At 41.5% G+C, this 144,179-nt stretch overlaps 1 protein-coding gene and 1 long non-coding RNA gene across 2 annotated transcripts; one reads left to right on the top strand and one right to left on the bottom strand.

Moving 5' to 3' along the window:
- Window positions 1-4,856: 4,856 nt before the first annotated feature.
- LOC306999158 lies at window positions 4,857-6,586 on the top strand. The gene is made up of 3 exons (XR_013797753.1): window positions 4,857-4,960; window positions 5,662-5,741; window positions 5,924-6,586. It is a non-coding gene; the product is annotated as an uncharacterized lncRNA (long non-coding RNA).
- Window positions 6,587-56,745: 50,159 nt separating this feature from the next.
- wnt9a (wingless-type MMTV integration site family, member 9A) lies at window positions 56,746-122,349 on the bottom strand. The gene is made up of 4 exons (XM_079612264.1): window positions 122,179-122,349; window positions 66,580-66,839; window positions 63,908-64,170; window positions 56,746-60,711 (listed from the first exon to the last, which is right to left on the bottom strand). Exons 1-4 carry the CDS (start codon window positions 122,268-122,270, stop codon window positions 60,223-60,225), a joined length of 1,104 nt encoding a protein of 367 aa, XP_079468390.1. The 5' UTR covers window positions 122,271-122,349; the 3' UTR covers window positions 56,746-60,222.
- Window positions 122,350-144,179: the final 21,830 nt, after the last annotated feature.

Genomic DNA, 144,179 nt, shown 5'->3' with positions numbered 1-144,179 from the left:
GGTCAGGAACTGTGTGCTCTCATCTGATGTCTGTGGAGGACAAATCAGAAACTGTATTTTTTAAAAGTATATATACACACACAGATAAAGTATAGCCTAGTACTACTAATAAAAATTATTCCTTCCTTTGAAAGAAATAATAACAATTGCCTTTTATTTAACATGTCAATCCTACAATTATTTGTACAGATATAGCAGCACTTATTACACAATTAAAACAGATGTAGCAGCACTTTAACATTGAGGTTCACGTAACATGCTACTCTACCTCCACTGGTGTTACCATAGACTCAAGGAGAGCCACAACACTGATCTCCTCATCACAAGATGTATTCAAATTGCTAGAGGTGTCCCTGTATGCAGCAATGTATGGCTCCAGGAAGTTGACCTCCGACTGCCTCCTGATGTCCCTGAACCTGACTTCTTTCTCTCTTTCTCTTCATTTTTCTCTCTTTTGAAAGTGTCCCTCAGGTATTAACACTTTTTACGACATTTTTTCTACTGAAATTTGTATGAACAAAAAGATTCGAAATTTTGTGAAACAGCTTAAAACAATGAAAATATTCAGATTACCGGGCGTTATAGAAATGTATAGGCTATATAAAAGTTAACGTTAGCTTTGACGATTTGCAAGCTACTTCCCGCCCTCCACCGATCAGCTGTTTAGCTGACTGCCGCTTACCTGATAGACCCATCGCCGATGAAATGTTCCTCCAAGCACTGTTTTTTTAATTCACATTGTGGTAATCCGGGGATGTCACCTGGTATAGACACGTATGCTCGGAGACCAGCAATATTATTTTTTCATCCATTTCGTTAGCTCTGCTGTTGATGTCTTTGTACAGAATGTTGTGACAGTTGGTTGGTGTAGTCCCGCCCCTCCACTGTGATTGGTCGGTTGGGTAAAAAGTGACAGTGATGAGCGCGGCGTTTTACTCAAAGTTGAACATTCTTCAACTCTCTGCGACCTGTAGAAAACACTGAGCACTCAGCGCTTGAGCGTTAAATACTTGCTCAGCGCCTCGTTACGCTCCTGGCGTTCTAAAAATGCGGCGTTCCCATTGAAAACAATTGAAAAAACACGCCAGCCTCGTGAAAAAAACGCTTTGGTGGACACACAGCCTTAAGGTGGCCGATGATGCAATTTTCTTCTAGAAACAAACTTTGTTGTATTATTTTCATGTTATCACTGTGAAGCTGCTTTGATACAATCTGTATTGTAAAAAGCTCTATATAAATAAAGGTGACTTGACTTCCATCGATTTCCTGTCTATTGAACTTGACTCGAAGGGAATCTCCAACGTCCTTTTCATCACAGATAATTTCACCCGCTATGCTCAGGCATATCCTGCAAGAGACCAGAAAGCATCAACAGTGGCCAAGATCCTTGTTGAAAAGTTTTTCATCCATTATGGTTTGGCTGCACGCATTCATTGAAAGTAGGCTCATCAAAGAACTCCTTGGAATCCTGGGAATTTGCAAGTCCCGGACAACACCTAACCACCCTCAAGGAGACCCGCAGCCGGAGCGTTTCAATTGAACTCTTCTTTCCATGCTGGGTACCCTGGATCCTGCCCAGAAGAACAGGTGGAGCCAAAGCATTAGTCAGTTGGTGCATGCGTATAACTGTACTAAAAATGAAGCAACTGGTTACTCACCTTATTATCTGTTGTTCATGAGAGAGGCTCATCTTCCGGTGGATGTATGTGAGTGGGATAAAACATCAGCAGTATGTCGAGATAATGAAAAAAGAGCTGCAGAATGCCTACCACTTAGCCTTTGAGAGTTCTCTAAAGACCCAACAAAGGAACAAGAGACTGTACGACTGTAAAGTGAAACATCTGACTTTGGAGATAGGAGACCGGGTGCTTATTAAGACCCTGGCCATTACAGGAAAGCATAAGTTACAAGATCGCTGGAAGTCCTTACTCTACCTCGCTATGGAGAAACTGCCAAACTTACCTGTATACAGAGTAAAGCCAGAAACCGGCACAGGGAGTGTCAGGACCTTGCATCGAGACCATTTGTTACCTATTGGAGATAGAGTGAGTTTGTACTCACCTGATTAGAGGAAAGAGGTCCAGCGTCCAGTGGTGATCAGAGCAAAAGCTGTGGAGAGAACACAAAGAGAGCAATCAGCACAAGACCGTTGTGATCCAGGAGGAGACAATAAAGGAGACCGGTCAGACAGATGCACACCCAATCATTAAATACAGAACACTTAGAGATCCATAACAGCAATGAAAGTGAGGGTTATTGTTAAGTATATTAACAGCTTTTTACCGATTAAATAGGTATTTATAAGGTTTTATGATTCAGATAGTTTCTAATAGTGTCTGTGTGTTCATTTGATATATCTATGTTCTGCCCCTTTAAGAGTTACGCTAAACTATAAAGTTTGATTGGGATGTACATGCAAAAACATGTCTTTGTCCAGCATGTTTGTTCATTTATTAGGGATTGGTTATTTTTTACTTATTCCCGTCTCTGTGAATATAAGTGAACTTCTGATTGGAGAGAGGGGGAGATTTGCTGATCGTAAGAAAGAGTTCCGTGAGTTGTGAGAGTTTAAAACTAAAATTAGGATAGATAACGGCTGAATAAGTTTGTTATACTGACATGTTAGGTGGTATAAGGGTTTTGAGAAAGGGTTTGTTTTGTTTGAGTTTCTTCTATTCTCTTTATAAGAGTTTAATTCCATAGTTATCTCATTCGGATCCCGCTTCTAAGCGCAGTATAAAGCATTGTTTGTTTTTTGTGACCGAGAGCGAGAAAACCAGATGGCTACCTTGTTATTGAATGCAAACAGTCATTTTATTTTATTTTATTCGTGGATGAGCCTGGCTGATTTCTGAGAGCTGAAAAACTGTGGACCAGGCCACATCAAAAATCCCTGGTGTCGTCGTGGAGAGAAGCGCGCAGCCATTCATCCGACTGCCAGTGGGACTAAAGGACGATCCGCCGCTTACACGGAGAAAGTCGCGGAGTTCATCTGCCTGAAAAAACAGGCGGTCAGGTGATCAGTTGATTTATTTTGGCTAATTCGAGTGAAGAGGCCATTTGGTGTTTTCAAGGCCACAACACTCCCCAGCAACGTTACAGGCCTGCAATGGGGTGGGTTTGTTTTGACTGGTGTGTGTGTGTGCCCACGCTTTTATATTTACTGTAATCTGTTCTTATTTTGTTCATTCTGCTTACATGGAGTAAGTGTTGGTGTTGTATACAATTGTTTGTGTTATTGAATCTAAGTGTGGCGTGGGGTACTGATTTTTCCCATCTCATTCATACAGTGTCTACTGATATTTCTATGGGTAACTGAATAGGTGTACAGGGCTCGCAAAATCACCTGCCCGACGTCCTGGGGCTATTGTGTTTTCCAGTCGGGCTGCCAAATACCAAAATGCATAACTGGCCTGCCAGACCGTCTATCTGAAATAGTGTTGTTCGCTTCAGTCTTGTTATAATCAGATTCAGCGCGTTCTTCATCTTCAATCCGCAGCGGCCAGCCGAACAGAGCGCACGTCAGAAACAGAGGACAGGGTGTGTGTGTGTGTATGTTCATCTGAGCCTCATTGGTCTGTCACTGCTCGTCAATGTCAGAATATTTGAGGTGACCAATCAAATCAAAGTAGGCGGGATTTATGTTCCAAGAAGCTTCAGAGCGGAATTTGAGCGACTCGCGACTTCAGTTTACGGTCATGTGCGATAAGATGTAAGTAGCTAAACTAAACATTTCATATTTGACAGTTGTTTTAGGTCATAAATGTTAAACGAATGACAAAAATAATCAGGCAAACGAATATACTTTTGTCTAATTTCGCCATTTTGAACTGAAAATAGGCCTATGTAACGTGACTCATGTAATGAAACGTTAATTAGTTTACTGTCATTGTAAAGGGGACAAGAAACATTAACAAAGCCGTTTTCATCATGTTAGGCACAAGATTAATAATGTATACATGTTGAGAATTAATATAGTACAATTTGTAGCCTTCAGTAAATTAAAAAAAGTGCAGCTTTAAGAGGGGAAGAGACAGGGCAAGATGAGGAGACTGAGAGAAAAAGAAAGAGTGATACATAAGAAGTGAGAGCAGGTATTGACAAATAATCTACTGCCCACTAACATGGTTTGAAAGCTATTTCTTAATCTTTTTTTTGGCCTTCAAACGTCTTGAAATGCACATATCAGAGAAATAAAAAATGTGAACCCCCTAACAACCTTAAATTTAGGACCTCTTTGATGATTAAGCCCTGTCTACGGCCCTGTATTAGAAATAAGATCAATAATGAATGTGTACATATTGTGAATGATTAATAAACTTAGTTAGGCTACCTAGCTTTCCTAGTACCTTTCGGTAAATGAACGTGTCTGAGAAAATTGATCAGTTGACCCTAAGTCTACTTCACTGACAGACAAAAATTAAAAGCCTATATCAGTCAAAGCTCAGCTTTAGGAGGGGAAGACACAAAGCAAGAGATAAACAAAGAGAAAAAGAGTGTGATGCTGATGAGGAGAGAAAAATAATCAGCTGCGTGGCATGGTTTTAAAGCTGTTATCCATTTTTTTTGGCCTTCAAAACATCTTAAAATCCACATATGTAGATCAGAGATATCAACATTTTCTCGGGCCCTCGAGAAAATAATTGGCGATTGGCCCCCGAACCCCCCTAACTAGCCTACCTCACATTTGCGACCTCAGTGATGATGAAACCCTGAAAATATATTCTTAGTTTATCTAATCCGTTTGAAACCAAGGAGAGGCACGGTTTTTCATTCTTCCTTCATTATTTTTAATGAGCTGAGGTCGCCACGCCCCCCGGCGCTATTCCCATGCTAATAGTTCAGGTGATCTATATGTCTCGCACACGCCCCCGATCATTGCCAAGAAAAGACGCAGTTTCTTCGGATAGTTCGGATTCACGGATAGTTCATCGCGTTTTGAGGATGGCACGCTTCTCCGGTAAAGTCGTCCTTCAGATGATTATGGACAGCGAGGAAGAATTCACCTTTTCCTCAGAGAAAGATCGCATCAGACGGAGAACGGCTCCATTTTCAAGAGCGAATTGATCCAGCCGAAGATACAAGTTCGAGTTGTTTAGTGTTATATAATTCTTTTTCTGATTATATAGAACTCATATGAATTTTCAGACTATATTTTGCTTAGTTTTGGTTAGCTTTTGACATCTTACAGGAAAGATTGCCTTACAATATCCCTAACATTCGTGTATATGGTCGTTTCAATGTGATATTACTCTCTAAACATATTTGTATATATATTTCACTCCGTTTTGATTAGCTTATGACACTGATTATCATGCTAAAAATACTGACTTTTGCGTAATGTAGCTTAGGTGTAAATATGATTTCGTGCAAATATATTTCAGCCTCCGGTAAAATGTGATACTGTCTAAATACTAGACATTATATTTTTATATATAAATGTTCGGTTTTGGTTATAGCCTATGACACTTATCTTGCTAAAATATTGCCACAGATGATTGTGAATACAGGTGTAAATGTTTGAAATGCTGTAAGTGGTAGCGGTCTATATGGCTATCAACAGCTCGCGGTGACGCGTCCTATGGCCCATTAACAGATATATAGGCCATTAATTGCCCATCTTTGGATAATGTATGCTAACAGTTGTTTTTATTTTTTTAGGAATGTGTTTGCATCACGCTCTCCTTCTCCAGCACCGCAGAGGGGCAGAGCACTCGTTCAGTTCTCAATCGAGAATGAGAGTAAGTGCACAGACGTAATATTTTACTGATGAAATGTAATTGTGTTTACATCGTCATAATATACAAGTGGGGCCTACCTATTCTTGTGTGAAATTACAAAAACGGTTGTCTTTTTTTTAACCCATGGCCATTAGTGATTGATAGCGATAATAATACAGTTTCTTTGATTGTGTTATCAACAGATGTGACAATGAACATGTCCAAGCACCGGTCCCGAAGAGAGCCACGGCAAACAAGCAACAGGTCCAAGTCCACACTGTCATGGAAAACCGAGCCTGATGTTGACATGGTTCCACAGACTGCGCGATTCCTGCCCGCACGGGAAACTGGACCGCAAGTGACCTCTGTTGACTCACATTCGCCCATGAGTCTGTTTGTAACAGTATACACTACCTTTCTTTCTTTTTTTGAAAGGATGGGTTAAGTTATATTGTTAGGAAAAATTTATATTTTGAATAAATGCTTTTCTTTTTAATCACTGAATCCAGAATAAAGTATCACAGGTTATAAAAAAATATTAAGCAGCACAACGGTTTCCAACATTGATAATACCTGATTATTAAATCATGATATTAGAATGATTTCTGAAGGATCATGTGACACTGAAGACTGGAGTAAGGATGCTGAAAATTCAGCTTTGATCAAATAAATAAATTATATTTTATAAAACATCCGTCTTCTTGTGTGCGGACATTTGTTTATGTAGCCGTGACAACGAAACACGTGCATAATGTGCGCGCGCCAGGTGTTAAGAGCGCTTGTTGCTCCGCGCGCTGATGCACTTGTCCTGTTGACATTTCTGATTGCCTTCCTACAGTTGCTTAATAAAAGCGGGCTTTCCACACAAACAAATGTACAATTGTCCGTACATAAATATCTTTATGCCTGTCGGGCTCGGGTCGGGTTCGGTTACTGCTCTGTCGGACGGGGGCCGGGCTCGGACTGAAAAATTCGGCCCGATCCGCACTCTAGTGAACATGCCCATGGAGAGCACACAATATTCAAACGCAGGCAATACATGCAAACTGTGAACGCCCACATCAGCTTGATAAAACACATCAAGTTTAATCAGATTATTGTACTTGTTTACACCGTCTCGCAACGCTGTGAGGATTAATACTATCTTAATAATAATCCTGGAAAATTTACCTCAGAAGTGCTGGTATTTTGAGGAGCAACGGATCCAGCTGAGGAATAGTAAGTTCTTTATTCTCAAGTGCTTTGTTCTAATAGCGATATGGAATAGTGTAAACTGCAAAAAGACACGCGTTTCGTGTGTGTGAATGAATGAACGGCACAGATGCGGGTTGTTGTTTACTACAGCTGGCAAAAAGACTGTTTAAATATGAATTGTGTTTCTGTGTGTGAATGAATGAACAGCTTTTACCAAACTATATTGCTATACTATATAAATATATATTTTTCTACAATAACCATGCATAAATATTATTCTCTCAAAAATACAAACATGTACATACATGTTGCTCACATATTATGGTAGCCCTGTTTGTACTAAATAGAGTGTAATTACACCTTTGCCATTAATATGTTTATAAGCAACTGAAAAAAGCACAAAGGTCAGGGCATGTCAGAACATCTCAAGGACCCCAAAAACACCTTAGACCCCAGAATGTTAAATAGTAGAAGAAGACAGGCTCCCTAAGTGTGATCCCCATTCAGTCGACGTCGACTATGTCTGACGTTCTCGACTGAAAGGGAACCATGGTTCCCTGAGAGGGGAACGAGATGTTGCGTCCCCTTACCATACCTTGTCCGGTACTGTCGTGTTATCACGCTGTTTCATATTGTCAGCTCTTGTTTAACAAACCCTGTTGTTATTTGGAATTAATGAATTTACTGGACCTAGAAAACATTTTGTGGTTGAATTTTTGTTTTATATTTTCCCCATGGATCTGCCTGCATTAAAACTGTTATGCCAGGAGCAGATGGACAATTCGCTGGGGAATTATACCCAGAACTTTTTAGATCTGGAGTCCCTTATGCACAATTACGACAACTAGCTCAGTGTCTTCTATCACGCCAGCCTGAGCAAGCAGGCGAACGATCTTGTGAGGACTTTGCTATTTGGAGTGGGTGCTGGATTTTGTTGTCATCCCTGAATAGGACACCAGCCTCACTCCCAACCCAGTGTCCAGCCAGACAACTCCATGTGAGATGGATATGACGCCTGAGCCCACAACAGACGGAGAGCCAGCACCAGAAGGAGCGACTGAGTACACGTCTGACCAGCTGTGTGAGCCGGTCACCCCTACGGCTCCGCCCTACCTCTGAAGGCCCTCGCCTTAGTCCTCAGTCTCTCCAGGTCCACCTAAGCCCTCTGGTAGCCCTGTTCCATCTTGGGGGGTCCTCCTTCTTTCTTGGACTGAGACGTTACACATGTGCTCATATTTAATGTTGGCTTTAAATCAAATTATCCACCTCTGGCTTGCTTAGTTGGGCACACGTATTACTCTTAATATTTTTAGTCTGCCTGCTTTGACAACATTGTATGATAACTGAACTGAGCTGGACTATGACATCGCTGTTTTCTCCAGATAACAAATGAGTTTACAACGTAAATGAATCAACGCTGAACTTAAACTGGACAATAACTTTGTTCTAGAGCTGCTGAACAGCCAAAACAAACTTTTTGCATTAATTTCCTGTTATCACTGTAAAGCTGATTTGAAAGAATCTGCATTGTAAAAAGCGCTATATAAATAAAGGTGACTTGACTTCAACTAAATGTTGTGAGACATGATACAAATGATTTTGAGCTGGGTGGTCTGTAATCTCATTTTGTGGTTACTCAAGTTTTTCAGTATTATGTAAATGGTAACATAAAAATCCAGTAAGTGAATAAACACTGAGACACTAAACAGCTAAGTAAGAAAAAAGAGGAGCAATGGGGACAGATCTCTATCTTCTTGTTCCTTGGCCAAGTGAGATTCGCCAAGCTCTTATTTTTCCCTCTGTGTTTCGACATGGGTTCGTAGAGATTTATGACTGTCATTCTGTGGACCATATTTCCTTTAGCAGTTACACTATTTACTGTCTTATGTCTTGTCTAGCTTTTTACATATGACAACCACCTGTGGACATATAAAAAATATTGCCCTCAGTGTCAAGGGATTCCAAAATGTTTTCCAAAATGATATATTCCATAAAGTAACTCAAATAACAGACACCTGATTGGTTCATAGTGGACAATTTCCACTCAAGTGTTCATGCTGGATTTTAGACAGGAGGAGGGAATACTCAAGTTAAAACTGCCTATGTCCGACCTCAAAGTGTTCCATTCAGTCATGCCAAACAAAAATATTATTATCACTATCTAACTGGCTATTCACTAACTAACTGGTTTTTACACATAGTTGTCCATAAAAAATAACAACAATAATTAAAAAACGCTAAACACTTTCCACTTGTCAAAGGTCATGTGGCTTGAGTTGGTTCTAAATTTTGTCGCAAATGTTGCAAAAAAATCTCAGTCCAATTTTATTGATGAACTGTTATTACAACATGAAAACATACAGGTTTTAACCAAAATAGTCAGTGAAGGAGGCAAGGTTAGTGAATGAGATCCAGTGAAGTGTAGGGTACTGAGCTAACTACATTTTGGAATATTAAAAAATTGATATGCACCTGAGACACGTCTCTCTGTAGGCAAGGGTGTGGTGAGCTGGTACCTGCTTACGTCAGGCAGTTCCACAACATCCAATAGGAAAATTCAACTGCAGTAGCCACCGTTCAACCTGAAGAGAACAACACTCAGACGTTTTTACACCATATATTTTAGAATTAAAACACTTTATACCCAAATGTCACCAAATTTACTTGAATCAATAAACAACATTAATAAAGCCCCAGTCTTACAGATCATTAACTAAAAAAAAAGTTGTTTTTGGGTTTAGTTACCCTTTAAAGGTTGTAATGTTTGACACTAATTTAGCAGTTAATTACAACGGGCACCAGAAGTTAGTGGGTCTCACAGGTGGCACCAAATTATTATTATGAGTTTTGGTCTTATGTCACTTAAGGTGAGTGTGAGACTGTCAGATGACTATTTGTTTGTGGGGCACCAGGCAAGGAGTTTAGCCTTGACAGTAAAGTACAATCCAGGAAGATTGTTGAACAAATAAGAATTATATAAATGGGAAGGAGCTTGTCATCTGAAGAGTCTGAAGGATTTGCGAGGTATGGTTAACTTGTAGAGCAACTACTTTCTGCCAAATGCCTTACCCCTACAACATTGCTACTGTTGACAACCTTGTGTCTTTCGTAATTTTGTCTGCCCCAACCAGACGTCAGTAGGAGGAGTTAATGTCAATAGCCTTTGCCAACTAGGCGAGCTATTTGCACTTACTGTAAATAGACACTTAAAGTAAGATTTAAACCTATAAAATATTACTTAAATAACATGTAAACATTTTTCCAGGTATCTGCCAAATCTGGCCTTTTCTCTCAGTTGCGAGTGTATATCTCACAATTTCAGACTTTATAACTCGCAATTGCAAGTTTATATCACAATTTAGATTTTTCTTCTGAGAATTGTGACATATAAACTCAAAATTACCTTTTGTATTATTTTATTGCATGGCTTCCATAGACTGCTAATGCAGAACTGTCATTTTCTGCCACCATAGGCTTCGCCCACAAAAAACATCATCACTGTTTGCAAACATCCAAATGGTCTATTTACTATGTGTACTATTTGCAGTGATACAATGATCCAATGAAGGCAAGTTTGAAGATAGAACCCAAGTGCAGTTTATTTACAAACGAGATTAAACATAAAACAAATACATGACGTGGTATGCAAACTCAAAATGAAACATGAACATGGACTTACACTTAGTGGCATACAGGAAACAATACTTGACAAAGGCACAAGGCAAACATGAGGGCTTAAATCAGGGGCGGAGTGGGACCAAAAAATCTACCGGGAAATTTCGTAGACCACCGGCCCTACAGGGGGAGTTACAGTGGTGTAGTCTAGTTTTTTGTAGTGAGTATACTGTGACCCCCCCACCCCCCGAACCCGTCTCATCACCCCATAAGCACCACCACACTCACTAATGCATACAGTATGCAACGACATGTAATTGAGAGCATTATGAGACTAAGTGTTATCAACATGTCAATTTATTATAAGCAACACAAGACTTTAACAGCCAATGACATTTACAGCTGAGGAGACTGGACTGATTTTCTACATTTAGCCTTAGATGTTATATGAATATGGTTTTATTTATAAAAATAAAACATTATAGGCACAAATACAAATTTACTTTTAGAAATGGTGCTTTTGAAAGAAAATTGTGTTATTGTTTTGGCAAGTTTACTGTTTAAATTAAAACATGAATGAAAACTTGTGTGATATTCCTTTTTAAAATAAGTTTTAATAGATTTCATCATTATTATTATTTTACAGTACATTTTACTGTGCAATTTCTTTCATAATTTCTTTGAGTTTATACCGAACTTTTATTTTGACAGGTTGTTGTAAAAACATTACAGTTTCTGTATGTGTATGATACGAATGAATGGCGATAGTTTTATCAAATGAAATGGTGAAATTCTCATGAAGTGACTCTCATAGCAGCTCTGTGATGAAGTTCATGTGTCATGTGTAGCCTACATCATGTCCTCATACATAGCTACAGTGAAGCGCTGACACAAGCACGCGCTTGCTTCAGTGTGTGTGTGTGTGTAGTAGAGCACACATTGAGCGCTCATTCCCAGAGACGCGTTGAACAACTGCAGTCTCTTTGAGTTTTTAATATTCACGCGATTTGATCTGTGTCCATTGCAAACACAGACGCGGTGAATTTATGAATGAAAGTGTGAAAGTTCTGTCACAAAACGAAGTTGTTACGTATCCTCACGCTTTTTTTAGTGGGTAGCCTATACGGAAATACTTGGCATTTCCTAGTAGTGGGTGTATACCTGCGTATCACGTAGACTACACCACTGTGGAGTTATGAATCTATAAAATAGATTTAGATTAAGAAAGCCACCGCTACTGGTCACATATGGTTAGATTGATTTGTTTATTGAATTGCTACCTTTTGAGTCTGCCCTTCTCAATGCCACCTTTCCCTTTTCTTTTTTGCCTTTCCATCATTTAGACCAGGGGTCTCCAAAACGTCGCTTGCGAGCTACCAGTACGCTACCAAGGGGCCGTTCACATATTGCGTCTTTTGCGCGCTCGAGTTCGTTATTTCAAATGTAGGCGCGCGGCAAGTGCGCTCATAATTGAAGCGACGCGCTCATTTTTTCCAGGTGCAGCGAGATGAAAAAAGAGAGAGGCTGCACAGTTTGACCAGCGGGCAGCGGCCGCACATCAGGCCGCCGGATGGTGTTGCTAACTTGCAATGTATAATTATTATCAGACCGGCCCTCGCGGCCTCAAAACAATACCGGCCCACCGGGAAAAGTCCCGACTCTCCCGATTGCCACTCCGCCCCTGGCTTAAATACATACAAGACTGATGAGAAGACAAGGGACACCTGTGAACAATGAAACAATGGACCAATGACAACATGACACATCAGACAAATGAACACATGGCAGGATCACATGACTAACAGGGAATCACATGACAGACATGGAAACATAACATGAACAAACCCAGTGACGTGGGCGTACCTGGGCAGTGGCATGGCGTGGGCGGACCCGGGCAGTGGCATGGCGTGGGTGGACCTGTGCCGTGGCATGGCGTGGGCGCATTGGGGCGTGGCATGGCATGGGCGGACCTGGGCTGTGGCATGGTGTGGGCGGACCCGGGCCGTTGCGGAGCGTGGGCAGTGCAGGAAGCCAGGGCGGCGCTGGCAGTGCAGGAAGCCAGAGCGGTGCCGGCAGTGAAGAAAGCCAGGGCAGTGCCGGTAATGCAGGGGGTCAAGGTGGCGCGGCCTCCATGGTCCTATCAAGGGACCTACTGTCTCCCTCAGGGTAAAAATCCATAAAGGTGCACAGTCAGGTCTAGGGCTGAACGATATTCGATTTTAACATCGACATCGCGATGTGCGAGTGAGCGATAGTCACATCGTCGGAACATGCGATGTGAAGGGTAGTAGCACAGTAGCACCAGCGGGAGATATTACGCGCTTCATGAGGCACGCGCGGGGTCTCTTGCTTTCTCTTCCTCTCTGCCTCTCTGCCGTGCACGCGCTGCGCGGTTTGGAGCACAGTCTCTGTCTCGCGGGCGCGCTCGCTCTAGATTCCGGAGATTTTAACTAATTCGCGGGCCATCAGTGAGCCGCTATCAATATGCGGGAGACTCCCGGAACTTCCGGTAGACTTGGGAGGTCTGTATCTATAATAATATCGGCATTAGATTTATTGATTTTTCATTAGGCTATTTTTTTGGTGCTCCCTCAGCTCTTGATGCGCGTGGTGGGAGTGGTGACGCTGACAGAGGCGGTAAAGCTGCTGTTTAAATGTGTTCGGCTTTTCTGTTTACAGAAACATGTTCTCTAATCTGTTTAGAAGATTTAATACAAAATATATTAAAGTTTTATATCATTTTGTTTATTTCATATGATTATGATGACCAACACCAACACTGTTTTACTTTGGCTAAGAAAAGTTGACTTAAAAGATTGTGAACCAAAATGCTTAAGTTGTTTTATAAAAAATATATTTATTTTAAGTTATATTGTTGTAAACCAATCAGGGGGTTGGTGTAAAGCTGCTGTTTTATTTAAAAATGTGTTCTGCTTTGTGTTTACAGAAATGTTCTAATTTTGGAATAAAATATTAAGTGACCTTTTTGTCACTTGTAATGAAGCTTGCTTATTAGTGAAATTATTAATATCATGGAATGGTAATTATTGTCTTTAGACTGGAGTTATGGCTCTCAATATCGCAATATATATCGTTGGGGAAAAAAATATCGCAATGTAATTTTTTTCCAATATCGTGCAGCCCTAGTCAGGTCAGTGCTTTTCTTTCTCCTAGAAGGCCTGGAGAAGTAACTCTCTGTTTCTACTCTCAAGGTGTACATGACCTGATCGTCAGGTTCCTGAGAAGTGCGCGGAGGTTTAATCCTCATTGCCTCTTGGGATCTCTCCTTGGTCGTACAGGCCCTACAGAGAATATTTGTATTTTCATTAAAGGAATACATTATACAGAAAGTGTCCCGTTATTTGGGCATAATTGTGAGATAGCCCACTCATTTGGATGAAAAGCAATCCCACACATGGATGCTCTCAGGATGCTTCACTGTTGACAGGACTTATAGTAGCGTTCACCTTTTCTTCTCCAGACAATCGATTTTCCAGATGTCTCAAACAGTCAGAAGGGGGCTTCATCAGAGAAAATAACTCTTCAGCTGTCCAATCATTGTACTTCCTGCAAAATTTCAGTCTGTTCTTGATGTTTCTCTTGGAAATAAGCTTTGCTGCCCTTCTTGTAGAGCTACACAATTAATTGTTAAAAGATCGCAATCTCGGTTCAAACATCACTGTGATCTTATTCCTAAACAATTTGCCTTTGACAAAATCACAGCGGAACATTCAAATCTGTGTTGGTGCTGCCGGTGACCTAGAGAGAGCAGTTGTCACACATATGAAATAGCTTCACAAACCGTCTTTTCAACCTCACCTTATCATTATTTATCATTATCTGTGTTACAAATATTCAAATTATCAGAAGTACTGGATATACGTTTATAGTTTGAATATAAACATTATTGTATACGGTAGCGAATCACCTTTTGAAATTAGCTTGAAACTTCAAATAACAATTGTATCGATTAAAAGTGACTATTAAAAATTATTCATGCAAAAGATTTGTTCAAAACACTGATTCACCCAGTAATGAAACAAGTGAAGTATTTATGAGTGAGTCATTGAATTAATCATTCAAAAAACTATTTTTTTTTTAAATAATTCATTCAAAGCTCTTTTTTTTCCAGAGAATTAACATTTAGTCAGAAACTCTAGTAAATTACATGATATTTTGCTTAGTTGTCTGTTCAGAACAGACTTCACTGCACTCACACCGACCTGCTGCCAGTATTAAGCAAGCTCTGCACAGTTAGTGACATGATTCTGTAGCTAACTCCTCAGAAGGAGACAGCCCTGGTGCTTGTTGGACACTCTGGGACATCCGGCAATTTCCTTGCATTTTGAAGCAAAGTGATGGCTGCATTTCGTTTTTTAGAGGTAACCATTGCTAACACAAGAACACAATGATTGGAAGCACTTCTTCCCTCCTTTTATTGCAATCGGTCTGCTCTTATAATCAAATCAGTATGATAGAGGGATTTCACCTGACTAGTACTTTTTTACACTTTCCCATGTGCTGATGATATGGTTAGTGAAATGATGTTAGCGCGGGTCATTTTGTGCCAAGGCCAAAAAAACTGAAACAAATTTGAAATTTGAGTTTTTGAGATAAAGTTCCTCTTTTGGCCAGTGGAGCCTTTTGCAATTATTTAAAATGCATCTGATTACTCTGCACAATAGAGTACAATCTAGAAACAATGTGAATCAATACTACAACAACTGCAAACTTTGTGAAACAAAATTGATGTCACTGCTAATACTTTTGGCCATGGCTTGTAGAGCTGACCAAATATAAATCGTTTTTTTGCTTTCTTTCAAGTTAAACTAACACAAAATGAACAATATTGACCCGAGTGTTGACTGTTTGTTTGCAATGCTTCAATCTATCGAAACTAAACTTCCTTCACCAACATGCACCAGAACCAGTTGGTGGATCAAAGGGGTTGGGATCTGTGCAGGCAGTCTTGAACTGATGAACTTTATCTCTATCATGTAATAAAAATCCCGGAGGTAGAACACAAGTAATTTTGACAGCTTGGTTTCAATAAAATTCTTCAGACTTACAAGGATTTTTTGAGTTCTGAAACTTACAATATGTTTTTGATTTGTGTTTGTTGTGTAATAATGCTTATAGTGCAATTAAAAAAGTTTTAAAAAAATGTGTCAATGATCATTTGTATATGAATAAGCTTCCATTAGTTATATCAATCAAGCTTTTTTAAAGCTTTACACAGCACAGAATCTGGTCTTTTAACCCTCTGGGGTCTGAGGGGTTTTCTGGGTCCTGGAGGTGTTCTGACATGCTCTAACATTTGTGCTTATTTCTGTTACTTGTGACATTTTCATGGCTAAAGTCTTATTACACTGTATTCAGCACAAACTCTGCTACAATAATATGTCAGCAGAATGTATGTACAATTTTGTAGTTTTGAGATAATAACATTTAAATGCGTGGTTTGTGAAAATGACAAAAAAAATTGTTACTGAAATTAGGTCATGAAACCCAAACTGATTATTTCTTCACAAGACTTTGTAAGAAATTGTATCACGTAGCCTAGAATATTTGCTCCAAAACTATGTGAAAATTACCCTGAATACTCATTCAGATAAGACAATATATTGATTTAAAATTTGTAAGACATGTCTTGTGTAAGAAAGCGAGTAGGTGTAATCCACCCATGAATATTGAGTGTTTCACACCTGAGAGAGACAAAGACCCTCCCATAATGGCCCTATTAGGAGCTCTCAGGCACTATCATTATGAGGAATCTTGCACAACGAATGAGGAGATTTAAAAAAGAATGGCTTTTTGATTGTTTGGATTTATTTACAACACAACATAATCCAAAGATACACAACAAATGGCAAAAAAAGCAAATTATATAACACACTGAACTAAAGACAGAGACTTAACCAGTCACACACCTTTGTGCCATTCCTGAAACATAGTGCATACCTGTCATTTCACAGGTGTTTGATTTTTCACTTTACTTTAGGTTCATGCTCATGTTGAAGTCAGCAGGACTGGTACCTTAAAAAAAAAAAAAAAAAACAACAACCTGTGAACATGCTGATATCAAGAGAAACGTTACGTCGAATGACGACGAATGGGGTTCGCTTAGAAGCCTATCCTCTTCGAACAGTAATAAAACGAGCCAATGGCAAGCAAATGCCATGGGTCTGCTGAATTTGCATAGCGTAACTCCGCCCCACAGTGTGGGTATATAAGGAAGTGAGCCGGCAACATGCAGATATGTTTCTTCGCTGAAGGAGCCAAGCTGAACTCAGGCTGTTCCAGCGGTACAGCGGAAGTGGCAGGAAGACGTTCCCTTTCGTTGTCACTTCGAGTTACGTCGAATGACGACGAATGGGGTTCCCAGTCCAATCACGCCACCTCGGCTGTCTTCCAGTGCCCTGCGTAAGTCTGAGCTCCCTGTCGTGAGACTAGCACGGACGAGGAACTCCTACTTAACACAGGAATACCAAGGTACACTGGGAAGCATATCACAGTGGAAATATGCAATCAGTGCCCGCCCAAAGGGGGGGGACTTAAAAAACACACATATGACCCGGAAGGGGGTGCATACGGAGAACACTGGGGTGTCCAGCCCGTAGGGTGGAGTATTTCAACCCCAGGGGTGGCAGACTGGCTTGCCAAGGGAAAGACACATGCTCGAGAGAGGCTTATAGTGGAATACACACGTGGGGGTCGCCCAGAGGGGGAACCATGCAAATGGTGGCACCTAGCCAACGCGAAAGCTGCCGGAGGCATAACTCTGGCGTTGACGTCAACAGCGCTGGAGGAACTCAGGGCTTATCAGGCTCACCTGAGGAAAATATCGCACGTATCCAGTCCGTGGAGTGGAATGGCGAGCAAGCGAAGACACCTGAGCGGGTCCTAGCACCGGCTGGTTGAAGCGAGTACACGGGAGGACACTGGCTCCACTCGGAGATTATAGAATCTGGCGAATGTGTTGGGTGTCGCCCATCCTGCAGCTCTGCAGATGTCTGTTAGCGAGGCGCCATGCGCTAGAGCCCAAGAGGAGGCCACACTCCGGGTGGAGTGGGCCGTCACACCAAGGGGGCACGGTCGACCTTGCTGCTGGTAAGCCAAAGCAATGGCGTCCACTATCCAGTGAGACAACCTTTGCTTGGAGAGAGCCTTTCCCTTCAGCTTCCCACCATAACAGACAAAGAGCTGGTCTGAGGTCCTGAAACACTGCGTTCTGTCTACGTAGGCACGGAGGGCGCGTACTGGACAGAGCAATGCCAAGGCTGGGTCTGCCTCCTCCAGGGGCAGCGCTTGCAGGTTCACCACCTGGTCCCGGAAGGGAGTGGTGGGAACCTTGGGCACATATCCAGGCCGGGGTCTCAGGATCACGTGAGAAAAGGCCGGCCCGAATTCCAGGCACGCTTCGTCTACAGAAAATGCGTGCAGGTCCCCTACCCTCTTGATGGAGGCCAAAGCAACCAGGAGCGCTGTCTTAATTGACAGGAACTTAAGCTCCACTGATTGCAGAGGCTCAAAGGGAGCACTCTGCAGGGCATTTAGTACCACTGAGAGGTCCCAAGAGGGAACGAGAGAAGGGCGAGGAGGCTGTAGTCTCCTCGCTCCTCTCAGGAACCTGATGACCAGGTCGTGCTTTCCTACGGACTTACCATCAACTGCATCGTGATGTGCGGCGATAGCGGCAACATATACTTTCAGGGTGGAGGGAGACAGCCTTCGCTCCAACCCATCCTGCAGGAAGGAAAGCACGACACTGATCGGGCATGATCTGGGGTCTTCTGAGTGAGAAGAGCACCAAGAGACGAAGAGGTTCCACTTCAACGCGTAGGCATGTCTAGTGGACGACGCTCTAGCGGAAGTGATGGTAGCCACCACCGCTGGTGGTAGGGTACTCAAACCTGCCTCGTCCCGTCCAGGAGCCACACGTGGAGGTTCCAAAGATCGGGACGAGGGTGCCAAAGGGTGCCCCGTCCCTGAGAAAGGTCCTTCCTCAGAGGAATTGGCCAGGGAGGTGCTGTCGCGAGGAGTACAAGTTCGGAGAACCAGGTTCGGGTGGGTCAGTGCGGCGCAACCAATATGACCTGCTCCTCGTCCTCCCTGATCTTGCACAGGGTCTGTGCAAGAAGGCTCACTGGGGGAAACGCATACTTGCGGAGGCCCCGGGGCCAGCTGTGCGCCAGAGCGTCCGTGCCGAGCGTGCCCTCGGTCAGGGAGTAAAACTGGGCGCAGTGGGACGAGTCGTGGGAGGCAAACAGGTCTACCTGTGCGTCCCCGAACTGATCCCAAATCAGCTGGACCGCCTGGCGATGGAGTCTCCATTCTCCCGGAAGAGGCTGAAGCCGTGAGAGCTCGTCGGTTGCACAGTTCAGGTCTCCCGGAATATAAATGGCTCGAAGCGACCTCAGATGCTTCTGACTCCATATGAGGAGGTGGCGGGCGAGTTGCGACATACGGCGGGAGCGTAGACCACCCTGTCGGTTGATGTACTCTACTGTCGCGGTATTGTCTGAGCGGACTAGTACGTGCTGGTTCTTGAGCAGCGCCCGGAAGCGGTGCAGAGCGAGACGTACTGCCAGCAACTCGAGGCAATTGACATGCCATAGGCAGTGGGGACCTGTCCAGGAGCCCGCGGCAGCATGTCCATTGCACATGGCACCCCAGCCCGTGGAGGAGGCATCCGTTGACACAACAATATGCCTGGAAATTCGTTCTAAGGGCACTCCGGCCCGTAGAAAGCTGAGGTTCGTCCACGGGGAGAAGGTCTGATGGCAGGTCTGCCCTGGTCTGCCCAGGAGCTTGCCCTGGTGCCATGCCCACCTCGGGACTCGATCGTGAAGCCAGTGCTGAAGCGGTCTCATATGAAGTAATCCGAGCGGCGTTACCGCGGCTGCAGATGCCATATGCCCCAGGAGCCTCTGAAAAAGTTTCAGTGGAACTGCACTCTTGCCCTCGATTTGTCTCAGGCAAGTCAGCAGTGACTGCGCACGCTCGCTCGTAAGCTGCGCGCACATGACGACCGAGTCGATTTCCATACCGAGAAAAGAGATCCTCTGCACGGGGCAAAGTTTGCTCTTCTCCCAGTTGACCCGAAGGCCCAGACGGGCTAGGTGCCGGAGCACTAGGTCCCTGTGTTCGCAAACCTGGTCCCGAGAGTGAGCTAGGATTAGCCAGTCGTCGAGATAATTCAGGATGCGAACCCCGTGTTGCCGTAGCGGCACAAGGGCTGCCTCGACGACCTTCGTGAAGACGCGAAGAGACAGGGCCAGCCCGAATGGGAGAACCGCGTACTGGTATGCCTGCCCCTCGAAAGCAAACCGCAGGAACGGTCTGTGTCGAGGAAGAATGGAGACATGAAAGTAGGCGTCCTTCAGGTCGATCGCTGCAAACCAATCCTGTGGCTGCACACATTCGAAAATGCGTTTGGCTGTGAGCATCTTGAACGGAAGCCTGTGAAGGGAACGGTTCAAGACGCGCAGATCCAGGATTGGCCGTAACCCACCGGTCTTCTTGGGGACAATGAAGTAAGGGCTGTAGAAGCCGGACCTCATTGCGGCTGGAGGGACAGTCTCGATCGCACCCTTCGCCAGCAGGGTGGCGACCTCCGCTCTCATGACCAGGGGCATTGCCACCGGCCATAGTGAAGCGGACTCCCCTGAAGCGGGGAGGAGACCGCGCAAACTGAATCGCATAGCCAAGCCTGATGGTCCGCGCGAGCCAGCGGGACAGGTTGGGAAGCTCTAACCAGGCTCCCAAGGACTGTGCCAGCGGGGTCATGCGAACGACAGACGTCCCCCCGGGGGTGCAGCGAAGCGGAATGACCGGCCCAGACGTGGGTGGCATAGCGGCCCGGTGTGGGGGCACGGTCATTAACCGCGTCCTGCCAGAGGAGGCCAGGGAAGGACCAGCGTTCCACGGGGGCGTGCTCTGGCAGGGGTCTGGCGACAGAAGGGGATGAGAGCGGCAGGGCCCGTGGGCGGCGCACACTGTCACTCCCTTCTGGGGGCTCAGAGATGGGGATATCAGTTCTCTCTTTAACCACATTAGGGTGCTGCCCACCCGTGGGTGAGCAGCGGGGAGTGGAGAACAAAAGATTCTCCCCCGGCCCTCCACCGGGGGAAGGAGTGGTCCTGCTACCATCTCCTGTGAAGAACTGATTGCTATCTCTGAGCAGCCCGTCTCAGGAGCGCCGCTTGGCCTGGCGTTTAGCGGGGCGCGGGGCTGGAGAGGGCTGTGGCGCCTGCCTGCGGCGTCCTCCACGACGCGGCCCGGGTGAAGGCTGCTGCTGGGGCCGTGCGGGAGGGGCGGGAGCCGCGGGAGGGCGCCCTCGGCGGTGAGCAGGCTGAGGCGTCTGAGCCGACGGCTGGGTGGAGGCAGCAGCGGGCCGTCGGGGCAGAATATGTTTGATAGCCTCAGTCTGCTTCTGGGCGGTTGAAAACTGTTGGGCGAAGTCTTCAACCGCTCCGCCGAAGAGGCCAGCCTGTGATATGGGGGCGTCTAGCAGACGAGTCCGCTCAGCGTCCCTCATATCGGCCAGGTTGAGCCAGAGGTGTCTCTCCTGGACCTCACTAGTGGACATCACCTGACCCAGGGAGCGTGCCGTCACTTTCGTCGCCCGGAGAGCGAGGTCAGTGGCGGCACGCAGCTCATTGAAGAGCCCTGGGTCAGTCCTCCCCTCGTGCATGTCCATGAGCATCTGGGCCTGGTAGACCTGCAGAGTGGCCATGGCATGCAATGAGGCAGCTGCCTGCCCCGCAGCTCTATAGGTCTTCGCCACCAGGGTCGACGAAAACCTACAGGCCTTGGAGGGGTGCTTAGGATCACCACGGGAAGAAGCGCTCTGAGGACACAGTTGCATCGCAACAGAGCGTTCAACCATAGGTACCCCAGTGTACCCGTAAACAGCCGCCTGATCAAGAGGAGGAAAGGCGGAGGAGGTCGCCGAGCGATCACGGGAAGACAAGGGTGCCTTCCAGGACCTCGAGACCTCCTCATGCACATCCGGGAAGAAAGGCATTGGGGTCGGACGCCGACGTGAATCGGCGGCCGCCCCCAAAAACCAATCGTCCAGACGCGAGCGCTCGGGGCAGGGCGGTGGATTGCACTCTAATCCGATGCTCGCGGCCGCCCGGGAAAGCATGGCCGTCAGCTCAGGATCAGGATCGGGAAATGCTGACGCGCCCGAAGGCGGCAGCACAGCCGACCCCTCATCTCCCGAGGACTCCTGCCCACCTTGTGATGCTGTGATCGACATAGCATCGTCATTAGGAGCGCCAGACGGCGCGCTCGGTCCGCCGCCGACCGTTGGCCGGGACTGATCGAGCGCATCATCTGGTCGGCTCGCGGGTTGCGGCACTTGAGAGGGGGATGTGGCCCGAGGACGAATCGTCGGATGTTGTTGCCACACCGTCACCCTCAGGTCACCCTGGCCACCAGCCGAAGTACCAGCTCTATCTGCACTAGAGGGGGTAGATCGGGGTGTGGATGAGGGGACTCTCACTCTTTCGAGATCACTGAGTCTCGACCGTAGTGTCGCGATGGTCATGTTTCCGCAATGAAAACATGAGTCATCCACAAGCGCTGTTTTAGCGTGCTCTAAGCCCAAACACGCAAAACAGCGATTGTGCCCATCTAAATCAGGCAGCCAGTGACCACAACCAGAAGGGCACGGGCGATGCATCTTTAAAAAGACGTGCCACGCGCTTTGCTCTTTTAGAGAAAAGGAAGATCCCCGCAGATGCTGAAGCGACCAGGGAGAGAACACACACACACACTGGCAGATCACTGCTCAGATCGCAGGGAATGTGCACTCGCTGGAACTCGCTGTCACACCAACACCTGGAGGGAAGCTCGTCTCGAAGAGGAATGTAGAGATGAAACTCAGGATGGCTTGTGGAGTGAAGAATAAACTTGGCTCCGAAAGCGAAAACATATCTGCATGTTGCCGGCTCACTTCCTTATATACCCACACTGTGGGGCGGAGTTACGCTATGCAAATTCAGCAGACCCATGGCATTTGCTTGCCATTGGCTCGTTTTATTACTGTTCGAAGAGGATAGGCTTCTAAGCGAACCCCATTCGTCGTCATTCGACGTAACTCGAAGTGACAACGAAAGGGAACTAGGGATGCACGATTTTGGGAATACATTTTAGATTTGTTCTGGTTAAAATTGCTTTTTAAAATTTACAAAATACACACACATATATATAATGAACACCAGGTTTGTTGTGGCTTGTAGGCATATACGTGCAGGGCTGCATACAATAATAACAATAGTATAGCAGGCATCGTTAAAAAGGAACACTTCAGTAACACTACACTAGAGAAAAACATATTGATTATCATATGTTACTTCAAATGTTTACAATCGATATGACGTTATGAAATGAGATTGGAGTAAAAACATGGTGCGTTTTGCTTTTCAAACGCACATCACGCGACTGACTCAAACTCACAGCGCGTGCAGGGAACATTTACTGAAGCATCGAGCAACAGTTCAATGCTTTTATTTTTAGGTAATGAGCGTGTTCGTGTGGCGCGTGGGCGAGATTGCTTGTCTATATCTTTTGTGCGCGTGGGTGTGGTCACATTAAAACTAATGAGCAAGCGTTAGAGAAACTGGATATCTTGTTGGTTTTATACAAATTACTTAAACAGAGAATATTTGTTTTCGTTTTGAATCAGATCATTTAAAACTACACACTTAAATGTTTATAAAGATATAGAGCTCATAAATGTGTGACAAGTATTCGCTGAGTTTTGTTTATGTAGAGACGTGCTCAAGAAAAAAAAGTTCACAAGGCGGAGAGGCAGAAAGCACACCCTGTTTAATTTCTTTATTTTACAAAAGCACAACGTTTTGTTTTGATTGTAAGTGGATACATACAAAAGTAGACATCTCACAGATGATTTTTTTCATATTTCTTAAGTCTGTATGACTATAAATGACGGAGTATTTTAAGTCTATGTTGCTGCTATGTTAAAAAAACAACAACAGCAAAACGCGCCAGCGCGTTTGCCGACCCCAGAGGGTTAAGTACCATGGATCTGGATTTTTCCGGCTTGAAACGCATCCTCGCCCAGGTTGTTAACCTCTCTAAGCCCTGAAGAATCCATCTGCATCCTGGGACTGTTACAGTTGTTACTGTCAGATCGTCCATGAATGCCCTGATGGGGGCTGATGGATTACAGATTTGCTTTTGGGGCCTCTGCATTCCGGCTCAGTGGATTTGACCAGAATGTTCACGGCCAGGGAAAAGAGAATCACTGAAACAGTGCATCCAGTGATAATCCCCTTTTCCAGAGGATGCTGCTCAGATGTAACTTTTGCGGAAGTGAATCTCAGATTAAAGTTGTTATAATAATCTTGTGCAGCCATAGTACAGCCAGGTTTCCTTTCCCTTCACAAGCCTCTCTAATCAGTTTTCGTCACTACTCCACTGTGTTCTAGGCTCCCGGGAACCCCTGGGATCCCTCCCTTTTCCACAGAGGGGTCTATGTACTGGTTCTTTAGGAGGTAGTCTGACAGCCGTTGGGAAAGGATACTGAAGAATATCTTCCCCTCAACGTTTAGCAGTGAGATGGTCCTGAACTGCTCTATGGTGGTCTATGGTATGCTCGTCTTTTGGCTCTCTCTTTAGCCGACTCCTATACCACTATGCTCAGCGGAGGGTCAGCAGCTTCTTTCTGAGGATGCCCCTTAGTTCTTCCAGCCCTGGCTTCATATCCTCGGTTGCCCCCTTGAACTGCCTCTTCAGGAGTCGGAGTTCCTGTCTTAGCTGTGCAATCTTCTCTGCCCTGCAGTTCTTGGAGTACTGGTTTGTAGCAGCGTCCTTCTCCGCTAAGCCAAACCTTGCGGTGGCGATGCAGGTTTTCATGGTTGTCATTGTTTGGGGTTTCCTGTCTGCCATTCCCTTTATCGTAGCTTCCAGGATACTATCCACATCATCATCACATTGCTGCCACTCACTCCCTTTGCTGGCTGGAGGCCACTTAACCCGTCGTTGGTGTTGTGGGATGCCTGGTGCTCGGGCTTTCGGAACATGGAGGTTCTGAGCACTGTGGGATGTCTCCCGGCGTAGTTCCTCCTGCGTCACAACGAGGTAATTCCTTGAGCGCTGCTCTGGCTGCACTTTCACCAAACATCCCTTTTTGGTCTGGTGGATCTTCAGACCTCGTGGGTTTTTGCAGCTCTTTCCACATATGCAGATATACACATATCGTCGTCGATTGTCCGTTCGCGTGGTTCGTTGCCTGATTGACCTTCCATTTGGGGTGCTCATTTTCCCCCCCTCTCGGGCTCCCCTGGGGGTATTTTACTCTTTGTAAATTACTCTTTGTAGCTGTGTTTGAGTTCTTCATCACAGAAGATGCGGGTCGGGTTGCTGGTCCTTACCGCCCGGTTGCCGTCTCTCTGTGCTGTCTGCTGTCTCTCCAGCTGTCGCCATTTTGTTCGTGGACGTCAACCAGCCTATTCCTGGCAGTCACTGGCCTATCCAGACTAACATGATTGTTACATACACCTTGTGATGCACTCTTGGACACATCATCAGTGATAGTACCTGGGGTCATAGGGGGTTTTGGGTCTTTCAACTTCAGACCCCTCACCCAGGCGACCCGATCGGGAGTGTTCAGTTCCCGGCCTGTGTCCAAGAAGCGTACGCCCAATCTGCCTAATCATTCACATAAAACAATACATGGACTTAAATTTTGTAAGACACTTTTTGTTTGAAAAGGCAATTTGCGTGGGGGCGTGAATGGTCATGAATAATGATGTGTTTCACACCTGAGAAGACAATTACCTGCATAATGGGCTGCATAATGAGCCTTTCATTTAGGTGTGTCACTGAGCCACAAGAAGGAATGCAAGGGCAAAATATATTATATATATATATATTCTACAAAATTGGTTCACAGTTGGAAATCTCTCAATTTTATTAATTTATTTTTTTCACAAATTGTGTATGTTTGGTAGGTAAATATTTCTAGTAATTGTGCAGTTAATTATCATACTGTATTTTCAGAAAGTTTTGGAATATGTATCCTCTCCCCAAATTTGCCACTAATAAAACACAAAAAAAAAAAAATATATATATATATATATATATATATTTATATATATATATAAATATAGCTGCAAGCAGCGATTACGGGCCCGGGGTGGCGGTGCCACCTATATTTATTTATATATATATATATATATATATATAAACCGCCACCCCGGTGCCTTTAGGGTTCCTGTGCACGACGGGCAATAACGTAACTACACGCTTTGACTGTCGAGAAGAAGTCTGCTTTAGAGCTTGCATCAGTGTGGGTTCTGCAAAAGTGCGCATCGAGGGCACATATCAACCCCAAAGTATGCGTGAGCACCCTTCTGAAACCTAAAATGAAAAATTAGACACCCTACAGTCTCATGGACTTAACGGACACATGAAATCAGCAGCCATTGTAAGTACACAACAGCGAAAATTCCTATGAAGTGTGGTATATATATTCATTGAAATTACTGTACTTTAAAACACTTGTTTAAAAGAAAAAACACATGTATACATAGTATAAAACTAGATGGCACAATATACCTATTTTTAATAGAGTCTTTCTGCCTCCCTCCCCACACACAGACAGGGGGGGCTGTCTGTGTGTGTGCCCTCCCTCCCCTCCCCACACAGACACACACACACACACACACACACACACACACACACACACACACACAGAGAATGGCAGGGGGAACTCTGTCAGAGAGAGGCAGAGAGAGAAAAAAACACATTCAAAACAAAATATCTGACTTCCTGTTGGTCGGAGCTAATGACTGTAAATTAGAAAGTTGTCCGGCTCGATGTGCACAATATACATACCAAGTTTTGTGACTGTAGGTAAAACTAACCCCCCCACTTTTGTCAAAAGAACACACTTCCTGCTGCCAGTTGGTGGCGCTATAACTTTGACTCACATTAGTTACATCCATGTGATCACGCTCTTACAACAAACACGCTACTGAAGTTTCATCAAGATCAATTAATGTATGAAGACGTTATAACACATTGTGTTTCTCTTTTCTCGCCATAATTTAGTTTCCTCGCCACGGCCAAACCGTTCGAGATATCAAAAATCTGCCCGCAATTTAGAATCCTCAATGTCTTGACTTCATGATGACCGAGTTTGGTGGCGATTGGATGAATTTTCTAGGAGGAGTATATATAATTCCAGGCCATAAGTTTTAAAACAACCCATAATAGCCGACTTCCTGTTGGGCTGGCGTAAAACTTAGAGCACGAAAGTTGTTCGGCCCGATGAGATCTAAATGTGTACCGAGTTTCATATTATTACATGCAAGCGTGTTTGATATACGGACAAGTGTTCGAATCCCATTCCAGGGGGCGCTGTGGAGCCCCCCTGCCACGCCCGGGTACCAGCTTCAGCCTGGCCCTGATGGCCGTGGGTTCTGACCTGTGTGCAAAATTTCAAGAGTTTTCGAGCAAGTTAAGGGCCCCTAAAAGTGCCAGAGATTTTGCAGAGGGAAAATGCTCCAAAAGTCCACATTCAAACCAAAATATCTGACTTCCTGTTGGTCGGAGCTAATGAATGTCAATTAGAAAGTTGTCCAGCTCGAGGAGAAGAATATATGTACCGATTTTTGTTACTGTAGGTAAAAGTAATACCCCATTACTGACTAAAGGTGGCGCTACTGAGCCCCTTACCACGCCCTTTTCTGAAACTTTGCACACGTGTACTGGCAAGTAGATGTGACGTGTCTGTCGAGTTTCATGCAATTTGAAGCATGTTAAGAGTCTCAAAAGCATCAATAAAGAATATTAAAGTTTGATGAGTTGCCATGGAAACATTATTAAAGATATCAATAATCCTTTCACATGTCTGAATCTGCCGTGTGTTTACATTATACAGATACATTTTTAAGCAATTCGGGTAAAAATAAGAGGGTGATTTTAAAGCATATTAAAGTGACACACTTCCTGCTGCCAGTTGGTGGCGCTATAACTTTGACTCACAATAGTCACATCCATGTGATCGGCCTCTTACAACAAACACACTACTGAAGTTTCATCATGATCAGTTAATGTATGAAGAAGTTATAATACACTTCCTGTTTTCATTATTCGCCATAAATTCGTTTCCCCGCAACGGCCAAACCGTTCGAGATATCAAAAATCCCCTGGCAATTTTTCATCCTCAATGTCTTGACCTCATGCACACCGAGTTTCGTGGTGTTTGGATGAATTCTCTTGGAGGAGTATTTCAAATGCCAGAACATGCGTTTTTAAACTACCCTAAATAGCTGACTTCCTGTTGGGCTGGCGTAAAAAGTAAAAGCACGAAGGATATATGAACTGATGAGATCTATATGTATACCGATTTTCATATTATTACATGCAAGCGTGTTTGATTTATGGACCATGTTTTCGGATCCCATTCCAGGGGGCGCTGTCGAGCCCCCCTGCCACGCCCGGGTACCAGCTTCAGTCCGGCCCTGATGGCCGCGGGTTCTGACCCGTGTGCAAAGTTTCAAGAGTTTTTGAGCATGTTAAGAGACCCAAAAGCCCCCGAACCCTTGAAGAACAATAATAATAATAATAAATATAGCTGCAAGCAGCGATTACGGGCCCAAGCCGGTGGCACCGTCACCCTGGTGCCTTTAGTGTAACTAAAGGCACCAGGAAGACGGTGCCACCGGCTTGGGCCCTCCATCGCTGCTTGCAGCTATATTTATTTATATATATATATATATATATATATATATATATATAAACCGCCACCCCGGTGCCTTTAGGGTTCCTGTGCACGACGGGCAATAACGTAACTCCACTTTGACTGTCGAGAAGAAGTCTGCTTTAGAGCTTGCATCAGTGTGGGTTCTGCAAAAGTGCGCATCGAGGGCACATATAAGAAAAAAAATGTATATATATATATATATATGTAGCGTGTAGCGCACCACGTAACTGATATGCTACACCTAGCAATAATATTCAATATGGGCCAATGCGATCAGAAGTGAGGAACATCTACTGGAGGGAGGAAATGATGAAGCAGGTAAGTGAATAGTTGACTATCTGGTTTTATTTGTAGTTTGTTTCAATTCAAATTAATTACATGTGAACAATTAATCAATGACATTCAGTAAATAAAATAAAAATATTGTCATCAACTCTTCTATTGTTTCTTGTAGGCTGAAAGATTCAACAACTCAACGGTTTCAATTCAATGAAGTTTCATATTTTTTCACTCAACATGTAAATAAAGTGGACTCTCAAAACTCAACACTTTGTCTGTCTCTTTCACCTTAGCCAAAGTAAATTACAATAATAAAACAATACAACATTCAAAATGTACAAAACTCAATGTACAAAAAGTGTGAGTATATATTCAATTTGACCCAAAATAAATTCAAATATAGAAGTTTTTCCAATAATTCACTTTTCTTTTCAAAACAAAACAGTAATTGGAAATACAGAACCCAACAATTTGACTCAGTCAAATAAATTATCAAATGGCTCAGTTCAGAGAGTCATGTAACTCTCTTTCGATCGGTTTGAGTTCCAAAAAATAAAGTCTCTACTTTTCAAGGGCAAAAATCAACAAGTTCGAGGAAATAGTCTTTCGTGTCCGAAAAAAGAAGAAAGATCAGAATTGTCCTACCATTTGATGGTCAAAAAGCATAGTTCAAAGTGGAACGGGTCCGTGGGCAGCTAGCTCGCCATTTGTGCGCACACAATCATGCCATTTAATCAGACAATTCCTCTCCAGGAGATTATGTTTGGCACAAAGCAGGAATCTCTCGCAGGCGATCACATAGACAGAAACACAGAACAAACAAAAAAACCCAGCCTTGCAAAATACAAGGCAAACACAATAATTAATCTCAGATTCAAACATTCTTGTAACAAATATACATTTTCAAAATAACACATCAATCTAACTTCACATTTATTTAAACTCATCAATGCTTATAAATCAATCGCTCTCACTTCATGACACAATTAGCATTTCTCTTTCACATGTGGTAGCTTTAGCCCACGTGCTATCCAATTCAGCTCACGCATTACACGTGGCCTGTTCTACTAGCTCTTGCTAAATCACTTCAGATATTTTGGCATGTCTTTTATATGAAACGGATTGATAGCTGAATTTTCACTCACCAAAGCGATATAGAATCAGTTTCATAAAAGAAAGATCATTCACGTCGATTCACTCCCAAATCCTTTACATCTGCTCTCCTCCGATCATCAATTCACTCTTTTCTCTCTTCGACGACTTTTCAGGCTAATGTATCCAAAGTCCAACTTTCCAGATGCACTTAGTTCTGTACAAGATTCATTCTTTAACGCAGAGTTTCTGAAGAAATACTCCGTGCTGCTGTTTCATCTAATGCGCTCTCATCTGCTCACTGCTGAAGACAGCGCCCGCGCGACCTGTGGGCGGCTTCCTCAATATGCTGCTACTATTGGCTCACAGAGGTGTCAGTCACTGCAGCTCGATGTGTGGTTGGATACATGTCTTTTCCGTCTAGAACACTCTTTTTCCTTTAACCCTTTACTGGTAAATGCTATCTGGGTTACATATATATACCGGTATGTGTGTATATTCTCCCCCCCCCTATTTTTAACATGTATATTATTATTCTATATATAATAATATAATAATATAATATATATACTCAAAAGTGCCAGAGATTTTGCACACAGCAGAGAAAGGGTTAGCTAGCCCCCCTCCTCACACACACACACACACACACACACACACACACAGAGACGCAGAGGGGCAGAGGGAAAATGCTCCAAAAGTACACATTCAAACCAAAATATCTGACTTCCTGTTGGTCGGAGCTAATGACTGTCAATTAGAAAGTTGTCCGGCTCGTGGAGATAAATATAGATACCGATTTTTGTTACTGTAGGTAAAACTAATACCCCATTTTTGACTAAAGGTGGCGCTACTGAGCCCCTTACCACGCCCGTTTCTGAAACTGTGCACAAGTGTACTAGGCAATAAATGTAAAGTGTCTGTCGAGTTTCATGCAATTTCAAGTATTCTAAGAGTCTCAAAAACTTTAAAAAAGAATATTAAAGTTTGATGCGTTGCCATGGCAACAGTATTTAAGATATCAATAATCCTTTCACAGGTCTACATCTGCCGTGTGTTTACATTATACAGATGAAGTTTGAAGCAAATCGGGTAAAAATAAGAGGGTGATTTCAAAGCATTTTGAAAGTGACACACTTCCTGCTGCCAGTTGGTGGCGCTATAACTTTGACTCACAATAGTCACATCCATGTGATCGGCCTCTTACAGCGAACACACTGCTGAAGTTTCATCAAGATCAGTTAATGTATGAGGATGTTATAACAAACTTCCTGTTTCCAATATTCGCCATAAATTCGTTTCCTCGCCACGGCCAAACCGTTCGAGATATCAAAAATCCCCTCGCAATTTATCATCCTCCATGTCTTGACTTCATGCACACCGAGTTTCGTGGTCATCCGATGAATTCTCTAGGACAAGTGTTTCAAATGCCAGAACATGCGTTTCCATACAGCCCATAATAACCGACTTCCTGTTGGACTGGCGTAAAACTTAGAGCACGAAAGTTGTTCGGCCCGATGAGATCTATACGTGTACCGAGTTTCATATTATTACATGCAAGCGTGTTTGAGATATGGACATGTTTTTGAATCCCATTCCAGGGGGCGCTGGCGAGCCCCCCTGCCACGCCCGGGTCCCAGCTTCAGTCGGGCCCTAATGGCCGCGGGTTCTGACATTTGTGCAAAGTTTCAAGAGTTTTTGAGCACGTTAAGGCCCCCAAAAGTGCCCAAAAGGTAGTAATATAATAATAAATATAGCTGCAAGCAGCGATTACGGGCCCAAGCCGGTGGCACCGCCACCCCTGTGCCTTTAGTTGCACTAAAGGCACCGAGGTGGCGGTGCCACCGGCTTGGGCCCTCCATCGCTGCTTGCAGCTATATTTATTTATATATATATATATATATATATATATATATATATATATATATATATATATATATAAACCGCCACCCCGGTGCCTTTAGGGTTCCTGTGCATGACGGGCAATAACGTAACTCCGCTTTGACTGTCGAGAAGAAGTCTGCTTTAGAGCTTGCATCAGTGTGGGTTCTGCAAAAGTGTGCATCGGTGGCACATATCAACCACAAAGTACGCGTGAGCACCCTTCTGAAACCTAAAATGAAAAATTAGACACCCTACAGTCTCATGGACTTAACGGACACATAAAATCAGCAGCCATTGTAAGTACACAACACCGAAAATTCCTATGAAGTGTGGTATATATATTCATTGAAATTACTGTACTTTAAAACACTTGTTTAAAAGAAAAAAAAACACATGTATACATAGTATAAAACACTAGATGGCACAATATACCTATTTTTAATAGAGTCTTTATGCCCCCCTCCCCACACACACAGACAGGGGGAGCTGTCTGTGTGTGTGCCCTGCCTCCCCTCCCCACACAGAGAGAGAGACACACACACACACACACACACACACACACACACACACACACACACACACACACACACACACACACACACACACACAAGAATGGCAGGAGGAACTCTGGCAGAGAGAGACAAAACCACATTCAAACCAAAATATCTGACTTCCTGTTGGTCGGAGCTAATGACTGTAAATTAGAAAGTTGTCCGGCTCGATGTGCACAATATAAATACCAAGTTTTGTTACTGTAGGTAAAACTAACCCCCCCCACTTTTGTCAAAAGTAACACACTTCCTGCTGCCAGTTGGTGGCGCTATAACTTTGACTCACATTAGTTATATCCATGTGATCGGCCTCTTACAACAAACACGCTACTGAAGTTTCATCAAGATCAATTAATGTATGAAGACGTTATAACTAGTGATGCACCGATGTGAATATTGTGGCCGATACCGATAACCGATATTAATATTGCTGTTATGGCCGATACCGATATTTACCGATGTCGATATCTCTGTATAGAAAACACATTTTTATGATAATCAAATAAAGAGCTATTTTCCAAAACACTTTTTTTTTTTTTTTTACTTTTGTAATTCATTTTCAGAAATGACTGATATTGGGCACCTTTACCTGTGTGTACCAATATCAGTCATTAATAATTTGTATGTCCACTCTAGCCGCGACGCGACTGCGAGTTGCATACAAATCAATCAAAACCCAGAGCCAATCAGAACAGCGTGTGGGCGGGCTCTCACATCAAGTGCACAGCACCAGAGAGTAATCTTGACGGCAATCGCAAGAAAATGGATAAGTAGCTACATAATCAAATTCACAAATATTACACCATTTAAACAGTATTCAAATGCATAGGCTACTGAGTTACTTAAACAATCTTTGTCAAATAATACATTTGTTTCTTGAGTTTGAACGTTCTTGTTTCCATTTGTTTAATTTCAAGATCTGAGGTGAATGATCCATTGTTGCTTTTACAGCTACAAAGCTGGAGCACTAAATGATATTCAAAGTCACATTACACGCTTTTAACATTAAATAAAGCACATAAACAGTGCCTGAGATTATCATTGCCACACGTTGTGTTTGTTGTTCCAGCACGACGTCGCAGAAAAATAGAAACAGTTTCTAAAATAGAATCGTCGCGTGTCGCCGTCGCGGCTGGTTAGGACATAAACTCTGATTAACATTGAAAATACCTTTTATCGCATGTCGCGGCTTCGCGTGTAGTTAGGACACGGTGTAATGACTAGTTTGCGCGCCCACAATGAAGTGCGCGCGCCTACACACAAACACGGGTTCAAACCTCGCCCTGTCCAGCACGGGAGATATAACAAATGTTGATCGTGTGCCCAGACTGCCCACCATAAAGTACGCACCACTACACATAAAAATGGTTCCCACAGTATCAGTTATTCCCCTCGCTCTGACGAGACGTGATAAAGGGTGCACCCTCTGTAAAGCGCGCGCCCCTACACACCAGCGCTGTTCACAGCTGAAATGCGCTCGTGCAAAAACAAACATCCCCGCCCCCACACGCACGTCAAATACACAGGAATGATAATCGGCCTGTTCACATCGGCCATATTTTGACATCGGAACGATACCGATGTGTAAAACAATGACCATATCGGCCGATATTATATCGGCGGCCGATATATCGTGCATCCCTAGTTATAACACATCGTGTTTCTCTTTTCTCACCATAATTTCGTTTCCTCGCCACGGCCAAACCGTTCGAGATATCAAAAATCCATCCACAATTTAGTATCCTCAATGTCTTGACTTCATGCTGACCGAGTTTGGTGGCGATAGGATAATTTTTCTAGGAGGAGTATATAAAATTCCAGGGACATGCGTTTTCATACAACCCATAATAGCCGACTTCCTGTTGGACTGGCGTAAAACTTAGAGCACGAAAGTTGTTCGGCCCGATGATATCTAAATGTGTACCGAGTTTCATATTATTACATGCAAGCGTTTTTGATATACGGACAAGTGTTCAAATCCCATTCCAGGGGGCGCTGTCGAGCCCCCCTGCCACGCCCGGGTACCAGCTTCAGCCTGGCCCTGATGGCCGCGGGTTCTGACCTGTGTGCAAAATTTCAAGAGTTTTCGAGCATGTTAAGGCCCTCAAAAGTGCCAGAGATTTTGCACACAGCAGAGAAAGGGTTAAACTAAACTAGCCCCCCTCCTCTCACACACACACACAGAGACGCAGAGGGGCAGAGGGAAAATGCTCCGAAAAGTACACATTCAAACCAAAATATCTGACTTCCTGTTGGTCGGAGCTAATGACTGTAAATTAGAAAGTTGTCCGGATCGAAGAGAAGAATATACATACCGAGTTTGGTTACTGTAGGTAAAACTAATACCCCATTTTTGACTAAAGGTGGCGCTACTGAGCCCCTTACCACGCCCGTTTCTGAAACTTCGCACAAGTGTACTAGGCAATAAATGTGATATGCATGTTGAGTTTCATGCAATTTGAAGCATGTTAAGAGCCTCAAATGCATCCAAAAAGAATATAAAAGTTTAAAGCGTTGCCATGGCGACAGTATTAAAGATATCAATAATCCTTTCCCAGGTCTACATCTGTCGTGTGTTTACATTATACAGATGAAGTTTGAAGCAAATCGGGTAAAAATAAGAGGGTGAATTCAAAGCATTTTGAAAGTGACACACTTCCTGCTGCCAGTTGGTGGCGCTATAACTTTGACTCACAATAGTCACATCCATGTGATCGGCCTCTTACAGCGAACACACTGCTGAAGTTTCATCAAGATCAATTAATGTATGAGGATGTTATAACACACTTCCTGTTTCCAATATTCGCCATAAATTCGTTTCCTCGCCACGGCCAAACCGTTCGAGATATCAAAAATCCCCTGGCAATTTATCATCCTCCATGTCTTGACTTCATGCACACTGAGTTTCGTGGCGAGTGGTTGAATCGTCTAGGAGGAGTATTTTAAATTCCATTGAATGCGTTTTTCTAACTACCCCAAATAGCCGACTTCCTGTTGGGCTGGGGTAAAAAGTCAGAGCATGAAGGATATATGAACCGATGAGATCTATAAGTGTAACGAGTTTCATATTATTTCATGCAAGCGTGTTTGATTTATGGACCAAGTTTTCGGACCCCGTTGCAGGGGGCACTGTCGAGCCCCCCTGCCACGCCCGGGTACCAGCTTCAGTCCGGCTCTAATGGCCGCGGGTTCTGACCAGTGTGCAAAGTTTCAAGAGTTTTTGAGCACGTTAAGGCCCCCAAAAGTGCCCGAATAGTCGTAAGAAAAATAATAATATTAATCCGAAGGAAAACAATAGGGCCTTCGCCCTTTCAGGGCTTGGGCCCTAATAAAGAAGAAGAAGAAGAAGAAGAATAATCCCATGGAAAACAACAGGGCCTTCGCCTTTTCAAGGCTTGGGCCCTAATAATCCTTTGGAAAACAATAGGGCCTTCGCCCTTTCAGGGCTTGGGCCCTAATAATTTAAAAGAAGGCTTATTAGAAGGCTTAGACCTTTTAAGATTTTGTTTACATCTACCTTGTAATTTTTTTTTGCTATATTATTAAAAAGGTTACAATTACAACAACAATTACAATTTTAACAATATTTTAAGTGTAATCTTTCTTTGTAAAAACTAAAGTATACATTTTGTCATATGTACTTCAAAGTTAAGGATTCATTAGTTTGAATGTAGCCTACATTGGAACAAACACTATAATAACATTTTAGTTTATGAATTTAAAACAATTATATATACTATATATATTTAACATATGAGCAGTAATTGGCGAACAAAAGCTTTATTGATGTGGCAGTAGTCTATTTTACAGTAAAAACGTTATAATCTATCCAAAACTAGTCAACGAAATGTTGTCTTTCATATTTCGTCTGTAACTATAACGTCACGCCAGCAGAGGGAGCCCTCTCCTGAGTACTGACTGTGTGCCACTGCTTCTGCTTCACTGGTTACTTCCTGTTTGTGAGACATTTAAGCATGGCCTGGCTAACAAGCCATCGCAAAGTATTGCCAGTCTGCCTGCTTTACTGAGTGTTCTCTTGTCATTGTCTTGTTTATCTTGTGTATGACCATTGCCAGCTTTGTTCTGTTTTTGCCCCTTGGATTATCCCTTTTGCTGTGTTGTTTGGATTGGACTGCCTCATTGTGTCTTACCTCTGCCTGCCTTAAGTTTATGCTATCTGCCTGCCGATTTTGATTTGTTTGCCGTGGATTTTAATAAACGACTGCATATGGATTCTGCCTCGGCTTCCGCCTCGTTACATAATACTTTGCCTCCGATGACTCCAGCAGAAGTTGATAATCTATAGACAGCGTTTGCTTACCAAAGTGACATCCTCAAGGGATACCAAGAACAGCTGGGCAAACTACAGGCTGCTAACGAATACCTCACACAGTATCTCCACTCGTTACCACCTCCTATGCCCAAGAAGGTAAGCTTCGCTTTAGGGTGCTTTCACACCTGCCTCCTTTAGTTCGGTTGAGTCGCACTAGAGTTCGTTGTCCCCCTTGGTGCGGTTCATTTGGGCAGGTGTGAATGCAGCAATCGCACTTGGGTGCGCACCAAAAGCGGACCAAACAAGCGGTACGCTTTCAAACGAACTCTGGAGCGGTTTGTTTGTGGTGAGAACGTGATCTGACCTCGAACAGACCCAACTGCCAAATAACTGCGCAATTTTGGACTAAACCAGCTGCCGTAGTCAGCCAGCTGCCGAGTGACTCGCCGCATGCATTGCATAAAACATTATTTTCAAGCCGCATCCTCGCTTCATTCTCAATAAGATTTGTTTGCCTAAAGTGGTGTAGACAAACTATATAATAAACTATGACCAGGGATACAGTAGAAGTAGAAGTAGAACGTTTTTATTGTCATTGCCCAAGAAATGAACAATGAAAATTTAGCAGCAATTCATCTAGTACACATAAATATAACTTTAAAAGACAAAACAAGAATGTACTTGGTAAAAATAAAATAAAAAGAAATACATAAAAAAACACACAAGATAAAATAGAACATTTTGTACACTGAAATGTAAAAAATGTTTTGCACATTGACCATATTGTGAATGTGTGTGTGTGCGTGTTTATGCGTATGTATGTGTGTACGGGTGGGAAACAGTTAGTGTCCATGTGTGTTCAGTATGGGGATGGCTTGTGGAAAGAACCTATTCCTGAGTCTATTTGTTCTGGTCCTGATTGACCTGTAGCGCCTGCCAGAGGGCAACAGCTCAAACAGGGGGTAGGCTGGATGGAAGCAGTCTTTGGTGTGATGGCCTTTGCTCTATTGAGGCAGTGTCAATGAGTAGATGTCCTTTGGGGAGGGAAGGGTGCAGCCGATGATTCTCTATGCGGTGTTTACCACTCTCTGGAGCTTCTTCCGTTCTGCCTCTGTGCAGTGAGAAAACCACACCGTAATGCAGTACGTTAGAATGCTCTCGACGGTGGAGTGGTAAAAAGTCACTAGCAGCTCCTTTCCAACGTTGTTCCTCCTGAGCATTCTCAGGAAGTGCAGACGTTGCTGTGCTTTTTTTAAGACAGCCATGGTGTTTATTTTCCAGGAGAGGTCGGCGGAGATTATGGTGCCCCAGGATAATTTCTTTGATTTTGGTGGTGTTTATAGTCAGGTTGTTTGCCAGGCACCACTTGGACAATTCCAAAACCTCGTCCCTGTAGGCTGACTTGTCACCCTCCAAGGTGTGTTGTCTGCCGGATTTTCCTCCTCTTTGTTTACTTCCGTCAGTTCTGTTGGAATTAATTCTGTTAATTCTGACGGATTTTTCCCGCACGTTAATTCTGACAATCGAAGTGCAGTTATGAAAATACGTTCAAGACCCAAGTGATGTGGATGTTGTCACGTGACTGCATTTTGGTTTGTTTCTTCAACTGATTCGGACCAGAGCTACACCATGCTACAAAGTATAATTTTTCTCCCTTGGTCCGGACTAAGTTAACCGAAATACAGATGTGAAAGCACCCCAATAAATTTGATGGTTTAGCAGAGCAAGTAGAAATCTTTTTCAAACACCAAAAGGATGATTTTGAATCTGATGAGAAGAAATGTGCTTTTCTAATGTATCTTGTTAATTGGTAAAGCAATTGATTTGGCTGCAGCGGTCTGGGAGACGGACAGTTTGATTCAAAGATCATATGCATATTTCATTCAACAAATCAGAGATGTGTTTGAATATCCAGCGGGAGGCATGGATGTTTCAACACAACTTGTGCAATTGAATCAAGGCCGCTGATCAGCCGCTGACTATGTCATAGAATTCAGAACGATCGCTGCTCAAAGTGGTTGGAATAATGTTGCACTCAAGGCCATGTTTTAACGAAGTTTGAATGTTGAGTTACAGGTAGAACTCGCGTGCAAGGGAGAAAACCAATCATTCTCAGAGTATGTGACGCTTGCTGTCAAGATTTATAACCTCATGCCCAATAGCCCTGCTAAATCCAAGTCACCATCACAGAGAATCACTCTGACCAATCAAACTTCCCAAATATCCAATCTAGTCCTGCCTACTGCTCAATTCAGCCCTGAACCAATGCAGCTAGGAGTTACCAAACTCTCTATGGGCGAGAAATAACGACGGCTGATACACAATTTGTGTTTTTACTGTGGAGAGGCAGGCCACGTTAATGCCGTATGTCCACTAAAAGCCGGAAGACTACCAAAATTACTAGCCGGGTGAGTGTTGACAATTTTCCTCTCCTTATCACTAAACTCCCCACTATCAGTGTCAAGATTACTACTGAAAAGTATTCTATTTATTCCACAGCGTTGATTGACTCCAGATCTGCGTTGAATTTGATCCATCAAGACGTCATCAAGAAATTCAACATCCCCACGCAACCCTGTGACCCACCACTCAAAAGTTAACGCTGTTGACAACAAGCCTATTGGAGATGGCATCAACCAACAAACTCTGCCCATGCAACTTCAAGTAGGACCATTTCATCTGGAAACCATCTCATACTATGTGATTGACCCCACGCCATGAAATCATCCTAGGATACCCGTGGCTATCGGTTCACGACCCAGTCATCTCTTGGCATCATGGTGAGGTTACGCAATGTCCACAGTTCTGCAATATACACTGTCTAAGCACCATAGTTACCAAGTTGTGTTTAACCACAAGTATTGAAAGTCCTGATTCTAAATCAGTCATCATTCCATCATGTTACAAGGAATATCAAGAAGTCTTCAGCAAGACTAAAGCGACCCTTCTTCCACCTCATCGTTCCTGGGATTGTACCATTGACCTCCTGCCTAATGCGATGCCTCCCAAAAGTAAAGTCTATCCCCTATCACACCCAGAAACTCAGGCCATGGAGGAATACATTGAAGAAGCTCTCAGTTCTGGTTTCATTCGTCCATCTACTTCTCCAGCGGCTGCAAGCTTCTTCTTCGTGGAAAAAAAGGATGGAGGACTTCGGCCTTGCAATGACTACAGAGGTTTGAACAATGTCACCGTTAAATTCAGTTATCCATTACCATTATTACCTTCTGCCCTAGAACAACTCCGAGAGGCAACAATTTACACCAAGTTAGACCTCAGGAGTCCCTACAACCTCATCAGAGAAAGGGATGAGTGGAAAACAGTATTGCTGACCACTAGGGGGCACTATGAATAGCAGGTCATGCCATATGGGCTTGTCAATGCACCGGCAGTCTTTCAGTCTTTCATCAATGAGATCTTCAGAGACATCCTGAACAAGTACGTTGTTGCATACATTGACAATATTCTCATTTACTCCAAGTCTGAAAGTGAAAATAAAGATCATGTCAAGACTGTGCTATTCAGACTACTAGAGAATCAACTTTATGTAAAAGCTGAGAAGTGTGAATTCCATGTCAAGCGAACCTCATTCCTGGGATATAACATCAAGGTGTAGAAGTGGACAATTCAAAGATTACAGCAGTCACTGAATGGCCCCAACCAACCACAGTCAAGGAACTTCCGCGCTTGTTAGGATTTGCCAACTTCTATCGACGTTTTATCCGTAATTCTAGCATTACAGCTGCTCCACTGACGTCCCTTGCTGAAAGGTAAACCTTCAAAATTAAAATGGACTGAAAATGCCAAACAAGCCTTCACTAAACTCAAGAATAGTTTCACGACAGCACCCATCCTCAAACATCCAGATCCCAATCTGCCGTTTGTAGTAGAAGTTGACGCTTCAGACAATGGAATTGGTGCAGTGCTCTCTCAACGCCATGGACAGCCAGGCAAGCTCTATCCTTGTGCATATTTTTCAAGAAAATTCACTCACGCAGAAAGCAATATGATGTCGGCAACAAGGAACTTCTATCTATGAAAGCCGCAATAGAAGAATGGAGACATTGGCTGTAGGGTTCAACTCAACCATTCCAGGTTATAACGGACCATAAGAATCTTGAGTATGTCAAGAGTGCCAAGAGACTAAATCCTCGACAAGCACGCTGGTCACTTTTCTTCACAAGATTCCAATTCACCGTAACTTACAGATCTGGCAGTAAAACCAGCAAGGCTGATGCCCTATCCAGGCGATATGATCATCCCTAAACAGAATCCACACCAGAATTCATTCTGCCACCATCAGTAATCATTGCACCTGTTACATGGGATTTGATGGAGGAAATTCAAAGAGAACAACAGAATGAACTTAACACCACAAGGTTGTCCCCCCCCCCCCCCCCCCGACAAGCACTATGTTCCTGTAAATCTTCGTACAAGAGTCATGCAATGGGTCCACACATCACTCTGCTCAGGTCATCCAGGTATCTCAAGAACTCTTTGTCACAATTTTACAAATTTTAATACACAAAATGAATTCTGGTGGCCATCAAAGATTAAGAATGTGGCTAACTATGTCAAGTCCTGCTTGATCTGTGCTCAGTCCAAAACACCCAAACATTACCCTCTGGTTTGTTACAGCCTTTGCCCATTCCCCAACGACCTTGGTCACACCTTTCAATTGACTTTGTCACCAATCTATCTCCATCAACTGAATTCACAACAGTCCTAGTTATCATTGACCGCTTCTCAAAATCCTGCCGTCTAATACCTATGAAGGGCCTTCCCACTGCCATGGAAACTGCTCAAGCACTGTTCCAACATGTTTTCAGAGTTTATGGCATACCCGAAGATATTGTTTCAGATAGAGGAACACAATTCACCTCACAAGTATGGAGGGCCTTCTGCAGACAGCTGGACATCAATGTCAGCTTAACCTAAGGATATCATCCTCAGTTCAACGGTCAAGTGTAAAGACTGAATCAAGAAATTGGCAGGTATCTACGGTCGTACTGTGGTCATGAACAGCATCGCTGCGCAGAGTTTCTACCATGGGCAGAGTACCAGGCCAATAGACTACGTCGCCCACATCCTCCCTACCAACCTGGACAAAGGGTCTGGCTCTCCATACGGGACCTCAAGTTGCGGCTACCAAGCAAGAAACTAAGCCCAAGGTATGTAGGCCCATTTAAAATAATAAGACAGATAAATGAGGTAACATATCAGTTGGAGCTTCCAGCTAATTATCGTGTCTCCCCCTCCTTCCATGTTTCCCTCCTCAAACCGGTCCACCCGGGTGCTGACCCCAATATTGAGAACCAGGAGCCACCTCCACCGCTGGACATTGATGGATCCCCTGCTTATGAGGTAAAGTAGTTGTTGGACTCAAGAAGGAGAGGGTGTCAGCTCCAATATTTGGTAGACTGGGAGTGGCACGGACCTGAAGAGAGATCTTGGGTAGTCGCCCATGACATCTTGGATCCATCACTTATTTAAGACTTTCATCGAGCCAGACCCGATCATCCAGCACCACGACCACGGGGACATCCTCGTCGAACGCCAGGAGTCGCTCCTAGGGTGGGGGATTCTGTAACGTCACGCCAGCAGAGGGAGCCTCTCCCGAGTACTGACTGTGTGCCACTCCCTCTGTTTCACTGGTTACTTCCTGTTTGTGAGACATTTAAAGGGATAGTTCACTTTAAAATTAAAATTCTGTCATCATTTACTCACCCTCAAGTTGTTTCAAACCTGTATTAATTTATTTCTTCTGCTGAACACAAAGAAAGATATTTTGAAGAATGTCAGTAACCAAACAGTAGTCTGTACCCATTGACTTCCATAGTATTTTTTTTTCCTACTATGGAAGTCAATGGGTACAGACTACTGTTTGGTTACTGACATTCTTCAAAATATATTTCTTTGTGTTCAGCAGAAGAAATAAATTAATACAGGTTTGAAACAACTTGAGGGTGAGTAAATGATGACAGAATTTTAATTTTAAAGTGAACTATCTCTTTAAGCATGGCCTGGCTAACAGGCCATCACAAAGTATTGCCAGTCTACCTGCCTTACTGAGCGTTCTCTTCTCATTGTCTTGTTTATCTTGTGTATGACCATTGCCAGCTTTGTTCTGTTTTTGCCTCTTGGATTATCCCTTTTGCTCTGTGGTTTGGATTGGACTGCCTCATTGTGTCTTACCTCTGCCTGCCTTAAGTTTATGCTATCTGCCTGCCGATTTTGATTTGTTTGCTGTGGATTTTAATAAACGACTGCATATGGATTCTGCCTCGGCTTCCGCCTCGTTACAGTAACATAGGTCTATCGTTTTTATGATATATTAGGGCATATAAATGTTAATTTGCAGTTTACTACGTTGCTTATACAAATACATTTTATTTCAACATATTTCAGTCGATTTTTAATCATCTCAGTATAGCAATACAGTTTGGTAAAAGCTGTTCATTCATTCACAAACACAAACGCGATTCATATTTAAACAGTCTTTTTGCAAGCTGTATTAAACAACAGTGCACATCTGTGCCATTCATTCATTTACACACACACACACACACACACACACACACCAGACACACAGACACACACAATAGTGATGCTCCGATTGATCGGCCGCCGATCATGATCGGCCGATATTGGCTAAAAACAGCTTGATCGGCGAACCCCAAAAGCAAATTACTCGCGCAACTTTTTTCCACCTGCATGCGCGGCGCACGGGCACACAACAGCAGACCGGAGCTTGCCAGTGGCAACATGAGTTCTCCTTCTCCCGTCTGGAAGTTTTTTAAAGTCAATTCCAGAAACGCTGGCCGCAGAAAGTCATTACAAAGTAGCAAAAAGGTAGTCGTAGCCTACAAAGTGGAGCTGTAGAGCAGGGGTCTCCAACACGGCGCTCGCGAGCTTGCAGTAGCTCGTTGCCTGACTGGAGGTAGCTCGCCAAGGGGCCGTTGACATATCGCGTCTTTTGCGCGCTCAAGTTTGTTATTTCAAATATAGGCGTGCGGCAAGCGCGCTCATTATAGAAGTGATGCGGCCGTTTTTTCCACGCGCAGCGAGATGAAAAAATATCAACTTCAGAATTCCGCAAAAGCTACTAAAACTTCTTTGTCGTTGTGGAGAGCGCAGTGCATGGTCGCATAGCAACGACAGAGGCCACGGGAATATCGGACCGAATTTTACTATTAATAATAAAAGATAAGCTAATGTGCATTGTAAATGTCAGTAATTTATATTTTTTTGACTCATTCTTTTTATAAGAAAATTATTTAAAGGCTGAAATACAAGGTTTATCTTTTTATAAAACCTTTTTTGTCAAAACTTTATTTGCACTTGTACATGTTAGTAGATAACATGTTGCAAAAAAAGACACTCTTTTAAAATCTAGCCATAATTTATGTTATTATTTTAATGCTTATGTAAACAAAAAGTGCATATTGATGCTAATTTTATTTGTTATTTGCTGGTTAATGCGTTGTGTAGGTCTTAAATTTCAAACTTTATGATCTTAAAATGTCTTAAAACGGTCTTAAATTTGACTTAGCCTACAAAAGTTCTTTCATGAATTTTTGTCTGATAAACAACCTACTGGTTTTGTTTTTCATAATTGGTTGTTCCAGAAAAAAATTGTTCTTGCCAACTCATAGTTACCGGTAGTTTCATTTCTACAAATGGTGCAAACTCTGCTAGATTATAGATAAAAGATTCCCATTTCTCTGCCATTCTGTGATCGGCAATCGGCAGATCATGATTTTGGTGATCGGTAATCGGTGATCGGCCCCAAAAATGCTGATCGGAGCATCTCTCACACACACACACACACACACACACACACACACACACACACACACACAGACACTATTCCATATTGCAATTAGAACAAAGCTATAAAGAACTTACTACTCCTCCGCTGGATCCGTTGCTCCTAGAAATGAAACTACCAGCACTTCTGAGGTAAATTTTCCAGGATTATTATTAAGATAGTATTATTCCTCACAGTGTCGCGAGACGGTGTAAATAAGTATATTAATCTGATTAAACTTGATGTGTTTTATCGCTCTCCGTGGGCGTGATCACATTAGCAGATAATGAGTTGTAATGAGCTGTAATGAGAACGACTGACAATGTACAGAGTTCACTATGCTAGTCGCATCCAAAGCAGTATCAAAAGCCCTTGCACTTGTAATGGGATTAGCTGATTGACAGCAAATATTGGCCTAACAGCAGGGAGTACTTTCCATATAAAGGCTGATTGGTTCTCACCCAGGATGTGTCACGTCCGGTTTCCCCGTTTGTTTGCTCGTGTCGATGGTGGCTGTAGGTAAGCGCGCTATGCTGTTATGGGTGATGATTTCTGGGAATTGTTGTGGTGTGCATAACGTGGAATCGTCTCTGTTAACATAGTGCAGCTTTATGGGTTGCTGCTGTTTCCCATTCGCGCTGTTTGTTGGATGTGCTGATTGTTCGCCTTGCAGGTATGTTTATTGTTAAGCGCTCACTATATAGTGGTTATGGCCATGTGGGGTTAACACTCTTCTCACGTACTAACTAGGCGTGATTTCCTGTATCCCATTTTGCTGTCGATGGGTATGAATGTGACCAATCTGTGACGATAGAGTATGCGATCTGACGTGATATCCTGAGGGTAAGTGTTCAAACGCAACCATGATTGGGATTGTGATAGTATGATGACTGGTAACATTTTCTTCTGTGTTTTAGGATCCTCCTTCTCGTTCGTATTCTTCTCTCGTTCTCTGCCGTGATTCGTGAGTTGCTGCTCACGCTGTTAAAGCACTGCGGTTGGTATAGCCGCGCTAACGTGATCATCACTATAACAAGGGGATTTCTCGTTCTTTGTCGTGATTCGTGAGTTGCTGCTCACGCTGTTAGAGCGCTCCCCTTAAAACAAGGGGACTGCTCGTTTGATTTCTTATTGTGCAGATGGCAAAACACAGACTCAAACACAGATGGCAGATTAACAGGCTAGCGATAGTGATTTAGATTAACGGGCACCCGTTGAAGGATCGATGGGTCAACCAATCGCTGCAATGGTGGTTGTGCCGACTCATCATTTCCCTCCAGCCTCTCTGAAACAGATTGAGAAACATATGGTTTTAAATTATTGTAATGAACTACTATAGTAGCCCCACCACCAACTAACTGTAACTGATACAACACATCAGACAATCGCTCGATTACTTTAAAGGGGCCCTTGTAATTTTTCTTCAATTTGAAGCAAACACCTTTCTTCCGAGCCTTATTTCGAACCCAGACTAGTTCCCCCACTAAATAATACTGTAACTGGGCCTGAAAATTAAGATACTTTTTCTGCTGGGAAGAAGCCTGTAACTGATGTTGCTGTACTGCCCCAACAACAGTGGACAAAATCTCTGACTTACGTTGCACGCAGTCCCGCTGCTAGCCATTTTGGTGCCCTAAGCATAATTGCATAATTCCTTTATGATGCCCCCTACCCCAAGAAACTTCGGCGGCGGGGTTGGGTTAACAATTGTAACTAATTTGCGGGCATCAGTGAGCCCCTATCAATATGCGGCAGACTCCCGGAACCCGGAATGCGGGAGACTTGGGATGTCTGTATTTCTATACTGAAATAATATCGGCATTATAATTATTGATTTCTCATTAATAAAAAAATTTTGGTGCCCCCTCAGCTCTTGGTGCCCTACGCACAGCGCGTGATGTGCGTGGTGGGAGCGGCGGCGCTGGTTGGACATATTCACTTTACAGACTCGAAAGCCTCTTCCAAATTCACATTCAACATAACATCCACCGGTAATACCATCTCCCTCCTAAACACAACTTTATGGGGGGTAAAGCCAGTAGTGGCATGGACGCTACTAAGATACGCCATCATCACATAACGTAATAAGGAATCCCAATTCTGTTGATTCTTATCCGCAAAAATTTATAGCATAGAAAGCAAAGTCCTATTAAAAAGCTCAATGAGCCAATCTGACTGAGGGTGGTAGGGGAAAGTATGTGTTTTATTAATCTCCAATAATCTGCAAAGTTCCTGAAAAAGAGTAGATTCAAAATTTCTGCCATGATCGGAATGGAGGCTGCGAGGGACACCATAACGGCAGACACACTCATCAACTAAAACTTTAGCAACTGATCGCGCTTCTTGATTTGGCAAAGCAAAAGCTTCTGTCCACTTAGAAAAATAGTCTCCCACAACCAAAATATACAGATTTGTATCAATGGTTTCAGGAAGTGGACCCAAAATATCCAGAGCCACACGCTCATAAGGGCGAGACATGACAGAAGGACACATCGGGGCCTGAGGGGTTCGAGCTGGAAGCTTCCGTGAGGTGCAGTCCAAGCACTCACTACACCACCTGCTCACATCGGCAAACCACCATCGGCCAATAAAACTGATCTTTAACTTTTCCTTGTAGTTTTTGCACCCCGAGATGGCCACCTGTAACCACATTGTGCAACATGGCTAAAACTTTTGGAACCAAACATTTTTTCAACGGCATCAGAATTTCGTGGAGGGACTTGCACCAATAACTGGTCCTGTATCTGAAGCTGATCCCATTCTATTGCAAATTTCTGCAACTCGAGATAGTTTCTTACCTCCCCATGCTCCTCTAGTGGCTTAGATAGCAGCTGAAACAATTGACCCAACTCACCATCCTCCCTCTGCAACCTAACCGTATCATCTTCCAGCTTTTCTCCAGGCGGTGGCCCTACACTCTGTTTAGGCACTTGCACTACTCTCACAGGACAGGTTCAATTTACCAAATATTCAAAGTGCCCCCTGGGGGTGTTGAATCATCGTTCCCTTCATCCCCCTTCCTGATGCGAACCAAATGATATGCATTAGGTAAATCCAATTTTGAGAAGATTGATGCTCCCTGCAACCTCTCGAAGGCTGAAGATATCAACGGCAAAGGATAAGTATTCTTTACCGTGATGCTGTTTAACCCCCGGTAATCAATAAAAGGTTGCAGAGAACCATCCTTCTTCCCCACAAAAAATAATCCCACCCCTGCTGGAAAAGAGGAAGGGGGGATGAACTCAGTTGCTAGATAATCAGAAATATATTTCTCCATAGCCTCCATTTCTGGAGCAGAAAGCGAATACAACTTGCCCTTAGGCGGAGACGTGCCTGGCAGTAAATCTATAGCACAGTCATAGGGATGATGCGGAGGAAGAGAAGCAGCCAGGGACTTACTGAACACTTCCTTCTGGTCGAGATACTCCGGTGGCACGTTAGACAGATTCACTGGCTCCTCCTGCAACACAGAACGAGAAACAAACGGAACAGCAGACGAAAGACATGAGGCATAACATTGATCACTCCAACTGGACACAGAGTTCTGACCCCACTCTATCCTGGGTTTGTGTTTCACCAACCACGAATGACCCAGGACAATGGGAGCATGAGGTGACTGGTGAGGTAGAGTGAGGTCCTCTCAGTGTGTTTACCCGAGGTCATAAGTGTGATGAGCCCATGAGAAATGACTGTGAGCTGATATCCGGAGAACCTCCACAACCATCTGACAAAGACAAGACGAGGTGACAAATAATATATAGGACATTCTCATTCAAAACAGCTGGCACTGATCAGCTCATCAACGGGGATAACAAGCCGTGCTGATGAGCCGTGCCCATTCATACAATGCGCACACACATAGCGAGGGCGAGTCAATGAATCCATGAACCGTGACAGTTTCGTAAATGTCACCATACTCAACAATTCCTTTTTGGTGGTGGCATACTTGCGTTCTTGTTTTGTAAGGGATCCACTTGCATAGGCCACAACACGTTCCATCCCCCCCTCAAAAGTTGGTTGTAACGCTCTAACACTTGACGAATGGCATGCATTTGTTCTACATTAAACCCTCTAGAGTCTAACCCAAAAGGAAGCAGACCACAAGATCTTACCGTCACACCCTTCGTCTACTTCCTCTGCACCTTCCCCCACCTCTACATTTGTAGACACCCCCCAATTTTCATTCCATCACGTAAAGTATGAGCTTCCTTGGTTACATTAATAACACGAACTGTCATAATGCCAGCGGTGACTGCACACACCACATATGCCACTAACAGATCACAATAGCAAGACAGAAGAACCAGGCTCCAGCATACCACTATTTTTCCTGGTGGCACTCCCTCTACTGACCCCAAAATTATCACTTCACTGCGTGGGGGTATCCTGGTATCACCACAAACTACAACTGGCATGGAAGGAGCTAAAAAATCAGTTTGCAATTATACAGAATTTTTTCCCCATCAAGTAGCAGCATAGTTCCTTCAAATCCAGTTTTGCACCGAATTTGACTAGAAAATCACTCTCCAATAACACTTTGCTTGGGGTTAATATCTGCCACTACAAAATCAACCACTACTGTCAGAGAATCAAATTGACAAGCGGTTTTCCATTGGCCTATAACCTCCATTCAATCTCTTTTAGCAACTTTCAATCTACCCTTATACTCTACTAAATCACCCCAATCGATACTTGTGCCAATGTATCCACCAATAAGCGGGTCAATCCCAGTAAATCCCTTGTAGCATTATCTACTGACGGATACGCCTTCGAAATGAAATGCCTATAAGCATTTCCAAACTCGCGCACGGTTTCATTTGGCTGCCTCTTACGCGAGGAAAAGCTCACCCGATTCCAATTGGTACTTTCGCAGGGCTCTAAACATCTACCCATTGCTGCCTTCAATTGAACAATTTCGCCGAGCCTCATCTGGCAAGCCACAATAAATATCCCGTGGACGACCTGACAATAACAAAGACATACATTTTAACTTTAATACATCATCCCAACCATTAATCCCGGCAGCCATTTCGAACTGTTCTGCCCAATCAGACCACTCACGCCCGTACCCGTAAATGTTTCAGGCATAAAAACAGGATGAGGCGCAGCATTTATCTCCCCAAAAGCTTCAGCACCTGCAACAGGCACGGCATCAATACCGCTGGCCGCCTCATGTGGCTCTAACATTTTGACAAACCGTGGGCTATCAAAAATTGTTCAATGAGATTTAATATAAATCACCACAATCAACGCTGATCCCACCGCATGCCACCAGTGTAATAAACCCTTAGTTGAAACAGCCCTACAGTGGCCAAGAACTCTTAACAGCCAGCCGGTTTGATCAAAGGGAGTTTACACTTTATTTCAGATAGAAAAGATAAAACTCATAATTTGACGCTTAATACATCACACAGTGTTTTATACTCAACGTAGCACACCAGCTTACACAGCACACAGTGAACACAAGTAAGGCGTGTTTCTCCGTTCTCGATTCCCCGACCACCCTCCCTGACCGTTACACAGTCAAACAGTCCATACATGCATGAATAGATTAACCCTCTGTGGACCAAAAAGCGCCGGCGCGTTTGCCTCGCTTTTTTTTTCACATAGCAGCAAAATAGACTTAAAATATTCCCGTCATTTATTTGTCATACAGGCTTAAGAAATATGTCTTCTTATTTATGGGTTCACTTAAAATCGAAATAAAACATTGTGCTTTTGTAAAATAAAGAAAGTAAACAGGGTGTGCTTTCTGCCTCTCCGTCTCTGTGAACTTTTTTTCTAGTGCACATCTGTAAACGTAAACAAAACTCAGCGAATACTATTCACTCAGACATGAGCTATATATCTCTATAATCATTTAAGTGTGTAGTTTTAAATTATCTAATTCAAAACTAAAACAAATATTCTCTGTTTATGTAATCTATATAAAAAGAGCGAGAGATCAGCCGTTCTCATTATCGCTCTGGCACCTCATTACTCTGATAATGTGACACGCCCATGGAGAGCGCGCACTATTCAAACGCAGATGATCTGAATCAACACATGCAAACCAGTCAACGCCCACAACAGCTGGATAACACACTGTAGCCTACTTTACGTTGAGGCGCTGTGAGGAATAATAATATTGTGATAATCCTTGAAATTTTACCTCAAACGTGCTGGAGTAGCCTAACAACGGATCCAGCTGCAGATCAGTAAGTGCTTTGTTCTAATCGCGATATGAAATGGTGTCTGTATACCGCAAAATAATTTTACAATTTGAATCGCGTTTCTGTGTTTGAATGAATGCACGGCACTTATGCATGCTTTTGTTTACTACAGCTCGCTCGTGTCTCTCTGTGAATGAATTTAGCTTTTAGCAAACTATCTATATTGCCTACTGAGATGAGTAAAAATCGACTGAATACGTTGAAATAAAATGTCTTTGTATAAGCAACATTAAACGGCAAATTAACATTTATGCCCTAATATATATTATAAAAGACGATATGTTACAGACGAAATATGAAAGACAACATTTCGTTTTGGATAGATTATAAAGTTTTTACTGCCATATCAAAACCTAATTTACAAGGTGAAAACAAAATCTTAAAGGTCAATATAAGCCTTCTCTTTAAATTATTTTTGTGTTTTATTAGTGACAAATTTGGGGAGAGGATAGCCTACATATTCCAAAACTTTCTGAAAATACGAATGAGAATTAACTGCACAATTACCAGAAATGTTTACCTTGGATATTATACAATTATACAATTCCACAGTTTGTGGAAAAATACACTTTTTTTCAAGATATTTCCAACTCTGAACCAATTCTGTAGTAATATATATATATATATATATGTGTGTGTGTGTGTGTGTGTGTGTATGTATATGTGTGTGTGTGTTGTCTTTGCATTCTTTCTTGTGGCTCAGTGACACCTGAATGAAAGGCTCATTAGTATGCAGCATTAGCAGGTCTTTGTCTTTTCAGGTGTGAATTAGGACATTATTCATGACCTAGTTGGATCATTCACGCCCACCTGCATATTGCCTTTCCAAACAAAAAGTGTCTTACAAAATTTAAATCAATCTATTGTTTAGCCCGGATGATAGATCATTTTGAAGTAAAAACTCTAGGCGACAACTTCCATTAGTCAAAAGTATTGTGGGAATATGTGAAGTTGGTCATATGTGGTCTTATATCAGAAAATTTAAGTTTGAGTTTTTTGAATAACCATGCATAAATAATATTCTCTCAAAAATGCAAACATGTACATGCATGTTGCTCACACATTATGATAGCCATGTTTGTGCTAAATAGAGTGTGATTACACCTTTGCCATTAATATGTTTATAAGCAACTGAAAAAAATACAAATATCAGGGCATGTCAAAACATCTCAAGGACCCCAAAAACACCTTGGTCCCCAGAGGGTTAAAAACACTGCCCTCTCTCAAGGCCAAGAAGACCCATCCGTATGGGTTGAACAGTGCAGGCAGCAAACCGTATCCTCAGCCGAGGACGCCAATCCACAATCCAGGGACGGCGTTTAAGTTAATTCACCAAGTAAATTCGTTGTTCGTGTCAGATAATTCTCGTTCTCAGGGTCTCAGTAGCATGTCAGCGTCAGCCGAGCAGTATTCTGAGGTAATTGGTGACACTACAATACTCCCCCCACTCTAACTCCACTTCCTCACCCAAAGGCAGCTAACTAACTTACTATCTTCATCTCCGGAGGACCTATTGCCCCAGAGAGACGGCCAAAACGTTCTCCACAGGTCACCACCTCAGATACGAGTCCGCCTGATCCACACCTCTTTTTTAAAGTCCCTTTGTGTACTCCTTCCACAGGTGAATGCCATCAAAGCAGTCATGTGATCACCCAATGATGACACACTACAGTAATTATACCAGTGCGAATAGACCTGTTGTACGTAAATATTCCGTCATTACCTGTTTAAAAGTTGTTTTCTGCGGTTTTGGGAGTATGGAGTATGGGGGCACTTGAAAAACCATTTAGTTGCAACAAGTCTGTCGCAAAACTCAAGTGTTTTCCACATCCCATTCAGATCAAAAAGAAGGTCGAAAGCACTTGTCAGAGGCACAAAACTTCTTTTAGCTTTAGGTAAGTGCCTATTACCAATAGAATCCAATCAGAATGTAATTAAATGAATTAATAAATCAATCGAATGGACCTAACTGTTATATATAGATTATAGATGTGTTATAGGGAGGTGACGGCGGTGTGTAAATAGTCACCCCTCCCACTCTGCTAGTTTTACTGAGATTTCTTATCCCGTGCGAATTGGCCATTAATATTACAGATATCCTGTGGTAAAATTACATTACTCCATCTACCCTTGTAAAACTAATCCCGTCCGAATAAAGCTTTAGTTCCCTAGAAGCACTACCTGTGTAAACAATGTTAACTTGCAGTGCAAACTCTTCCATTTCTGTGGCTTCTTCACCTCATAGCCCTTGGTTTCACATCCAGCCTCAGACAGAATGAAACATGTTTCAGCACAAAACCTCTATGGAATGGGCAGCTACACACTTTTGCTCAATGGGAGGCTAGCCTCTCACTAGCCTGCTGTGTACTTTTGTGCTTTTTTTCACACAAGAGTTTAGACTGACAAATTACCTCACTTTCCCACCCTTCTTGACCACGTCAACCCTGTTGTGGGGCTTAGCAGACAAAATGGTGAGAACAGAGGAAACAGATTTCTTTTGTGTGTGTGTGTGTGTGTGTGTGTCTGCTTGGTATTTTTTACAGTCTTTGCTCTAGTTGCACCCACTTCCTCAATGGTAACAGCTGTCAAAACGTTGCAGGATTACAGTACACCGCACTGGCATTAGAGCCTGGCAGAGGACAGGAAGCTAGGAGGGGTGATGCATGCTAGGAATAAGGGCCATACGGTTCGTCAGAGTGAGGTGAGAGCAGCCCAAGGGAGGATAAGCTAATGTAATGAGAGCAGCCATGCTAATGCTTGTAATTCTACAACATATGTCAGATATATGACAGGGTTTCTACTGTGATGATCTAGCTACAAACGATTAACAATGTGGAAACTGAACATTCTCTGACATACAGTACACCTTTTAGATTTAAACCACCACAACAAGCTGTTATTGAAGAAATATAGTGAGGCTCAGTTTCTCTAGTACTGCATCTGACAATAATATTCAGTCAGGACCACTTTTATCAAATAATAATGATAGAGAGCTGCTAAACCTATGGACTAAGCCCCGCAATGGTAACGGAAAATGACATTACCACGTGATGCAGACAGTTTCACTTGTTACATTAAATATATTACATTAAATAGAGGAACTGCTCTAACATCATGATCATCTGAATGTCAGCTGATTGCGAGCTTGATTAATATGATCAGCCTGAACTAACACTATGCATGTTTCTGGATCGGGGTAAGGTTCATATCCTGCAAGAACTTACAGTGAAGTTCATAGTGAACATGCTGTCAAGCAAAGCCAAGGTCATAGGTTAGATTACCATCAATGATCCCATGGAATTCTGCATAATTAACATCAAACCATGATTGAGATTTGAAAGCTTTGGGATAGTGGATGATCAGTGAACAAAAGTGTAAATTTCAGTCTGTTCATCACAAAGTTATCGAATGGCTTCAAAACACTTGAAATATAGCACAGAAATGTCTATAGATAACTTTTAAGGTGTTTATTATCTTTTCTGGAGCTTGACATTCAGTGGTCTATGCTTTCCTTGTATGGAAAATAGTGTTTACATTTTGCTAAATACTTTTTGTTTGTCCACTGAGGAAAAACGTCAGTATGAGGGTGAGTAAATTATAGCAGAATGTTTATTTCGGGGTAAACTATTACTTTATAACTGAAGTAGATTTGTCAATACTAAATCACTTTTATGAGCAATGTTCTTATATTCTTAGCACATGAATGTTGTTGGGAAAGTCAGAGCTCTCTCACTATAAGGCTTTACACAGCTGGTGAAGAAATTGAGGCTGTTGACCGAACAAAAGATCCTCAGTGGGGAACTAGTATCATAATCTGGCAAAGTTGTTTCACTTCTGATTCAACATAATCAGAGGGTCTTAAATTATGTCAGCATGATGTTGAACAGGTTTGCTAAAACATGTCATCAGAGAGGTGCATATAAATGTTACTCTGTTGTTTATGTTTTACAAAACATCATAGGGTTTGGTACCAAGACATGACAAAAATATGCTACAAAAGATTGTATACTTTATTTTTTCCCCCTGTCCTGTCCATCTGCCCAGATGTGCATCGTCCTCTTAGCTCACCAATTCTCACTAACTACATCTCTGGTGGCAACAAATTCAATCCCATCCCCAATTAGAGCCGGACATTGGAAGATGCTATTCCAGAGTGAGTTTGAAATTGCTTCAACTGAACAAGTTTTTGTGGACTTAAATATACAGATATGAAAGCCATCCAATATAAAGTACTTACAGAAATCTGTCATTGCAGAAAAGCACCTTGAGACAGCTGTTTCCTGTCTGTAATTAATCTCTGTGCTCCCAAAACAGGATAAAGGCAAGAACAGGAAACTGTGACACCATGTTGATCAGTTCAGTTCCTTGATGGCATGTCTTTGTTTGCACTTGATTGTATAGTGCATGAGTTGTGTTAAATTAAATGTCAACCTGGCAGGATAGTTTACTTTTTTCAAAATTAATATAGAATTTAATTGAATTAAACCCAATGAAACCCAAAGATTTTGAACCCTTCAGACCACTTTTACAACTTATAACAGTAGAGAGGATTACCTTTAGTAAAACTGGTCAAGTTGTATATGACGATATAAATTAAGATCTTTCTTTTTTTATTTTAGGGCCTGCACACCTATGATCTGTGGACTCTATTGGAACTGCTCCATTTATTAGGGTCCAAGCACTGAAATTGCACAAGGCCCTTTTTTTTCCCCCTGAGGATTATTTATTTATTTTAATAGTTTGGGTGCTTTTGGGGCCCTTAACATGCTCAAAAACTCTTTGTACACGTCGGCATCATCATCCATTAGGGCACGGGTGTGGGGTCTCTACAGTGCCCCCTTTGATCAACTCAAAAAACTTGGTCCATATATCATACATTCTTGCACATATATGTAAGCAACTTGGTACACATGTAGTTCTCATCGAGCTGAACAACTTCTGCACTGCAAGACATATGCTCCATTAAACCGCTATTTAGGGTTTTGTGAAAAACGCATACACTGAACTTTTTAATACTCCTCCTAGGGGATTCAAGCGATTGCCAAGACATGAAGACAAGACATTGAGGATGTTAAATTGCAAACAGTTTTTTGATATCTCGAACGGTTTGGTCGTGCAAGGCTATGAATTAATGGCAAAAAAAGGGAAACAGAAAGTCTATGTTCATTGAATGAGGCTGATGACATGGATGTGACTATTGTGAGTCCATGTCATAGCGCCACCAACTGGTAGCAGGAAGTGTGTCACTTTCAAAATTATCTGTAGAGGCCCCTTTTTTTTTTTTATGCCACTTGCCCGATTTGCCAAAACGTAATATTGAGCAATTAGCCAACCCAGGCTACGTCTGTAGTGACAAGGCACACCATTTTATTATCTGCTTACCTTGATTGTCATCCAAACGTTAAACGCGCATCAGTGTTCTCCGACTCCGAACCTATTCTCTGAACTCTCTCTGAACATTAGAGAGACCTCTCTAACCTCTCCTGTCATTAATACGCTGTGGTCTAGTCTCATCAACAGAAAATGAATGGATTGAGAGGGGAGAGATTGATGCTGAAAGCGTGAGTGTCACGCCAGATGCGTGAGAGTTGGCAACCCTGACCAAGGTGTGAGGGAATCATATATCAATGATGCTTGCAGCTTTAATTCTTTCTTTATTTTTATTTTTTTTTACATTTGGACTCATTTCTTTGTTTTAAAGATGATTTCACCAAGATGAATTTCTAATCAACAATATTCAGATAAATTAAATCCCCACATCTAAAGTCCTGAAAAATCAGAAACACAGAATCTCAAAATTCTTTAAAAAATCTTTTATTATTTTCAGATTTTCTTGCCTTTGTTATACAAAGATGTTAAATAACTTAAATACATTCTTACCAGTCATTCATGATCAGTTTATACCTACAAGCTATACACATGAGGTAGAGGAAAATAATTTAGAGGAAAATAGTTTCCCATAAGACAAGAAAAAGTGGACAAAGACAAACTACTGAGAAATCTCTGCCCTTAAAAGAAAAATAATGCATTTTAATAGTTGCAGCATTGCACAAACCCTGAAAAAAATCAGAATAGTGACCAGGCCATTATAATTTAAGAGAGAGAAAAAAATAACATTGGTCAAATTCTAAGTGTCTGTGATCGACTCTTAATGAATGTAAGTCTAAACAATGAACTCACTTGCTGGTTCTTAACGTTATGTTTATTTGATTCAATAATCAACATAGTACTATAAAATTGTTCAGTATTACCATTTTGCTACAAAGAATGAGATTGCTACAGCTAACTGGGATATATATATATATATATATATATATATATATATATATATATATATATATATATATATATATATATATATATATATGTGTGTGTGTGTGTGTGTGTGTCTTACTGTGGGTGTTGAAGTTTAGTATTGGTTACATGCTAATATTCTTACTCTTTGGTATGTATTCCTTATATTGAAATAAGGAAAAGTTGTATTTCAGACATAAGAGCAGAATTAAAATTTAGAGTGTTGGCATTTTTCTTTATCTTGGGGGAATACATTTGTTTGATCATCAGGAACAATTACACTGAGAGGAAAAAAATAAAAAAAATACCTCAACCCCAAAAAGCAAATACCCAATTATAGGCCAAATGCAAGACAGAGAAAAAATATATAGAAAATCATCTTGAACTTTACAAAATGTACAAATAACACATGCTCAAAAAAAAAAAAACATTTTAAAAATAAGTTATATATTGTCTCTGTGTCCTTTTCCCCCTACCAAATACATTTTATACAGGTTGCACTGGAAAGTAAGATTAAGGAACCAAGACAACAACAACAACAAAATAAAATCCAAACAAAAAAGCCTTCTGTCAATTAAAAAAATATTACTGAGAACATGCAGCATGCCAAAAATACAACTATATATGATATCTACATTGTTTGTCAAAATACTTATTGAGCTGTGATGTGAACAGGCATCTGAAGTGAATTGCATCTCATGTCATTGCTGTTTTCTGTTCACCTCTGCTGTGAGCAGACGCCACGACTGATGAAAGACTACTGTAGGTATATCTATTATGGTTTCCATGTAGTGTGCTAATGTGTTTGTGTTTCCAAGCATTCTTTAATTTGCATGTCTCCCCATCAACTACTTGGAATTCAGCTCATTCATTTAAATGAAATAAAAAAAGGGTAACAGGAATTTTCATAAATATCTTGCAGATTCCTTGTTACATCTGAAATTGGTTGTTTGTCATGTATTATAATGTATTATAACTGTGGTTACAATTATTCATGAGACCATACAATGCATTATAAGGGGCATACAAATTCATTTCAGATTTAAAAATGCTTTTATAATGCATTATACATAAAGGCTTTAAGTAAAGTGTTATCAAAAATGAATCCCTTCTCAGACAGAATTATTTCCTATATACTCGTACACCCCTTGTTTTTCTATTTCAATTTTGCATCAAATTATTCTCTGAATTTTTTTTATTACTATCAGTATGGAATATCAGCATTTTTGCAGGCATATATATAATATAACATTTTTACTTTAGATTGTATGCAAATTTGCACAAGTAAATGTATCTTGTTGTATGGATGTTTCGATATTTTTAACTGGGAGTACAAGACAAAATAATAATACAACGATTTTTTTGTAGTGCTGCTATGTTTGACTTTTTCATATTTATGTGGATGTCATTTTTAGTTGAGCATTTGCTTATCTTCAATGCATCACCAAAACATTCCTAGTTGAATCATCCACCATATGTTTTCGCAAACATTTGTTCAAAAATTAACAAAAAAGTATATTTGCTACTTTTAAAGATTTGACACAAATAAGATTTAAAATAAAATACAGTGCTTTCCAGATGACACATACTTTCACAGAGATCATAGCGACATAGGTGTGCTTTCTGAGGATAATTTCGTAACAGCATAACATTTATTTACAAAGCACTGAACTTGGCACTTCATACAACGTTTTGGGGAAAAACAGTTTGAGTTTGAATTTAATTGAACTTAAAACAACAAGTTAGACAGATCTAAATATCAGTATTCTGGAAACTTTTGTCCAAATGCATGTAAGCGGTATGCATGTGCCTCACTTTTGTCTGTATGCCACAGGATCATAACCATAGCTATTTACAACTTTAAAAAAAAGATTAATAAATAAAAGATTTTCCAAGCTTCAGTGCGTGAATGGTGCCATTTCTTTTTCTTTTTTTCGGTCTCTCACTCAGTAGTTCATTCACACTAAACTAAAAAAATAAAGAGCATATACAATTCATTTATATATTTTGTCATATCTTTGTTACTATATAATTTATTTACACTAAGTGGATCTCAACAGAGTTTGGTGATCTGAATACAAAGTCATACATTGTCAAAATTCTGTGTTTTAAATTATTAAAAGTCTGATCAGAAACTTAGATCTTGTCATTTGGTCACACAGCGTTATTCTCCATGCCAGCTGTTATGTTAAATCATTTTCAAAAATATGGAATTTCAATGTTCTATTTTACAATATATGGACTTCTACATCCATATATTTAAAAAAAATGTGTTCAGCCTTTCAACAATTGTGAATAGATTCAATGAAACAGTCATTTGAGAAGAACCACTGATTGATTAACAAGCATGGACATTTGAATCTAAAAAATGTCCACCGTAATTTTCCAACATCAATATTGACAGGAAAATGTATTATTTCCCGGTAGAAATACATTGCAGAAAAGGGGAACTTTCTTTCTTTCCAATGCAGATTAGTATTTAACTAGCATTGTCCTGAAAAGCACTGCTGCAACGATTACAGCACTGAATCAGCAGCTTTAAATGAGAATGGACAGATCTGTCATCAAGCGGAAGCCTAAATCATGGAGACTAATGCTCATTGTGTTATCTCCAGGATTTCTTTACCATCGAATGGTGCATAGTGGTTTCACTTGTTCCCTGAACAGTTATTTTTAGAGTTCATTTAAGGCAGAGTTAAATCTTAAATAGACTGGCAAAGACTTCCACTGTCAAGCAAAAAGAAAAAAAAGTAAAGAAAAGAAAAAAAAGTAAAAGCAAATCATTTTCATTCCTTGCAAGACCTATTCCTTGCGGTGTTCCACAAATTATATCCACAGAAAAACACAAATCAAAATTATTGCTTTCCTAAGGGCCTTGTCAAAGAGAGAGATACAACACAAATGCAAGCACACAAACAATAAAACATTTGTGTGGTTAGTGGTTATTTAACATACTCAGATAAGTGGTGTATATAATAGAATTATAATGTAATTTTATCTATGTACATATGCATACACACTCTTGTGTGGGTGTAGAATACATGTGCATGTAGAATAAATCTGACACCATTTTGTCATTGCAAATTCCATCTCCAAACTAAATCATTTGGAATTAAGTCACATAGAAACACATACTCTTACACGTACGGCTTGAGACATTTCAAGCTATTATTCAAATCATTGGATCAATAGTTGTCTGTCCAAGACTGGACTTTACCGCTGATTGATATTTTGACAGACAAATTACTCTGTGAAATGTTTAATTTAGTTCCAAAGTGTCGCTTAAAACTGTAGACCATTCGGCTTGGTATATTACACAGCTTTCACACTGTTCCACATGGAAAACAGAAAAAAATGATATAATAATTATAATAAAATATAACGCCCGTCAAAACCTCTTAAAAAGTGCTTTCATCTTTTTTAAACTTTAAGCCTTTGAGACCTTTCCCCAAACTAGGACGAGGGAATCCACCTAAACTTTTAGGCTTTCACTCATTCATTTCTCTCGACTGTTCCTAGACTGGTGAAAGATATTCTGCATGATTGTGATGGTGTTTACGCCTTACAGGTGTAAACCTCTTCTCTTTGTGTGCACTGTTTGCATTCAACATAGCAGCACCAGCGCACCTGGCACTGGCACGGTCTCGTCACCACTCGGCTCTGAGTGTTGTGCCCCCTGCCACAGCAGATGGCCTCGCAGTTCTTATCCTTGTAGCATTTGCGGGCCAAGGTGCCTGCTGAATATTTGCTACGCCTGCAAAAATTCGGTGAGTCCTCAATGTGAAGAAGATCGGGGGTGCGGGGAATGAGGTCCGGTCGAGGGCCTGGAGGGGGCTGTTGCCCCTGGGATCGGGTCTGGGAGATCTCCCCCTCCCCAGTTGCCTCATTGGTGGAGCTGGCCACTTTGACTGAAGTCTCGTAACGCTGTTTGAGCTGCTTACCAATTTCATGAAAGGGTGCCAGCTGCCTCCAGCATGTTTGCACGGTACACGAACCTGAAACTCCGTGACACTTACAGGTGGTCTCCACCCCAGCCTTGATGACCTGTGCGGGACAAATGTTAAAAGAAGTGAGACGACACACATCAAAGGAATTATAGTTTCACCAAACATCAACATTTATGTCTCCAATTATCTCAGCAGACACAGCACAGAGCTCAGCTGCGATACATGAAAGACACAGTGCATGCAGTGTTTACCAAACCCTTATGTTACCCCTTATATTGAAAAATCTTTGAAGGTCAGTTAAACTGATGGGCGATGTTATTTACAAAACAAGTATTTCAAAAGCACATTGAGGCAAAAACTTTGATGTTCCCACATAATATGATTGCTGTAACCCTTTCCAAGACTAAAACACAATAAAATACAGGGCACGAGGAGTTATCCTCATTCATACTTAATTGCCATAATTATGGCTTAATCAAAAGCAGCATCAGCTGTCATGAAAAAGCTGTGCTTTAAACAGTCAGTTATACAAGGATACAATTTTTAAAAAGAAGTTTGACCAAATAAATTATTATTATGATAGCTGTGGTAACTTTAAATTCAATCACAATATGCTAAGTGGAGTTAAAACATTTTTTTTTAAGGAATTAAATCACCACTGATTTTTCATTAGGGAAATTCCATAGACATAGTGATTTTTATAATGTATAAACTATATATTCTATCCCATAATACTATCACAGAAACCTTTCTGCATTTTTAGATTTTCAAATAATAATCACTTAATATGATTTATAAGCTGCTTGCCTCATTGGGAATAAAAAATATCCCCACAAGGACAAGGATTTTGGATATTTCCATCTTTGTGGGAACATTTTGTCCCCATAATGTAGGGAATACCTAAACCGCCTAAACCAGGAGATGAACTTACAAAAAGAAGAAAGTACACAGATACTTTTGTAATTCTTTTGTCGGAGTGAAAAGACTAATAGAGTCTTGCAAACGAATTTCAGTGGTTTTTTTTTTTTTTTTTACCAAACCCTATCATATTCCCCCAGAACACTAGTGATATCTGACACGTGTAGCAATTTATTCTGTGATAACTTTGCATTTAAAAAATATATATTGATGCTGATGAGCGCGAGCGGGACATTTCTTTTTTATTATTATTATTATTTCTCCCTTGGTGGTCTGAAAAAGAAAGAAAAGCATACTGCAGGGTGAGTAAATTATGACCTATTTTTCATTTTAGAGTGAACTGTCCCTTAAATTTCATGTTGTGCAGAGAGCATTACCAACCACAATGTTTGATCCATTCAACATTTCTGTAAGAAAGTGAACCTTGCGATAAGCATAAAAAGGCGCTGTCTGGACAGTTTCTCTTGAACCAGTGGTAGACTTGTTCAACAAAAACTGCAAATCCACCACAAAGAAAGGAGAGGAAAATGTGTAACGTCAGCTTTAAAATGCAGGTGATGCCGAGGCTAGCACATTCCAAGTTTGTTCTCCATATGGGATTTGACCCCAAACCCCTTACACCTCCTTACATGTGCAGATGGACCAAAAATGCAGTGTTGTAAATCTCTTATCGCAGACAAAATGGCCCGAGGATGACTACTTCAGATGGACGAGCAAAGAGTCCTGAGCCTCTGCTGAGCGGTGCTGTAATTTATATTCATTCTAAACCTAAAACTAACAATATGAGACAATATGTTGGTGCCAGACCTGTAGTTTACTTTGGCTCTCTGTTATGGGTCTTTTTCTGTACCTTCTTTTTTTGTATTTTACTCTTACAATGTTACCTCGGCTCTTTCTCTTACCAAAAACAATGGAAGACTTGGACAAACTTAGTGCTCTTTAGACTAAAAAGGGAAACCAAACTTTGATTAAAGGGCATTTATTATAAATTACTGAATTAAAAAGTAAATTTAAGTTATTTAAAATGGGTCTTTTACAAACTATTTAAGTGACCTTAAAGGGATACTTCACCTCTGGAAAGATGAATGTGTATTTAAAATGGGTCATTTATGTAGTAGAAATGTGAAATTATTTTTTTAATTTGGAGCCTTCTGGACTGAGAAAAGCCAGAAAATGTATTTTTGGCTCATGTGGATGAAAGACAACAACTCCCAGAATGCACTTGCTTCGCTGCCCTACGAGGTCACTCCCAAGCCACACCTACTGGTAAGAGCGCAGTTAAACAACAAGGCTAGGCTACTAGTTGACTCGAAACTTAAAAGACGCCGTTTTATCGTGAGTCTCCGTGACAAGTCTGCCTGGGATTGTCCGGAATTGGCCCAAAATGTCCGGTATTCGGCTTTTGCGTTCTACAGTCGCCATACATTATGTTTACTGTGGCGAGCAGGAGCAGGCTGAGGGCCGCGGGAGAACGACGCGAGGCCGGTAGCGTGATTACTGATGAGCGCCACCTGTGAGACGCACCGATCTCGTAGGCTATCTCTCACGGAGGAGCGGGAATTTTCTTACCGATGCTAAAACGCACATCAATCGATCACTTGTTTAGCGTTCATGTAAACAATACATTCAGATTCACCAATCAGAATAAATTCAGTTAGATTGAAACAAAAGGTGTGCATGTAAACAATGAATGGCAACTGTAGAAAGCAAAAGCCGAATCCCGGACATTTTCAACGGCCGGACATGTCCGGGAAAAAGAGGATGGTAACCCCTACTACTCAGCTTTCTCCACAGAACAAGAGCCTGTTGGCTTAGCTTCCAAAAAAAGATGGCTGACACTATTTGTACATTCTGTGAGTGAGATCCCTCCCTCTATGGCAGGGTTGAAAACATGCGGATCTAGCGCCTTCTACTGGCTGTAGTCTCTAGCCTCTGGCCAAAAAATCCTCCGATGACGCAAAATGGCGATTTTTGCGTCATCTGAGGATTTTTTACAGACAAAAAATACATAAATCTCTCGTCTCAGGGGGACATGAGGGAGGGAAGCATGGTAATTTGAAAATACTACAGGTTTTCTACTGATACAAAGCTTAATGCTAAATGCTGAAGTATCCCTTATTATAAAGAATGTGTATACACACAACAAAGAAAGAAAGAACGCTAAGTGATACAATCAACTATTTTACAGTATATTGTGTGCAGATAATTCCAAGTTTCTCATGCATGTTTCTTTTAAACAACATTTCTCACATGACTTATGATTCCCATTTTAAAGATTTAAGGATCAGTACACCTGATCCCCCCCAAAAAAAATTACCCCAATAAACACATACTAACAGTAGAAATACGTTTTAATATATATCTTAGCAGCCTACCTTCATTCCTACATTGCTGTTGTGCATGTCTATCCGGGCACGGAGGTCCTTGTTGGACCTCTTACCCAAGAAGTCTTTGACAAATTTGTTGCTGTACTTGAGGTTGTCTCCACAGCCACCCCACTGCCAAGCCTTGCGGTTCTCCAGGTCAGGAGCCTCATCACAGGTGCAGCGCTCCATGCGGCCAGCGCTGCAGGCTTTGGCCATGGCATGGGTCAGGCCTGCTGAAGAGATGGCATAGAGGAATGCCGTCTCTTTGAAGCCTGTAAGGTACATGGGGATTATGAGGCAGCCAATAGTTCATTACTGACCTTTAATGTTAAATTTCACCCACAGGGAATGCTAGTAACAGCACCAACCCCACCTGGTAACACTTTATAATAACTGCACGCTATTAATCATTAGTTAAGCATTACTAAACAGTAATTTCATCATTTACAAAGCATTAATAGACATTAATAAGCAGTTTATAAATACAGCTATACATGCTTTATACTTGAATCAAAAGCATATACACTCAAAAAAATTACTCTTTGAATGAACATAAAAAAATCATGGAAAGGATTTCCACATGATTAACTTGCTTTATTTCAGCATTATGCAATTATGTTATTCCAATTTAATGTACTTACGTTGGGTCAACTTAATTTATTAAGGTTGATTCAACTTATTTACTATAGTTTGGCACAGCTTCATTTAATAGTGTCAGCCCAACTAATTTTAAGGTTTTCTGACATGATTGAAGTGTTTTTTATTTTCAAACATCCATTAATATTTCATTTATTTTAGTGACACATAATCAAATCGATAGACTATAGCTAGCTATTTGCTAGCAGTAGTACATATTTGCAAATGCTAAGATTTACATGCTTCTTCAACCGAAACAGTTAAACGTATCTGAATCAGTCCACAGCCAAACAAAATGCTCCACTCTTCTCCACAATGGTAACCCACTGTAATTTAAATGGTTCTAATTATTCCAATGTAATTGAACATTAAACACAATTACACACTATCAAGTCTTCCCCTTTTCTAATTTTCTCCAAAAAACATAAAATAACACTTCATTTTAACATTTATTCTCTCTTAATTTAACCATATGCAAAGCATGCTGGGAACTAACAAGCACCGCCCAGTCTCAGTTAATGCAACACAAATCATTCATGTAATCCAACACAAATGGATTAAGTAAACTTAAATTTTATATTTAAGCAGATTGAACACAATCAAATTAAGTTAGGGCAAAATGGCAGTTGGCGTCGCACTATACCGCCCCCTCTGGATGTAAGAATTTTTTACTTAACATAAATGATTTGTGTTTAGACAACACGTTAGGATTTTGTACTGTTAAGATGAGACATAATTACGTGGACCTTAATAGAAAAAAACATTTCAAGTCAACAAACACAATTATTATAAGTAAACTAAATATAAATATATTATGTAAAGTGCACAACCTTCCTAGTTCGTTTTTTTGAGTGTACATAATGTGTTTAATAATTGTTTTTTCATACTTTATTAATTATCAATTTATAATTTCTAAATTAAGTATTGCATTATTTACACACCAGTTATTTAGGAGTTGTCAGTGGTTCATAAGATCACTTAGAAAGTGTAAGTAAATTATTAATGCTTTATTAACATGTATTTCTACTGTAATTCAGGGTTAATTCAGGTAGTTATAAAGCATTTAGTAGTTGTCAGTAAACTATTTTTGTGAGCTCATGTAAAGTGAGGACTAGTTATGCCTTGTAAAGCATTTACATAGGAGATTTAAAGGCTGTTAATATGTCTATGTTCTGTATCACTGTGTTGTGTTTGTTTCCTTTTTCTGTTTAGAAGATAAATGAGCCTTAAAATCTCCTTTATAAATGCTTTACAAGGCATCACAATAGTCCTTTGCTTTTAACTACCTGAATTTGCTACATTTACTTGCACTTTCTAAGTGATCTTATGAATCAATGACAACTCCTAAATAACTGGTTTGTAAATAATCTCAAAATCTCAATATAAATAAAATTGTTTCTTTTTTGCATGGGCTTTTTTGAGTTTTAATTACTTGCCAAAAGTTGAGATAACTTTTAAAAATTTTGTCAATTTAAATACATTGGAAAAGTCAACTGGATAAACACCATTAAATTAAAGTGCCCCTATTATGCTTTTTTCGGATATTACCTTTCATGTAAAAGATCTGCAAAGTTTCAAAGATCGAAATGCACAATAAATGGAGTTATTGTTTGCCAAAATAAAGAACCGATTCTGAACTGCCCGAAACAAGTTGTCAGAAATTCCAGTTTTACTTCCTGCACAAACCTACGTAGGTTTGTAACACATTGCATAATGCCAGCCTATGGTCTCCATTGGCTGCCCACAAACACAATCTAATTCCAACAATCTATTTTGACCCTCTTTCAAACACAAACGGCCTGGAAGAGTTTGGTTTGTATGGTCGACATGAAGAGAAAATGCGGTTTTCATGTGCTGCAAAAGCAAATCCACATTGCATGCATTTGTACTAAGGAAGCCTCCGGAGCTGAAATTCAGATATGGTAATGAATGTTTCATAGACCAATCACAACAGATTGGGCCATCAGAGCCGAGTAAGCTCTCGGAAAAGGAGGGGTTTATAGAGCCCACCAAAAAAGTAATTGTATAGATTGCACACTATTTACCTCTCTTTAAAATGTGAGCCCTGTAGTGGCCCTCCAAGGTGCAGTTCCATCTCTCAAAGCGGAACTGGTACTGGCACTCTAAGGCACTCATGCTAATGGCCTCCATGAGAGTTTCAGCCACTCCAGGGTCCCGTCTGCACATTCTGCGCTGTTTTTTCTCCAGTTTGAGTCGATCACACAACTTGTAGTGTGCCTTGCCCGCCCTTTCGTCTGGCTGTGAGGTCAGTGGCAGAATGGACAGGGGTTCATTACCTGTCAGCCTAAAAGAGAGATCAATGAGACAAATAGCATCACTGTTACTGGGAATTGTTAAAAGGCAATAATCTGTTGGTATGATGGCATATATGTCAGAAGGGATGTGTCATCCACTAGCCTTTACCATTTAGAAAAGGTTGTGACCAAAACAAAGACAAAGTTATTTCATATATAGACAGTTGTGAGGTACAGTGTACAGTTACTGGTATGATACCATTATTGTGATATAAATACACTCTAAACATTGAGCCAAGCTGTTTGTCTGGCCAATGCAAGTTCAAATCTTATTCAGTTTATTTCCTGATCCTATTCTGCGCTCTGTTTTATCAAATTTCCTTTTTTCCCCCCCTTTCTCCCTTTCTTTTCTCTGAAATTACAGCTGTTCTTAAAGAGGCCATATGTAGAATTCATAAACCCTATTTATTAGCGACACCGGTGGCCGTTAAGTGAACTGCAGCCAGCGACATATTGCTCGTGATCGCACTCATGCACACACTCCATAGTGACTCGTGCTAGCCTTGGATGACCAAATAAGTCACATAATGTCCAAGATTGAACGTGATTCAAGGCCCCTTATACTCGCTGCGCAGTTCTTGTTCTCGTACTTCGCTTAGAATTAAAAAGAAGTTGGGTATACCTTTGCATACCCAACTGTTAACGAACATCCTCACATCGTCCACGCTGATGAGAGCGACGTTTAGATGAATATGTAAATATGTGCCACAAGCTTTCCTCTCGGTAACAAAATAAACACACAACAAAAATGACAGTGGTGAGAAAACAGCAGTTAAAGGTGAACTCCGGTCAATTTTAACATTGAGCTAAATTTTTAGTAAATTTGGAGTGCTGTCAATACAGAGAACAACGACAAAAATCGGTGTTGCCTACACCGTGTTATCCTCTTTTTAAAATTTGCACCCTATTGACTTGAATGGGGCACGTTTTAAACCTGCTTTTATTTCTCTTATCATCCTTGATGTGTCACTACAAGTGCCCAGCCATGTTCAGTGATTCCTTCATAGTGAACACGAGTGAATCTGACTGCAGGAGATGTGAAAGATATTAATAAAAATGATGTTATATCAGCCAGCGCACATACCTGTATTTAGTTCCTGTTTTCGGTCGAAGTCCAAAGTAGTCGATTGTCGAGTTGACGCACATAGGTTTAGTTACTTAGATCACGCGCGTGAACTCGACAATCGACTACTTTGGACTTCGACCGAAAACAGGAACTAAATACAGGTATGTGCGCTGGCTGATATAACATCATTTTTATTAATATCTTTCACATCTCCTGCAGTCAGATTCACTCGTGTTCACTATGAAGGAATCACTGAACATGGCTGGGCACTTGTAATGACACATCAAGGATGATAAGAGAAATAAAAGCAGGTTTAAAACTTGCCCCATTCAAGTCAATAGGGTGCAAATTTTAAAAAGAGGATAACACGGTGTAGGCAACACCGATTTTTGTCGTTGTTCTCTGTATTGACAGCACTCCAAATTTACTAAAAATTTAGCTCAATGTTAAAATTGACCGGAGTTCTCCTTCAAGAAAGCCTCTGATCATAGCGATTTACAGGTTTGTAAAAAATGTGCATATAATCAGCCTATGGTCTCCATTGGCTGCCCACAAACAGAATCTACTTTGACCCGCTCTCAAACACTGTAGTTGTAGCTGAGGCCTGGAAGAGTTTGGTTTTTATTGTTAACATGACGAGAAGATTCATGTTTTCATGTGCTGTAAAAGCAAATCCATAGTGACTATATAAACAATATATATGCATATGTGTGTATATATATATACACAAAATAATTATACACAGTACACACACATATATTATGCGATTATTCGCGATTAATCGTTACACAGCCCTATTTGAGAGTATAGTTTGAATTAATAAATTTTCTTTGCATGCAACATTGACATTACAGTGCAGCTCTTTTGGCATGATCCTTTTGGCATGACTTTGTAAAATCAATAACCATTAATTTCATGTGTCATTGAACAGAAGAGCGAGCGTAAACATAACTTTCTTATGATTTTCCCGGCAAAGACATCCCGTGCCATTATAGGAATATTCTTGTATATAGCCCCTCTAATCAAGTACTGGCAGTTCAACCTTTGATGATCTGATAAAGCTGCACAGGTTGACAAGTAGATTTATTAGTATATAGTGGCCCCATTTCGAGATAAAACGGATTTGAGTGGAATAATGTACAGTACTTGGGTCCAATACTGACAATAGTTGGACCCCTATGTTTGTATGTGTATGAATGGAAGTAAAAGGAGCTTAAAGTGTGACTGTGGCTTAAATGTGATACTATCAGTCCAGACGAATAAGAACAACTTTTGAGTTCCTGCTACATAACTGAATGAATGAAAGGACAAGCCCGGGTTCACCTCCAGGAAGGAAAAATGAAGGAGGGGTGCTTTGGGCACTTTTTTATGTGCGCCCTGTCAGCTCAATAGCATGAATGAATTCTGATGTGGTTAATGTTCTCAAATGTCTAATGCCCTATGGAAAACACAATTCTAGTTCAAAAGTTAATGTTTGTATGAACTACACTGGGCTTCGCTTTATCAGCTGTCCAGCTCTGTGCATTTAGCGGCGGTTCTCAACTTTAGACCTGGGGACCCACAGCACTGCACATTTTGTATGTTTCCTTTGGGCCCTATAATACACCCGGTCCAATGCAGTGGTATCAGCCCGACGCATTTATCATTTTCACGTCCTGCGCCATGTTGTTTAAATAGCAAATGCATTTGCGCCCATAGGCGTGCTGGTCTGAAAACCAGGTGTGTTCAGACGTATTGTTGGCGCTTTGCTATTTTGAGGCAACTGAAACCAATTGACCATTCGCAGGGAGCTTGATTGACAGGTGATCTGACAAATCATACTTTGCCATCCGCTATTTTGTCCGACAAAGCAGTCAGGAGAATTAGTAGATTAACATGGGAGGATTTGAACTTGAAAAACGGTGTACTGACGCTTTTCCGCGGTTAAAACAACATTCCTTCTTATATATGTTAATTCATGTTTATTTGATGCTATAAATGAACTAGAAGAAAGAGATGATCCGTTCACGAGCAGCTTTAACTGAGGCGACACAGCGATCTGTCACGACACATTAAAGAGCCACAAAACGGTATTTATTGTTTAAATTTCTTTAAAAAAATGACCAAATTTGAGACTTTGTTTAATATGTTTAATATCAAAAGTAATTGAAAAGTTTTTTCCTGTCTGTCAGCGTGTTGTCAGTGTCCTCTCTGCTCCGCAATGTATTTTTCACTGCGTGAGAACATGGTGTGGCGTGAGAGTGGCGTAGCTTGTCGGACATAGTGACAGTAACCAAGGGGGGCGGGTCTTTGCGAAAACACGGTCTAAAGTCAATGGCGCAATATATTTTTTTGTTATTTAAAGAGTGCGTTAGTAATGTGTGCCTATAAGGCGGATCCACAACATGCGTACACTCCGCTTAAATCACACACCCAGGGACGCGCAGCAGCACACAAACATTGAAAATAAAAGGATTACAATTTAAAAGATTATTTTTGTGTACATGAAGATATGGTGGAATCCGGCTTGTCGCTTTAACCTCACACAGGAGCAGATCCGTTTGCTCTCTGGAAAGGCGTTCAGTCTCTCCGCTTGCAAATTCTGCCATATAAATAGTGAATCCCTCATCATCTGGGTTTAAAAGGGAATGGGAAATTACACACTGATTGTTGTTTTTTTAACGTTACGCCCAAAACACACCCATTACTCATTAAAGGAGTAGTAAAAATTAGCCCATGATTTATTCACCCTCAAGCCATCCTAGGTGTATATGACATTCTTAGTTATATTAAAAAAATGTCCTGGCTCTTCCAAGCTTGATAATGGCAGTGGATTGCAAGCTCAAAAAAAGTGCATCCATCTATCATAAAAGAACTCCAAACGGCTCCTGTGGGTTAATAAAGGCCTTCTGAAGCAAAGCGATGAGTTTGTGTAAGAAAAATATACATATTTAACACGTTACAAAGATAAATTCTAGCTTTCGGCCAAACGCAGTCTACTTATGCCTTCTTATATCAGAAGTAGTGTAGTGTGTCATGGTGTACCGTAAATATCAGCAGTACGCCGCATTACTCGCATTACACATGAAGGGATAGTTCATCCAAAAATTTAAATTGGCCAATGATTTACTCACTCTGAAGCCATCCTAGGTGTATATGGCATTCTTCTTTCAGACGAATACAATCGGAGTTATATTAAAAAAGTCCTGGCTCTTCCAAGCTTTATAATGGGAGTCAATGGGTATATTTTTTTTCCATCAAAGCGCATCCATCCCTGATAAAAGTGCTTGAAACGGCTCTCGCAGGTTAATAAAGGTCTTCTGAAGTGAAGCGATGCATTCATATAAGAAAAATATCCATATTTAAATCTTTATCGACTTAAATAACTAACTTCCGGCAGACGGACATACGCAAGTCGATTTACGCCAAAAGAGTAACCCTTGAACTTGACACACAACGTAATGACGAACACAGTTGCCCAGTCCTGTTAGTTTGAACCGCGAGAGGCGTCAAAGCTCACGCTACTCCTACTCTTTTGGCGTAAGTCGACTTGTGTGGATATGGATAATTTTCTTACACTAACGCATCACTTCACTTCAAAAGGCCTTTATTAACCCTCCAGAGCCGTTACGAGCACTTTTATGATGGATAGATGCACTTTTATCACGGATGGATGCGCTTTGATGGACTTCCAAAAAAATATACCCATTGACTCCGATTATAAATCTTGAAAGAGCCAGGACATTTTTTTATACAACTCTTGATTGTATTCGTCTGAAAGAAGAATGTCATATACACCTAGGATGCCTTCAGGGTGAGTAAATCATGGGCTAATTTTCAATTTTGGCTGAACTATCCTTTTATGTCTGATCCATATGTTCATTTGGCCGGAAGCTAGATATTTTACTTTATAAAGATTTAAATATGAATATTTTTCTTCCAAAAACTCGTGTAGCTTCAGAAGGTCTGTATTAACCCTCCGGAGCCATTTGGAGTTTGTTTATGTCGGATGGATGCACTTTATTGGCTTCAATCTTTTGGTTGCAATCCACAACTAATTCATTCATTCAGTTATGTAGCAGGAACTCTAAAGTAGTTCTTATTTGGCTGGACTGATAGTATCGCATTTAAGCCACAGTCACACTTAGAGCTCCTTTTACTTCCTTCCATTCAAGCTTGGAAGAGCCAGGACATTTATTAATATAACTCTGATAGTATCCGTCTGAAAGAAGAAAGTCATAGACATCTAGGATGGCTTGAGGGTGAGTAAATCATGGGGTCATTTTCATTTTGAAGTGAACTACTCCTATAAGAGAATAGGGACAACTCTTTTAGACTATTCGCTAGGCGCGCCGACCATTTTTCCCGTCGTTAAACTAGCAAAAGTAGATTCGGACACGCCCTACGTGCACTTGCGCCGTGCGCTTTAGACCATGTGCTTAGATCGTTAAAATAGGGCCCTAGATCTAGATTCATGCAGCTCTCTGCTAAGGAGTTGATTGTTTAAATCAGCTGTGTAACTAAGAGAGACAAAATGTGCATTACGGGACTGAGAGTTGAGAAACACTGGCATATACAAATGTACACATTTTGGATCTGATCTCACTAATCAAACAGCTCATCAGAGATTCAAGACCTGAAATTCGCATACTGTTAAAGGGTTGCTAGTTGCTTCGTGGCCCAAGTGAAAATATGCTAATCTTTTGTTTAGATTTTTTCTAATCATTCACCAAGGTTCAGAGTAGTGCAAATCACTAACCCTATGAATGAACAATAATAATAATGATGCTAAGATCACTAATAATCACAGAAATATCAGCAACCAAACTAATAGCAATGAACCCCACATAGAGTATACTTTTACAGTTATGGTTGCTCAGTACATTTCAGCAAATGTTGCATGTTTTAGACATGGTGTAGGCAGCATGTGACGGGGCAGTCCCTCTTTTGTCAGTTTATTTTAGAGCATGCAAGCATAAAACACACTTGCTGGGTCTGCCGCATAGCTGGCTTAAATCTAACCAGCATTCTGCGGTTTGTGACGAGGAGAGCTGAGAGTTACTTTCATAACACATTTAAGGGACAAGACTGTCAGCTAATGACCATATTGGTCACACCAATTGACAGCATTGGCAGAGCAGTAGCTCATTATGTGTAATTTCTGGGTTCCTTTTACACATTCAATGAGAGGCAAAGGAATAAATGGATTTACAAAACTCACGGACACAGGTTTTAAAACACATATGTTATTACAGTGAAGATTATAGCTTTAAATCTGCCACTTTTGTCTTCTAATATAGGTGCTGTCTATTATTAACTACAACCTAGGGGTTGCCCAGAAAACATACATCAACAGAGCTGCAGATGTTGACATTAATGACTGGAGGTTTCTAAAAAACATTCTGCTCTGATCATTTTGATACAATTTTGCTGAGGAAAGCCATGTCAAGACACCAAGTTTTTGGCACTGACTCTACTGACTCTAGTCATGCAGCTACATTTCCAAATGTTCATGCAATATATCCTGAGCTTGAAAAAAGAGCTGCCTCATAAGGAAATCATGACACATAAAAAACCCCAGATGTTTATTCAGTTGCTCAAAGGTGACTTCATGCAAAAATATAAGGGGGTCCACTTGTGTTTTTATTCAGTTCAAACCTTCAGGCTTGTTGTGAGATCTGGTTGACAAAATGGGGGACTTCTGGGGGAAATTACTTCAGCTACTTTTCCCATGAATTCTTTAAGCGAATGTGCTGGGTACCACAAACTTCTTGATCGCTTCATGAATGAGCTTTAACACCTTTTAACACATACCATCTGGCGATGTTACCTGAACAGTTTAAGGAGTAGACTTATAGTAAATGCTGATTTTGAGGTTTACGTGAAAATGCTGTCTTTATTTGTCATCTCTTGAAAAAAACATAGGTTCGGGTTGTTTGAATAATTTGCTGTCAAGAAACCGAAACTGCATAATCCAATTAGGACATTAGACACACTTGTGGCTTGACTGTGATCCTGTAATATTCTGGCTCACTCCGTCAACATTCCAACATACTAAAGTTCTCTGGGAATGGCAAAAAGGAATGTTCAATTCCCAAGCAAAGTGTATATTTCCATTATACCTACATCCTGGTCCCGCTGCAGTAAAGCACTTGCAATTTCTTCTACAAGTTTTAGATACAACTCATTAGTGACGGCAGACTGATAATAAGCTAACAAGTGCAATGAAGCTTATGAAGAGAAGTTGACAAAAAAAAAAAAAAATGATGCCAAACATACATAGTCTGCAGGTTTCATTCCAAGTACTAAAGGGAAATTCTGAAGACATAACACAGATTTAAACAGGTGGCTGCAAATGTTTGTGAGACATTTCTCTCGGGAGCCCTGACAAGCCATGAGTTCAGCATGTTTAAATGAACACAAACACAATCTTTGTGAGCTGAAGCTAAGTGTAAGGAATCTGTTTACTGCAGCAATTTGACATCTATTGACAAGTTATGGAACAGAAACTAGGCAAGCAAAGACTTGCAAACGCATATTAACAACACCCACATCCATTGCTTATTTTATAATGACATGTTTATCCCTCTCCTACACAGCCAAATTTAACGATACAAGTAAACTTTGTTAATTAGTAGTACCTAAAAAATATCAAACGTATGCATTTCATGTAAACTTCACACACTCACAAATGACCATTGCTTTATTATGATCAAATATCAAAGACACAACAATTGGCTGTTTCCAATGAAAGAACCAGAATTTATTTATTTATTTTTCAAAATGACAAAACCTTTAAAGTGTTATATTCTGGCCTAAAGCAATTTAAAATTTCTTCTTCTTCTTCATGTACTAAGGTTTTCAGAGTCCCAACTCAAAATTGACAATGTACCCTTCAGTCGTTTAAAAAAGGATTAAGAATTCATTATCAGCCAATAACATACAGACCAGAGACATGTTAGGCGGTAAGAATTCAACAGAGAACAAACTGACAGATCTCACAGCAACAAAACAGTAATTTCATGTTGGGCCTCTGAGAAGTCTTTGAGACAAGCCTCTATCTGAAACACAAAAGCTACTATGGAACTGGAGAGCTGCCAGAGACACTGAGCTCCTCTAATCCCTGAGCTACTGGTGATGGCTTACAGCCCAGTATTTTTAGCCTTTTACCCAGAGTGCTGGAGGGCAAGCCTGGATGTGTGAGAATGGAGAGCAGTCAAGTATTCAGCTTTTGAAAGATGAAGTCACCTCAGCTATGTGTGAGCTTTTATTTGGGCTCTTTTTCCAAAAATGTATAGATTTGACAGACAGCCTTACTGCTCAGATTGTCTACAGTATGTCAACAGACACAAGCAATAAATCTTACATTGAAGTTTTATCCCTGGAAATACAATTTGACGTCTTCAAGGAATAGCTCACCTAAAAATTAAACTTGTCATGTCATTATTTACCCAACCTCATGTAGTTCCAAAACCATGTCCTGTTGTTTCCAGAGAACACAAAATATACATTTTTTTGAAGAATATTCTTACATCTTCTCACAGCTCTTTTCCATTCAGTTCATTGTCACAATAAGATGATATTCCTGGTCCTCTCTGCTCCAGCTCTGAAATCTCACTCTCCATTCTGCCTATTTTAAATGGTGCATGTTATGCCAACTGCATGGTGAAATGGTAACTGTTTATTGTAATTATATTGTTTCAATAACACATTTCAAATAAGGAATACAATCTGACAAAAATGGTAATAAACAAAACCATTACTAATATTTTTACAGACTCTAATACAGCTTATCCGCATTAGACATGTACTGATATACTGTAATACGACATATCACGATAATGAAAATGCACAGTATTGTTATCATGGGCACTTCAAAATATCATGATAATTATTGTATCACAACTATTCCGATTTTTAGAATGCATTTTGAGAAAACTTTTCCATCAATCGGTTAAAATGCACAACACCGCTGTATGCTGCGTCAAAGAGTCATCCACACTAGGGATGGGACGATTACCGGTTTCACGATAAACCACGATAAAATGTACTGATGATTAGTATTATCGTCTAAAATCATTAAAACCGTTTTTGATTATCGCGATTTTAATAACCTACTATAAATCCTGTCCAGCCAGCAACAGCTGTGCGCAATGTTGTTGTTTTTTTTTATTCGAGAAGGAATGGCGGATGGCAGTGACCGTGCTCGGGAGATTTTTCAGCCTTTTAAGAGGACCAAATCTGAGGTGTGGTCATATTTTGGCTTTTACAAAAGTCCTGAGGGAAACTTAATGGAGGATGGTCACCCTGTCTGCAGAACAAAAAGTCGCTGCAACAGAAACACTTTAAATCTGCCGAGTCGTCTTGTGTGACCATCACTGTTGTATAGCGAACGCAAGGCAAGTTAACTTTGACCTCAATACCAAAACTACGTCTGGGAAATAATTTGGCACAAAATGTTGTTTTGAGTTTAACTATTTTATCTCACTCACTTGAAATAAACATGAAGCTTCTGCGAAGAAAAGTTTGCAGCAAGTGGCTTTGAGCCAAAGACGAATGAACAAGTTCAAGCAAGACTTTTATTAAGAGTGCCATTTAAGGGATAATAATAGATTCATTGTACACTTATTACACTGATTTTTTACGGGGACATATTGAATTTAGATTAATGTTTATAAATCCATTTTGTAGCCTACAGCGTAACGTTACAAAACAATCGTCCAGTCAAGATGATCTCAACAATATTAGCAATCTCTGTAAACAATAAATCAACTCTGATAAAATTTTCAATACACTCAAAAACGGAGACGCAAGACGGCAAGTTGTATTTGAATGAAACGAGAGCGCGCGCCCGTTGTGATGCATGGATGTGCGCGGTGTTATAATGCGTTGCTATGACGATGGTCATTATAATGAAGGAAATGCCTTGTTTTATTAGTTGTTTGTTGATTTTCAAATATAAAACTTGTTGAAATGTTTTCAGTGTGAGCATCAGTTCTTTTTGAACACTTTCATATCGTTTTAACAAAACCGTGATAATATTGATAATCACGATAATTTTGGTCACTATAATCGTGATTTAAAATTTTCATACCGTCCCATCCCTAATCCACACTCTGATGTAAACAACACCAACACGGATGAGAATCATGGCGGAACGAGTGAAGTAGTCGCGCTGCATAAAAATGCACTTTCACTCTCTGACAGAAGATGGCACTATTGAATACTAGAAATGAATGGAGGCGTATTAGTCTCAATTATAATTCAATTTTAATTTTCAATTATAATTTTCACAAAAACAAAAACATGATTCACACATGCGTAGACAATTTCACATGCATGAAACCTAATTCACGTACACACAAAGAAAATTCATGTGCGAAAAAAAAAATCACAAAAAGCAATTCAAATCCGCAAAATAAAATTATATATTCATAAAATAAATTTCACAAATGCAAAACACAATTTGTAGATATACAACTGTGCACAAAAACCTTTGAATGTTTAAAATGTACAAGTTTATCCTTGAATGTGAATGTGCAAATCGTCATTCACATGTGAATCGCCTTGGATTTGTATGTGTGTGTTTGAGACTTTCCTGGCAGCGCTCTCCTCCTACACAGATCAGTCGTACTCTTTAGCCAATCAGATTTAAGCTTATCAATCGACCAATCAGTATCACGTGAGGGCGGGCCTACCTGCATGTTAACCACAGTTCATGGCTGAGCAGAGGTATGTGTAGATGATTGGTTCATTTCTGTGTTTACTGAAGTTAAAGAAGTTCGAGATCAGTTGAAGCAATAGTTTATGAACGGCTGTTTAGTCCACATGTGAACATAAAAAAAAATTATGCACCGCGCTGGCATTCAATCACTGGTGCTCGCGTTTTGAATCAGTATTGCTATTCGCTAACGTTTCAATATTTTTGTGAATATAAGTGAGCTATGCTCATATTCTAAATTTTAATTATGGTAACTCCTGAAATGGGTCATCCCATTGATAATACCAGAGCACTGAGCAGTTGAAGTAAATAGAAAACTCGGCTCACAACAAAGACGCAGTTATTGCTAGGACGAAGCGATGTAAGTGTCTAAAATCCACACAGTTCAGTTGAATGGTAAAGCTTGCCCTCTTTAACAATACAATAACCTAACTGTACGAAGCTTAAATAACCTCAACATTAGCAACAACAGTGAAATAAGATCGCACGATTTATCAGATGCACGTAAAAGTGTAAGTTAGTTTGTTTCTATAGCAACAGTGGGCTCCTAGCACATTTTCGGTATAACGAAAAAAAGAGCATTTAATTTAATGTTAATCCGTACCAAACGTGGATATTATCAGCCGATATGAGCCTGTCGCAGATATATCGGTATCGGCATTTATGACGCAGATATGCCGCTGATATAATTTTTTTTTTTTTTACATAACATATAATGCGGATAAAATGCTTGTAAATTGTGTAACTACGTAGTTTGACCAGCAGAGCACACTCCATTGTTTTCTGTAGTGAGTGACACAAGTCAACCCTTTCACTTAAGTAATGAGGTCTCTTCAGACACGGTGCAAGACACATTAGCTTCCACTCCACTGACAAGGCATGTAACCTGGCTAGCTAGCTAATGTAGCGGACGAGTATGATAAGCTCGTTGTGAGAGTTAAAGACGGGGACATTGTTTATTTACTTTATAGTGTCTCCCCAGTTGACAACATAGTGTTATGTCACCATTCAACAATCTCAAGCCACCAACCCAACTGCTAACTTGATTATTACTAAACATAATAAAGTTTAAGGTGCTTGGTCATCCAATCAACCAATCACCTTAAATTTTATTATGTTTAGTTCCAGCTCTTATCAAACAGACTTTAATTAGTTAGTTGAGGTCTTTGAGTTTACATGAAAATGATAGACTGGTTGAAAATCCTGTGGGAATGTGGATGTGAACTCTCATCTGCAATATAAGATTAACTTCACTCACATCACATGTGAAACTCACATCAGACTTTGCGACAACCAGTTAAATTCACCTGGGACAACCAATCATATTTTCGTTATTACTTTTTGAGAACTGCTTACTCCAAGCAAAACCAAATATAATGTTTATATCTGAACAAGTTGGCATGAAATCCATTTTGTAAATGCTTGTTATAGATCTTGTTATAAACTATTCATCCATGTCTATGTTTTGTTTGGGAGGGAATTAAAACATCATAACTCGATCTTCCATTGAAAACTACAGACTTACTGTACATTTGAACACCCAGGAGTGCGCCCAAGACAATGTGCCAGTGAAATATCTGCTACACAAAATAAACAATAATATAGCTAGATATAAATTTGGAGAATAATTTATACCATTGTTATTGTACGAAAGCCTATCTTAGGAACCAAAGTTGTTGGCCACACGGACTGATTATAGTGGGACACACAGGAAGACAGTTTGGGGAATGTTCATCTCTGTAGCCTAAAAAAAAAAAAAAAAAAAAAAAAAAAAAAAAAAATCTCTGTAGCCTACGCTTATTTATGTTCTGTATAATGCGTTTATGCCTTGATGTAAGTACATCTGCATATTTATGTTTATAGAATGAATGTTATTGATGTCCCGCGATCGTTCCGCGGTTACCATCGGCGAGTTTGGAGCGCCGTAGCGGCCGTAATTTGCCGCGAGAGAAATGCGCTAATCAGTATTAGCATCGGCAGTATTCTAAACTGCGTCACCAATGTGTTTACATTATTAATGTACCATTGTACAGTTTATCATAAGTATTTACATTGATAAGGCTGTTATTACTGTTAAGGATGCATACTTGAGTGTTAATCATTGTTTATTGCATTTGTTAGTTAGACTATTATGCTAGTGTGTAAATGATTCTCAGAATATGATTGTAATTATATTTCTTTATTGTTCCTTTAGACCATTAATACAGACATCATTGCCTAAGAACAACTGGTTCAAATGACAACCGAAAGACGGTTCAATAAATACATCTTTGTGAAGAATCTATTCTCCGACCCATGATTCTCTGACCGGAATCCTGTCCATATTTGGCCGCCTCAATCAGTGTATTCTGAAGTGTAGCACAGCTTCGATACAGTTATATAGACATGTTAAGCTCCTTATATAGCCGAATCTGTGCTGGTTTGTATTGGCTACCTCCAGTTTTCCCTTTGTTTTGCCTCCAGCTAACGCCGTGACGTAATTGTGACGTCGTTGCAAAAAGGGTCTATACGATCATATCGCCCAGTCCTAAAAACACGCATTAAGACATTATAGACTTAACATTGTGACTTCTATGTGTATTGTGAAAAGTGCTATGAAAATACATTTGAATTGACGTATACTATCAGTCCCACTGTCCCAGACCATTTACAGTTTTTATTACAGGTGTTCATGTACAGATTCTATCTTTAGAGTTGAATGATTTTTTCACCACTTGGCTTTTTCCATCATGCTTTCTCACAAGAGTCTTCGCTGCAGTCCTGTCACTCAGCACTCGGGTGCTTGTTTGCCCCCTTTTTTATTACTGTCAGTGTCAGCACTTCATATTACCCGTGACATAACCGTCATATGCATTTTCCGTGGAGAGGTTTGAACTAAAATGATCCATTACACACTGGAGGTTCTTTCCAGGTTCCTTAAAGTTGTTGTTTATTCTAAACTCTGTTATCTGTCTGTTCAGCATTTTTGTGGAGCTTAGTTCTGACTTTGCGATAAAGTGATTATGAATAAAAAAAAAGTCAATAAGATGATTAATGGATGAGCATCAATACATTTCAAAGATGAATGCGAGACATATTGGAAAGCCACAACTCTGTTTACATTATATTTGATTATAATTAAAAAGCTATGCCCTTTCCAGTGAATCTGAGGATTAACTCGGTCAAATACTAAAGCTACTGTACATAGACGGCTCATGACTGTAGTGGTTCTCACCTGTAGCACCAAATTCACGAGTTTGCCTGCACATCCACACTTAATAATAAACTAAAAATTGTTTCGGCTTGCTGTCCTCGAAGGAGGCTCGAATCCAAGGCTCGGCTCGAGCTCAACCCCCCTATAACTGTACTACTACGTAGAGGGTGAATGAGAGAAATAGGGGAGAAGATGGAGGACTAGATTTGTCACTGGGACGGTGCAATGAGTGCTGCTTATATACACTCATAATGATGATTGACAGGACTGAATGATTAGACTCCTCCCAAACCTACTTTTGAAATGTCATTTAGGCTGCATCCGAAATCGCACAATAATAATAATAATTGATTACATTTATATAACGCTTTTCTCGGCACTCAAAGCGCTTTACATGGTAGGGGGGAATCTCCTCATCCATCACCAATGTGCAGCATCACCTGGATGATGCGACGGCAGCCATATTTGCGCCAGAACGCCCACCACACACCAGCTTACTGGTGGAGAGGAGACAGTGATGAAGCCAATCAGTGTATGGGGATGATTAGGAGGCCATGGAGGCCAAGGGGCAAATTTGGCCAGGGGCCTGTTTCAATAAGGAGGTTCAACCAACTCTGAGTTAAAACTTGAACTCTGAGTTGACTTACCCTGAGATGGGAAACTCTGAGTTTTCGGTTTCAGATCAGCTGAAATTAGTTAGTTCAATCAACTCTAAGTTGACTGACTCTGAGTTAAGCGCGTGCACCACAACTATAAAAATCCATTATCAATGGAGCGCAGATATTATGAGTCACCATGGCAACAGCGCCAGACACAAAGAGGAATTACTGTTATACAGTGTTGGGTGTAATTAATTACCATGTAATCTAAATATTGTAATTTAATTAAAGGGATTACTCTTAATTCTTCTGTAATTTAAAATAAAATATGATGTAATTACATTAAATAGGCTACTGCATAGACTATAGAACAATTCTGTATAAAACAACAGTGGATTTAACATACATTTTTAAAAGGTATATTTTGAATGTAACCTTCTCCCTCTACACACTTTGGTCAATTCAAGAATAATTCATGCAATTGTATATTGTTCATTTTGAAAGCATTAAAAGTGCAGTTTCTTGTCTCTCCTCATTGTATTGTTCAAGTGGTTGAGGTTGATATGGGACTTAGTAATTAATAATAAGTAGACCAATACTTTCTAAAGATAGTAATTATTACATTAATCTAATTACACTGTTGAAGATGTCATTTGTAGGTAGTAATTAATTACTATTTTAGAGTAACTGTTATAATATCAGGTGAAACTGGAAGAACAGTTCCCTTTCGTTGTCACTTCGAGTTACGTCGAAATGACGACGAATGGGGTTCGCTTAGAAGCCTATCATCTTCGAACAGTAATAAAACGAGCCAATGGCAAGCAAATGCCATGGGTCTGCTGAATTTGCATAGCATAACTCCGCCCCACCCTGTGGGTATAAAGGAAGTGAGCTGGCAACATGCAGATATGTTTTCGCTTTCGGAGCCAAGAGCATTCTTCACTCCACAAGCCATTCTGAGATCATCTCTCTTCACTCTTCGAGACGAGCTACTCTTCAGAAGTGTTGGTGTGACGGCGAATTCCAGCGAGCTTCATATTGCCTGCCGATCTGCGCAGTGGTCTGCCAGTCGTGTGTCTCTCCCTGGGCGCTTCAACACTGCTGTTTGAGTTTTATCTCTCTAAAAGAGCTGCACGCGGCGCGTCTTTTTAAAGACGGTTCGCCCGTGCGTTTCTGGGTGCGATACACAGATTAAATCAGCTGATGGGCACGGACGCTGTCTGATGTGTTTGGGCAAACGCACAGACAGCGTTCGTGGATGCGTCATGTTCTCATTGCGGGGACATGACCATCGCAATGTAACGATCGAGACTCGATGACCTCCTCGAGAGAGAGTCCCCTCATCCACACCCCGATCTATTCTCTTCACAAGAGGGAATACTTCGGCTGGTGGCCAGGGTGATCAGAGGCTGCTGTGTGGAACCAACCCGACGATCTATCCTCGGTCCACACACTCCTCTTCACATTGCAACCCGTGTGGTATCCGGATGAGATCGCTGACCAGTCCCGGCCAGAGGTTGCGGGCTGGTCCAGCATTTCATTCGATGCCCCGGCAGATGAAATCTTGTCTATCGCCGCATCACAAGGTGGGCGTGAGTACGCTGGAGAAGACTCGGCTGTGCTGCCTCCTCCGGGTGTGCCAGCATTGCCCGAGTCTGAACCAGAACTCTGCCATGCTTCCCCAGGCAGTCGCGAGCATTTGGGCTTGTGTGGAACCCTCCGCCATGTCCCAGGTGCTTAAAGCTGATGATCGGTTTTTGGGGACGCACCGGCACACGTCGGCCCGCCCCCAATTCCTTTCTTCCTGGACGTGCATGAAGAGGTCATGAGATTACTCAGCGGCCTCTTCCGCCTTCTCTGCCCTCGATGAGGTCGCGGCCAGTGGGTACACTGGGGTTCCCCCTATGGAGTGTTCTGTGGCAACACAACTGTGTCCCCACAGCGCCTCCACTGGCGTGGCGGCCCTAAGCACCCACCCACCCCAAAGCATGTAGGTTTTTGTCTACTCCGGTGGCAGAGATCTATAGAGCTGCGGGGCTGGCTGCCACCTCACTGCATGCTATGCCCATCCTTCAGGTCTACCAGGCCAGGGGTGCTCATTGCTAATGCACGAGGGTAGGGCTGGTCCAGGGCTCTTGCAAGAGCTGCGTGCCGCCACCGACCTCGCTCTACGGGCGACGAAGGTGACCACACGCTCCCTGGGTCAGGTGATGTCCACATATGTGGTCCAGAGACAAAAACTGGCTTAGTCTGGTTGATATGGGCGAGGTTGAGCGAACCCGCTTCCTCAACTCCCCATATCCCAGACTGGCCTCCTCGGCGGCGCAGTCGAGGACTCTGCCCAGAGTTCTCGGCTGCCCAGAGCAGACTGAGGCTCTGATCCCGCGGCCAGCTGCTCAGCCGCCGGCTCAGCTGCCTCATTCCGCTCGCCGCCGAGGGCGCCCTCCTGCAACACTCCCTGCCGGCCCTAGCAGCACCCTTCACCCAGGCCGTGCCGTGGAGGTAGTCGCAGGAAGGCGCCCCAGCCCGTACCAGCCCCGCAGCAATGCGGTGCTCCCGTTACGGGCAGCTCAGAAATGGGTTGCAGTTCTTTCTAGGAGGTGGTTGCAGGGCCACTCCTTCCCCCGGTGGAAGGCCGGGGGAAAAACCTCTTTTTCCAAAGAACTGTCTCTCCCATCTCTGAGCACACAGAGTTCTCGGACGACAGTGCGCGCCACCCTCGGGTCCCGCCACTCTCGCCCTCCTCTGTCACAGAGTTCTCGGATGACAGTGCGCACGCTCACGGGCCTCGCCACTCTCGTCCCCCTCTGTCGCCAGACCCCTGCCAGAGCACGCCCCTGTGGAACGCTGGTCCTTCCCTGGCCTCCTCTGGCAGGACGCGGCCAATGACCGTGCCCCCACACCGGGCCGCTATGCCACCCACGTCTGGGCCGGTCATTCCGCTTCGCTGCACCCCCGGGGGGACGTCTGTCGTTCGCATGACCCCGCTGGCTCAGTCCGTGGGAGCCTGGTTAGAGCTTCCCCCCTGTCCCGCTGGCTTGCGCGAACCATCAGGCTCGGCTATGCGATTCAGTTCGCACGGTCTCCTCCCCGCTTCAGGGGAGTCCGCTTCACTATGGTCGGTGGCTATGCCCCTGTCATGAGAGCGGAGGTCGCCACCCTGCTGGCGAAGGGTGCGATCGAGACTGTCCCTCCAGCCGCAATGAGGTCCGGCTTCTACAGCCCTACTTCATTGTCCCCAGGATATCCGGTGGGTTACGGCCAATCCTGGTTCTGCGCGTCTTGAACCGTTCCCTTCACAGGCTTCCGTTCAAGAGGCTCATGGCCAAGCGCATTTTCGAAGGTGTGCAGCCACAGGATTGGTTTGCAGCGATCGACCTGAAGGACGCCTACTTCATGTCTCCAATTTTTCTCGACACAGACCGTTCTTGCGGTTTGCTTTCGAGGGGCAGGCATACCAGTACGCAGTTCTCCCATTCGGGTTGGCCCTGTCTCCTCGCGTCTTCACGAAGGTCGTCGAGGCAGCCCTTGTGCCGCTACGGCAGCACGGGGTTCGCATCCTGAATTATCCCGATGACTGGCTAATCCTAGCTCACTCTCGGACCAGGGTTGCGAACACAGGGACCTAGTGCTCCGGCACCTAGCCCGTCTGGGCCTTCGGGTCAACTGGGAGAAGAGCAAACTTTGCCCCGTGCAGAGGATCTCTTTTCTCGGTAGGAAATTCGACTCGGTCGCCATGTGCGCGCAGCTTACGAGCGCGCGCGCAGTCACTGCTGACTTGCCTGAGACAATCTGAGGGCAAGAGTGCGGTTCCACTGAAACTTTTTCAGAGGCTCCTGGGGCATATGGCATCTGCAGCCGCGGCAACGCCGCTCGGATTGCTTCATATGAGACCGCTTCAGCACTGGCTTTGCGATCGAGTCCCGAGGTGGGCATGGCGTCAGGGCACGTTCCGAGTACCAGTTACTCCGACCTGCCATCAGACCTTCTCCCCGTGGACGAATCTCAGCTTTCTCGGGCCGGAGTGCCCTTAGAACGAGTTTCCAGGCATGTTGTTGTCTCAACGGATGCCTCCTCCACGGGCTGGGCCGCCATGTGCAATGGACATGCTGCCGCGGGCTCCTGGACAGGTCCCCACCGCCTATGGCATGTCAATTGCCTCGAGTTGCTGGCAGTACGTCTCGCTCTGCACCGCTTCCGGGCGCTGCTCAAGAACCAGCACGTACTAGTCCCATCAGACAATACCGCGACAGTAGCGTACATCAACCGACAAGGTGGTCTACGCTCCCGCCGTATGTCGCAACTCGCCCGCCACCTCCTCATATGGAGTCAGAAGCATCTGAGGTCGCTTCAAGCCATTTATATTCCGGGAGACCTGAACTGTGCAGCCGACGAGCTCTCACGGCTTCAGCCTCTTCCGAGAGAATGGAGACTCCATCCCCAGGCGGTCCAGCTGATTGGGATCAGTTCGGGGACGCACAGGTAGACCTGTTTGCCTCCCACGACTCGTCCCACTGCGCCCAGTTTTACTCCCTGACCGAGGGCACGCTCGGCACGGACGCTCTGGCGCACAGCTGGCCCCGGGGCCTCCGCAAGTATGCGTTCCCCCAGTGAGCCTTCTTGCACAGACCTGTGCAAGATCAGGGAGGACGAGGAGCAGGTCATATTGGTTGCGCCGCACTGGCCCACCCGAACCTGGTTCTCAGAACTTGTACTCCTCGCGACAGCACCTCCCTGGCCAATTCCTCTGAGGAAGGACCTCCTTTCTCAGGGACGGGGCACCCTTTGGCACCCTCGTCCCGATCTTGGAACCTCCACGTGTGGCTCCTGGACGGGACGAGGCAGGTTTGAGTACCCTACCACCAGCGGTGGTGGCTACCATCACTTCCGCTAGAGCGTCGTCCACTAGACATGCCTACGCGTTGAAGTGGAACCTCTTCGTCTTGGTGCTCTTCTCACTCAGAAGACCCCAGATCATGCCCGATCAGTGTCGTGCTTTCCTTCCTGCAGGATGGGTTGGAGCGAAGGCTGTCTCCCTCCAACCTGAAAATATATGTTGCCGCTATCGCCGCACATCACGATGCAGTTGATGGTAAGTCCGTGGGAAAGCACGACCTGGTCATCAGGTTCCTGAGAGGAGCGAGGAGAACACAGCCTCCTCGCCCTCCTCTCGTTCCCTCTTGGGACCTCTCAGTGGTACTAAATGCCCTGCAGAGTGCTCCCTTTGAGCCTCTGCAATCAGTGGAGCTTAAGTTCCTGTCAGTTAAGACAGGGCTCCTGGTTGCTTTGGCCTCCATAAAGAGGGTAGGGGACCTGCACGCATTTTCTGTAGACGAAGCGTGCCTGGAATTCGGGCCGGCCTTTTCTCACGTGATCCTGAGACCCCGGCCTGGATATGTGCCCAAGGTTCCCACCACTCCCTTCCGGGACCAGGTGGTGAACCTGCAAGCGCTGCCCCTGGAGGAGGCAGACCCAGCCTTGGCATTGCTCTGTCCAGTACGCGCACTCCGTGCTTACTTAGACAGAACGCAGTGTTTCAGGACCTCAGACCAGCTCTTTGTCTGTTATGGTGGGAAGCTGAAGGGAAAGGCTCTCTCCAAGCAAAGGTTGTCTCACTGGATAGTGGACGCCATTGCTTTGGCTTACAACAGCAGCAAGGTCGACCGTGCCCCCTTGGTGTGACGGCCCACTCCACCCGGAGTGTGGCCTCCTCTTGGGCTCTAGCGCATGGCGCCTCGCTAACAGACATCTGCAGAGCTGCAGGCTGGGCGACACCCTACACATTCGCCAGATTATAGCTATAATCTCCGAGTGGAGCCAGTGTCCTCCCGTGTACTCGCTTCAACCAGCCGGTGCTAGGACCCGCTCAGGTGTCTTCGCTTGCTCGCCATTCCACTCCACGGACTGGATACGTGCGATATTTCCTCAGGTGAGCCTGATAAGCCCTGAGTTCCTCCAGCGCTGTTGACGTCAACGCCAGAGTTATGCCTCCGGCAGCTTTCGCATTGGCTAGGTGCCACCATGTGCATGGTTCCCCCTCTGGGCGACCCCCACGTGTGTATTCCACTGTAAGCCTCTCTCGAGCATGTGTCTTTCCCTTGGCAAGCCAGTCTGCCACCCCTGGGGTTGAAATACTCCACCCTACGGGCTGGACACCCCAGTGTTTTCCGTATGCACCCCCCTCCGGGTCATATGTTATTCTTAAGTCCCCCCTTCGGGCGGGCACTGATTGCATATTCCACTGAGATATGCTCCCAGTGTACCTTGGTATTCCTGTGTTAAGTAGGAGTCCTTCGTCCGTGCTAGTCACGACAGGGAGCTCAGACTTACGCAGGGCACTGGAAGACAGCCGAGGTGGCGTGATTGGACTGGTAACCCCATTCGTCGTCATTTCGACGTAACTCGAAGTGACAACGAAAGGGAACGTCTCGGTTACGGATGTAACCCTCGTTCCCTGAGTAGGGAACGGAGACGTTACGTCTTCCTGCCACTTCCGCTGTACCGCTGGAACAGCCGAGTTCAGCCTTGGCTCCTTCAGCGAAGAAACATATCTGCATGTTGCCAGCTCACTTCCTTTATACCCACAGGGTGGGGCGGAGTTATGCTATGCAAATTCAGCAGACCCATGGCATTTGCTTGCCATTGGCTCGTTTTATTACTGTTCGAAGATGATAGGCTTCTAAGCGAACCCCATTCGTCGTCATTTCGACGTAACGTCTCCGTTCCCTACTCAGGGAACGAGGGTTACATCCGTAACCGAGACGTTATTCAACCTAATTTTAATTTTCATGACTGCAGGCATTAAAAGAATGTGGCAGCAGCTGAAAATAAAAAATATATAAAAACATAATTCAATCAGGTAAGGCTTGAGCATATCATGGGTGTATGCTATCTGACTTTACAAACATTTGACATATTACATTATTAGGGTTTTATAGGGTATTTTTGATATTTCCATTTATTTTACTTTGGGTTGGGTTTTTCGTTGGTCCCACTCCCAATAGATTCTGATATATATTGGGACTAATATCTATCTAGAGACTAATATCTGTCTTTTGGAGCCTCATGTCCCAACAGAACCCCAGACAGTTGTAAGTTGCCTACTCAATACACCAGAAATGATGACAAATAGTGTAATAAAGTGTACAAATGCTCATCTTCACAGGATGATGGGTATGAAGAAACAGTTTCTGCGCCACAGAGAGGCCTACAGGGTAATGTTAATATTATGTGTCTACACATCAGACAATCTACACATTCACATTTGTATGTGGCGTAGCCTATAGAATCGAAGTTTATATCTAAGTATAAAAGGACATTCTTATCCCCCAAGTGATTTTCAGTAAATGCCACAGTTTAATTCTGTAGAATTTGTTTAGAACTGCATGATGTAACTCTAATGTACTGTATTTTCAGTTGCCAGTCAGTTAACGTTAAATATACTTCATCTTATTAATTTCTTTTTTAAAACAGCGGAAAAAACAGCAATAAATAAATGTACAGAAAGAATGAATGAAGTGTTTAAACACCGCTTCCTCTTTAAAAAAGGGGAGGAGACCGCAAGAAACTCTGGGTTTACCGAAGAAAACCTGCTCTCGACCAGGTTAGGTTCACAGAGTAAGTTGCCATGGTAACTGACTGTGAGTATAAGTTACCTCTCTTTCAGAAACGGGCTTGACTTACTCTGCTTTCTCGGGTTTGATATACCTCCCATTCTGAAACGGAAAACCCAGAGTTTCCCTCATTTCAGGGTTAACATACTCAGAGTTTTCACTTAACCTCCTTTCTGAAACAGGCCCCAGGACACCAGGGTTACACCCCTACTCTTTTTCGAAGGACATCCTGGGATTTTTTGTGACCACAGAGAGTCCATAGGTAACGCATACTCTTGAGTAGGTACTTATTTTAAATAAGTAATTACTTTACGGCCGCTAAAAAAGTACATTCTATATAGAATGAGTGTGTGTAGTATGAATGTAATCTGGATGTACTACATTTACCATCTTGTCATTATCATCTGACCTGCCAGCATCAGCTACGTTGCTTCACTGCCATTCATAAATCCTCTCCTGTGGCCTAATGGGATAGTAAAGTGTTCATTGTATGCACACTTCAGAATCTCGCCAGAAGAAGTAGGTCATCCAGGTACTTATTGCTTACTCTTTTGAGTACTGTGAATTTAGACATCTTCAATTGGACTTCCTTTGTCACATACAGTTTTTCGCCTACTATATAGTAGGGAAGTATGCGATTTCTATTGCAGCCCTAATGTTGTGGTCACACGTCACTTATGAGTGTGAGAGTGCCAGATGAACTTGTAGAGCCTCCTATTAGTTTATCATCAAGGAAGACACCAGTATAATAAAGGAATTTTATCAAAAAAAGATTGAAAAAAGTAACTAACACAGCTACTAAATGAATACCTATGGATAAAGAAATAAAGTGATTGGTGACTGAATTGGATGTTACTTTGGACAAGTTACATTATCTTAAGATAAAATATTGTTTATCCGAGATTAACCAGGTAAACTGTCTAAATTTAACAAATAAACTCAATGATTATTTGATATTAACAAACATATACAACATCTTATGCCAATTAAAAAGTAATACACTGACAACACAAACTAATGCCAAGGTCTCAGGGAAGAGGTTTGGGAAAATGATATTTACGTTCCACGTGGTGATGAGTCTAATGCGGGCTTTGTCTAGAGTCTTGAACACAAAGTACTGGGGAATGCTGAACTGCTGGAGTACAGAGACGGTCTGGAACACACAGAAGAAGGTACCTTGGAAGTGAATGTTTTAAAGTTGGCGCAGAAGGTCCTGGCTATCTGGAATATGCAGGTGGAGGAGCTTTGAAGAGAAAGTTTGCTTGTGGTTATTGCTGTTGTTCTTCTAAAGCTCAGATCCTTTTAATCCTTCATGAGCAGGAGGTATTTTCAAACTGGTGCCTTTCCGATCCAACAACGTGATTGGCTGGGGTTAGAGCTAAGTAAACACAGTATGGCCCCACTCTTAAAGTTCACAATTTGAACAGTGTCTTTAAGATTTTACCAATTTTTATTTAATTTCAAAACCACATCCAGATTAATCTAGGTATCCAGAATCCAGAAATTTCACTTATGCGTTTATGTATACCATAATGAGTTAAGTAATGAGTTTATATTTGTCACAAACAGCACTGTAAAGTTTATGCAGTTCCATGAATGTATATAAAGAGGATGTTTTTCTTTTTTTGTCCAGTTTGTGTAATGCGAGAATGAACATGAAAATCTATCTTTTTTGTGGCTGTCCTGTATCTCAGCCACGTGGCAAGGCAAGAGTTAAAACCTGATCACATTGAATTGAAACCTTTCCACATCGTTGTGTGGAAATGGAGTTCAAACTTTGCCATCCTCTCTGCCTGCTGTCCACTACATGACAAATGAGTGACATTCCATTCACAAGCTCAAGATCATGACCTTTCTGTTAAATAGCTCTTTGCATGCACCGGATAACATTAAAAACCTGATGTTGTTCGTAGTATGGAGAGATTACAAAAAACAGATGTGAAGAGACACAGTATAACTAATCAGACTCAAAATCCTGACAGTTTGATATATGGAGTTCTAAACAAAAGTTCGGGAGGAGCTTGTTTTTCGGCTGCTTACCTTTAAATCTTTAAAGGGTTAGTTCGCCAATTTAAGACATGAGGTTGTATGCAATCCTTACCAGCACTATAGTGCATACACACTGACCCACTCTGTGGTCACCTCCCTGGTCAGAGTTCTGGCCGCTGGAAGTTTTTCAAGAAAGTAATCCTGGTTAGTTTCCGGGGCCACAAAAGTGCGCTTTTACGTGAACAAATTATTTGCGTTTCAAAGCTTGATTAATTTACATCACAAAAAACACGCCAGACAAAATTCATACCTCAGTTTTAATCGGCACTATTTTCTTTCCATTTCTATCAATCCGCGCTGCTGTCAACGTCAACAGTGCACACGTTCCGATCAGCTGTTGATAGCGCGACTCGCTGACAACATGTCTGACTACGAAACTTCTGATGATGAAACCAATTTTAGCACAATGTCAGACGGAACAGATGTTGATGAAAGTAATTTTAGCACAACGCCAAAGGGATTTCCACTGGAGTCTAAACATCAGCTTGTTTACCGTACAGTTTAGACATGGGATCATAAAGTTAGTAAATAGAGCTTACCCGTGTTACTGGTACAGCAAAACTCTTTAAAATTAGTTTTTTTCTTTTTCCTCCTTGGTTGGGGATGTAATCGTCTTCGCTGAAGTGAGCACTGCACACACGAAAATCCTTGATTCTGGATATTTTTGCTCCCGCAGAGTAGCCGATGGCAACCAGCCAAAGCTGTCTCGTAGCTATATCCGAAACAGGAAAACGATGGAATGTGAACGGTGATCCCGGCACATTCTTGTGGTCACACCCTGGGAATTTACAGGTTCGCACCATTGTTCATTTTCTACTTATTTCGTCGTTGTCATTCGATTGTGTAAACACTATGGAACAGCTGATCGGAACGTGCGTACTGTACTGTTGACGTTGACAGCAGCGCGGATTGATAGAAATGGAAAGAAAATAGTGCCGATTAAAACTGAGGTATGAATTTTGTCTGGCGTGTTTTTTGTGATGTAAATTAATCAAGCTTTGAAACGCGAATAATTTTTTCACGTAAAAACGCACAGTTTTGTGGCCCCGGGAACTAACCAGGACTACTTTCTTGAAAAACTTCCAGCGGCCAGAACTCTGACCAGGGAGGTGACCACAGAGTGGGTCAGTGTGTATGCACTATAGTGATGGTAAGGATTGCATACAACCTCATGTCTTAAATGGGCGAACTAACCCTTTAAAGTGTATATTTAAAAAATTAAAACTACTTGCTGATAATATAATAGTAGTTAAATAAAAGACTACTTAAGAGTACACATTCAAGACAGTGTTTCTTAATTTAAGTAAACTGTTAAAAAGTGCTCTTTATAATAAGGTAATTTAAAAATAAAGCTTCAAAAAAGGTGTTTTTTAAAAATCTTTTCAAAACTGATGTAATGCATATTTTTGAGACATGTCATGAACAATGTGTTTAAAGTAGTTTCAAATAACATTTGACATTGAACATTGTTGTTAAATAACATTTCAAAGAGTTTACTTTTTTTATGTTTTCATGGCAGGCGGTACAACAAAATAGTTATATGTATATACTGTAGTTGTACCACCTGACATGGAAAGTGTACCTGTCACCATTATGTTCAGTTTGTTTGCTTACATGGACTTCTAGTGTGTTTTCATTCATCACATTTGTTTCTTTGTTTCCCAGTTCCCATGGTTACTGTGATTAGTTAGTTTGGTTCAGCTGTCTACACCTCGTTATCTTTAGTATATAAGTTCATGTGTGTTCCTTTTTAGTTTGTCCAGTCACCGGGTTAATGCGAGTGTTGTGTTTGCTTGTCTGCCTTTTGTATCATTTGCTTGGGTGAATTATTAAAGCTGTTTTGAGCCTGATCTTCATCCTCCTGTTCTTCCTGCAACCCAGTGTGACAGTACCAACCTACCCATACCTGAAATTAGCAGTTTTTACCAGTATTTGACTGAGATCTACTAACCTATTCAGTTTTCACTCTGCCACAAGGATCATTTGAGGTCCACTGGATGATACATTATCATGTTGTTACTGTACTGTTATTACCTTGTCAATTCATGATAAAAGAGAGATGTTTGCAGTTGTGCCACCCTGACATACAAATGGCTCGACAAAATGTAAATAATCTTAACGACTTTAAAACTACTGTCATTTTTAAAATGTGTTCATATGAAAGGTTTCAAACCTAAAATTATGCCATAGTATTTTGTTTTATTATTATTATTATTATTATTATTATTAAGACACCATTCAGATTGTTTCTTTGTTAATTTGTTTGACAGTTGACTACTTGACATTTTGGGGGTAACATTTTTAGATAACAAAATTTCCGATTTCCGATTTTGCTAGGACTGGATGAAACACGTGTCCACCATTTTCAATTATGTCATAAATTGCAATAAATTATAAACAATTTGACACATCTTCACAAAATTTGGTAGGGATCATCGACAGCATGTCCTGAAAGAACCTGAGAAGCTTGAACACAGCACCACCTAGTGTTCCAGATAAATATAATTTTTTACAAAAACACATAACTTTTGAAAACTGTTAAAAAATATATTTCTCTGTCATCATGTACCTTGGTTTATGCCAATTCTGACTATATCTCACTTGTCCCTTTCCATCAATTTGCCTGTCCGCCATATCGAAGCAAATGAAAAACAGTTTTTTCGGACGACTATCCCTTCTTAGCATATGCAAAAATTTTTGCATTTGAAGTGTAACTTAAATAATGTTACTGGTTTTCTTATAGTGAGAACTTGAGTGAGTTTTTAACCTGTAGTGTTTATTGTAATGACCCACAAACAAACAACCACCACACAATCACTCTTTTGTCCCACCTTAAAAACAAGTCCTCACACACATTCTGGAATTGCAAAGAACTAAGGGTAGGTTTACATGACAATGATATGCTTAAAATGGAGAAGTTTTTCCTTTGAGTTTTCCATGTACAGGTGACGCCATTGTCAAAACAATCCCCATTCACACAGTTCCACGAAAACAACAAAAAATGCTGTATTCTGCTGCCAGGCCATTAGATGGCGATGAAACACTATAGACTGTACATGTGATATGCATGTGCATGAAGTCTTGTCTTCAGAGATTCGCATTTTTGTTTACACAGAGACTGTTTTCAAAAGTTTGTGCTTTCAGGCACCCAAAACGCTGTTGTCATGTAAACGAACGGCCAAAAAGCTGTCATTTTTTGTCAAAAACGGTGTTGTGTAAACAGCCCCTGAACCTAGACTAAAGCTGTGGTGACTCTAGACTTTGAGCACACAAAATTTCTGCAATGGTAACAAAATCACATCACATTCTGCAGCGTCCTTTTTAAAAAACCTATTTCAGTATATATATACAGTCTACTCCACTCTACTGCAACTCAGCAATCCTAGAGTAGAGTAGATTTAAATTTTGTATTATTTTATGTCAGCTAAATATTCACGGTGTGTTGGATCAATCTTCTATTGGTCACAAGGTTTCACGTGATACGAATTCCCAGGTCAGAGTTCACCAAATTTGAACTTTGGAATGCAGTAAAAAATTTAACTTCTTCACTTCAGCTTGCATTTTCGGTCTCCCACATTTGCACGTGTTTGAATGGAAGTCAATGGAACGAAAACTGTAGTGTGACCACCCCTTAAGCGAACTTGCTTTCAACACGTTTGGGCTTGCTGGTTGTGTGGTCTCCCGGCTGGCAAGTCAGGGTCCCCAATTACTTCAAATGCATGCCAATCATTCCCCCCAGCTGTTGACCCCAAACAAAGCCTTTTCTCAGACACCCCCCAGCTGTCTACCACAGTAACCCAAAACAAAGACAGATGTGAGGAAAAGTATGAGTTACTCACACAAGCCAAACAAAAACCTTCGAGGAGTCCATTCGTGTTTCTATCTTGGCTTGAAATGTACTTCTTCAATTCTCTGGACAAAAACATGGCAATCTTAGCCAAATCTCAACAGATGGGTCTGCAAGATGGATTTAACATTAGTCCACGATGATTGTTCAGAGTGTTTCAAGATGCTTCAATGACATTTCACACATCACAGTCATTGTTACAAATATTGAAGAGATACCCAGCAAATATTTCCAAACTATAAAATTGCTCAATATCTGCTCAGTGTCAGCAAAATGAACCGGTGGCCCCAACCCTGACCCTGTCTGATTGGATTTTGTTGTCAGAACACCTCCTCCAGGGGTAGTGGGGGCCCATGAAGCACTTCCTCCACTAGAGAAAGAACACCTCCTATACTTCAGGGGTAGAAGAATCCAGAGAGCTGGATGAAGTTCAGGCTGCGGTGCTGGAGTACAATCTAGAGTCTGGCTGGCCTGACCTAACAGGAAAGCAATAGTGGTAGATCCAGCCAAGCAGCAGTGGCAGCCAATAGTGCATCTTGCCGCCCCCACATGTGTGGTAGCCAAAAAATCCTAATGACTCCCTTCATAATGATCATGCTAAAGCTAATGTTTACCTGTGGGGTGCGGTTAGCGTGGAAGGTTAGAGATTATTCCTGATTAGTGTTTGACAGGTGGATACATCGAAAAGACTTGCTGGATGTGTTTATTTGTTTATTAATTTTTGAATCGGTGAGGATAAGTATACAGGTGTTGTATACCATGTTAGGAGAACGGTAACTGATTAATGCTTTTATATAGTAAAAAAAAAGTGTAAACAGAATTGTTTACTATATGACAACATTTACTTAACAGTAAATCGGTGTTCTGGTAATAGTAAATTAGTGTACACATTAGTGTAATGGTTTAATCAATTACATGTCTGAGAAAACACCTGACTGGTGAGACCTGGTGCCAAATCACTCATGACTTCTCCATCATTTTTCTTAACACAAATTTGAAAAAACAAAATTTGTAGATATACCAAGTCCCAAGAATATTATTTTTTTTCTTCAAGCAATGCCAGTCAACATACAGCAGCTGTTCTATATGATGACACGTCTTCATGAACACAATTTTGCACCCCTAAATTTATCTATGAATTCACCAGCAAACTCTCACAAGAACAAAGTGCAACCAAATAACATGAAGATGATGGGTCATGATGGAAACAGTTGAGTAACACACAGAGAATGACCTTTAGAGTCACTGTGGGCTGTAGCTACCTAATGAGACTTGTTCTCTTGTTCCCAACACCAGTCAACTGGCAAATCGGCTGAGAGGTTGAGAAATATAAGGTTGTAAATTTGTCTGTTCTAGTCATGTAAGAACACACCAAAATCTACAGGGAAACTGCAGATAAGTACAAACACAGGATGGCTAAAAATCAATTGGACACGGATAGACATTCGAGATTGTTTGAAACATTTCGCAAAGAAAAGCACATGTTTTCCATGTGCTAGTGGGGCCAGATGGATGAGGATGAGATGATTATTTACTCGGCACTAATATTTTGTTTGGCAAGGTCACATGAGAATGTACTTAAAATCATTAACAGAGTTGCCAGTCTACTACAGCTGTAACCAGGTGTAATATCCAAAGGAAAAGTTAATGGACAATACCAAGCACATACCAAAGGAAAATAATTTCTCAGAGGAATAATTTCTTTTTCAGTTATGTTTTAATCGATTATCAACTTTGTTATTGATGTTTCTCTAAAACTTTGTTTGAAATATACAAATGCACATGGTGTTTGTTTTAGTTCAAAGCTCTGTGGTTGCCAGGTGCTCTGTCTGGTTTCTGGTAGTTGCTCACTGTCTGCAGTCAAAAGAGCCCACCCCCATGTTTCAATGAAATTCTAGTCTACTAGAAAGGTCCATCTGTGGCCTGAGACATTGGGGTAGGCTCCAGCATCCCCGCAACCAGGAAAAAGTGGATTGGAGAATGGACTCAAGTTTGAGGAAAAATTAATAGTGATGCTTTCCTTTGGCAAGCACTAGTAATATAATTGTGGACAACATTGGTGAGATGATTTGGTTTTGAACGAATTTGATATAAATTACTTGACTCAAATTTAATTCACTGATGTTTATATTCTGTAAAATACGGTAACTAAAATTTAGGCATAGTTTTTTCGCATTGTTGTGAACTGCAAGAGGTTGTAAAATGCAAGTGGTGACACAGCTGTAAGGTTGTTTTATATGGAGACTAACTTGAGAAGCAGTTCCGACTCCACAAGTAATCTCACTGGTGTCTATGAGAAACAATATTTCCAAGCCACAATTTCCTAGAAAATAATTTAACTATAAATGTAGGGGTGGTAGAGTAGGACACACACAGTAAGTTGGTGCATACAGTAGCGTGCGTGTGGTTAGCATTAGTAAGAGGTTTAATCGCGGGGCTCGACACAGGTCAGCTGCTCAGCGAATGGTGACTGTGTGACTGGCACAGCATGGGTGCGCCACAGAGCTCCGCATGACTACCTATCGACCTCACACCATGGCACTGAGAACACCAGCACCCAGTGACAGGTACGAGAGCTGCTCCACTCTCTCATTTGGGCTTCCACTAAAAGCCTTTTCTAAAAGCATGCAAACATAGACCTTAATGATGTGTTTGTCCTGACCATAAAGGCATAAAAATGGACTTGAGAAGATGGGAATCCTAACATGCTTTGACTGTGGGGGTCAGTAACATAGCATTTATGGTTTTTATTGTAAGCTGCATGACAATATAATGACACAGCATCCATGACACTGATTCTATGGGTACACTGATACATTGATCATCTTAATTTCAAATAGAAGACCAAAATGGCTTTTACAAAACCAATTAATCTTAAAATACCACCTAAATTAGTTTGTTATTTATATTTGCTGCTGACATAAATTATATAGCTTTTCCTACATATTAGAGACTCTTGTAAAGTACTACTGTACATCTACAAGTACTGCAGCTTGTTTCTAGAGGAACCAATGCCTTTTACAGAACCAATTAATCTTAAAATGCCAGCTATAAATCGTAAGATTTATTAGTTAGTTATTTATATTTTTTATAATTAAAATAATCTGGGTCCAAACACATATGGCTCGTGTAGATGATACAGTTATACAATGTCCTTGTCTCTTTTCAAATAAAATACTTTAAAGGGATATTTCACCACTGGAAAGATGAATGTGTATTTAAATTGGGTCATTTATGTAGTAGAAATGTGAAATTATTATAGAAGTTGGTGCCTTCTAGACTGAGAAAAGCCAGAAAATAAATTTTTGGCTCATGTGGATGAAAGACAACAACTCCCAGAATGCACTTGCTTCGCAGCCCTACGAGTCTCTAGCCTCTGGCCAGAAAAGCCTCTGATGACGCTAAATGATGATTTTTGCACCATCTGAGTTTTTTTCCAGACACACAATACAGAAATCTCTCGTCTCACGGGGGAGGGAAGCATGGTCATTCGTAGGGATGCACCGAAATGAAAATTCTTGGCAGAAACCGAAAACCGAAAGAACTTATGGCTATGACTGTGTACTAACTTTACTAAAATCAAGGCATTGCAATTGCATAAATTAATATGAAAAGTTTCAAAGAATAAATCAATTACAAATTATGCAAATATTTATTTAGCACATTGCAACAATGCACAGTATAAAATAAAATTCAAACTAAAATGTTTAACTTGACCCCACTCATGTGTACATTAAATAATAATGTACAGGCCTACTGGCCTGTAGAAAGGTTTTTTAATTAAATGTTCTCTCATAAAAACAAGGTGCATTTAGGTCAAGTGCATTTAAATTTTTTTCTCTGTAGGACTACTACAAGAAAATGCATTCAGAACAAGAGCAACTGCTTAAAGATACAACAATATTTTATCTGGCCTTCAACATAATAGTGTATCAAAACAAAGACTGCCATAGCCCATATGTTAAATGTAGAACTTTAACAACAACTTTTTGGCATAACTGTGTGTTATTATTTGTTAAGCATGAAAGATAAGTCGATTCTGGCGCACGTCGTTGTGCGTCGTGTGTGTCAGCAGGACATTCACAGACAGCGCTCTCTTTTGTCTTTTCGCGCTTGCATGTTTAAAAGCATTTGCATGAAGAAGAATATATAATTATATAATGTAACGCTAGCCAAAGTATGACAGGGAAAAAAACGAATGCTGCGTTAATTGCGTTAAATATATTTAAAGTGTTAAACTGAAAACGGACACAGCACGGACATACCCGACGTGTTTATGTGAATATGCAGCAAGACGAACGTTGTGAGTCTTGTGACAATGTTTTCGTTTGTATTTGACCGTAAGCGCAAAAAGCCATGAAAAAGAGGCAACTTTGTGGACACACGGTGAATAATATTAAGCGCAATCACCGCAATTCAACGAATTCGAATTAATTTCAGTTTTCGGTTGTTTCGGTGATAAAAGTATTTCGGCCGAAAACCGAAAATGCCATTTTGGGCCAAAAAATTTTGGTGGCCGAATATTCGGTGCATCCCTAGTCATTCGAAAATTCTACTGGGTTTCTACTGATACAAAGCTTAAAGCTAATCGGTGAAGTATCCCTTTAAGTATCTATTTATGGAAGTATTATGCTATGAACTATATTAAAATAGACAAATAATACTGAGCATGTTTACATGCACACCAGTATGCTGATAACTAAAAAAAATCAGCTTATTGAAATAACCTGTTGTCTGGGTTTACATGAAAACAAATAACCCGACAATGCAAGTAAACCACAAGACTCTGAGTTTGTGATATACTTCCTCCTCCCTTACTGCAAAACCCTCACTGAGACAAATCAAAGTGCAGAGGCGTGTGTGTGTGTGTGTGTGTGTGTGTGTGCGTGCGTGCGTGCATCCGTGCGTGCGTGTGTGTGTGTGAACATGATGTTTATTGTAGTTCTAGACAAAATGTGATCTTTTACTCATCTCACTTGCACAAAATAAATATTCAATATTCCTCAAAATGAATAAAATCAGTGAAATGCAGAATCAGAATACTATGCAAACATCCAATGACTAAATATGTTAAATAAAACATAATTGTTTATGCATTTAATCTCACTTTATTGACCAATGTACTTGCTTCTGACCTTCGATGATTCAGTTAAATAAGCATAAATGACTATAGATAGATAGAAAGGTTTGCTTGTTTGCTTTCCTCAACTGTACACATTTCCTTCAGCCTGAGGATTATTATTTCACTTTTGGTGTGAAAGTCTTTACATTTGCCCAAAAATAGAACTTTTGTGTTATAAAAAAAACAAGCCCTGCCCAGGTGGGAAAAAAGTAACGCTAAAGTAACGTAACGCATTACTTTTCTAAAAAAGTAACTAAGTAATACACTAAGTAATACTCCCTTACTTTTAAAGGGAGTAACGCAATATTGTAATGCATTACTTTTAAAAGTAACTTTCCCCAACACTGCATGTGAGTGGAAAAAACACACTTGCAACTTTGAGCCGGCGAGCCGCCGGACGCGGCGTCAGGAAGTATCGCGTGATATCAGGTCTCGCGATGTAAAGAATTGTTTTACGGCAAAAAGAAATCTGCTAAAATTCTGTCATTATTGCGCTCCCTCATGCTGTTCGAACCCGAATGAAGAAGACGTTTTAAAGAATGGCCCATCTGCTTTGATGTCGTTGATCTACTAGCCTCTGGTATCTGAGAGTCGCCAACAAGTTTTTCGACAGTGTTGTCAAATATCTATTCCGAAGTGTAGGGGGAGCTCAATAGAGAAACCTGCGAGCAAAAAGTGAGAATACAGCAAAGAAATTCCAGAAACTGCATAGCCCTGCTTTAGGGGAAAAAATCTAGCTGTGACGATCGATTTCTGCTTAAATTATTGATGACCTTACTCCAATAAAGGAAAACGGGTTAACGCGTTTACATGATCATGTGCATTGCCAGCTTATTAAGCATAATCGGGTTAAGAACATGTATAAAAATACACTCACTACGTTTACATGTGCACCAATAATAACCTTATTTCTAATAATCACAGTAAGATGTTTACAAGACACAATAAGAACTCTTCACTCCAGTTTACATGCAATTTTCATTATTTCGATTTTTCACTAATAAGTACTATATGGTTATACCACACTCAGATTTGGATACAATATGCATGTTACCGGCTATTGATTTAATCTACTCGCATCAAATTCAAAATATTTTTTTTTATGGACATACTTGATATTATTTGGTGCTGTGATGAACATCGCAATGCCCGTGTTGTTGTCACAGTGTCTGGTTTATGTTCCTTGGGTCACCACTAGATGTCCTCCTTCCCCACGGTGTCCATCACACTATTGAACTACATTTCCCACGATCCTTGTCTTCTCATTACACTCAGCTGTCCCTTGTCACTAATCATTGCACTCAGCCAATTCCCCATTAGCATTGTCATTTCCCTGTGTATATAACCCTGTCTGTTTTAGTATGTGTCACAGAATCCTTGTTAATGTCCCCACACTTCCGTTCCTGTTGGTGCCTGTACCTTGTTCTTGTCTTGTGTCTTCGGATTGCCTTTATGGATTATGACCCTTGCCTGGACTGTTTTGTGAGTACGGATTACCCCTAATAAATACTGCGCTTGGATCTACCTTTTCCTGTGTGTGTTCGTGACAGAAGGATTCCGTCAACACTAGATCCAGCGGTATGTTTTTCAATGTCTCTTCCCCAGCCACTGAGCGGGAGAGAAGAGAGTTTTTTGCGGGGACCCGATTAGTCAAATTTCGTGGAACCCGTGGAGGCCGCAGGGGAGGAGGTGGTCGAGATGGACCCCGATACCATTCCCCGCTTTGGCCACTCTTCGACTCTGGACCAGTGGTTTCCAGCCCAGAGCCTGCATCTCGCCATCGAAAACGGCGGAGGAGGAAGACATCCTGCCTCCCCAATGGCCCGGAGGCCGTCCCCTCTGAGCAGCCCGCTGTCGTCCCGGAGGCCGTCCCCTCTGAGCAGCCCGCTGTCGTCCCGGAGGCCGTCCCCTCTGAGCAGCCCGCTGTCGTCCCGGAGGCCGTCCCGGGGCTGTACACCATCAGTCCTGCCACGGCAAGGAGGGCTGTCTTCCTTTTTTATGTGGTGGTTGTACTGCATGCACAGAGGAAGCGCATGAGTTCCGCCCAGCCAGAAACTTCTCACGTCACGCCTGCCGAGCCTGAGCTTCACGTCACGCCTGCCGTGCCGGAACAGCCCGCTGTCGTCCCGGAGGCCGTCCCCGAACAGCCCACCATCAGTCCTGCCACGGCCAGGAGAGCTGTCTTTGGGTTTTACTCATTGGCGGTTCTGCACGCTTGGGGGAAGCACTTGAGTTCCGCCCAGCCAGAGGCAGTTCCTGAGCCGGTGGTGTCTGTTGCAGTTCCTGAGCCGGTGGTGTCTGTTGCAGTTCCTGAGCCAGTGGTGTCTGTTGCAGTTCCTGAGCCGGTGGTGTCTGTTGCAGTTCCTGAGCCGGTGGTGTCTGTTGCAGTTCCTAAGCCGGTGGTGTCTGTTGCAGTTCCTGAGCCGGTGGTGTCTGTTGCAGTTCCTGAGCCGGTGGTGTCTGTTGCAGTTCCTGAGCCGGTGGTGTCTGTTGCAGTTCCTGAGCCGGTGGTGTCTGTTGCAGTTCCTGAGCCGGTGGTGTCTGTTGCAGTTCCTGAGCCGGTGGTGTCTGTTGCAGTTCCTGAGCCAGTGGTGTCTGTTGCAGTTCCTGAGCCGGTGGTGCCTGTTGCAGTTCCTGAGCCGGTGGTGCCTGTTGCAGTTCCTGAGCCGGTGGTGTCTGTTGCAGTTCCTGAGCCGGTGGTGTCTGTTGCAGTTCCTGAGCCGGTGGTGTCTGTTGCAGTTCCTGAGCCGGTGGTGTCTGTGACTGTTCCCGAGCCAGGGTCTGTCCCTGTCCCGCCTTGGTCTTCACCGCCATGGCCGCCCGAGTGGTCGTATTCACCCTGGTCGTCTCCGCCGTGGCCGCCCGAGGGGTCTTCACCGCCGTGGCCGCCCGAGGGGTCTTCACCGCCGTGGCCGCCCGAGGGGTCTTCACCGCCGTGGCCGCCCGAGGGGTCTTCACCGCCGTGGCCGCCCGAGGGGTCTTCACCGCCGTGGCCGCCCGAGGGGTCTTCACCGCCCTGGCCGCCCGAGGGGTCTTCTCCGCCCTGGCCGCCAGATGGACTGTCGTCTCCGCCCTGGCCGCCAGATGGACTGTCGTCTCCGCCCTGGCCTCCAGATGGACTGTCGTCCCCGCCCTGGCCGCCCGATGGACTGTCTGCTTCGCCACGGCCGCTGGTTAAGTTGTCATCCCCTGTTCCTGTTCCCCTTCATGGTCCTGGCCCTCCATCCCTCCCCCTGATCCTCCACCATTCCACCTCCTGCCTGGACTCTTTGTTTGTTTTTTGTGGGTCTTGGAGCGTCTGGTAGCCGCTCCGTAGAGGGGGGGTTATGTCACAGTGTCTGGTTTATGTTCCTTGGGTCACCACTAGATGTCCTCCTTCCCCACGGTGTCCATCACACTATTGAACTACATTTCCCACGATCCTTGTCTTCTCATTACACTCAGCTGTCCCTTGTCACTAATCATTGCACTCAGCCAATTCCCCATTAGCATTGTCATTTCCCTGTGTATATAACCCTGTCTGTTTTAGTATGTGTCACAGAATCCTTGTTAATGTCCCCACACTTCCGTTCCTGTTGGTGCCTGTACCTTGTTCTTGTCTTGTGTCTTCGGATTGCCTTTATGGATTATGACCCTTGCCTGGACTGTTTTGTGAGTACGGATTACCCCTAATAAATACTGCGCTTGGATCTACCTTTTCCTGTGTGTGTTCGTGACAGTTGTGCCGAATTCTGTCACCCGCCAAATTATTACCCCCCTAGTATTGGAAGGTTTAGGATTAGTTGTGGGGGAGGGGTAAGGATCAGTCAATCAAGTAGCGACTTAAACGAGGGGGGTAATAATTTGGCTGGCAGTCAAAATTGGCCACAAGACCGGGTTTGCCTATGGTGCATCACGTTCTTCGTGCCGTCTGGATGAAGATATGGAGCAAAGACTGCGCAGCGAATTGTGTTGACAGAGTTTAGCGATTTTAAGAACAGAAGCTTCACAATAATATTCATGAAGTTGTGTGAACAAAACACGGCAACCGTGTAGAATGCCTTCTCAGGGAACAAGGGTTACAGTCGTAACCCGAGACATTCCCTTTCGAGGGAGCTCGAACTGCGTCAAATACGACCACAACGAGCCCTGCCTGTCCCAGTGTGAAGCTGCGCACAGGCACACTTAGGACAAGAGCACTAGAGTGCCTGATGTAGAAGGAATGTCCAGGCTATATAATCTGTTAAAAGTATGAGGGGTGGCCCATCCTGCTGTATTGCACACTTCTTAGATCGGGGCCCCTAAAATGAGGGCTCTAGAGGACGCCATGCCTCTGGTTGAATGAACCCTTTCGACCAAGGGCAGCCACGGAGAACAACAAGGAGCAGAGCGATCGGGGGGAAAGCATACAGGCGTAGCCTCGGCCACGTCTGTACCATGGCATCCAACCCCTAATGGGGCTGGATGGGTGAGAGAAAACCACAGTGAACAGTGGGACGTCCCTCGAGACGCGAACAAATCCACTTCTACTGGGCTGAACTTCTCGCATATCGGCTTCACCACCTCGGTGGGAAGTCTCCATTCCCCGGGCCTCAGCTCCTACCTCAACAGGATGTCTGCTCTCTGATTCAGGTCCCCTGGGACGTGCATTGCTCTGAGAAATAACAGTTTCCCATGGGACCACAGGAGGATCTGATGCACCAATCTGGATAGAGGGCGCAATCTCAGAACCCCCTGATGAATCAAGTAGAATCAACATTGAATCAAGTAGAATCAACATTGAATCAACATTGTCTGTGTGGTGAACCCTGAGGTCTGGGAGGAAGCTCCTCAGAGCCCTGCCATCCATGGCCGCGCCCCAGCCCGTGAGGGAGGCATTTGTCGGAACGGCTTCCCGGCGACATGACGCTCCCAGCACGGGGCCTTGGGACAGAAACCAAGCTTTTTTGCACAGTTTCAAACCTAGGCTCTGGATGTGGGCAAGGACGACATCTCGATGCCGAACTGCCAGCTCTTGTGACTGGGCCATAATAAGCCAGTCGTATATATATCACACCGATACCCTTAAGCCTCAGCGGAGCTAGAGCTGCATCCATGCATTTGGTTAACATGCGAGGGGAGAGAGCTAGGCCGAACGGAAGAACCCAATATTGGAACACATCGCCCTTGAAAGTGAACCTCAGGAACTTCCTGTGAGATGTGGACGTATGCGTCCCTTAGATCTATCATAACAAACCAATCCTCAGATTTGATCTGACTCACGATGATAAAAATAGTGACCATCTTGAACCTGAATCTCCTCAGAGACCAATTCAAATGCCTTAGATCTAAAATTGCAGCAACCCTCCATCCTTCTTGGGAACTATGAAGTAGCGGCTGTAGAACCCGGACTCCCTGTGGAAGGAGGAGGAACACGCTCTATGGCCTCCTTTACCAGCGGGGAGTTTAATTCCTGTTCCAATACCCAACCCTGCACTGGGTCGACTGCAGTCCACATCAACCCGTTGAATTTCGGTGGGCGGAATCGAATTGCAGCCTGTAACCCTTCTCTATTATGCGCAGGACCCAAGGAGAAATATTTGGCAGGTCTTGCCGTGCTTTGAAATATTCTACTGAGGGAACCAGCCTCTTGAGACTCTCCGGGTTCGGTCGAAACGATTCTCGATGTGCAGACGCGAGCGCTGCCTGGCCGCAAACCTGTGGGCCAGACAGAGCAGCGTGCCTTCGCTGGAAACCGATGTGTCCCGAAGCGCACTTAATGGCGGAATACAGACATTCGAGGGCTTCCCAGAGGGGAGGCTTTTTAGGTTTCGTTCTCAACACCCTGAAGCGGAGGGCCGGCAGGGAAGAGTGTCCGATGTGCGGACGCAGCACTGCCTGGGGGGCAGGATACAGTATCCCGGCGGGATACAGACATCGATTTCCTGAGGGCTCTGCGGAGGGGCAATTCTCGCTTGGGGGGAACAGCCCAGCTATTTTCGTCTCGTTTTCGATACCCTAAGCAATCAAAACAGCAGGGAAAAATCGAAAACGATTTTCGATGTGTGGACGGAGCACTGCATGGCCGCAAGCTTGTAGGACAGACAGAGCAGCGTGCGTTTGCTGCTCATCATTTTAATTCCTCAGAATTAAATGCAGCAATAAACATTTGATAAGTTAACCACGGTCTGAATGGTAGGCTAAATTGAAATATATAACTTCAACAGGATTTGGCACCTTTGCACTAAGGCTGGGCATACACTGTGCAATTTTCGTCCGATTTTTAGCCGAATTCTGAGTTTTGACGTTTTTTTGTGTGTCTTTTGTCGTGCAGTGTACAGGGGGAAACGAGAGGCAATAAACCTCTCTCGCCCGGTAATCGGATGGTCAGATGAATTTCTGGCATGTCAGAAAATTTTGGACGCCCCTTGTGAGGGTGTCGCACAGTTGAAGCAGAGCTATGAACCGATTGACCTAAACTCATGTTTTTTCCCTCACTGCGCCTGCACGAAAATAGAAGTTAAACCATTTCATCTTTAATTTAGCAATAAAGAAAACGAAAAGAGGGAGAGCTTTAAGTTCTGAAGCGCACATCGATGGATACTTTTCTATCCCAGCCTTCACACAAGGCCACGGGAGAGGATACGTCATTATCCAACATGGAGGAGAACAGTGACACGTGACACGGGTGTTTTCAAATGTGAGTATTATAAACCAAAAATGTGGTTCCTTGTATTAAAATTGCATTTGTTGAACTACCATGGAGTAAACTGTTGAATTGTTGTAGGTATTAATACGCTAGACAGTATATTTGTAATTTTTGTTGTAAAAACACTTTTTATGCTAACAGCGGAGCTTCAGTATGCACATGTATGTTTCCAAAGTGGATTTACATAGACATTTAGTACGTGTCTTTAAGATTTATATGGTTTATTTAACATCTGACAGGAAAATCTTCGATAAGTATTGAAGATAAGCACATCACAACATGGAATAGACATCTGAGTGATGTATGTTTTCAACACTGCTTAAAATTAGATGAATGTAAGTAATGTAAATAAACAAAACTACATAAAGTAGCTAAACATAAGTTATCTAGTTATCTATTTTATTTGTCCATTAGTACTGTTGATAAAATGAGAAGCATTTGAATGAATGAATGTATGAGGAATTTATATAGCGCTTTTATATGTACTACTGTACACCCAAAGCGCTTTACAATCATATCAGGGAATCGCTCCTCAACCACCACCAATGTGCAGCATCCACTTGGATGATGCGACGGCAGCCACAGTACAACGGCGCCAGTGCGCTCACCACACACCAGCTATAGGTGGAGAGAAGAGAGAGAGAGTGATAGAGCCAATACAGTGAATGGGGATTATTAGGCGGCCATGATTGGCAAGAGCCATTGGATGGAATGTGGCCAGGACCCCGGGGTTACACCCCTACTCTTTACCAGAATGGGGTTTTTAATGACCACAGAGAGTCCGGACCTCAGTTTAATGTCTCATCCGAAAGACGGTGCTTGTTACAGTATAGTGTCCCCAATCACTTTACTGGGGCGTTAGAACCCACACAGACCACAGGGTGAGCGCCCCCTGCTGGCCTCACTAACACCTCTTCCAGCAGCAATCAAGCTTTCCCAGGAGTCTCCCATCCAGGTACTGACCAGGCTCAGCCCTGCTTAGCTTCAGTGGGCGACCAGTCTTGGGATAGAGGGTGATATGGCTGCTGTTTTATGGCTTAGCATTTATGTTGAATAAAAAGTAAGTTAACACATCAGCAACAACCTCAACATATAAATGTAGTATTGTGCTCATACATCTCAAAGGTAATGTGAATCTGGTCTAAATGAGTGAGTAGTATACTACAAAAAAAAAATATATATATATATATTTAAATCTAAAGCTGTAGTTTATTTTAAATTATTGTAGTTATTACAGCACTTTTCTCATTCTTGATTTATGTGCATTTGCTGCAGAGCTTTTGTAGTATAGCAGGGCCTGCAAGGCAGGGTGACGGGGGATTTTCTTTTTTTAAATAGAAAACCTGAAACAAAAAAATATCAAGTAAGATCATTTTGTTACTTCTAATATAGAAGTCAAATGATATTGTGCTATTAAAAACTACTTTTGTTTAATGTTGCATTTTTGTAGGATTTGAAATGTCCACAGACTGGTGAGAGCACTGATGATGGGGAGCCCACAGCAGCATCCTAGAAATGGTATAGTGCCATGGACGAGACCCTCAATCACTCCACCTGTCCTTTGTGCCTCATCTGGCCCGGATGTTGCTGTGGTCTTTTCATCCTCAGTGAGCCCAGAGCTAGCGAGAGCTTCTAGAAAAATACCAAAAGACATTGAGGATGTGATTTTGGTCACGTTTGTTCTACTGGTTTCTGTTCATACAATGGAGCCTGACTTTCGGGAATTTCAATAGCATCATCAAAATGTTCACGAAGCTTCTGGAAGTCAGGCTCCATTGACTAATATTGTATGAACAGAAAACAGCAGGACACACTTGACCAAAATCAACTTTTGTGTTCAGAAAAAGAAAAAAAGATTGAACAACGCAACGAGGCCAGTAAATAATGACTGAATTTATATGTTTGGGTGAACTAAACCTTTAAGTCCCCCAAATAGAAATTGTATGAAATGTATGTATGCATTTATATGATAGTAGTACCTTGAAGAAATCAACTTTAAGAAATAATCAGCTTTATTGAGCGTTTGTGCCCGAGATTATTTCAGAAAAATGATTTACAAAAATGACATTTACATTAATGCATTTGACAGATGCTTTTATCCAAAGCGACTTACAGCACACTTATTACAGGGAATATCCCACTGGAGCAACCAGGAGTAAAGTGCCTTGCTCAAGGACACACTGGTGGTGACGGCTGTGGAGACCAAACCAGCAACCTGGTTTGTGATTCTGCTAATCAGTTCAGTGGTTTAGCCCACTACACCACAAAAGTGATAAAGCTACAACAAAAATTTGCATGTAATTGTACAAATATGAAATAAAATATGGCAAGAAACGGAATGCTGACATGAATTTTAAAATGTTTAAATGTTTTACAGGTAGAGCAGACACATCCCGCACATGTTCTCCCACTCTTGCTTCAAGGTTGTGGGGTTCAGGGGGGCCATCATCATAGTCTTCATCATCCTCTGGCTCACAGATATCCCCATTGAGAAGAGTGGGATTGTGAAGCACAGCGCAGCACGCAACAACCTCAGGCACAAAGGCATGGCTAACCAGTGGAGCACCAGTGTGTTTTCAGCATGCTCTACTATGCTTCGTGCACAAGAGTGCTTGCTGTTGAAACAAATATACTGGCTAGAAACAATGGGCAGCCATAGAGTCAACTGCAATAATGAGTAAAGACATTTTTAGATTATATTAGGATAAATGGCTGGGAAAAAAAAATCACAAATACAATCACTATGATTATGGTACTAATTGCAGTTACACTTTATTTCGATAGTCCACTTTAGACATTCTACTAACTATAAGTAACTTTTCAACTACATGGCAACTAACTCTCATTAGAGTATTAGTAGGCTGTAGTAGACTGTTAGGTTAGGGTTAGGTGTTAGGGTTCGGGTTAGGAGAATAAGTTGACTTGTAGTTGCCAAGTTACTTATAGTCAGTAGAATATCTGTTGGGGGACCAACAAAATAAAGTGTTAGCAAATATTAAGCAGACAGTCGACTAATTCTTTAATGACAGTTAGTTGACATGTAGCTGCAAAGTTACTTATAGTTAGTAGAATGTCTAAAGTGTTACCCTAATTGCTTATTAATTTTGACCAATAGCTGGCGCTATTTCAAAATTGATGTTGTGTGGTCAGTGTGAGGTGAGCGTGTGAACGAACAGCCAAACCTCATAGAATTATCTGCGGTTTTGAAAATACCCATGTTCGTGTGGACAGGGCCTCATTTTGAGTTTGGCATCATGCCAACAATTTTGTTGATGCATTATTCAAGAATGGTCCATCAAAAAGTTTTTAATAACTTTAAGACATGGTCTGGAGATGATATGAACAAAAATATCAGAACAACTAGAACGACTAGGAGGAGTTTGAAAAGTTTGAAAAGTATGTTTTCAAAGTAATTCAAAATGGCAAACAGCAATTTCAACCAAATGTGACGTAATTGGTATCATTGTTTTCGGTATTAATCCATTTATTCGTACCGAGATTACATTTGGTTGAAAATTGCTGTCTGCCATTTTGAATTCCTTTGAAAACCTAATTTTCAAACTCCTCCTAGTCAGTTGTTCTGATTTTCACCAAGTTGGGTCATATCATCTTCAGACCATGACCATGACCAAGTTATTTGAAACGTGACGTAAGTGGTATCATTGTTCTCGGAACTAATCAATGGATTAATCAACACTAGTTTCATTAAAATAGACTAAAGTAATTGAAAGCTATTCGCATTTTTGAAATTCCATTATAATTTGACTGCAAAGTGGCGCTATCTCAACTTTTTCACTACCTTCAGGGCGTGGCGCAATTACACACACCAAGTTTTGTAATGATACACTAAAGATTTCATAAAATACGGCATTTTACGACAAAATTAAAAATGGCCGACACCCACAATGGGTGACCATTTGGTATCAAAGACTTGGCATGCTGCACCAGATCTAAAGAGACAAATTTTGAAGTTGTGAGGAAAAAAAGGCATTTTTCATATCTCCTGACCACTAGCAGGTATTCTTAGGTAATCCTCAGGTAACCTCATGTTCATTTTGGCATGCTCTTCATCAAAAAATGTTCATGCATTCAAGAATGGTTTGACTAATCAACTTGAAATTAGAGATGCACCTATTACAATTTTCTAGGCCGATTCCGATTTCCGATTTTTCATTGAGTTGTACCTGCCGATACCAATTTTAGCCGATTCCGATAAAAAAAATTCTAAGCACTTTAAAGCACACACAAATATTTCAATTTTTTTTATATATATATAAAACATCTCGGTTATGGATGTAACCCTCGTTCCCTGAGTAGGGAACGGAGACGTTACGTCGAATGACGACGAAATGGGGTTCGCTTAGAAGCCTATCCTCTTCGAACAGTAATAAAACGAGCCAATGGCAAGCAAATGCCATGGGTCTGCTGAATTTGCATAGCATAACTCCACCCCACCACGTGGGTATAAAAGAAGTGAGCTGGCAACATGCAGATATGTTTCTTCGCTGAAGGAGCCAAGGCTGAACTCGGCTGTTCCAGCGGTACAGCGGAAGTGGCAGGAAGACGTAACCCTACTCAGCAAATCTGGCAAAACCACCGGGGGAAGGAGTGGCCCTGCAACCACCTCCTAGAAAGAACTGCAACCCATCTCTGAGCTGCCCGTAACGGGAGCACCGCATTGCTGCGGGGCTGGTACGGGCTGGGGCGCCCTCCTGCGACTACCTCCAGGCACGGCCTGGGTGAAGGATGCTGCTAGGGCCGGCGGGGAGTGTCGCAGGAGGGCGCCCTCGGCGGCGAGCAGACTGAGGCGGCTGAGCCGGCGGCTGAGCAGCTGGCCGCGGGATCAGAGCCTCAGTCTGCTCTGGGCGGCCGAGAACTCTGGGCAGAGTCCTCGACTGCGCCGCCGAGGAGGCCAGTCTGGGATATGGGGAGTTGAGGAAGCGGGTTCGCTCAGCCTCGCACATATCAACCAGACTAAGCCAGTTCTTGTCTCTGAACCACATATGTGGACATCACCTGACCCAGGGAGCGTGTGGTCACCTTCGGCGCCTGTAGAGCGAGGTCGGTGGCGGCACGCAGCTCTTGCAAGAGCCCTGGACCAGCCCCACCCTCATGCATTAGCAATGAGCACCCCTGGCCTAGTAGACCTGAGGGATGGGCAAAGCATGCAGTGAGGTGGCAGCCAGCCCCGCAGCTCTATAGATCTCTGCCACCGGAGTAGACAAAAACCTACATGCTTTGGGGTGGGTGGGTGCTTAGGGCCACCACGCCAGTGGAGGCGCTGTGGGGACACAGTTGTCTTGCCACAGAACACTCCACAGGGGGAACCCCAGTGTACCCACTGGCCGCGACCTCATCGAGGGCAGAGAAGGCGGAAGAGGCCGCTGAGTAATCTCATGACCTCTTCATGCACGTCCAGGAAGAAAGGAATTGGGGGCGGCCGACGTGTGCCGGTGCGTCCCCAAAAACCGATCATCAGCCTTAAGCGCTTGGGACATGGCGGAGGGTTCCACACAAGCCCAATGCTCGCGACTGCCTGGGGAAGCATGGCAGAGTTCTGGTTCAGACTCGGACAATGCTGGCACACCCGGAGGAGGCAGCACAGCCGAGTCTTCTCCAGCGTACTCACGCCCACCTTGTGATGCGGCGATAGACAAGATTTCATCTGCCGGGGCATCGAATGAAATGCTGGACCAGTACTGTTCGAAGAGGATAGGCTTCTAAGCGAACCCCATTTCGTCGTCATTCGACGTAACTCGAAGTGACAACGAAAGGGAGCACCATATACTTATACACCATATTGCCCAAACTGAATAATAAAAACAAGTTTAAATTGATAAATTTTCTATAAATATGTTTTAGTCTTTTTGAGATATTTTCTTTTCTGACATAGGCACATCCTATTCCAGTTCTTGTTAAAACACTAGACATGCAAATTATGTAGCCAGGAAATCAAGACCTAAATCTGAAAGATTCATGGTCTGGTGTCGACTAATGAAAATCGCACGCCATTGGCTAACACTACAACCAATCACAACAATACACGGGGTGACGTATCACTAAGCCCCAGAGAGCTGCACGGGTCCGATTTTGTAAAACCGCACCCGCCCGTACCCGCAGGGCTTAAAACCACATCCGACCCGTTTTCCGACAGCAGCACTAATTAAAATCCGCAACCCGACCCGACCCGCTTAAAATAGAACCGAGATCCGACCCGCACCCGAAATAAAATCAGTTTAGTCAATCACATTATAGACACACTTTTTTCAAATTTGTATTGCCTTTGGCGGCTTGCCTTAACACAAGGACAACAGCCGAAGCTGTCAAAAAGCCGATAGCCTAGGCCTACATGGCTAACGTGTTACCACAAAACAATTCAATTTCGTCTAGCACATCAGCTTCACAATTTTATATATATTTATATATTGTTTCATCAATATTAATTATATGAGAAGTTAAAAGCATAGTAGCCTAAGATCATACGTTGTGCAATATGTCGGGAGACAGAGGCAGACATTATTGACCACTTCATTATAAGTTTCTTACTGTATAAAGCCTTTCTTTAAATTGAATTTCGTTTTGTATTAATTTTATCTTAATTTTAAATTATGTTTTATATCCAATTGTCTGAATTTAATAAATAAGAAGTAGCCTAATAGCAGGCATCAGGACACGGAGCGGATCAACGGCGCATGAACTGGAAATTAACGAAACTCAGCGTATAAGCTACATGCCTCACAGACCTGAGAAACATATAGAAAGCTTGAAATGTGTAGCCTACTTTTAAACAAAACAATTCAAAACGAAAGAAAACAGCTCTGTCTCCTGTCCTGGCTATATTTGACATAGGCCTATATAGCCTATTCAATAATCATTAGGCTACTTTTCCCGTTTCTTTGTGACGTTTTCATGAACGAGTCATCACCTCTCAATAGTTAATATTGTTATTTGGTGTTCAGTTTATACAGGTTTTCAAATGTTATTTAATAAAAATATTATTTTTTTTCCCTGTGGCTGTGTTTGCATTAAAGGGATAGTTCACTTTGAAATTAATTTTTGATATGTTTTAGCTTACCTCAAGGACATCCAAGATGTAGGTGTCTTTGTTTCCACAGTATTTTCAATTTTTATATTTTTAGGTCAAACCATTCTTGTCTGAAAGTCATATCATGCAGGTCTATGGGGTCCACCTCAAAGAGCATGCACAGAGAAGTCCAAATGAAACATGGAAAAAAATTAAAAATTTACGGGTCACCCGGAACCCGTGACTCGTAAATGTAAGTACACATTGATGGCCTAAGACACGAAACGAGCGGTTTGTGTGAGAAAACGAACAGTATTTATATCGTTTTTACCTCTTGTAACAAAGCCATGTCCAAGTGATCTGAGAGCGCGCGCGCTTCCTTCTGTGTGACGTGTGCGCAGAATGGTGCATAGATATGTATACACTAGATTTCGCATTAAAGACATTCGTTCCAATGAACTGCCGTAGCCAAGGCGACATCTAGTGTATACATCTATGCACCAGTCTGCACACACGTCACACACCAGGAAGCGCGCGCGCCCTCAGATCACTTGGACCTTTTACAAGGCGCCGCATCTCACTGAACCCGTGTTTAGACCCGCGTTTCCCCGTGTCCGACCCGACCCGCACCCGTATCCGACACAGTTGGATTTTTTTCACCCGTTTGAGCAAAATTTACGGGTCACCCGGAACCCGTGCAGGACTCTGCTAAGCCCCATATGCTTAGCTACCATTGATTGTATCAATGGTATCGTTTTACTGACTCGGATCTTTGAATCTCGTTCAGCAAAATGAACAAATCTTTTTTTAGAGTAATTTCGTTCATTTCAGCATAATATAATTAAAATGTCATGTTAAATAGCCCAACACATCTAGTACTTAGGAAAATTTGATTAAATTTGGTTGATTACAAAAGTTGGGTCCAACTTAAGTTCAGGTTATTGCAGTCTGTTAATTCACCTCACCTCCTGATCCAAGGCGTTCTTTCTTTTGCAACTTCAAATTTATCACGTCTACTCTGTTCCCCGCCTTTCATGTCTGTCTTCGGGTTCGAACTTGAGCGAAGCTAACTGGTAGACTATTCTTTTGCCGTATCCGGCCGGCAAAACAGCAAAAACTTCCTTCTTGCAAAGCAAAGGATCTTCTGTTCCTCTTTTAGAGAAAAAGGCAAGTCTAAACTTTCATTGTAGCGCCCAAAGCCGTTTCAAACAACTGGTGTTCATCCATAGCCATCTTGCAATGTTTACTAATGACTAATGTCATCTCGCCTCTGGCCCGCCTATATAAGATAACCCGATGTGATTGGTTCAGCTCAGATAGAGGGGCATATTTAATGAGCATTATTACTCGACACCAGAGTAACTCGCTGAGCAAATTCAACTTGTGCTCTCGCGAGAACTTTGTATTTCCAGGGTACAAATTAAGTGCTTTCACTTTAATTGAGCGTGAGCATAATAGCCGATCAATCGGTTCATCTCTACTTCAGATTCCATAACTTTTTGTTGGCATGGTCAACATTATCTGGTTCAATTTTGTGAAAGTCAGAGCTACTATCTAGGAGGAGTTTGAAAATGTAGGTTTTCAGAAAATTAAAAATGGCGGGAAAAAAATCATAACGTCAATCATCTTGAGCCAAGGAATCAGCACAAAAATAAAAATTTGGTTTAAAGCCCTTACGGGTCATTATTAACCTAACATTAGGTTTTAACATAAACATTAGTGCAAATTTGGACAGTTGGTGGCGCTAGGCTAGATGGATTAGGGTAGAGTCCAAATTTGCTGTGTTTATTGTTCAGACTCTATCTGTGTGCCAAATTTCACAACTTTTTACCATATGGTTCTATAGGCTGCCATATACGGTGGCCCAGTAGAGCACAACACAATGAAATTTAAAAAGCAAACATAAGTTCACAACACAACAGAATCAAGCCACAACACAATGGACATTTTTCAGACCACTAGAGGGCTCTCAGAGCACGGTAAAGTTAGTTTTCCTTACCATTGTCCTTACCAGAGTCAGCAGTCTAACAAAGATATCGACATGAAATATTAATTCAAGTTTGTTTGATTTATTTAGCACATTTTAAAACCGCAACAACAACACCAAAAAGCTGACCAAATAGCTGAACAAAACAAAAAAACACAGGGCAAACCACACATTCTTGACAGAAGCTCACAGTGAATTGAAAGCTAACGGAAAAAATAGGTTTTAAGACATCATTTAAAAACAGTTAAAGCCTGTGCCGATTGATATATGCCAGAAGGCTGTTCCACAGCCTAGGGCCGGCAATAGCAAAGGCTCTATCTCCTCTATGCTTTAATAGCAATCTGGGGACAGAGAGAAATCTCTTATCACCGGACCTCAGATTTTGTGTGGGATTGTAGAGTAATTTAGACAAATAGCTCGGTGCCAGATTATTTAATGATTTTTAAAGACAAAGAAGAATTTCAAACTCAATTCTAAAATGCACAGGTAACCAATGCAGCGATCTCAAAATTGGACTAACGGGATCAAATTCACGTTGTCCTTTGGGGAAATTTGCAGCGACATTTTACATAAGGTCATTTTAATGAATATAAATGATAAGTTTTAACCACTTGATGGAATTAGGAGACGTTCCCTTAGACGTTCCCATTCGCCGTGGTAGCACATAAAAGCATTCAAATAATCAGCTATAGTGCACGTAAGTTATTTAAAATTATTATTTCATGGCGATATACAATGGTTACATACTGTTAAAACTAATCTTGGTATTGATATCTTTGTAAGACTGCCGACTCAATAGAACAGTGGCAAGGAAAACTAACTTTACTGTGCTCCGAGAGCCCTCTAGTGGTCGGGAGCATTTCGAAAATCAGTACAAATACAATAGGGTTCCGGCAACTTTGGTGCTTGGACCCCTAATTAGCCAAAAACAAACTTTTCACAAAAAAGTGAAACCACCCTCCAGAGTGGAAATCTTAAAAACGCTCCACCATCGCGTTCCCGTCTAAAGGGTAAAAATGGTAAAAACGCAAAAGTCTGCTAGACAGTGAAGGCGTCGCGTACGCGTTTACGTCACAGGCATGCGCCAGTACAGGAAAATAACAAAACATTATCAAACTAAAATATAGCATTAATTTCATTGAAAAAAAAAAAAAAAAATCTGTCATTTTTGAGCGACATGCGAAGAGCACCGAGGGTTAAAACAGCAGCTTTACCGTATTAAACATGAAAAACAGTGTCAGCATCTCTTTCACTTTCAGTGCTTCACGTTGCCACCTAGCCGCCTGGAGTGCATACTACATCAAATTTCACACAATTTGCGTCACCATACGCACGCAGATTCCCCCCATAACGCTCGTCTAAACCCAGAATAAAAAGTGATAACGCAACGCCACTTTTGCGTTTTCTCTTCAGATCGTTTCAGTGTAAACATAGCCTTAAAGACTGAAGACTGAGTGTAGTCATGCGCTTAACCTATCCTTACCAAAAACAACTATTGAGACAATCAATGAATCTGCCATCAATAAAACCATAATTTACAAAGACGTCTTTTTATAAAAATACATCCAACCTGACTTCTTGCTGCATGACTGTGTAGGATCTGTTGTTGTATCTGTTTGTTTGTTTTATTTAGTCATGTTATACATCAAGCAGTGCAGCTCTAATGGACTAAATGAAAAAGCAATGCAACTTAAATAAAAAAAACTTTTGTTTGATGCAAGCACAATGAAACGGCAAAAGCATGAACTCCATCAAGGTACATTCTGGGTTTGACTTGTCTACTGTTTTGAGAGCAACACCCAGTCCATGCAATACATGTGCATGTATGGTTCATAGCTCAGGGTTTTTACAGTCATCTTATGGTTTTTTTAGTCATCTAATCTTGGCTGTAGTCACTGATCATTTTGGCCCACAGTCCACCCAAAGGCCTCTGTAGAGGAAAACAGTCTGTGGTGGGAGACGGAAAACCCATGACATGGTAGTGCCACTAATTAACGTCATTTCATCAATCCGTGACCACCAAAAGCTATTCAGATTCCATATTGGCTTTCCGGTTTTGCCTGGCTGTGCTGCTGTCTGCGATGCCCATCACTGCATTTCCAACAACAGCCTACATATCTACAAAGCACACAGCTGATGGTAGGAACGGACCCGCCCTCTCTTAAAAAATTGAGGCAGACCTCCAAGCTGTGGTTGGATCCATGCTACCAGAATATTGAGCCGTTTGGATGCAAGTGAGCCAAACACATTTAAAGACATTCCCCAGAGCAATAATACCATATAATCAAGGCAGGGTTGGGATGACTCCTGTGGGAGAAGCCATTCTCAAAGCTTGTCAAGAAAGCCATTGAGGAAAAACAAACCGGTTGAAATGTAGAGACACGGATTTTCTGTTTTTCAAGTGGTTACTTGAAATGTCACGAAAGCCAAAGAAATGTTGGTAATCTTAAGTGTGTTTATAGTACAAAAGTTACACTATGCTAAGCTGTCCAGCAATGATACACACTTTTGTAGGGTTGTGCCTTTACATTATGTGTCTGTTAAATTAAATGTTAGCAATGGCATTTTAATTTTGATTCAGTAAATTGTCTGTGCGTGTATACAGCCTCTGAAGGAAGTGGTCACGTGAAGATCTTCAGTTGCAGACACTGCTATTCTCTGGCACTGAAAGGCGATCCACCGCAGCACAGGCAGCAGCTCTCATCAACATTCCCAAGCACAAGTCTAGTCAAGAGATTAAATCTGAAGCCTTATGCAGCAAACTGCTTCTGTATAGGGGCTTTCCTGTGAGCTGTGGCCAAAAAATGCCATTGCAAACAGATCAAACTGACCACAACTACCTTTGAATAAAACTGCTGCTCTGTTTACCTTTTCCCTGTATCCTCGTCACACAGCTCTCGGTACTCATATCTGTTTTACCACTCATTTCCCACTGTGCTAAGGTTTTATAAAGGAGCAGATGATGACTGAAGAGCCGAGCACTTTTACAGTAGTGACTGCACCCCCTGGTGGAAACATCAAGCACTGCAAGTACTGCTGTACCTATTGATGGGCAGGTTCTGACAAATCATGACTCATTAATTAGTTAAACCAAATCAGAATAAACGAATTACATGAGGAGTGATGCATAGCCTATCTAGAAATGTAAGAAGCCAGAGGCTGAGTGCGAGAAGCACAGTATTTCCAAAGGAAATACTGTAGAAGCCTTGGGCCTGTTCTGACCTTGTTCTGGCTGGGTTTTGGGGGACGGAACGACACCAAATTGTTGAGCCCTCATTACAGGGTTATAATGTACACATGCATGTTGTTGCAGCCAACATCTTTAACGCAGGGCTTTGGAACATGTACAGTAAGTAACTAAAGTGCAACCGCATTTAATCTACTAGAAAAGTGTCTGAAACTCTAACCTTATAAAACTCTAATCAACTTATGAAATTAAATTGTTTCTTGCTAATAGGTCTAAGTATATTTCACCGGTCTTTTTTTAGGCCTTGTTTACACCTGGTATTAAGATGCGTTTTGGTCAATCGGATCACAAGTAGACGAGGCAGACATTTTACACCTGGCATTTTAATCCATCTCTTTTGTCCACTTTCAACGACTTTTGTCCTGATTTCTTCGAGGGGAGGGTCTATGGGAGAGCAAATGTATTTTTTTTTCCAGATCTAACAGACAAAACAAGCGTTTACAACTACCTCTGGAAGCTCAAAATATTTTAGACCCTGTTAACACCTGTATTTAGCATCGCCCACTTGTGATCCGATAGACATACATCTTAATACCAGGTGTAAACAGCTCCTTAAAAGACAAAAAAAAACAAAAAAACACAGAAGACAATTCATACGTCATAAATAATAAATCCAATACATATACAAATGCAACCATTTTGGGCTCTACATAATAAAAATTGTAGGCCCTTTGTACATTGTACAAGAATTAAGGTGGGAATAACCAGCATCTCACACAAAAGTCGGAAAAATCTTCCCTCAATTCGATTCAGGTTTACATTTGGGGCAGCAGTTCCCCACATGTGACCCCAGTCTGGCTTCCACAGGAGATCTGCATAAACTTGTCAAAGCCAGGCACAAAAGAATCTCATTCCATGGATATTCAGGGCTTATTTTCCTTATGTTTTCCCAGCATGTAACCTCTTCCCCTTTCTTTCTTCAGGCTGTTTGAGGTGAGCTCTAAACCGAGACAAAAAGTGTGCAGCCCTCATATTGCCTTGTTTCCCAGGAACATTCAATGTTCTATCACTACTTTGTCCCCAACCATCCAAACCTGGTCTCTCTGGGATTTTTTTAAAACGAGATACAGCAGAAACAAACATTGGGCACCTGCCGCAACAGGCTAGATGGGACGGGTGGTAAAAAACTAAGTCTTTGCATTCTTGTGGCCAGGATGACAATTTCAGCAGCGGCTCAACTAGGCAAGGAATCCCACCCAACCCTCAGAGACGCAGACCGAGGTCAAACAGAGACTGTGTTTAGATTTCACATATGCTCCACCGCACTGGGGAAATTGGGTATGCAACATTGACCCTCTACTTAAGTAAATCAGTGCCAAGAAGATGCGGCATGTGCTTCATGGAAGGTATTTATTTGAACTTTAGTAGAAGCAAGTGTGACAACATGTCAAAATATAATGATTTCATGCTGGCTCTGGCACGAATGGCAAGGTTGAAAAGACTTAAGTTTGTTTATTGACTGTATATCATTGACTGTGGAGTTCTTAGCTATCTGGAAAATGACACCCATATCACCATTCAAAAATTAACACTCATTGTGTGAGACAAGAAAGAACACCCATAATGCCATAGTGAAATATATCACTAATGAGTTTCCTATAGTTTGTTTTCATGACCTGATAACATGGAAGTACAAGCAATTTCCGTCAAAGTAGACAAAGTGCTGAAACTGGCAAAGTGTGAATACTTTTAAACAATGGCTATTTAGCCTCACATAAGCATGACAAATTGAATGTTAAAAATATCAAGGCATTTATTAGACGAAGCCTCTTGACACTGCATATCTGCTCATTATCAGACATTGTAGTTTATCTTTTTCCATGTAATGTGCCAAAAAACAAGGGGAAATATTCTTAAGAGGCTAATTGCAATTGGTAACAATCTTTCAGATCAAATAATGGAGACTATAAATCTTTGTATGAAGTACTATCCCACCCATGCTAACACGGGCCAGCATTTATTAAATTTATTGACTTCCTAAGAGGGGGTAGAATAGGCTTAGACCCAATCTACAACCACTGCAGCCCAACAAACCGGTTTACTGCTTCATAATGTTCAATGGGGCCTGAGGGAGCCACTCCCGCCCTGGCCCTTGATTTGCCCTAACAATATCCTCTCCTTAGCACACCTTTTTACATAGAATCTTCCATCACTCTTCACCATGGAGCCAAGAGAAATAATGATACAATGTCTTGAACTGTGGAGAAGTTGTTGAATGTGAAAACCTAATACATCACTACAGATCCAGCCAGACTGGGTTAAAACACCAGGAAAATATTAAACGGCCACCTGTCCTTGGAGTGTGTCCATAATTTTTTTTTTTTAAATTATATTTACACCAGCAATACATTTTGGGTCCGTATAAGAGTTTAATAGCAGTCAACCTCGCTACTTTTACCCTCCAAACTTGGTTTAAAACTTGTTGATGCAAGTGACAATGGCTCACAGCGATGATTAAAGGTGAAACACATGTTTCTCGAAACATGAAGTTCTGGTGTGACCGCTAAAGGCGCGTAATGGAAGAATATCAATAAGCAGAAATGAACGCGTCATAGAGGAATACATTCCAAAGGCGTTCCCACTGTATCACAATTACCTCAATTAAAATTATGCTAGGGGAATGTTTATGGGGGAACTGGGGAAACTGTAAATTCAACGCACATTCTTGAACTTGCGCTAATTAAACTTAGTGAGCGAGTAAAATGGGCGCGAGTGTTTATGCTGGATGAAGAAATATTATCTGCGATCTTAACAGACGTTTTGGCCACCAGGTTAGAGATCTTCGTAGCTTTATTGTTAACAGCTGTGTAGAACGGCTCGTGTCTAGTTTCATTCCTCTACAAGCATCTATGAAAAAAAAAGACGAACCTGACCGGCTTGTACCTGCCCGTCACTGAACTAGCCTAAGAAATGTATAAAACGTCCTGATATGCAGTATTTAATACATTTGTAAATAGGGGCATCATTAATGAATTCATAAATAAGTTATTAACTGGAGACTTCATGCAAACATTACGTTAATGAGAACAATACTCACACTAAATCGCAACTCCACAGGTTGTTACGGAGAGAAGTTTACATAACTTTCACCCTAGATTGCGGTGTCTTTTTTTGTTTATGATCTTTGATTCATCATTTCACATCTATCTTTCGTCAATTCGTCTATTCATTGAAAAAAACCTGAAGCTTGGAAAACATTTAAAGCTTCTGCCTACCCGAAGTAAGCTGTGCTCGGTCCAGGCAAGCTGATCAGATGCACTATAATGGTAAATGATAACCATCCCAGGAGAAGGTGTCCATCCAGCATTTTGTAGCAGCTCTGGGGCAGCTCATTTCGTTCGTCCTAAGTTGCTGTGTAAAATCCTTTCTTGTGAGAACGCCACTTCTTATACACTCCGAGGATTTATGCGCCCCTCCCATTCACTTAGAACAGGAGAGAGAGAGAGAGAGAGAGAGAGAGAGAGAGAGAGAGAGAGAGAGAGAGAGAGAGAGAGAGAGAGAGAGAGAGAGAGAGAGAGAGAGAGATTTTGAAAGTAAGTCTGGCTTAATTATTTACGTTTGCTTTTTGTAGGCATGGGCAGTAATAATCGTGATACTTCTAAAATGGAATAAATGTACCGGTTTTCTTTGATACATAATCTCTATACTGGCTTTTTAATATCAGACAAAAGCTCTTGAGGTGATGAAAGATATTGAGCATGCTCAACCTTATGAATATTTGGTAACACTTTATTTACAGTGTCTTTGTTACATAGGTCACATGCACTTACAATAGTAATAACAGTAAATAATGCATAATTACATGCAACTAACACTCAAGCAAATCCTAATCCTACCCTATAGTAAGTACATGTAGTTAATTATTATTACTCAGTACTTAAATGTATAATTACTCTGTAACAATGACACCTTCAAATTAAGTGTAACTGAATATTTTCCCTATTGTTCCGGTTTCATTTGGTTGTCGCTTGTCCAGTCGAGTCAAAAATCTACTCATGTGTACAGAAACCGACATGACATTTCTTTAATTTATTAATTTCGGAGATGACATACTGGCTGGCACAAGTTCAGTGGCAGTGAGCAATTACAGGTACATTATCTTTGTATTAGATAGATTTAGCAATTACTTGATGAAACATTTAATAAGAAAGCAAAATAAGTAATTGGGAGTTATAAATCTTGATGAGAGATTTGGTTTGGCAAGAGCAGAGGAGAGCAATGAAGGCAACATGCACCCCAAAAAAGCTCAGCTAATCTGTTCTGCATTGAAGTTGATTCCATAAAGACTTCAGATGCAAAAAAAATTTTTTTATATATTAAATGAGCATTTTATCAGACTCTTTTGTTTAGATTCAATAAGTTTACTTTAATGGCAATGCAATGTTTATTAGTCATTGAAAATGTTATTGAAATGCCTTATTTTCAAAAATGTCACGGATAAGAGTAAAATTAAAAACTGCTAATTTAAAAGAAAAAAAATCTTCAATTATTGATACATAAAGAATGACGTTTCATTAAACATTAATAAACCCATAAAAAAAAACATAAAAAAATGTCACTTGACAAAAAAAAAAAAAAAAAAAAAAACCTCTCTTTAACCCTCCCTCCCTTGTTTTTGGCTTATGCTACTCTGAGCAATGTCAGAACTTTGTATTCTGAGCACTTCTTGCGTTATTTTTGCCTCTTCACGATGACTCGCTTGCTGTAGTCCTCAGTTGTAAGTCGCTTTGGATAAAAGCGTCTGCTAAATGACTAAATGTAAATGTAAACCCACAAATCTTGGCATCATAATCCACCACTTACACATCTTTGTTTTGGCAGCGTAATGTTAGTAAGATAGAGATCTGTTGGGCCGGGTCCAGCTCACTCTTGGGTACACCTGGAAGGAGCTCTTGACATGCTTGACATGACAGCTCTTGAATGCTGCAACAAAATGGACCTTTTCAATCACAAGGATCACAGTAGCAACAACAGGTGGACTACTGGAACCGTTTGCCAAGTTTCTGTTTGCTAAACTGCCTGTTTTGCTGGATGATGACACAGGTAAAAAAACAAAACAAGGGTGAAATGGCATTATTGAGAATCTACCTAGCAACCACGAGGCAATGACGTCTGCTTTATTGACACCAGATGATGGGGCATTCAACATCACAAATTAAAAGACTGGATTGAACTCGGCTGGAGACTGGATTGAACTTGGATTGAAATTGGCAAAGACAAGATTCCATAATTAATTTAAGCATGGGTCCCTTAAAATCAATATTAATTCAGTTTTTTTTTTACTTTCTTAGGATTCGAACCAGGGTCTCCAGCTTGGAAGACAGGCACACTAACAAGCACGCTAGTCTCTAGCATCAGTCACTTCTGCAATTCTTGAGGCCAGCGAAGTGCAGTTTACAAACACAGCTCTTATAGCTTGCCTCTGTTACATACATATACTGTACACACTTAATCTTAATCTCTGTCTCAAAACCACCCAAAGTGAAAGAAAACATCAATACAAATGGAGAGCAGAACAATATAATACACAGAGCAAGTTAAGTTTAACATAGCCCACTGGTATAAAATGAGAATTTAATAAAATGTTTGATTTTGGCTATAGTATAGTAGAAAACTTATTTTCGCCCAGTTTGCAATATGGACACACCACTTTCAACGAATAGGGTATGACTACAATTCAATGAAAAGAATTATAGACTTATAGATTTACAACAACAACAAAAGACAGCTGAAGAAGATGATTGACAGGCCATTTGCACTGATGTGCATGTTGCCTTCCAGGGTTTTAAGGTTAGGTGTGTAAGACAAATTCACTCCTACAAACAGTGCATCCATGCATGTTCATGGATTTGTACTAGTGTTTTTCTAGATCAGACATGCTCAAACAAGCATCTGTAAATGATCAGAATGGCTGCAGTTTTGAGCGTGTACACAGGAGTGATTAACCAGTCATTTTCATTTTGAGCCACCACTTAAAATGATATACGTTTCTGTTCTTCTGTGTCACAGGCAAACGCAAGTAATATTTCTTATAGCAATGCTTAGAGAGATGTTTTACATTTCATTCATTTGGCAGATACTGATATCCAAAGCGACTTACATTACTTGCATTCAATGTATTTCACATTTTTAAGCTTTGATTGGTCACACTTTATAGGTGTCTGAAAATACTGTGATAAGTACAGTATACATATTGTGTTCATATTATATTGCAAAACACTTTGGCAGATTTTGCGGTGGGATAAGGGTACGGTTAGGCACAGTTTTGGTGGTATGGTTAGGTTCAAGGTGTAAGGAAAGGGATTACAGATGTAATCACAGAAATGTATTACATCTGTAATTACATGCAGGCATTTTTTAAAATATACAATGTAAAAACATGTATGTACACAATACAGTAAGTACATTGTGTCAAATGATTTATTTAAATGTTAGTAGGTAATTAATATGGGACCCTTTGATTTAACTCAATTTGTGAGGAAAAACATCAATTAATGGTCCTGTTCTTTGTGATCCCATTTTTTTTAACTTTAGCTAGTGTGTAATGTTGCTGTTAGAGCATAAATAATACCTTATAAATTATAAAGCTCAAAGTTCAATGCCAAGCGAGATATTTGATTTAACAGAAGTCCCCTTTCAAAGCCTACAGCGAGCAGCCGGTTTGGACTACATCCTCTTCTTCCTGCTTTAATGACATCACTAGAACAGTTTTTTGACTAACCTCCGCCCACAGGAATACACAAAAAAGGGGGCGTGGTCTTGTTGCGCTCCTACAGAGAAGAGGAAGAATTGCGTTTGTAGAATGTGTTTGTCGCCATGTCGTCGAGACGTTGTTATTTTCATCCCGGAGTCAAATCACCTTATAATAACACTGAGCGCATGCATCTCCACGTTACGGTAAGAGGCGTGACCTTTCCGGGCAACGTGCGCTACTCTGCTGTCCAATCACAACACAGGAACCGCTGGCACAATCAGAACTCGCTACATATTTCTGAAGGAGGGACTTCATAGAACAAGGAAGTCATCAGCCGTTTTTAGGACAGTGAAAACAGCGGTATACAGATAAGTACATTTTGATAAGAAAAATACTGTTTTTTTTACACGCGAAACATGAACACATGTTATATTGCACACTGTAAACACAATCAAAGCTTCAGAAACACAGGAAAAACGGGACCTTTAACCCATGTGATGTACTGCAAAGAAACCAACGCCTCAGCATGACTACCGGTAATGCTTAATTTTACAATGATGTAGAATAAGAATCTGTTTACTTACGACATATACACTCACTCAGTGTGAAGTTCAATCCTCTCTCTCTGCATAAGTACAGACCCTACAACAGAATGAATCAGCGCTATCTTCCTGCCATCTCCCTTTAACCTATTCAACCCTTGTGAACACCAGCAGTAAGTGAAGAAATGACAGTTAGTCTGGGAACTGGGTTGTGGGATTCTTCTCATAAAATGTATTCCTTTACTCTCTGTGTGTATTTAAGTTCCATGTATCACGTAATGCTCAGAGAAACACGGTGGGGATCCAAATGCATCTTTATTTGAGGGTAATCCAAAATACATGTAAGGGTCAGAATCACGGGGCAAACAATCAGAGGGAAGAAAACACAGGGTAAATGGGAAAATCCAAAAAGCAGGCACGGAATTCAAAACCATAAACGGGGAAAACTAAACACAGCATGCTCAGAAATGTAGTGTAGCACTAGGCAAGACTTTGCAATGAGAGACTGAACAAACCAGGCTTATACTGTATATGGCGAGTAAACAATGAATAGCACCTAACACATGATGAATCCAGGCAAAGGATTATGGGAAATGCAGTTCTTGATAGAATGACAATGGTCCAGGGGGGAGTGCCCTCTAGTGGATATCAATTGCAGTCTGACACCATCCATTTAACATTAACGCATCAAGTCAGACTCCCCAGCCAAACTTTTCGGGGCCCTGTGGTATTTTCAGGATTTTTTGGCATCATTAGTGGTTTGGGATGTGGAGGCTGACACTGCATCTGTGGAGCGGGGCCGTCTCAGATCTCGCACCTCAGACAACTACAGAGACACCCTCTAGTGTTTATTTTCTTTGAATCATCTGAGGGCACCATCACACCCTTACATAAACAAGAGGCTTTAAACCACACATTTAAAGTCAATGTGAAATCGAAACCTTATTTATTCTCTCATCTTCAGAAAGTGGGTCTTATTGCTCGTATTGTGAGCGATTTATTGGTGCATGAGATTCCAAAGGGAAAAAAGTTAGTCTCTGTAATCTTTAATCAAAATATAACCACTTGATCTGGCACTAAAATGACTTTCTTTTTTGGCTGATGTCACCAAGCTCTCTTGTTTTTCAACTCTTCCACCTCCAACCCCCTGTCACACAGAGACCACTTTTTATGATCAATTCCAGATGGATAAATTCAAGTTTCGCCCTACATGTTTTTTCCTCATTGAATATCCTGTTTCACTTTGAAACACGTCACATTACAGAAGTGAAATGGTTGGTTGTTTCAGTGGTCCAACATGTCAACTTCTGGTTGGTCAGGAAACAGCAATTCTGTTTGATGCCCCTAGTGGCTAAGACATTTTACATTTAAAGTCATCAACAGGATTCACAACCTATTTTACTTTCATTGTATGCATTTATTAGAAATACACACATGTACCACTGTGGTTATGGTTCAAAATTACACTTTAATTAGTATATTTTTCATACTTTCCATTATAACAGTGATGCTTAAATCGACTTGTATTTAAAACAATTGATTTTAGTTTTTGGTGTTTTATTTAAAATAGTTTGAATTTTATCATTGTCTCATCTGTAATAGCCAGAATGTGTGTAAAAAATAAAATAAAATAAATTGCACATTGTATCGTGAAATTGATTGTATCGTAGAGAGTGAGTGTAGCATAATAGAGCCAAATGATTGGAGAAGAACATTGGAAAAATTAGAGACTGGTGACAAAAGCCAAAAGGAAAAGTCATTAGAGGTGGAGCAAGTTACATTTTGCTTAAAGAGTATGAATATATTTTCACTAGGCAGATGGAAGTGAATCCACACTGTAAAAAATTATTGTGACTTTAACGGTAAAAGACTATAAAAATGCTACGGTAAAAAAACAGTTAATTGGTTTACAAAGTTTCCGCACTATATACCGGAATGGTGATTAACTATAATAGATCTAACCTCACATTTAATGTAATTTGACAGTAAAATTTTTAATTTTTGGAAGTAAAAAAGATCAAGTCATTTTTTAATGTTAATGTTTATTGTGTTTTTTAAATTTCATGCATGTTATCATGATGGTGTTTGTGTGAATGACACTGTGCACCATATACAGGTGCTGCTCATATAATTAGAATATCATGAAAAGTTGATTTAATTCAGTAGCTCCATTCAAAAAGTGAAACTTGTATATTATATTCATTCATTACACACAGACTGATATATTTCAAATGTTTATTTCTTTTCATTTTGATGATTATAACTGACAACTAATGAAAATCCCAAATTCAGTATCTCAGAAAATTTGAATATTACTTAAGACCAATACAAAAAAAGGATTTTTAGAAATGCTGGCCAACTGAAAAGTATGAACATGAAAAGTATGAGCATGTCCAGCACTCAATACTTAGTTGCGGCTCCTTTTGCCTGAGTTACTGCAGCAATGCGCCGTGATGGAGTCGGTCAGTCTGTGGCACAGCTCAGGTGTTATGAGAGCCCAGGTTGCTCTGATAGTGGCCTTCAGCTCTTCTGCATTGTTGGGTCTGGCGTATCACATCTTCCTCTTCACAATAACCCATAGATTTTCTACAGGGTTAAGGTCAGGCGAGTTTGCTGGCCAATTAAGAACAGGGATATCATGGTCTTTAAACCAGGTACTGGTAGCTTTGGCACTGTGTGCAGGTGCAAGTCCTGATGGAAAATGAAATCTGCATCTCCATAAAGTTGGTCAGCAGAAGGAAGCATGAAGTGCTCTAAAACTTCCTGGTAGACGGCTGCGTTGACCTTTGACCTCAGAAAACACAGTGGACCAACACCAGCAGATGACACCCCAAACCATCACTGACTGTGGAAACTTCACACTGGACTTCAAGCAACGTGGATTCTGTGCCTCTCCTCTCTTCCTCCAGACTCTGGGACCGCGATTTACAAATGAGATGCAAAATTAGCACTCATCAGAAAAGAGGACTTTGGTCCACTGTGCTTTATTAAATCCAGAGTCAACGCAGCCGTCTACCAGGACATCTTCAGAGCACTTCATGCGTCCTTCATTTTCCAGCAGGATTTGCACCTGCCCACACTGCCAAAAGAACCAACACCTGGTTCAATGACCATGATATTACTGCGTAATTACTGTGTGATTTCATTTCGATTTCGTGGGTTTCATAAGCTGTAAGCCATAATCATCAAAATTATAACAAATAAAGGCTTGAAATATCTCACTTTGCATGTAACGAGTCTATATAATATATTAGTTTCAATTGTTAAGTTGAATTCTTGAAATAAATCAACTTTTTGATGATATTCTAATTATATGACCAGCACCTGTATTAGTATCAACCTTCTCAGTATGTGGAAAAAGCTGCAGTTATGAGTTGATTCACCATGTGACTCTTCACGACTGCGTTTGGTGATTGTCAGTGTATTACAAAAGTACAAAACAGATATTAGTACTTCAATAGGTTGATAAATTAACATTATATCAGTCAGGAAAATACAATTTTTACTGTGAATTTAAAGGTGACGTAGGTGATTCTCTGCAGAAACATTGTTTGTTATGCTGGTTGAAAGTCTCCTCATATCCTGATAGCAATCACTCTGTTAAGTGGTCTAAATGTATTTTTATAAATATATGTCCTCTGTGGAAGGCGTAGGTCCATAACATGTTCGTTCAGTCACTGCATTCGGTCCGAACGGTCCTATAGCATGTGTTCCCTGTCGGTCAGTGTGTGTTTGTAGTCATCAGCGCAATCACGTACGCTGCGCAGACAGCGAGAATGGCAGGCTGAACCGACAACAAGTGGCACTGGCAAATGATCTACGATCTATACTCTCATCGTGAAAACCCTGTCATGCGAGAAATATTATTGCACTGACAAGTTTTGCTAGCTAAACAAACCGAAAACTTCTCTAATTCAGTTTTCTCACCGGCGGTGAATGACACATGATATTGGTATTGCGGTAACGTTGTCTCCGGTCTTCTTGGCTGTGCGATGCCCAGGCCTCATGCTTTCAGCAGGCATGGCTTTGGATGGCGATTTGCAGGGAGGGTGGGATGTACGCTTTTACTGCTATCAGGTTAAAGTTAGCATTTTTCCAGTCCATACAGCACCTTAAAGTTAAATCTGTAAAACATAAAATGTTGCTACCGTATTTTTTACAGTCAATTTCTGGCAACCACAGCTGCTGGTTTTTTACTTTAAAGTAAAAAATATTTACAGTGCAGACAATACTTTATTGTAGGCAAACACAGTAGTGATGAGTCGTTCATGAACGATCCATTCATTGCGTCTGTCACATGACAAATGAACGAAAGACTCGGAAGGTAAAGTAATTATGTTCCCTGTAAATTATTTTTGACTGCATTATAATGATTTCTTAATTCAGAATATGATACAGACTGCGTAGGTGGATGTGTTCGGGAATTTGGCTGTTAAAAGTAAAACATTTAACAGCCCCTTAAATGAATGAAATGACTTAAAAAAAGATTTGTTCATTTAATGAACGAGATCGAACAAGAGAGTCAGTAAAATGATCCGAACTTCCCATCACTAAAACACAGGTGAGTAGTAATGCAATGTCTTGAATATGGAGAACAATGATGTCTCTTTCTCTAACAGGTTAGATGGATGATGACGGGGAGAGCAGAGCACACACCTCAGCGGATGGCTGGCGAAACCGCTCAGTACTGAAGGTAGATATCCAGGGAGAAAACAAACAGGGAGACACCAGGAGAAGACACAAGGAATAGTTTCAGCGAAATCACAGCAGTCGCTGTGATCAGCAGAGAGAAGGTATGAGATTCTTTCCTTGTTCAAGGCCAGACAAATGCTGAGGCTAAGGTGCTTTTATGAGGAGCTGATGAGGTGAGTAATTGGTGGCAGGTGCGGTTGATGGAGTGTGTGCAGGCGGGAGCCACGAGGGATTCTGGGAAATGTAGTCCTGGAGACTGGGCTGGTCACTGGAGATTGTGACATATAGTGGTTACACTTTATTTTAAGGTGTACTTGTTACAATGTCATTATACATCTAAGTACTGGGGAATGTTAATAAACTACATGTACCTACTATAAAATTAGGGCAGGATTTGGTTTTGGTTTTATGGTTAGTTGCATTTAATTATGCATAATTTATAGTTATTATTACTAGCAACTACATGTAACATGCAACATGGAAACTGTGAAATAAAGTGTTACCAATATTTTCTTTAGAATAATGTGAACCTATAACATATATTAGCAAAGCAAATGGCCTTGACATTATTTAATATTGACTTTAAAGGCTGTTTGTGAGAGAATTTGCTAGGTTTCAAATACAAATACAATACCAATGCTACACTCAAATATATTTTCCTATATGCTGTATACATCATAGCTAGCATAATGTATGTCCAGGGAAATAGTGAAAGACAACAGGCTTGTAAAGAGAATGTAAATATTTTTTTTTAGCATCATTTGCTCAACTGAGAGAGCAGGTCCAGAGGAGCCCACTTTCAAGGTGTCTGAGGAATGTGTAAGCAGAATAGGGCTTGCATAGAAACCGTACACTGTTTGCACTGTTCGCATTAGTGGACTTTATTGGATAAAAGCATGATTACATTACTGAGTTGATCTACTAAGTTTATCTATCATGATGGAAAGTCCCAGTCTGTCAGTGTTCTAAATATTAGTTAGCTACGGTTAATGTGCATTTCTTCTCTACTTATTGTGAAATTCTTCTGATAATATGTAATGACATGTCAGAGCATGTCCATCTCCTAAAGGCTTTCTCTGTAGATTACATGTCCTCACAATACTCACAGTTTTTTTTAGTTAAAAATCATAAAGGAAAAAGATTCCTGGGCCTGAGATTCAATTGCTGAGGGGAAATTGCTGATGTTGTGTTTCCCTGAGGGAAACACAACATCATAGCAATCAACCCCAAAATCACAGAAAAAAGAAGCTTATTGCTTGTAGTGTAAAAGCGTTAAAAGCGTTAAAAGCAACAAACTGAACGGGAAGTTTATAAGGTGTCAGTAAATCTATCTGAAAATATGTGCAATAGTGTGCAATGAGTGAAGAATTGAGCAGTTTTGAGTGAACATACTCAACCAAGGTTTTTTGGGTTTGCCTACTTTGTCCTGCAGTTAACCTTAAAGAACATGAGTCATAGAGCTTTGTCTTGGTCTGTCAAGCCTGATAGCTGATGAAAGCTTTCTAAGGTCATCAAATAAGGCACTACCTTTAGCACAAAATCCCTTTCCTTCCCTTCACGGTCTCTTCAGACTCTGGGACTGACAAAGTGACAATAGTGGACAAGCATTTCCAGGGAAGAGCCCAGTTTTCAAAGGCCGGGGTCAGATAAGTAGGTCGTCAAAGGGAGAAATGAGGTGTCCACCCGACTGATTTCAGCTCTGTAATGATTGGATGGAATATAGTTGACGCAGATGGACATGGCTGTAATGATGCTGACGTCAAGAGTAACTATTAAACATTCAGATGCCGTGTTTCATCTTCTGTTCCAAAATGTCGAGGCAATGAATAAACAAAAATGGAGCGAATCTTGTGGTAATGTACTCAAAGCCTTATTCGGAAAGTCATGGATAATGCCTTTAAAATTTATAACAAATCCAAATAAATAAGAGAAAAGGTATTAGTTAGATGCAGTCACACTTTGTGTGCATAACAGGTGAGCATCGAGCAATGTGACAGCACAAGATTTTAGACAAACAATTACTATAGTGCAACCATACGACAGATAAATCAGTGACAGCGCAAATAGTCAATCAAATGGCTGTGCTGAGTATTCCTTGTTGCTATCAGCCATTTTGTCATTATGACACATACAAACCTCCTTTTTGGCCAATTTAATTGGTAAAATGTATTATGGCACTTGTAATTTGAATACTAGGTCCAGAGGCTATTTGACTCTTATAGCCTGCGCTATTCTGGGTCTTTTTGACCTCAAACGAAGTTAGCTGAAATTAATAAACAAAGGTCCCTTCATCTAAATGGCACGAGACTTGATGTTCTGGTTGACACTTGCTATCTCTACAAACAAAACAATTTATTGGAATGATATCTGGTTGTATGATACCGTGACAAAAAGTCCCTCTCAGGATGTTGAAATGAAAAATGGGGAAATGAAAAAAAATCTATACTTTTTTTTATATTTGTCAAATAAAAAAACTAAATGAGCCACAACACAAAACACAAATACACAGAAGTGAAGTGGCATGCCTATAGTTCAACACCCTGAGTGTATATTCCAAATTAATAGCTGGAGGGAGGAATGTTATCTCAAAAATGTGATGACATTGACCCTTGACAGTTTTGCACTTCCAATATTCTGTGATGTTTTCTCCAAAATAAAGACTGTACAAATAAAGCCAGTCTGTGTGGACAGTTTTCATTAAGACCAGATGCAATGTAAGCGATTACATGGTGTTTTAGAGTAGTATGCTTAGAAAAAACGCCTTTGCCTTTGTTTATGTTGGCCATGTGCTCCCTTTGTTCTGCCTCTATGTTTCCCTTTACTACACCCTCTTGTTTAGTCTTTCTCTCATACTCATTTTGCTAATTGTTCTCACCTGTTCATTGTGTGCTTCCCCACTACTTATTGTCCTCTCTTACCTCATGTCTTGGCCAGTATGTTTTGTGGTACAGTATATGGAGACAGTTACAGGACAGTACATGCCCTAGTCTTGCTTCTAGTGATGGGAAACTGAGGCCTTCTGAAGTGTTTGAGGCTTTCATCAAATTGTGCCGAAAAATTGTTCATTACTTGAAGCTTTTAACACAATGCACATCTAAAAAAAATCATTGCAGAGGTTATCCGGTTTTAAAAGCATGTGACCAAACATTTGGAAGTCTGTGACATAAAAGAGTGGAATCAATCTGGGATCAGTTCAATTTTGTCTAATCTGATCTAATCTCATCTAAATTAATTTGTGCCAATGAGACCACAACTTGTGTCATGTGTAGCCTGGTCAACGGATTCACTATAGGGCCTGTTTACACCTGGTCACTTCATGCGTTTTTACTGATCAGATATCTGATTTATCTACATGATTCGTTTAAACCTGGTCACAAAAAATGTGTTTTCACAAAGCGGATATTAATCCGATCTTCAATTCCCGCGCTATATGCAGATTTAATGGAGTTCACGTCACCGAAAGCAACAGTTATGAGCTGCATTTTATTGATCATCAGCTTCAAAATCAAAGACCGCAATAGGAGAGAACGGCATCAGCACTAGTAAGATCATTTTGTTTCTTTACTTTTAATGAAGATGATTGTGTGTTAAACGACAATGACGTGCTAACAACAGAAACGTTTTTTCTTTGTATAGATGACAATGTTATCAAAACGATCCCCGTTCACACGGATCCGCGAAAACGACTAATAACGCTGTATTGTGCATGCTAGACAAGTAGTTGGTGATGTCACTTTGTAAAGAAAGACTATGCGCCTGCGCGCACGCACATTCTTTTACTACAGTGCACTCGATCCAAACTCACATGCCTAAACACACAAATTAAACAATTGATCATTTTTTGGTCCAGTTTTCATTCTAGGGATGTTCATTTTGATAGTACTGTATTACTTTGTCTTCTGGGTAAATTTCATTTTCTCAAAGCCAAAAACATTCACTGTAATTCAATTTTAGAATGTTCTCCTATGATATAAATTCATGTTTTACTTCCTTTAAGAAAATTGTCCATATGGCCCCCTTATTTCTTACTGTTAATATCTGCACTTTCACTTGCAAAAAAAGCCTATAGACTAAATGCGTAATAGCCGATTGACATCGCCGATTTCACAGGTCCGTGTTTTTGTAGTTTACACAGAGATAAGGGTGTCGTTTTCAAAAGTTTGCGTTTTCAAGCCACCAAAACGCTGTTGTCGTGTAAATTAATAGCCAAAACGCATAAAAAGTGTTCCATTTTTAGTGGAAAATGGTGTCGTGTAAACTGCCCCTTTGGCCATGTCCACACTAATACGGTTTAGTTTGAAAACTTATATTTTTCTCTCCGTTTTGGCCTTCCGAAATGGAGGTATTTGAAAACGATGACGTAAGTTTAGTCATGTGATCCATGTTGTACCAATAGATATTCATGTTTACCGATATTGTGCCTGTTAAGTGCTATTCACTTTTACACTGTTGCTAAAATATGTTACTTTGCACACTCTTCATATCACAGTACTGCAAATATGACAGAAAATGTACTCATAATTGCGGTCCTGCGGCAATACAGGAGAGCAGTTGCGTTTTAGACCAAACATATGGTGACTGAGTGCGACCTGGACGCATCAGTGAATGGTGAGATATTTTGCTAAATAAAATTATCCTGTAAGAAGAATTGCGCGATAACTTTATTATTTATTTTTCCATCTGTATCATCTCAGTGATCTTTTGTGAGGTTTCACGCATGCGCAGTAAAGGTGAATTTAGAAGTTTCTCATCCACACTGAAACGTCGGAAAAAGCTAGTGTGGACGCGTTATCACTTTTTATTCTGCGTTTAGACGAGCGTTATGGGGGGGGGAAATGAAATTAATGCTATATTTTAGTTTGATAATGTTTTGTTATTTTCCTGTACTGGCGCATGCCTGTGACGTAAACGCGTACGCGGCGTCTTCACTTTCTAGCAGACTTTTGCGTTTTTACCGTTTTTACCCTTTAGACGGGAACACGATGGTGGAGCGTTTTTAAGATTTCCACTCTGGAGGGTGGTTTCACTTTTTTGCGTTTTTAAGCCCCCAAAACGCCGTCGCCGTGTAAAGAAAGGCGCATCGATAAAATATTTTTACGTTTTCACCCGCGAGCGTTCTCGTGTAAACAGGGCCTAAGTTTGTTCCCTGAACTACTGATTCCATTCACCAGTTCTGTTTTTCTGTTAATTATCTCACTAGTTATCCTTGTTATTTAAGCCCTGAGTTTCCTAAGGTCTTTGTTTGGTGTTGTCGGTGATGGTTGTAACATCTGTTTCCCTGAGTCTTCCCTTGGATTTTTGGATTTTGAAATAAAGACTATTTGTATTTTGAAATTTTGAATTAGAATTGCTATGTTATGGAAATTACAAAGGGAAGGGATGCTGACAATACATTATCACTTTTTAGTGATCAAGGACTGAATATTACCTTACTCTGTGTTTGATTAATTGAATCTGGATCTAATTTGATCAAACCTGTCAAAATGGTCAAACAACTGACTGACAAAAGAAAATACAAGAACAGAAAGGTCATTTGGAGTTGCTTCCATGTGGTTGGCTTACTGTATGCCCTTTTCAAGTTACAAGCAGAAACTGATCTAAGAAGTCCCAAATAATAGATTTCAGCATAATCGGCTGCACATGCATATCAGATTGTTGGTCTAACACAAATGAGATGGTTACGTTTATTCAACCTTGAGCAAAAATAACCTAATTTTGATATATATTTTACACCTTTGTTACTTTAAAAGTAAATGATATCTTAAAAGTCCTGGGGGAGTATACCCAGACCCATGAATCTCTAATGATACTACAAAAGTCTATACAAATAGTACCTAATTTACTGTGAAGGGATTGAAGGGATTGGATAGAATTGTAAGTATAGATTTGTCCTGGCAGAAAATTACCACATGTTCAGTTTTTCTACAGTGTATTATTATTTTTTCTCTTGATGATGATTGGTGTGCCCAAATTGTTGATGACTTGAGCAAGTAACCAACCACCCATACCACTCTAGCAACCATAAGCAATGTGGTTTAAAACCACTCAGAACACCTTATCAATGACATACTAACCACCCTTTTGTGGAAGTGAGTTTTACCTGAGCAAGCACCTTACATAATTTCTTCATATAAAGTAAAAAAAAAAAAAAAAACATCTATTGTTGACCATTGACCTTATTTATCAGCTTAAAACACATGCTCGAACACAAACATCTTTCCAAATTCATGGGTTCTCTGTGAAAAACTACAGAGCAAAGAAAGCTATTTTCTTATCTTCCTCATTTACTCCTCATTTTGCCCCTTAGTAACTTATACAGTGCTCTCATGCTGGCCTATGACCTTTGGTAGGGGTAGGAGTGAAAAGAGCAAGACCTAGATCAAACACCTGAGAGGGACTGCTACAGGTATTTCATTGTTTTCTGTCCTAACATTATCCTCAGGAATTCAGAAAGCTCTTATAGATTTAGTTCAACAACAAAAGGCTGTTGTCAGCGAGTCATGATAAATGGAGATTTGACAGGTTGATAGCAAAGGCTTGCTGCATTTGACAATGCCTAGAAGAAGAAAAAAATCACATTCCATAAACAGTGAGGTAACATTTGTTATTAGAGTATTGTGTTTCATTTACAACTTTTAAATGTCAACCTGCATGAATGTTTCTGCTGCTGGTGCTCTGAAAACGGTTGTTTATTTTGTCTCTTTAATTATTGAATACATTGAACTAGACATTCAGAAGCTATAAATGTGTTGTGTAATTTCTGTGCAACTAAAAAACAGAATTATAAAAACTGTAACTGTTGTAAAATAGGTTTCCTGAACACTCCCCTGCCTACTTTGTTTGGACAATCACATACTTGCACGCCAAACTACACCATTGGTTGAGTTAAAAATTATAACGGAGCAATGTTTTGGTAGTCAGAGTGTTTACAAGAAAACAACATACAAAAGATGTACTCGGAATTGTCCATGCATATTAAACTGAGATTTTAAAATTACACAGCTATGAATGAGCTAAAGTCAAGCTAATTTCAGACAATACTGACCTCTAGTGGTTTTAATTCACAACCATAGCTTAGAACAGGGCTCTTCAACTCTGGTCGTAATCAAACGCATCTAAACAAGGTCTTCAGGATTTCTAGAAAGTCACAGGCAGTTGAGTTTGATCGGGATTGAGCTAAACTCTGCATGACGGTGGCCCTCCAGGACCAGATTTGAACAGCCCTGGCTTAGAATAACCCCACTACTTAAGTCACTTGCACACACCTATAGCGACCTGATTTGTATAGCCAACCGGGAACGTAAAAGTGAGTATTCATATTTTTAAAAGTAAACTGCTACTGTAAAACTGGTTCCTTCCATTGCTATAACCTTGAACAACTAAATCATTCTCTTAATGCTTTTGCCTGCTTGCAGCATTTCATTTCTTCACATATCCTATGCCACAGACCTGGTCCCTTGTGATTGACCTAAACTGACATTTTTTTCCTCTAAAGCCACACAGATGTTCCAGGCAGTGAGTCAGCACCTTACGAAACAGGAATATGAAATATACTGCACAGCCGTCCGCCTGCTGTGAAGGAAAGTGAGAGAGTGGATTGATGGGGCACTTGTCTCAGCAGTGGGTGATATAAGACAGGATGCGTAAGACTTTCTGTTTTTAAGTTAGTTCTTGCTCTCTGCTCATCTGCTCTTGGAAAAAAGTAGATTTTATTCCTGCTGTTTGTGAAGACTGGAAATGTATTCATGTCAGGGAAATTATTAGTTCAACCTTATGAGTCACTAGAAAAAAAAACAGGGTTGTAAAACATTTTAATGTAGAAAAGTACCGTTTGCCTTTTTTCTAATCTTGTATATAGATTATACAATAATCAGAAAATCTGAAACAATCTTCAGAATAGTCTTCTGCATCTTTCTACGTTGTCTGCTTACAAATATTTAATATCAATAAGTTATTTAGCAGGGACTTAATGAAACTCTCTATGGAGCAACCTTTGTTAAAGTGGATTTAAGGGCAAAATACATGGCGCTCTCTTTGCAGCGACATCTGTCAACAAAAACATCAAATGATCTCTCCTTAATAATTCACCCAATGAACATTCTACCATGATTTACATTACTCCCACTCTTATGTCGTTTTAAATCAGAATATTTTTTTTTCTTCTGTGAAACAGTCATGCGGGAAAACTCAGAGACAAGAGAGGTTGGACCCAAATGCAGAAGGTTTATCAAGGTAATAGCAAAATTTACACACAAGGAGACTAATCTGAGAACAACAACATAACAGCCATAGTGGGACAAGACCAAACAATGAGCACAGGAAACACATAGGGCTTATATACACAAAAGGTAATAGACGAACAAGAAGAAACAATCAAAGATTTATGAAGGGAACACAGGAAAAAGGAACCATGCGCACTACAAACTAAGGAGCCGTTTACACGACACTGTTTTCAGCTAAACACAAAAAACTTTTTGTGTTTTGGCCATTTAAAGCAACACCAAGGAACTTTTCCTCTGCAGTCGCCCTACAGGTTGAAAGCGGAATTGTCCATTATTACTGTCGTAAATAATTTAGCCGGCCGCAGCCAACTGTCGCACGCAGGCTCGCTGTTTATCCAGCACCTGCTTTGGTATGAATGACGTCCACAGACAAGGTAGAGTATGATGCATGGTTTTATGAAAGTATTATGTATTGCGACATCAGAAACGAAGAAAAACTAAATGATGACTATTGTAACGCTTGACGTAAAGCAAGTAAAATGTGTAGTTTTCTTATGTCTCATTAGAACTAGAAACGCAACCCAATCTGGCAATCTTACATACATGTAGTGTGGTTATAGCGGATATAGGACCGCAAAGCAGAGGCAGAAGTGCCTTTCACCCTGTTACGACTTGATGAACCACTGAAACCATTTTGGAAACATTATTTTAAAAAATCTTCCTTAGTGTTGCTTTAAATACACGACAACAGTGTTTAGGAGGACTTAAAAAACACAAACATTTGAATACCAGTATTGCCTCTGTGTTTTGGGTACCACAAAAACGTGAATTTGTAAAAAAAAAAAAAAAATGGTGACATCATGCACATGTGTATTACGTGTTCAGTCTATAGATGGGCGCATAGTGGTTCTTTACAAAGTGACATTGCCAACTACTGTCCTGGCATGAATAATGCATAAATTAATGTTTTAGTCGTTTTTGCGGATCCGTGTGAACGGGGATCATTTTGACAACTGCGAAAACCGCGAAGGATTTTCCATTTCTAGTAGATTGTTGTTGTGTAAACATACCTTAAGAGTCAATTAAACAAAGCACAGGGAACACCTATGTTACAGAAACACAAAAGGTTATGCAGAATGTCCAAACTGCTCGAAGTTTTCATGTCCTGATAGTAACGCCCACCTTGAGGGCAAAACAAGGCTTTCCTCCATTGTCTACCAGTCATGTTTACCAGGTTTGTACAAATGTAGTCTGACAGTGATATGAAAAAAACACATTCAATATACAGCTTATTGATGATGCATAGAAAAACTGTAAATTTAAGGCACAATAATTGTTTTTCAGCCACAATAAGTGTTTTTCATGTTAAGCGTTTTAAAATGTCCCCCTGTTTTTAGGGATTGAAATACTGCAGCAGGTGCTGTGTATAGATCACAAGTGTCCAAAACTTTAATTTTGTTCACATATTTGATTTTTCTTTTTTAAACGGAGAATTGACAGGCCTTTGCTGCAGTTCTTTGGATGTTTTGCCATCCTGGTCTCCGCGCCAGTCATGTGATTGAAAAATACGATAGAACCATAAAAGTAGTCCATAAAACTTGTCCTAGTGATATGTGAACAACTGAATATGACATGACAATGAATATGACAACTGAACAAATTTGTATATGTCACATTGAAAATTGTAACCCTCTGGTGTATCTCCCAAATCTGCTTTTATTGTAATGAAAAGAGCAGTCTGAATATCCTTAAGATCTTTTCGTTTTGTGTTCCACAGAAAAAAAGAAAGTCATAGGAATTTAAAATAACATAAATGCTGGTCAATACAGACAGATTTTTAACATCCACATTAATTGTAACATATTTTCTGAACCATATGAGTTAGATGAGCCATTTTGAGAAGGTGTTTAAATAAAACTTGGAAAGAGGAAGGTTGAGTGACGTGCAGCTGGTGTGGAGTTCTGGCCCACCCAGTACACTTACTCTCCTGGATACCACCTTGACTTTGCATTTCTCCACATGACATCATGGTCGCAGTGAGGTCAGAATAGGCTCATGACAGCACTATAATGTTGACACAAGGTCTCTCTGTTACCCACAGAAAAAGTGTAGGTTGGGAAAAACAGGATTGAGGGTGTGCATTTAAAAGCTGTGAAACCAGGAAAATGTGAAAAGATTCCTGATTTAGTGGCCCACGCCACCCACCTGGTCACCAAGTCAAGTCAAGTCATCTTCATTTATATAGCGCTTTTAATAATGTAGATTGTTTCAAAGCTGCTTTACAGTGATAAACGTATAATTTAAGGTAACAGATTGTTTTGGCTTTATAGCGGTTCTTGAATAATGTTATTTTCCAGCTAAAGTTAGTTTTGATTGATTCACTTCCATCAAAAGGATAATTTGTTATTAAATTAAGGGCCGCTAAGACAACACCGTTCTCTCTACACAGACTTTAAACGTGAACCTGTGAGAAACGCAGATGGCGCTCACGTGCGCATCAAGAATAAATTCTATGATAATAATAATAATTCGTTACATTTATATAGCGCTTTTTCTGAGACCTCAAAGCGCTTCACATATGGAAGGGGGAATCTCCTCAACCACCACCAATGTGCAGCATCCACCTGGATGATGCGATGGCAGCCACATTGTGCCAGAACGCCCACCACACACCAGCTTACTGGCGGAGAGGAGACAGGGATGAAGCCAATCAGTATATGGGGATGATTAGGAGGCCATGATGGACAGAGGCCACTGGGCATATTTTGGCCAGGATGCCGGGGTTACACCCCTTCTCTTTCGAAAGACATCCTGGGATTTTTAGTTCTATAGTTATGTGCGTTTGAATATATGTGCGCATGTTTGTAATTCCCTACAAACCAAGCCTAAACAAACTACTTGTCCTGCTTATAAATTTGATACAGAATATTATTTTATTTTATCACTACGGGGAAGATACGCGAATTTTCCACAACGCTTTATCTGTAGAGTGGTAAAGGGATCCTCCATAGGGAGAGGATAGTTGGCACTTCAGCACTACGTTAATGTAGCGTTGCGAGTATAAAGGAATGGAGTGAGGGTTACCCAACTTTTAACAGAAACGGCAAAATATGATCGACTACGCCACCCCGGAAAACCAGGGAAATCGCCCTAATGGCACACAGGTTCGTTTGGTTGGATGGGTGAAAAGACAGAGTCATATAAGTAGAAAAGCTTTATTTTCTCCATAATTGTTGAATAAATATTTGGAAATTCACAGTTAAAAACTCTTACACTGGCATTAAAATATAAGGAACACCATCGATCAGAATCCACTCACATACATACATACATACCACTGAATTTAAAGAAACTCAACCAGGAGCAGAGGTATCTGGAGGTAAGGGTCGGCTGCCAATTTGAAAAATACCCCCCCAATAGTCCACTACAAATACCCAGCCACACACACACGTGAAGGTTAGATACCAGAAGACACAGCACTAGGTGTGAGCACACCACACAGATGGCAGTTTCGCCTTCACCCTCCAGAAACACCCAGCTCCTGCAACAAAGAAAACAATAAAAAAACACACAACGAACAAATACAGCTCAGGGAAGATAAGATGTCAAATACCTCAAGGATTCAAACCCTTGACCTAAAATTAGGACTCAAAATACCACATGAAACCAAAATCCCTCGGTTTCAGTGATCAAAAATACAAAGAGAAATAAACAAAGAAATAAAACAAAAACATTTAATCATATAGATTTATAAATCAATGGAGTTCCATAGGCGGCAGCCAGAGAAGACAGCCCGCCCGCACAGTCAGACGAGTCGCACCATACTTACAAGTAATGTACGTGCAACAGAAACATAATAAAAGTTACTATCCTGATGACGTTGAGGCAAAACAGCGACGGAGTCGCAATTATAAGTGATCCCAGTTCAGCATTGATACTCGATTCTCACGAATAGCCCAAGAGGCCGTCAATTATGCAGGGGGAGCCTGCCGAGCAGAAAGATAATGTTAAAAACAGAAGCAAATTATTAACACACAAAACTAAAATCTTACATACCACGGGGTGATCCCGGCGCGCAAACCGGTTCGCAGTCGCGCATCATATTGCAATACAGCAGCTCAGTCAGGAACACATGCTATCAATGACATGCTATCAATGCCACCAAAAACAAAACGTAAGTAACCAGCCACAATCAATTTATTCTTGTTATATAAAAAAACGGCTACTAATACCTGCGGGGTGTGGGCAGCCAGCACACAGCAAACGGGGAAGCCAGCTTACAGTCCAAGCTTGCGGCAACCACAGATGACGTCACAAGGACAATACCAAGACGCATACCATGTAGCAACCACACCTCCCATATATCATACAAGAAAGGGGCGGGGGCTTAAACTAAGCACAGGTGAATGGAATCATCATAAGTGGTTTCAGTCACCCTGCTACATTAACATCGGGTTAATGGCATCTGCGCTAATTTTAGTGTCTTTGTTTATCCCAAGGTTTTCCCGCAGCCTGCCGGATCCAGGCCGTATCCAGATCTGAGGAAGGACCTTCGCCTGGACCCGATGACAACGCTGTGCTGAAGTGCCAACTAGCCTCTCTTTATGGAGAATCCCTTTATCATTCTACAGATAAAGCATTGTGGAAAATTCACGTATCTACCCCGTAGTGATAAAATAAAATTCTGTGTCAAAATTATAGGCAGGACAAGTAGTTTGTATAGGCTTGGTTTGTAGAGAATTACAAACATGCACAAATATATTCAAACGCACATAACTATAGAATGAATTATTGATGCGCACGTGAGCACCATCAGTGTTTATCACAGGTTCACGTTAAAAATCTGTGTAGAGAGAGCGGTGTCGTCTTAGCGGCCCCTCATGTAATAACAAATTATCCTTTCGACGGAAGTGAATCAATCAAAACTAACTTTAGCTGGAAAATAACAGTATTCAAGAACGCTATGAAGCCAAAAAAATCTGTTACCTTAAATTATACATTTATCTCTGTAAAGCAGCTTTGAAACAATCTACATTGTTAAAGAGCTATATAAATGAAGATGACTT

The sequence above is a fragment of the Phoxinus phoxinus genome (assembly GCF_949152265.1).
Source record: "Phoxinus phoxinus genome assembly, chromosome: 5".
NCBI classification, from domain to species: domain Eukaryota; kingdom Metazoa; phylum Chordata; class Actinopteri; order Cypriniformes; family Leuciscidae; genus Phoxinus; species Phoxinus phoxinus.
Note: the sequence above shows the minus strand (reverse complement) of the source record. Positions and strands in the feature narration are given on the sequence as shown.

Coding starts and splice junctions, on each gene's coding strand:
- wnt9a (XM_079612264.1), bottom strand. CDS start 122,270: ATGCTGGATGGACACCTTCTCCTGGGATGGTTATCATTTACCATTATA. Junction 66,840..122,178: donor CCGAGCACAGCTTACTTCGG/GTAGGCAGAAGC, acceptor TCTCTCTTTTAG/GCTGACAGGTAATGAACCCC. Junction 64,171..66,579: donor GGCTCACATTTTAAAGAGAG/GTAAATAGTGTG, acceptor TGTACCTTACAG/GCTTCAAAGAGACGGCATTC.